The 141,047-nt window shown below is 56.5% G+C and overlaps 2 protein-coding genes across 2 annotated transcripts; one reads left to right on the plus strand and one right to left on the minus strand.

Annotated features, from left to right (window-relative positions):
* The first annotated feature begins 15,189 nt into the window (after positions 1-15,189).
* SNX7 (sorting nexin 7) lies at positions 15,190-57,795 on the plus strand. Its single transcript, XM_054712076.1, has 9 exons — positions 15,190-15,350; positions 27,157-27,339; positions 30,684-30,794; positions 31,371-31,535; positions 32,227-32,425; positions 34,074-34,273; positions 36,326-36,412; positions 47,725-47,877; positions 57,403-57,795. Exons 1-9 carry the CDS (start codon positions 15,207-15,209, stop codon positions 57,478-57,480), a joined length of 1,320 nt encoding a protein of 439 aa, XP_054568051.1. The 5' UTR covers positions 15,190-15,206; the 3' UTR covers positions 57,481-57,795.
* A 22,748-nt stretch (positions 57,796-80,543) lies between these two features.
* Positions 80,544-117,176, minus strand: PLPPR5 (phospholipid phosphatase related 5). Its single transcript, XM_028153905.2, has 7 exons — positions 117,039-117,176; positions 113,148-113,678; positions 92,650-92,782; positions 90,681-90,931; positions 82,915-83,091; positions 80,948-81,067; positions 80,544-80,603 (listed from the first exon to the last, which is right to left on the minus strand). Exons 1-7 carry the CDS (start codon positions 117,174-117,176, stop codon positions 80,544-80,546), a joined length of 1,410 nt encoding a protein of 469 aa, XP_028009706.2.
* Positions 117,177-141,047: the final 23,871 nt, after the last annotated feature.

Here is a 141,047-nt window from a genome sequence, read left to right on the forward strand (position 1 = left end):
CATGTGCATAGGCGGGGACAGGGCTGGGGTGTGGAGCCCATGGGGACCAGGAGGCTGACTTCAGTGCGAGCCCGGCCTTCCCGAGGGCCAGACCCCAGGGTCTGGGGGTGCTGCCGCTCAGCCTGGGAGCCAGCGGCCCGCTCCTCTCCCCGCCCCTGCCTCTCCAGGCCCACCATCCTCTTGGGGTACAGAGAGCCAGTCCTGTCTCATCCGCTCCTGGGCTGAAGGTGGGGGACAGCCCCAGGGCCCAGCACCAGAACTGACCTGCCCCAGCGGCTCCCAGAGCCTCCATGCCCTCCCCAGCCTGTGGCCTCGGTACCAGTCCCACCCGCCTCTGCGGGTCTCTCCCTCACCCGCCCCGACACACACCCGCTGCCCCCCGGAGCCCCGCACCCCAGCCCTCCCTCCCTGACGGCACCCAAGTGCCCCACCCTAAGACCTTGCTTGTGGCCACGGGTGTGGTCACATGAACCTGGTGTGGCCATGTAGGGGTGGTCACGTGACCGTGTGTGGCTGTGGACGAAAGGGGCCACATGCTAAGCTGACGAGCTCAGGGAAGGCCTGCGTGGCGGTTTGCAAACTCAGACCTAAGGTCACCACAAAGGATGGGCTGACGTTAGAAACCTTTAACTGAAAGCAGTCTATGGTGGGTAGGCGTGGCCCAGGCCAGTGTCCTCCCTGACGAAGACCAACTTCCTCTTCCGTCTTTACTGAGCCTGCTGTCCTTTTGACCTAAGATAACACACCTTAGGGAAGTCAGGGTAACTAGTAACTCCCCTTTTCCCGACCCCTCAGGGCACAGCCAGGGCCCCAGGGCGGAGACCAGACCCCTCATTGTCACTGTTACGTTAATGGCTGCCTGTTAACTACCTGCACCCACCTGTGTGAGGCAGCCCGTGGCCATCATCTCACTTTCTATCCAAGCCCAGGGGCTCCCCCTTTGCCTTCTCCCGCCTCCCTAATCGGCACAATGGACTTCACGCGGCCCACGTCCCCTCCTTGGGTCTAATGTACAAAACGAGGTGCAAACCCGCCATTCTCAGGGGCATTATCCCAGTTCACTGAGACCCTGCATCCCGGCCATTGTCAGCAGTTTGCTCAAATAAACCCACAAAACTTCTTCCAGGTCTGAATGTACCCGCAGGCCTGTGTCTGTTGCCCTTGAGGATGCGCGGTAATCACACCAGGAGGCAGCCGGGCACTTGGCTTCCTAAGGAGCTGGTGTGTTTGGGGGAAGGGCCTCCTGCAAGGGCCTGAGGGCTGACCTTGAGCAGGGGTTTTCCCACTGAGCACTTTCTGCAAACAATGCCTTACCTGAGGCCATTATATAAAACAGATGGAAGCTCAGCTGCTTGAGGGAAGTGGTGAGATGAAGGCGCCTGGGAGATGGGACCAGCATCCCCTCCCCCCTGTAGCTCTGGGTCCGGGGAGATGGGGGCTGGGTTGGTCCTGGCGGTGGGAGGGGGCAGCCAGGAGGGAGGGGGAGCCGTGGGGAGAGTCCAGGGCTGACATTTACTGACTGTACAGAGGGCTTCAGAACTTCCTGTTCGTGCCCGTGTGGCTGGGCCAACGAACTCATCTTTCACAGCAAGTCAGTCTGTACACACAGTGAAAATGCGTCCTTGGAGAAAATCATAATGACTTCAGCCTTTAATGTGCTCACGGTTTCTTTTTTTGAATCTTGAACGGATATTTTAGGGGAAGTATCTCTTGACTAGAGAAATATTTCTATAATTCAGCAATTCCATCGACTTCTCTTTCTTTTCTTTTGTGAAATTCTAGTAAAATTAAATTTAAAATTGTATCCGAAATACGATGGTTATGATTTTACAGAAGTGCCTCTACCCATCTGTTCCCTACCCAGGCTTCCCTTTGTGTGTTTGCACATTAAGTTTGTGGACGATGGGGCCACGTGCTGACCTGACGGGCTCAGGGGAGGCCTGCATGGCGGGCTTGCAAACTCAGAGACCTAAAGTCACCACAAAGGATGGTCTGAAATGAAACTTTAACCTTTTGCACTCGGATGTCGAGTGTGACTCGACACGGTTAGCATCGGTAGCAGCTCTTTTTATACTCTTTGAATGTATCAATAATTTGAAATATAAAAAAATCCAAATAAATAAGTTTGTATGAAAAGAAACTCCAGTTTTTTATTCTACTGCCGCGCTTTGTAAAATCTGGGGTATTTAAAACATTAAATCCCGAGTAGAATAAAGGAATCGAGAAAAAAGCAAGCGAGTGCAAAGGGTTAAAAGCAGTGATGGTGGGCAGTCACCTCCTAGGCCGGTATCTTCACTGACAAGGTGAACCTTTATCTTAACTGAGCCCATCTGTCTTTTTGCACCTGTGATAACACACCCTTGAAATGTCTGGGTAACTTGTAACTTCCCTTTTTCTGGAGCCCCTGGGGCACACCCTAAGGTGCTGGGCTCCAGGACAGAGACCACAAATTCCTTCATTATCATGTTAATTGTTCCTGCACCCACCTAGGTATGTGTCTGTCATTTTAGTTTTTATCCAGTCCCAGGGGTTCCCCCCCTGCCCCCCTCCCCGCTTTGCTTTCTCCTTCCCCGTCTCTAGTCTATCACCAGTGGATTTCATGTAACCCACCTACATCCCTTTGATCGAAATCTATAAATACAGACGTAACCCGCCCATCTCCGGAGCATTATCTCAATTCATTGAGGTTCTGCTTCCCGGCATAGGTTGACAGTTTGGCTCAAATAAACTCACAAAAATTTTTTTACAGGTTTCAGTGGTTTTTTACGTTAACAAGTTGTCCAAAAAGATGTTCACGGAATGTGATTGGTTATGCTGGCTGCTGGGATTGGGTTGTTTTTTCACTTCCATCTTTGGGATTTCAGCATGTTTTCTGAATTCTTTATAATGGACAGATGCCAGTTTTTATTTTAGTGTGATTTTTTTTTTTTCTTAAAAAGAAATACAGGAAGAAAACAGTACACTCTGGGGAAGGCCGTGAAATACAAAGAAATATAAGGAAATGCAAATCAACCTGTCTCATTCCGCAAATGCAGGCGCCACTTCAAGACTCCCCAAGGCCAAGGCCTCGCCCTGGGCCTGGGGGAGGTGTTCTCTTTCTGCCCGCGGCTGCTGGTCTCAGATTCTAGGTTGGTTTGGCCCGTCACCCACGCACAGCTTTATACTGCTCTCTGCGGAACGTTTTAAAAATTCCCTTCAAATCTGAAAAGGACCGTTGTTTTTAGAAGCAAGACTCCTTGGGGTTTAACGGCATGGTTTGTCACTCTGTCCCCAAGGCGAACAACCCGGGGCGGCCCGCTCTCTCGGGTTTGCTTCCTGGTCGGGACTTTTTGGCTGTCGCGTTTCCGAGTCCTGTGCTCACAGCTGTTTTCTCTGCCGCGTTTCAGAGCGTCTCGAAGGAGAAATGAAGCGTGTCTTCGGAAAGTACATACTTTGTCGGAAAAAGTGGGAGAAAGTGTTCTTTGGCCACGATAGGTTGAATCCTAGTTTAGAATTCCCATCGCAAAGATCTTATTTTTTTTTGCTCTCTATTTTTCATCTGAATGTAAAGATATATTTCTCACAAGTGATTTTTTAAAACAGCATTCATTAGATTTCCAGGAAAAAGACGTTAGTTTCCCTGAGCCCGGCCTTGGTGTCGCCATAATCTCCAGTGAAACAGAAGGGTCACGTGGGTTAGCTAAGGAGAGTGTGACGCTTAGGGGAGGGTCCGTGGGTCAGCCTGGCTCTGAGTGAGAAATTCGTATCCGCACACCGCTCTCCCCTGCCAGCAGCAAAGGCCCCAGCATCCCCTTCTTCCGCCTTTCTTTCCGCCTTGTTCTAGGGGTTGCCTTATCTTTGGGTCTCCCCTTGAGTAAGAGCCTTCTCACACGCTGGACCGAGCCTGCAGACACCTTTGAAAATCCAACGTGTGATGCCCGGATGCAAAGGTCACATTCCTTCCGAAGCAAGCTGGTACCTCAGGGAGTGTGGTTCCAGTGTGGGCGATACCAAGCTTGCTTCAAAAATGTTCCTGCTCTGGCCGATGTGGCTCAGTGGATAGAGCGTCGGCCTGCGGGACTGAAGGGTCCCAGGTTTGATTCCGGTCAAGGGCATATGCCCGGGTTGTGGGCTCGATCCCCAGTAGGGTGTGTGCAGGAGGCAGCCAATCAATGATTTTTCTATCTCTCCCTCTCCCTTCATTTATGAAATCAATAAAAAATATATATATATTAAAAAATGTTACCAACATTTTCCCCCGAAAAAATTATATATGTATATGTATATGTATATGTATATGTATATGTATATGTATATGTATATAAGCAAGTGTATTGGTAATAATTTTTATTCATTTAACAAGTATAGTTAGAGTATTTGCTATATGTCCAACAGTAGCCTAGATATTAAAAACACAACGAAGAATAAATCAGAGCAAAGTCTCTCTCCAAAGAACTTGCCTTCTACTAGATTACAGTGATGGCGAACCTCTGACACGCGTGTCAGTGCCATTTCTGATGACACGCGGCCGCTGAGGCGGCCGCATGCCGAGGATGAAACATTTATGTTATTTAAACTATAAATATCGCGAAATAATGTTTTTCCTCAAAGGGACACACTACCCGAGTTATGCTCAGTGTTTTGGCGAAGGGTGACACACCGAGCTCAGAAGGTTGCCCATCACTGGCCTAGAAGACAGGTACCATAGTCAATAAACTCTAAGCGTGTGAGGACGCGTCGAGGACCGTGGGGAACAGCAGGCTGAGGGGACAGAGAGGCCGCGGCTGGCGGCCCTCGGAGTGGCTCCGTGGGAAGGTCGCGAGTGGGCGGGATGAGGAGGCCGGAAGGGCTGTTTGGTCGGCCGAGGACACCGTCCCTCCTGGGACAGGGGCCGCTCTTCCCGTGGGAGCACTCCTCGGCTTGGTTCCGTCTCATCCTCTTGCCCGCTCTCCCCGGCGGGTCCGGGGCCCAGAGCCTGCGCGGCCTGGATTCCTGGCGGACACTCATTTTCTATTTGTTTTCGAGCTGTCAGTCCACAGCAGCCTCCTCTCCGGCACAGAAGACGGCCTCACGCGGGTTTTCCCTCAACACCCTCTCGCGGCCCCTCCGGCTTCCCAGGGGCCTCCCTCCCGCGCCTGGCCCTCTGGCCGGTGCCGGCTCTCTCAGGCCTCGTCTCCCGGGCCCCCATTCCCGGGCCATCGGGACGCCGATCTCTGCCACTGACCGGCTCTTCCCCTGCCCTCTCCTGCCGTCTCAGCTGCCCCTGGTTCCTCGGGGAACGCTGGGTGGTCTGGTGACATTCCCACCCGCTCTCCGTCTCGGCAGCCCACCCGGGTCTCGGCCCTGCCAGAGCTCAGGGACTGGCCCGGCAGGATGTTGGGTCCGAGTTTGTAGAAACAAACTGGTACTGGCCCGATGACTTGTATTTAAAACTGCAGATAGTGCTGGGATCGTAAAATGCAGGCCTGAGTAACGTGCCTACGGGCAGGAATCCCAGAAAGTTGTGCCTTGGTTGGCTGTTGGCTGGTTGGCTGGTTCCCTGGTTAGCTGGTTCGCTGGTTGGCTTAACTGGTTGGCTGGTTACCTGGTTAGCTTTGTTAGCTGGTTACCTGGTTAGCTGGTTTGGCTTGTTAACTGGTTGATTGGTTAGCTGGTTCCCTGGTTAGCTGGTCGGCTGGTTAACTGGTTGGTTGGTTGGCTGGTTCCCTGGTTGGCTTTGTTAGCTGGTTACCTGGTTAGGCTTGTTAACTGGTTGATTGGTTAGCTGGTTACCTGGTTAGCTGGTCGGCTGGTTAACTGGTTGGTTGGTTGGTTGGTTGGTTGGCTGGTTACCTGGTTGGCCGGTTGATAGCAGAGGCCTTCCCCAAACCCTGCCCCCATGGCACTTAGCAACCTCGTTTTGTTCTTGCTGTTGAGTAACGCGTTAAGGTCACAATAAAGCCCACTGCATCCAGGGCCAACGAGCCCCACACTATGTGCCCAATGACGCCACTTTGGACGTTTTAGGAATCAACTGGTTCGGTAAAAGCAAATTCACTCCCCGCTGCCCTAAGTGACTTTGCTCTTTTCTCTGGGAAGAAGGGAAATAATAGACTCGCCTTAAACCGATCTTGGGAATTGTGTGCCGTCTCAAGGACAGCAGCCCTTTAAAATGGTGCCATCGCGCTGAGACCTTGAAAAAGCCACATGATGTCGCTCCCTCTCGGTTCCTGTCCCTTTAAACCACGGGAGATGGACAGCGGGGTTTTAAAGAACCATCCCCCCCCCCTAAGTCTCACAGACGCGTGGCTTTCTAGTGTGTCACAGTGGCATTCACGCTTTGTCAAATGTATTATTTAAGGCTTCATTGTTTTTTATGCAACAGTAAGTCCAGCTTTTAAAGAATTAATCACTTGAACTGGTATTTATGACTTTTAAAAATCCTTACTATTGAATGGCTTCAGTTTTGAAATGGATAGAAATCCGATCGCTAAGTGCCCTTGATGCTGTTTAAGAATTTAGGATGAATTCCGATCCTGGGAGGGAAGTTCGGATAAAAAGCACGAGTTACCGGCACTAGGAGGACATGGCATAGTGCCTACGATCATAAAAGGAGATCTGCATTTTTAAAATGCACTCAAAAGCGGAAAGTTGAGAACCTAATTAATTTGTAAAGTTGAGGACTATTTTTATAGATTTGTAAAATTGAAATCCTACTCTTCTTTATCAGACTCTCTTGAAAGTTTATGATAACTTACATTTTAATATCTTCTTATAATCTTTCGAAGTCACCTTACACTTTTGTGAAAATTGTGTGTGTTGGTATATAAGAGAAAGAAATAAACAGATTTCAAGAACCCATTCAATTACCCAAATCAGGTTCTGTGGTCACTTTTTGTTTGTTTGTTAGTTTTGTTAATCCTCACCCGAGGATTTGTAGGGGGCGTGGAAGAGAGAGGGAAAGACAGAGAGAAGCATCGATGTGAGAGAAACACATCCACTGGTTGCCTCCTGCAGGAGCCCCAACTAGGGCCCGGCTGGGGAGGAGCCTGCAACCAAGATACGTGCCCTTGACTGGAATCGAACCCGAGACCCTTCGGCCGCTGCTGTATCCGCTGAGCCGAGCCGGCCAGGCTGTGGTCACTTCTGACATCACTTTTTTCTATATCCCTTACCCACCGAGTAATCAAAGGTCCTGTTCCGTTCTCTCCCGCCTTCCCGGCCTGTCTTTACATCAGGCCGCAGTGGCTCCTTTGGCGGCGCACTGAGGTGGCTCAATAAGTGATGGAGAACCTCCTAGCTCAGTGGTCGGCAAACTGCGGCTCGCGAGCCACATGCGGCTCGGGAGCCGCGGTTTGCCGCTCTGTTGACTAACGAGTTTGCCGACCACTGCGTAAGGCAATACCCTCACCCAGAAGTTTTGAATTCAGGTTAAAGACATTAGTACATTATTAAAATGTTTTTTAAGTGTTTTTCCCTAAGGCAGGGGTCGGCAAACTCATTAGTCAACAGAGCCGCAGTTTGCCGACCACGGTCCTAGCTGATCACCAGGCCTCCAGTGTCTCCTGCTCTAAGCTTTTCTTCATCGACATCCAGAGTGAACGCCCACTCAGGAACAACACAAAAGCAACCGCTCATTACTATGCTGCTCTCCTGCTCAGCCTCACACAGGAGGCCTCCAGCTTCAGAACCCAGTCCCAACTCTGCAGCCGCACCTAAGGCACCTGAGGCCCCGCCTCCTGCCGGCCCCGCCTCCTGCCGGCCCCGCCTCCTGCCGGCCCCGCCTCCTGCCGGCCCCGCCTCCTGCCGGCCCCGCCTCCTGCCGGCCCCGCCTCCTGCCGGCCCCGCCTCCCAGCCCCTCCCCCTCCTGCCGGCCCCGCCTCCCAGCCCCTCCCCCTCCTGCCGGCCCCGCCTCCTGTCGGCCCCGCCTCCCAGCCCCTCCCATTCATGCCGGCCCCGCCTCCCAGCCCCTCCCTCTCCTGCCGGCCCCGCCCCCCAGCCCCTTTCCCTCATGCCGGCCCCGCCTCCCAGCCACGCCCCCTTGTGCCGGCCCCGCCTCCCAGCCACGCCCCCCCCCTGCCGGCCCCGCCTCCCAGCCCCTCCCCCTCATCTCTGCAGGGAGCCTCCTCAGGCTGCCTCTCAGCCCCACTGAGCTGTTCTGATTGCCACTGGAGGCGCATGCTCAGCGTTCCCTGGCTGGACTGCTCTTCCTTGGCCCTGCAGGGCCAGAGCAAGCTGCCCTTGAATTAATAAAGGATCCGGTAGCTTTTTTAAAAAATCAATCAATATTGGCTAGTAGCCCAGCTCCATGAGCAAGGCCATGGTGGCGGCAGGTGCCAAAAGGCACTTAAGAGCACCTCGTCCAGGGAGCCGGATAGGACTGAGAGAGGGCAGACGCGTCTCCACCCCTCCTGGCCCAAGACCAGAGAGCTGTAGCAAATCCAGAAAAGAAGCCCTCTTCTGGCACCTTCTACAGCCTGGGGCTCAGATTATTGGGGGATGCCTAGCGGTTATGTGGCCAAGGAAAGGTTCGGGGTTGGGCCGGGGGCACACAGAACGGACTCAGGGCTCAGTGTCCTCAAAATGACAATTTATTCCGGGCACCTGGGTGCAGGTGGTCTGACCCCGAAAGAGCCAGCGGGGAATGGGGAGGGAGCAGGCATAAGCAGTCGGGGCTCAGGTTGGCCCAGGTCTCCCCCTCCCACCCTCCACCCCCCCTACCCCCCACCCCGTGTAGTTTTACGACCTTGCCCTTGTCCTTCTGCTGGCGCCAGACGCCCTCTCTCGGGGGGCTGTGCAGGGGCCATGGTCTTCACCCAAGGGGAGCATGTTTGGGCAAGGCCTCGGCTCACAGAACCAGCTTTCCCTTTGGCATCCCTTAGGGTCCCTGAGGCTCATGCTGTGTTCTCCAGGTACCCCTTCCAGCCAACAGTCAGTGACTGGGCCTCTGGCTGAGGGGGTCCCGCCCTCCTCGCCAGCAGGAGGCATCTTCCTGTTCCTAAAGGTGGACTAGAAAGGCTGACTTTCCCACAGCCCCCGCCACCCTAACTCCCCACAGGATCTGCACAAAGTGGAGAAAATGACCAGTGTGGGGACAGTGCCCACCCGATGTCCACAGAGAGAGAGTGTGTCTGTTACATAGAATAAAGCTCATTCTGTTTTAAAACCCCGGGCTTAAAATTCTGTGTCACAGCGGATCAATGACTAACATCCCCTCGCCTTCCCGGCACGGGAGGCCCACGGCCCCTTTCCTGGAGAGAACGCACAGGCTCTCGGCGAGGGCAGCCTTCCCGGGCCGCGGAGAGCGGTGATGGCTGGGGAACGAGAAGCGGCTCCTTGGACAGAGGAGCGGATGTCGGATGAAGCGATGGCCTCCATTAGAGAAAAGTGTACCCATTAAAAAATCAATACTTCCCGCTCGGGGCGGGGGGGCACCACAAATGCGTCTAGATCCAGACGGAAAACAGATGAAGGCCTCGGTAACATTTCGCCTGGTACACATTGTAGGCCTAAGAATTGCCAGCAGACTTTCAACCCCGAGAAGATGTAAAAAAAAAAGAAAAAAACGGACAAAAAACTACCCTCTCCGTATTGATTGACAAAGGATTTATGGGACCCAAATGTCGTAAAAGTGGTAACTATAGAAACGAGAGCCGCCAGGGCCAGAGAAGAGAGGCATGATGTTGACTAATGTATTTTATAGACGGAAGACTGAGAGAGAAAACTCGTGAGCTCCCTCCCCTAACCATGCCCGTTGAATGAGGTTTTCACCGATGGGCACTGTCCGTGTGCTCTTTAAAATCTTGCCTTTTTTTTTTTTTTTTTGAGGGTCCTATAGCCGGTACAGGTGCATCTTCCACCTCAGTGGCATCTTCGATAATTCAGCTCAAAGTCAACGCCAGGTCCCCGTTCCCCACAGGGCCCCAGAGCTCCTACAGAGCCGGGCCGCGTACCTCACAAACAGCGGGTTTGACCTGGGATCCCAGCGGGGCTGGGCTGCCTGTGCGGTCAGCTCAGACCCGGTGAGACCCGGGATCCCAGCGGGTTTGACCTGGGATCCCAGCGGTTCCCAGTTTGACCTGGGTGGTCAGCTCAGACCCGGTGAGTCCTGTTCGCTCAGGCTCCGTCAGGAGGTCCCGCCTGTGGGACCAGACAATCATCCACGCAAACAGCGTGGCGGGACCAGTTACACGCGCTGGTTTCCTCCCCCTCAGCCCACGTGCATCAGCAGGCCTGTCCCTCCCAGAAACCCACGGGCACCTTCCCCTGGGCCCTCCCACCGCCCACCTCCCCGTGTGCGGAGCCGCAGGAGACCAAACCAAGTGGGGCGCAGATGTGCAGTGTGTTTGGGAGGTGGGGTCCCAGAGGCGAGGTCCTGTGGGGACAGGGCAGGGGGTGCCCCCCAGGGGGCAGGATCCGACTGGACACCTGCCTGGTTTATCTGTTCATGAAACCTGGAAGGGAGTATTAGCAACACGAATGATACCGCTTGCATACACGTTGAGAAAGACTGAAAGCAACTCGGGTGTTTTATTTGTTTGTTTGTTTGTTTGTTTTAAAATATATTTTTATCGCCCCGGCTGGTTTGGCTCAGTGGATAGAGCGTCGGCCTGTGGACTGAAGAGTCCCAGGTTCAATTCCCAGTCAGGGCACATGCCCGGGTTGTGGGCTCAATCCCCAGTAGGGGGCGTGCAGGGGGGCAGCAGATCCATAATTCTCTCTCATCATTGATGTTTCTCTCTCTCTCTCCCTCTCCCTTCCTCTCTGAAATCAATAAAAATATATTAACCTTTTGCACTCGGATGTCGAGTGTGACTCGACACGGTTAGCATTAGAATAAAGGAATCGAGAAAAAAAGCAAGCGAGTGCAAAGGGTTAAAAAATAAATAAAAATAAAATATATTTTTATTCATTTCAGAGAGGAAGGGAGAGATAGAAACATCAATGAGAGAGAATCATGGATCAGCTGCCCCCTGTTGGGGACTGAGCCCGCAACCCAGGCATGTGCCCTGACTGGGAATCGAACCGTGACCTGCTGGTTCCTAGGGGGATGCTCCACCACTGAGCAGCACAGCTAGGCCCGGATGTCTGGTTATAGGACACCACGAGACTGGCTCTGGGGAGCGGGAGCGAAGGGAAGCCCTGGGCGGGTGTGGCCGCCGCGGCCAGATGCCCAAAGGCTCCCGGGTCTGAGCACGCACCTGCTACCCTACACCGACCCGAGCCTGAGGGCTTCCCATTCTTTCCTTCCTTCTCCACGTCCTCTCCGGGTGCCCGCAGACGTCTCACCAAATGTACAGCCTTTCGTTGTTTTCTCTTGAAGGCGAGTCTTTTTCTAACCACCCGGTACCTATTAGCTCGAATCCTCACGTCAGTTTGATTCCTGATGCGGGTCCGTTTTGTAAGCCGCCTTGTATTTCTCCTTGACTTTGCTTATCTTTCCTTGAGCTCCTCTCTCTCAATCACTCTTCCGGGGATTGCTTTCCCATAAACAGAGCCCCGGGCCGTTCTGGTGATATAAGGGGCGGCATTTTGAAGGCGGCAAATGGCAGTTAGCTATCGATTGCTGAGACCCTGGGACTTGACCACCGTATATCCCGCTAATCCCGGGCTTCTGGGCCGTGATGGATTCCCCGCGTGGTAATGCTGCGGCCTCTGCGCTTCAGAGCGCAGCACGGACACGCGGCAAGGCATCACCGAGGGCGGGCGCCCGATGGGGCCTCAGGGCTCACCCCCGGGGAGCCCCCGTGTGCGGGACACAGGGGTGTAATGAGTCCCTCCCGTCTGCGTCAGAGCCCTCGCTCACTCCCCCAGAAGTGCGGGGCTCATTGCCGGCCTCCAAATGCCAGCACTTTGCCTTCTCCCCGGCGTCTCCAAAGCCCACACCTGTCAGCACTCCCTTTGGGTCTGCCGGGACGCGTCAGCCCGGCGTCGGCGTTATCGCGGTTAGAATTTTGAGAATGTGTTCTCTCTGTTTCCTTCAACACGGGCATCTTTTAAGGTTGTTTTTTGCAGACTTCACTTAATCAACGATCTCATGCATTTTCCTTGTTTTTCTAAAGAGTATGTTTACCCCCTGATACCCATGTTTTAACACCCCCCCCAACACACACACACACACACACACACACACACACACACACACACACAAAGAGCTCTTGTCCTTTATGCTGGCAGGAGTCCTGACGCTGATTCACACAGTAGGGCCCCCCCACCCCCCGGGACGGAGAAGAGAGGGCCGCTCCCCGCCTCCTCCTGGGGACACCCAGGTAGAAAAGGACACGCTACCGTCTCTTTAGGAGCCTGGTAAACCGTGTTCCGTGTTATCCTAACTCCTTCACTTCCGGTCTGTTTTCCAGCCTTCTGCTGAGGTCGTTGGCAATCATTTCACTGGCATCTAGTGATCTTGTGTGTGTGTGTGGGGGGGGGGAGGGGGCAGGGGGGTCACATATAAACGATTTATAGGGGCAGGGGAAGGGGGCCCTAAGATAAGGTGACAGGAGGAGGTTTGACTGAGTGGTGGATCCTGTCACACAGACTCCCACGCCTGAACCCTATAGGATCGTGTCCACCGATGTCACTCCAATCCCTTTAATAAAGATAAAAAATAAATGAGTGATTTCTGTACAGCACATAGGCTTTCATATGCCAGCATGGGTAGTTAACAGTTGATCATCTTTATGACCACATGTAGCTACGGTCTCTACAATTTTACATTCAAATCGCCACACTGTGTCACACTGAATGTGTCCGCCATTTGGCACCTTCCGATGTTGTTGCAAAACCTGTCTCTGAGAGCCACGGGCACGCCGGAGTCTCTCGGTTCAGACTCTTGGTAAACCGAGTGGCAGCGTCTGAACAAAACGGATATGGTCACAGACGGTGAGTGGCAGCTTCTAAAGCCATAAGCACGGGGCTCATTGTATTCCACGGGAAGACGTGGAGGCCCAGGAGCCCGGAGCTGCGCCCGTGGGCAGGTCGGGTTTCTTCCTTTGGGGAGGTGGGGGCGAGTGCCAGGCGCTGGAGGGAGGGGGAGAGGACACGTGGACGACCGTCTTAGTATCGTGGCGGCCAAAGGAGTCTGTTGCCACAGGGTTGATGCCAAGGAGATCTGCCCGCCTGGGTTTTGAAAGGAGAACTAGTAACAAAGAAATAGGACTGGGGGGCGGGGGAGGGCACTTTTGTGGCAGGAAGAGCAGGGACAGCCGGGCGCCAGGGGCAGCGGTGGGGTGGCAGCAGGTGGAGGTGGCGGCGCGGGGAGGGGTGGGCGGCGGGGGTCAGAGAGGGGGCAGCGGTGGGTGCCCGTCAGCTCTCCCGTGGGTTCGCCCTGTCATCTGGGTTTGTGCCGCCGCCCGTGTGTCTTCAGAGCCGGGCTCCGTGCTTTCCGCGGCGCTGGGCGTCCCCGTGGTGTCCTCACGCAGTCCCCGGTTCGGGCTGCGGCCAGAAACCCTCGCATCTGCCTCCCGCGCCAGAGGGGGCTCAGCGGGGGAAACATCCCTCCCCAGCGGTGTTCCTTCCCCGCAGACCTCAGGGAGAGGCTCCGGCCGCATCGGACAGTGTGTTTATTACTCAACCACGTGATCCCTGCCCTCGACATGCTATCGTTTACCGAAGAATGCAAGGCGTGCACACGAAACAAACGCAACCTTCAAAGTGGAATAAAATTGTCCGGCCGGGGTGGCTCAGTGGTTGAGCATCAAACCATGAACCAGGAGGTCAGGGTTCGATTCCTGGTCAGGGCACATGCCTGGCTTTCGGGCTCAGTCCCCAGTGGGGGTGGCGGGGGGGAGAGGGGGGCGTGCAGGAAGCAGCCGATCAGTGATTCTCCCTCATCATTGATGTTTCTATTTCTCTTTCCTTTCCTCTCTGAAATCAATAAAATACATTTTTTTTTTAAAAAAAAAGATGGAATAAAATTAAATGCTACCTGGGGAATAGAATGTGTCCCTTGTAAAGTTTTCCTGGAGGGGATGGGACTGTTGTTCATTCCCCAAGGGTGGGGGGGGGTGGCATTCGGGGACCAGGGACGGCAGAGCAGTCAGGGCGCGGGGCCATCCTGCTGAAGAAGGTGGGCAGGCACTGACCAGTGCGCAGTGCATTCGAGTAGTTTGGAGGGAGTGTATCCCTAAGGCCTGTCCTCCAATCAGAAATAGGGACATTCTCTATTTCCCCAAGTTATCTTACATCTTTTAATTTCTTTATTTTTTTTTTTTAAATATGTTTTTATTGATTTCAGAGAGGAAGGGAGAGGGAGAGAGAGAAACATCAATGATGAGAGAGAATCACAGATCTGCTGCCTCCTGCACGCCTCACACTGGGGAATCGAGCCCACAACCTGGGCCTGTGCCCCCACGGGGAATCGAACCCTGACCTCCTGGTTCATAGGCCGACGCTCAACCCCTGAGCCCCGCCACCCGGCAAATCTCTTTGGGGCTGAAATGTCTACGCCTGGGCTGGATGCTTTGCCAGGGAAGGTCTGAGCAGCCCTCTGAGCAGCGCCGCCCTCGCGCTGTTTGAATGTCTGACATTCTTTCCAGGGAATCGGGGAGGAGAAAGCTGGGCCTGAGGGAGTCGCCCACCGAGGCCGAGGCCAGCCCGGTGCACTGCCCTCACGCCCTGGAACGGAGGCTTTTCTGGAAAGGTGTGGGCTGGGAGCCTGACCCCCGCTGGGCCAGGGCGGAGCGCCCAGCTGGCTCTCCCCTCGGCCTTCAGGAGGCGCGGGAGGCGCGTTAACTTTAAGTTTGAAATCGCGTCTCACTCCCAGGTCCGTCTCCACCGCGAAAGGACCGCAGGAACCCGGTCACCGGGTCAGAAACCCTCCTCACCCGGGGGGAGGGCGCGGCACGTCTTTTCTATTTGATTTGCCTTCCTTTGGTGAGAGTCTAAGACCACCGTCCCGAGAAAGCCAGGAAACCACCAAAGTCCAGCAAACACGGGATCGCTTCTCCCTTCCGGGCGCGCCGGGCCCGCTGGGACCCCCGGAGGCCGCGCTGGGACCCCGCGCGCGCGGAGACGTGGCCGGGCGGCCGGAGCCGGGGCGCGGCGGGGACGGGGCCTCCGGGATCTTCAGGGATCGGCGTCCCCCCCGCCCCCGCCCCCGGGGCCCCGGGCCAGGGAGGCCGAGCGGGCAGTTCCGCGTCTGCGCGCGGCCGGGGCTGGAGGCCGGGAGGCCGGGCCGCGCGGGAGCCAATGGGCGCGCGGAGGCGGGGGCGGCGGGGCGGGCGGCGGGGCGGGCGCGCACTCCCGGGATGGAGGGCGAGCTCCCTGCGGCTCCGCGCGGCTCCTCGGGCCTCCCGGCGGGGGGCGCCGGCGGGGACAGCCCGTGCGCCCTGCTGCCGGCCGAGGCGCTGGCCCTGGACGGGGACGAGGACGACCTGGAGGTGTTCAGCAAGGTGAGCGCGCGCCCCGCCCCGGCCCCGGCCCCGCGCCCCGCACCGGCCCCGCTCCCCCCGCCGCCCGCCCTTTGACCGCCCGCGGGGCAGGGCCGTGGCTCCGGGGAGTTTGCAAAGTTGTGATTTCCCCGCTTTGATCTCCTGTCTTCCTCCCCGACGCGGACTTCTGGGGACGGTGGCCAAACCCGAGGCGGCGGCGCCCAGCTCCCCGCCCCTCGCCGGTTGGTTTCGGCTGCGGCCGGACGGGCGCTCCGGGAGGGAGATGGAGTCTAGAGAAGTGACTTTTGATTTCGTGTCGCCGGTGGCGGGTTTGGGGCCTGGGGACACCCGAGGGGCGTCTCGAGTCCCCCGGGAAAGGTGCCAGGGAGCCCCCTCTTGGGGGGGGGTACACCGGTTTACCCCCGGGTCCACCAGGAAGCTCCCCTTCGGAGCCTAGGATCCCACACACCCAGCTGCTCCCCCCACCCCCCTGCCACCCCTTCTGTCCGGGCCGGGCACATCTGGGACCCCAGGCCCTCTGAGGTGTGCTGGAGGTGGAGGGAAACGGACTCCGTTCCTGGTGGACGGTGTGTGTGTGGACTGTGGATACAGTTGCTATTTGTAAAGAAAAATGCCTTTCTTGGCGGGAGGCGGGGGTGGGGGGAGGCAGGGGGGGAGTTGAATGTCACCCCAGTTTCTCACCTTGCTGCCCCGGGGTAGAAGAGGACATCACTGTGTTCATGGCTGAGACGCCTGGGAAGTGGGTAAATGTTACCTTGAGGTGTTGGGTGAAGCGACACGTGTCATCAGTGCTTTATTGTGGGGGAGCGACTGAAGGGAGAAGGTGACCAGTTAGACTCAGACCCCAAAGAGGGAGAAAATGTAGGGGGGAATCCAGAAAAGGCAGGCAGGGCTGCAGGCCGATGGCAGCCGGTGTCAGCTAAAGTCATCGCCTTTCCCGCGTGTTCACCTCGTAAAAGGGGGTTCCATTGAGGTCCCCTCGCAGCACAGAGTGAGCCTGCCTTCCATGTCCCCCACGCCCTTTCTGTCCCATGAGGGACAGCTGGCTGGCCTGGGAGGGTACCGTTAGTCTAGGACCGTGGTCAGCAAACCGCGGTTCGCGAGCCACATGCGGCTCTTTGGCCCCTTGAGTGTGGCTCTTCCACAAAATACCACGGCCTGGGCGAGTCTGTGTTGAAGAAGTGGCGTTAGAAGAAGTTTAAGTTTAAGAAATGTGGCTCTCCAAAGAAATGTCAATCGTTGTACTGTTGATATTTGGCTCTGCTGACGAATGAGTTTGCCGACCACTGGGCCTGGACTATCCCCAAGGCTCTGCACGGGGGACAGGTCCGGCCTGGGAGGGGCCGAGTGGTGGGAGTGGCACCGCCTTATCACCTGGGATCCTCTTAAACTGGTCACATGACTTCTTGTCCCAGATTCTGAGCGCCCCAGCCCTCTCGCAGGGAAGCCGGATGTCCTGAGCCCCTGTTGGCAGGGGCGGATCTAAGGCGAAGCTGATGGGGTTGGAGCTTCAGGGGAGGGGTACTCCGGCCCGGGAAACGTGGACCCTTACCGGGGCTGTGGGGGTGTAGGTGGGAAGGGACGGGCAGGGTGCAGCCGGGCCGTTCTGTAGCTCATGTTTGTATTGCATGTATTGGGGTGACATTGGTTCACGAAACCATCCGGGTTCAAGTGACATCGGACCTTTTGCCACAGCGTGGAGGGAGCTGGAGAGCCTTGTGCCGAGTGAAGTTAGCCAGCCAGAGAGAGAAGCACCGTGAGCTTCACGTCTGTGTGGCGTCTAGTGAACAAACTAACCTGACGGGCAGAATAGGAACAGACTCCTGGGTGCAGAGGACCGACTGGCAGCGGCCGAGGGGAGGGGGCGCTGGGGTTGGGTGAAAAGGGGAGGGATTAGGAAAAAAGGAGCAGGCGCATTTCTGAGTACCCTTTCCTTCCATCGCCTGCAGCTGTCTGGGCGGAACTGGGACTACATCTCCAAGGCTCTCCGAGGCACCCAGCCTCGTGGAGGTTTCTTTTTTCATTCTAGCAAAACATGTGTTTTCCCACCTAGTTTTGTCTGTGTACTTCTGCATTTTCTTAAAAGGACGGGAGCCTCGGCCCCATCCCTGGCCCCAGCTGCTTGTTGGTGCTTCCTGCTCCCTGTCAGGCCCCTAGGAAGTTTCGGAACCACCTGCGGCTCTTAGTCTGTGGGCACCTGGCCCATTGGTCTAGGCCAGTGGCCGGCAAACTCATTAGTCAACAGAGCCAAATATCAACAGTACAACGATTGAAATTTCTTTTGAGAGCCAAATTTTTTAAACTTAAATTGTATAGGTAGGTACAATGTTATTAACTTAATTAGGATACTCCTAAGCTGGCCTTTGCTAAAAACTCAAGGGGCCAAAGAGCCGCATGTGGCTCGCGAGCCGCAGTTTGCCGACCACTGTCCTGGTTCATGGGTCGACGCTCAACCACTGAGCCACGCCGGCACCTCCCCCCACTCCCCCCCTCCCCAGTATAGTACAAATACCTGAGAAGTCCATGTTAAGTATCCTATCTAATAAAAGAGTAATATGCAAATTGACCGTACCTCTGCTATACACACAAGCCATGCCCACCAGCCAATCAGGAGTGAGTATGCAAATTAACCCAACCAAGATGGCTGCAGCTGCAGAGAGCAGGAGGCTTGGGTCGCCCCCAGCAATGGAGGAAGCCAAGCTTTCCGCCTGCCCTGGTGGGCCCAGGCCTCCACTCAAGGCTACAATAGAAATGGCTGCCGCCATGGAGCAAGCAGGAGGCTTGGCTCCGCTCAAGGCTACAAAGTTTCAATTATAGAACATAAATAAATCCCAGATACCAGGGCCTCCGCTTGGGTCGCCAGGGAGCATGGCTGGCCTGCAAACCACCACAGGCCCCTCGCCCAAGCCACCCCACGCCCCAAGGGAACCCCCACCCTGATCCAGAACACCCTTCAGGGCAAGCCAGCCGGCCCCCACCCATGCACCAGGCCTCTATCCTATCTAATCCTATCTAACAAAAGGATAATATGCAAATTGACTGTCACTCCAACACACAAGATGGCTGCCTCATGTGGTCAAAGATGACTGCCGCCATGTGGACACAAGATGTCCACCACAAGATGGCCAGCAGGGGAGGGCAGTTGGGAGGGACCAGGTCTGCAAGGGAGGGCAGTTGTGGGTGATCAGGCCAGCAGGGGAGGGCAGTTGGGAGGGACCAAGCCTGCAAGAGAGGGCAGTTGGGGGCGATAAAGCCTGCAGGGGAGAGCAGTTAGGGGTGACCAGGCCAGCAGAGGAGGGAAGTTGGGGGGACCAGCTCTGCAGGGGAGGGCAGTTAGGGGTGACCAGGCCTGCAGGGGAGGGCAGTTAGGGGTGACCAGGCCTGCAGGGGAGGGCAGTTAGGGGTGACCAGGCCTACAGGGGAGGGCAGTTAGGGGCAATCAGGCTGGAAGGGGAGCAGTTAGGCATCAATCAGGCTGGCAGCAGAGTGGTTAGGGAGTGATCAGGCTGGCAGGCAGAAGCGGTTAGGGGCAATCAGGAAGGTAGGCAGGTGAGCAGTTGGGAGCCAGCAGTCCTGGATTGTGAGAGGGATGTCCGACTGGATCGGGCCTAAACGGACAGTCGGACATCCCTTGAGGGGTCCCAGATTGGAGAGGGTGCAGGCTGGGCTGAGGGACACCCCTCCACCCCCCGTGCATGAATTTCGTGCACCGGGCCTCTAGTTTTTACATAAGATGCCGTGCTAAGGATTTTTTGGGGGAAAAGGAATGTGAGATTCCGTTCTTGGGGTCCAGGTGGGAGATGGGGCGGAGATTCTAACCGGCAACATGAATCCAGGAGAGAGGGAGTGTGGACAAGGGAAGCCTTGTTGTACGGTTTCACCTTGTCGTCCCGGGAGGAGGACAGGAGGCCCTGTTGGGGACCACAGGACGACTCAGCACCTTGACTTAAAAGATCCTGCCTCGGCCTTGGCAGGTAGGCTGCCTCCCCGATGATTCAGAAAAAGAAAAAGGTAGCAGTTTCAACAATAGTGTGAGAACTGGGCCGAGGAGAGGAGGAGACGTGCAAAAAAGTGGACCAGACTGATGGGCCCATTTCCCTGCGGTTGAAGGAAAAAGTTCTCCTCTGGAGGAAAAAAAATACGTGACAATAAAACAAGCGGATCTTTCTTCCCGGAGAAGACGCTGTGTGGAGGGAGCAGTCACTGAGCGAGCGTAGGGAACAGGTCACAGCCACGTGCGATGTGGCCCTCAGTGGATGGCAGCTCTGATTACCGGCCTTTTACAGGAACTCGAGCCCAGGACATGAGATAAGACCTGGCGTGTGCGGGAAGCTCGGGGATTTACAGGCGTAATTACCCTCATTACCAGGATGGTCTGTGAGCAGCCTGGGGTTCCCACGTGGGGCCCCAAAGCTACAGACCGCTCAGCACATGTGTGTGTTTTTGTTTTTTAAATTTTAAAAAATATATATATTTTATTGATGTTTTTACAGAGAGGAAGGGAGATGTATAGAGAGTTAGAAACATCGATGAGAGAGAAACATCGATCAGCTGCCTCCTGCACACCTCCTACTGGGGATGTGCCCAGCAACCAAGGTACATGCCCTTGGCCGGAATCGAACCTGGGACCCTTCAGTCCGCAGGCCGACGCTCTATCCACTGAGCCACACCGGTCCCGGCTCCATGTGTGTTTTAAGTCCTGGTCAAAAAGGAAGTATCGGGAGGAGTCGCAGGAGGCTTCATTTCAGACTCCAGCAAAGCTGTCGCCGCTGCAGAACAAGTTAGAACTTTGTCTGTAAACACCAAGAGGAAAAAAGCAGTGACCGTGTGTCCTTTTTAACTTGTCTTTATTGTTGAGAGAATTACAGCTGTCCCCTCCCGCCCCCGCCCATTCCAGCCCCGCCGCCGCCCGCCAGGCCCTCCCCAGCTGCGGCCTGCGCCCGGGGTGGCACCCATGCCCCGGAATCGCCCACCAGCGCTCGTTGGTGCCGATTCTGCCACGTAGCATGACGTTTTGGGCTCATTTTTGCCGTCACTGAATTCTGTTTTAGCCGTGGATTTAATTTCTGATATAAGACATGAAGTTTTGAAGTGAAAACCAGGGCTTCGTCATGTAAACGACACATTAGGAGCGGGCATCCTGTATGAAATGGAAATGAAAGCCTCGTCAGGTGTGACCCGAAGCGAATGGCCAGCTCTCGGTGTGCGAGTCTTCAGACCTGGGAAAACCATCCCTAACGTTTCCTCGGCACTCACTCTGAGCAGGTTAAGTGTGTGCGTGCGCGTGTGTGCGTGTGTACACACGTATGTACATGCATGTGTTTACTCTATGAGCGTTGATGGGGTTTCCGCCAGCTCTCACGCGGCGAGGCCCTGGGCCGCCTCCTCCGGTCCCGGGGGCTCTCGGGCAGTGCCGCCTGGTCCTTCCTCTGGGGCCCGCCCGGGGGGGTGGGGCGGGGCAGGGCGGGCGGGGCTGCTCTGTCCCAGGCTGGGGACTGGCTTCACATCTTCCTTTTGGGGATCAAGACGGAAGGAGGGACCCTGACCCGGGAAGCGGGCAGTGGCTGCCCAGGCACCTGCCATTATCCGCGGCACGTCCCTGGCCAGGGCCGCGGGCAGGCCTCTTCTCCGCCCGCGGGAGGCTCTGAGAGGGAGGAGCGGGCCTCTCACCGGAAGAGGGGGTCGCTGGGAGCAGTCACCCCGTCTCCCGTAGTGGTCCTCTGGCAAAGTTAGAGGCAGATGGCATGGTGGAACTCTCAGAACAATTTTTTCCTGTCGTGTTAAATCCAAAAAAGAGGGAAAACTTCCCACTGGGTAAGAAATTGCCGAGTGGAATGGAGATAACTGGAAAGGCGTCAGTCATAACTGATAACCTCCATGGCTCACGCTCGCGAGTCCTCCGAGGGAGACCGCACACATGCATGAAGGCCTCTAGCCGCCCTGGCTGGTGTGGCTCAGTGGATAGAGCGTCGGCCTGAAGTCTGAAGCGTCCCAGGCTGGATTCCTGGTCCGGGCACATATCTGGGTTGTGGGCTTGATCCCCAGTGGGGGGGCGTGCAGGAGGCACCGATCAGTGATTCCCTCTCATCATGGATGCTTCTCTCTCTCCCTCTCCCTCCCTCTCCGAAGTCAACAGAAATAAATAAATAAATAGACGAGACCTCCCGGGGGGGGGGGGCACAGGGGCCCCACCTCTGGACCTTTTATCCCGGGCGTCTCCCCCTCCTCCTTTCAAGGCCTGGAAGGTGAAATGCGAATGCTTGCCGTTCCGGACCGGGTGGGAATGGTGGGAAACGCCGTGGAGTCCGAGGAGGGCCGTGGAGGCACCTGCAGGAGGCGGCCCTTTTCCGTGAAACAGCGAGGGCGGTGCTTCCGGGCTGCGGGGGGTGTTTCTTGGAGGCTGTGTGTGTGTGTGTGTGTGTGTGTGTGTGTGTGTGTGTGTGTGTGTGTGTGTGCGGTGTGTGTGTGTGTGTGTGCGCGCGCGCGTGTGCGGTATGTGTGTGTGTGTGTGTGTGTGTGGGGGGGGGCTCTGCCCCCGTGAGTCATCCCACGTAGCCGGCCTGGCTGCTGAGGAGACGGGGAGGGGCATGTTGGCGTTCCTGGCCCCAGGGTGAGTATCAGGTCCCGCAGGAATGAGCCTGGAGTGTGGGCGTGGCTGGCCTCAGGGAGGGCCTCCCCTGGAGGGGAGCGGTGTGGGGGGGTGGGGTCCCCCCAGCCCGGCCTCAGAGGCAGCGGGCCGACCGGCTGCGTTCCCAGCTGGGTGTGCAGAGGCGTTGCCCACAGTCACACTTTCCACCCCGGGAGCTCTGAGTAATGACCCCCCCTCTGCTTAGTCATCCCTGAAGCCACGACGGCGGCTGCGGTGGCTGCGGGTTCCCTCGCGTCCCCAGGACCCCCGGCCAGTGCAGGAAACCCCGCCCGGTGGAATTTGGCACTCGTGGCATGCAGGAACAGAACATAGCTGCGCATGTTACATGTCTGTTACGTGTATGAGGGAGCCCTGCCTGCCTTTCAGCCTCCACATTTTCCTTGTTCTTTCCTTGTTCTTGCTTCCACATGCAGCCACCTGCACTGAGCTGGTTAAAACGTTCGTGAGTGTCTGTCTGTCTGTCTGTCTGAGGGTAAGAGAAAAGCCCCCAAAGAAACGCAGGTGCGGGAATCTGAGCGAACTTACCCCCCGCCCCCCTCCCTGGCAGAGGTCAGGACGCCTGTTTGTGTCTGAGTTCCACGAGAAAACTGCGAAGAGAAAATCCATGCACCATTTCCAGCCATCAAGCATACATCCTATTCTTTTTAATGGAGCCTACCTTTTTAATGATCGTTAAAACGTTTAAAATGACTTTCATTGTAGAATATTCTCACGCACACAAAAGAATAGCTAGAGAAGCATGTGTGCGCTCTGCCTGTCTCTGTATGTTCCGTAACCGCATCACATCTAGACCTCCTGTCGCGAGCGGTCGGTCAGGGCGAGCAAATAAAGCTTTATTGGCACCCACCACACCTGCTCACTGGTGTGCCGCCGTGACCGCGTCACTACCATGGCCACGGGGACGAGACCACACTTCCCGTCTGGCCTTTCCTGTGAAACGCTTGCAGGCTCCTGGTAGTAGGATCATAAGACTGGCACCCACGTTCCCGGGACTCGGCTTAGGACAGAAACCCTCACCCACATTCCGATGTTCCCGTGTGGCCTCCCCAGGGCTCTCGCTCCTCTGCTGGAAGGAAAGGGAGAATCTGAGCTCGGTCATTTGTTTGGTTTTCATAAAGTTTATACCTGTAGCTCGAAGCCATGTGTTTTAAGGATTTATGCGGTTTTGGATCATACATGCTTTAGGACTTTTAAGCATGAATTCACACTCCTCTGCTTTGCTTTTCCCCCTTAACATGTAGCCTGAGAGGTGTCCCCGTGTTCTTGCATGAAGGGGCGGCTGACTTTCATTGCTGGGTGTTAGAACATACTGTGCTGGGTCCTGGTATGTTCCACATAAGATCACGGACAGCGAGCCTTCAGGCAGACGCCGTGCGCATCACATTGGTTCGTGTGTGCCTCACTTCCTGTCCTCCTCACCCGTTCCCATCCCCGCTCGGAAGTGCAGCGACGTGACCGGGCTCTCCCAGGTGGTATGTGTGCAGTGACATGACCGGGCTCTCCCAGGTGGTATGTGTGCAGTGACGTGACCGGGCTCTCCCAGGTGGTATGTGTGCAGTGACGTGACCGGGCTCTCCCAGGTGGTATGTGTGCAGTGACGTGACCGGGCTCTCGCAGGTGGTATGTGTGCAGTGACATGACCGGGCTCACCCAGGTGGTATGTGTGCAGTGACATGACCGGGCTCTCCCAGGTGGTATGTGTGCAGTGACGTGACCGGGCTCTCCCAGGTGGTATGTGTGCAGTGACGTGACCGGGCTCTCCCAGGTGGTATGTGTGCAGTGACGTGACCGGGCTCTCCCAGGTGGTATGTGTGCAGTGACGTGACTGGGCTCTCCCAGGTGGTATGTGTGCAGTGACGTGACCGGGCTCTCCCAGGTGGTATGTGTGCAGTGACGTGACCGGGCTCTCCCAGGTGGTATGTGTGCAGTGACGTGACCGGGCTCACCCAGGTGGTATGTGTGCAGTGACGTGACCGGGCTCTCCCAGGTGGTATGTGTGCAGTGACGTGACCGGGCTCTCCCAGGTGGTATGTGTCTACACTTGAATGAAGTTCAGCTCTGCCTGACTACAGAGACTTCTTAAAAAATGTGCCTCTTTTTTTTTTTTCTTTTTTTGCCGAAGGGGAAAATCCTGGAACAGAAAGTTATGTGAAAAATGTCTATGGCCAGTATAGCCTCGCCGTGCACAAAACCCGAGGAAGTCCAGGTACATTCCAGGCAACACAGTTGCAAAATAGAAACACAGACATGGATGAATTAATGAAGGTCTATGCGTAGGAGGGTGTGGAGACTACGCCCGCGGGTTGGCGTGCCGCCTGCCCCTTTGCTGGGATCTCCAGGCACGTGGTCCGCAGTGTCCCCAGAAGCCTGCCTCGTTCTTATTGTTATTATAAGCAGGCGGGTGGGAAGGAGCCGTCAACCAAAACACAGCTGCAGAGTCTAAATTTAGGCCCGTGGAGAGGCGTGTCCCCCCCAGCCTCGCTGCTGCTCGGACGCCGCTTTTCCACCGGCTCCTCCGGGCACCGGCTCCGGGGCCTCAGCAGTTCTGTTCTCACGGCCTTTTCACGCCAGCGTTGTGTGTCTCACACTTCGCAAGCTGATGTCTTCCCTCCTCTGCCTGTAGGGAGAAGATAGCCGTGTGCAGCGGCTTCGAGCCGTCGGAGTGCTCCGTGGCGTGTGTGCGATGCCCCTGAGGCGTGTGTCTGAGGGCTAGGAGGAAGGACTTGAGAGGTGTCCTCCCTCTCTCCTCCAACCTGGGCCTTTGGTGGTCATCTCCTGAGCAGTCAGAGACTGGCAAACCCCTGCTTGTTTTTTTTGTTTATTTTTTTATGTGTGTGTGTGTGTGTGTGTGTGTTTTTAAATACATTTTTATTGATTTCAGAGAGAGGAAGGGAGGGGGAGAGAGACAGAAACCTCAGTGAGGAGAATCATCCATCGGTGAAGTGCTGTTTTGGATCTTCTCAAACACTTATTTTCTTCACTCACGTCCAACTGCAAGTCCTGTAGGTATTAGCAGCATAGTTCCTTTCCATTTTCTTAAGTGACTCTAAAACACTTCGGATAGTCAGTTTTATTGAGACTTTAAGAATGTGGTTTTTTAAAAATATATTTGTATTGATTTCAGAGAGGAAGGGAGAGGGAGAGAGAGATAGAAACATCAACTATGAGAGAGAATCGTGGATCAGCTGCCTCCTACACGCCCCCTACTGGGGACTGAGCTTGCAATCCAGGCACGTGCCCTGGACCAGAATCGAACCCGGGACCCTTCAGTCCGCAGGCCGACGCTCTGTCCACTGAGCCACACCAGCCAGGGCTCAGAATGTTTTTGAGTGACTCATAGTCATTCAGATCCTTGTGCGGAAACGTGGGGCGTTGCTCAAGCTCAGCCTGTGATTTTCTTTCTGTGCTCGATACGGAAGCATGTGTTTTCGACACCACAGTGCGCTCCCTGGAGCGGCGATCTTCCCACGCCACGGAGGACGCATCTTAGCAGGAGGAATAGAGTGCTGAACGACGCCGTGGGCGACAGGAGGGGTGGGTGGGTTCAGAGGTGACTGCGTGGAATGCCAGTGACTTTCAAAGAACGTTTGCCCATCAACCCAAAACGTGTCAGCTAAATCCTCCCCTTTCTATGCAATGGCTGTTGAGGGAGATTTGGGACACTGATCGCACATTTATTTGGAACTTGTGTTTTTGTTTTTTTTAAAATATATTTGTATTGATTTCAGAGAGGAAGGGAGAGGGAGAGAGAGAGAAACATCGATGATGAGAGAGAATCATGGATCGGCCGCCTCCTGCACGCCCCCCATTGGAGATGGAGCCTGCAACCCAGGCCTGTGCCCTGACGGGGAATCGAACCGTGAGCTCCTGGTTCGTAGGTGGACGCTCAGCCACGGAGCCATGCGGGCCGGGCTGGAACCTCTGGTTTTGAGTGGCTGCTTAGTATCCATGGTCTTGGCACCCATGAGTCGTCCTGACAGTCCCGTTCCGTGTGCTCCCGGCATAGTTTTGCATTTTCTGTGTCACTGTGCCCCTGGGATGAGTTCAGGAAAGAAGTCCAACGCGACCCAGGGTTTCTGCCCGGACGGCCCTGGACGGCGCCTGTCGCCTGTCACAGGGGTCTCTCCGTCTCTGAACACCGCGCAGAGCTGGTGACTCGAACAGTTTCAGTATTTTTTTTTCAAGATAACGTGTTTATTTTAGAAAACTTGGAAATACAGACGCTCACGCTAAAAACGTGAAAGTCAGCAGCAATTCCGACGCCTGGCATCCTTTTCAGCTGTTTTGCTATCACTTTAAGTTCCTGCACTCAGAGTGCATCTTGCATCCCTTCCCCCGTTTCCCCTTCCCCTCCCCCCCTCCTCCCCCCCCCCCCGCCCGCCATCTCTGGGCCGTAAAGCTGAGTGGACGCCCTGCACGCGGCCGGCCTCCCCGTGGGTGATGCTGCCGAGGCTGAGGGTCGGCTGGGAGAGGGCACCTCCAGCCAGCTTCCTGCCCACGTCCGGGGCCAGCGAGGCCAGCGGGCTGGGTCCCCTCATGGAGGGGAGGGGCTTGGCCTTGGTTCTGTGCTTCCTCAGGACCCATCTCCCTCCGTCCTGCAGGGCGCCCTTGAGTGCAGAGACCTCCTGGACGGGACGCAGTTTTCCGCACAATCGCGGACGCTCACCTGGTCCCCGGCTCTGGTGGTGGTGGTGTCGGGCATTCGCTTTCCAGCCACCCTCCGGTGCCCGCTGTGCCCTCCCTCTGTGCCCGCGGTGTCGGGACTCCAGGTCCGAGGCTCCTGGGTTCTGGGCCACCAGGGGCCTCCGCGTCCTCGCGGCCGGTTCCTCCCCGGGGCGCCTCCTCCGCTCCCTCCGGCCGGGGTCCCCGCCGCCGCTCGGCAGTCGGCCTCCAGCTTGGCTGGGTCTCGTCTTTTTCCGTTGCGGCTTAGGCCTCGGGGTCCTGGTTTGTTTGGTTTGTATCTGTTTGTGCCGCTCTTTGCTGACGCTCGTGGGGCCTTGAGCGGGAGCGGAGATAGAAATCTACGTCCCACGGGCCCTGCTGCACCGGGAGTCCATCCCTCTCCGCTCTCGACGTGTCTCAGGGATCGCGTGGGGCTGGGAAGGAGGCTCTAACTCCTCCTCCCCGCAGAGGCTAACAGCTGCCGTTCCCCCTCAGGACGCCTCCCTGATGGACATGAACTCTCTAAGCCCGACGATGCCGACGTCCCCCTTGTCGATGATCAACCAGGTCAAGTTTGAGGATGAGCCCGACCTGAAGGATCTCTTCATCACGGTCGACGACCCCGAGAGCCACGTCACCACCATCGAGACCTTCATCACGTACAGGGTCGCCACGCAGGTGCGTATGGAAGGCCGGTCCCCGAGCACGGGGCTGTCCTCGGACTTCGACGTGCACCCCGCTCACTGGAAACGCTCAGCGTCGCACAGCCTTGGCTGGCTTTATCTGTATTTTTTTTTTTTAACCATTTTGGGTAAGATACTGCATTTTGGGGTGTAGATCGCCTGAGCCCGTTCGTCCTGAGCTCCGAGTGCCCAGGTTTTTATGGGGAGACATGAAAAGGAAGCATGACCAAACAGCCCCCGGGGAAACTGTGTTTTAGGTTGGAGGAGTTAGTTATGCTCCGAGTTCACGTGCTAGAACACACCTTCTTTCTTTTCTTTTTTTAAAGTATTTTTTAAAATATCTTTTATTGATTTTTTACAGAGAGGAAGGGAGAGGGATAGAGAGTCAGAAACATCGATGAGAGAGAAACATCCATCAGCTGCCTCCTGCACGCCCCCCACTGGGGATGTGCCCGCAACCAAGGTACATGCCCTTGACCGGAATCGAACCTGGGACCCTTCAGTCCGCAGGCCGACGCTCTATCCACTGAGCCAAACCGGTTGGGGCCACACCTTTCTGAGCTGGAGATCGGCCATCACGTCCCCATGGGGCAGCTCGTACCTGTCTTCAGGACGCCCAGGTCGGCCACGTCAGCTGGGACAGGGATCCCGTCCCTGTCGAGGGAAGTAGTTACGCTGTGAGCCGCTGGCAGCTCGGTTTCCCTTGTCCGGTCCACCGTAGATCTGGGCCTTTCCGGGCCGGGGAAGCCGGCGGTAGGAAGAAAGAACACCCGCCCTGGGGGCTGTCCTCACCCCGCTACCACCGTAATGTTAGCTCCTCTCCGCCCACAACGGCGACGAGGACAGACCACCCGTCACGTGACGTGACCTGATCTCTCTTCCTCCTGTCTCAGGGTTCCGTAAAGGGTGAGAAGTTCTCGAGGGCATCTAAGGCTCAGGGTCAACGGCCCAGTTTTTGAGTGTTCTCATTTTTAGTGAGGCCAGTTTTTCCCTCTGGAAACTGGTAATGAACTTGTGCCCATGTGCTGGCTACACAGAGGTGTTCAATAAAAAGAGATATATTTTTTAAAAGATGTTTGTTTTTTATTTTATTTTTTTTAGAGAGAGAGAGGAAGGGAGAGGGGTAGAGAGATAGAAACATCGATGAGAGAGAATCATCGATCGGCTGCCCCTGAACGCCCCCTACTGGGGATCAAGTCCACAACCCAGGCTTGTTCCCTGACTGGGAATCGAACCTGTGACCTCCTGGTTCATAGGTCGATGCTCAACCACTGAGCCACACTTGCCAGGCTTCAATAAATATATTTTAATGAGTGACTCTAACCTATGTTTTGTGAGCATATGTATGTTCCCGTGTATATATATTTGCATATATAGGTCCACATACCAACTCATATATATTGTTAAACTGCCTCTGCTGGATTTAGTTTTCCTATTTTTAGCATTTCTATGACCTGCACCTTTCTGCATAATAGCTAAGATTTTTGTAGTGTTCTGTGAGCATTTAGTTCTTTAGATTTCTGCATCTCACTTACCTCACGCTTTTCCACTAAAAGGGGAATGTTTTACCAAACATGCATTTTAAAAGATTAAATCTCGGAAAGTATAGCTCAGGGGAGCCTTATTTCACGGCAATTAGGGTTGCTTAGCTCTTGCACCGCTCGATTCTACAAGTGTGTTTATCTGCGGGGGTGAGTGTGGGATATGCATGCCATGTGTTATTCCATTCTTACTCCAGAAAAATCTCAACCTTCACATGCCTGTCTGTGGTTTTTAACATGCAGAAATGCAGCTACATACGACACTGGTGGGAGTGGCCGTCTTCCCGGGAGGGGCGCGTGCACTAGATGGTCTGCTTTTGTGCTGGCTCGGGGTTCGGCGGTGGAAGCGAGGTTGGGACTGCACCGTGTCGGCGTAGCTCTTGGTTTGCTGAGAGGAGAGGGTTGAAGAGATTGCTTAGCTTTTAGGGGCTCAGCACGGACCTCAAAATAGAATTCCTTGGGAATGACGGGAGCACTGTCTTCCCGCATCGCGTCTCCTTTAATAACACGTTTGAAACAGCGGGTCAAACCGCTCCGTCAGATGCTGGAATGTTCGCAGGCCAAACGCGCAGTTTAGCCAAGCGCTGGGCGGGAGCACATTCCGGGGAGACGTTCCTTCTCGGTCGTGTTCCGTTCCCTCCCACGCGGCAGCCACGGGACTTGCCTCCCGCCCCCAACCCCGAGACCCGCGTGTGAGCCTCAGTGCGGGGCGCACGCTCCTGCGGGGGCCGCGTCTGGGAGGCAGAGGGGCTCTCACCCAGGCTCCTGCGGGTCTCAAACCCGAGCGTGGGGTTTGCTTTCCTGCTGGGCACGCTGAGAGCGGGCTGCGCTTTGCTGCTCCGTGCACCGGCTGCGTGCGAGGCCCGCTGACCGCGGGGTGACTGAGCTGACCGCGGGGTGACTGAGCTGACCGCGGGGTGTCTGAGCTGGCCGCGGGGTGTCTGAGCTGACCGCGGGGTGTCTGAGCTGATCGCGGGGTGTCTGAGCTGGCCGCGGGGTGTCTGAGCTGGCTGTGGGGTGTCTGAGCTGACCGCGGGGTGTCTGAGCTGATCGCGGGGTGTCTGAGGTGATCGCGGGGTGTCTGAGCTGACCGCGGGGTTTCTGAGCTGACCGTGGGGTGTCTGAGGTGATCGCGGGGTGTCTGAGCTGACCGCGGGGTGTCTGAGCTGATCGCGGGGTGTCTGAGCTGATCGCGGGGTGTCTGAGCTGACCGCGGGGTGTCTGAGCTGATCGCGGGGTGTCTGAGCTGACCGCGGGGTGTCTGAGCTGATCGCGGGGTGTCTGAGCTGATCGTGGGGTGTCTGAGCTGACCGCGGGGTGTCTGAGGTGACCGCGGGGTGTCTGAGCTGATCGCGCCGTTTCTGAGCTGATCGCGCCGTTTCTGAGCTGATCGCGGGGTGTCTGAGCTGACCGCGGGGTGTCTGAGCTGACCGCGGGGTGTCTGAGGTGACCGCGGGGTGTCTGAGCTGATCGCGGGGTGTCTGAGCTGGCCGAGGGGTGTCTGAGCTGATCGCGGGGTGTCTGAGCTGACCGCGGGGTGTCTGAGCTGGCCGCGGGGTGTCTGAGCTGGCCGCGGGGTGTCTGAGCTGATCGCGGGGTGTCTGAGCTGATCGCGGGGTGTCTGAGCTGATCGCGGGGTGTCTGAGCTGACCGCGGGGTGTCTGAGCTGACCGCGGGGTGTCTGAGCTGACCGCGGGGTGTCTGAGGTGATCGCGGGGTGTCTGAGCTGACCGCGGGGTGTCTGAGCTGGCCGTGCGTGGCCTGTCCGGCATCGCTTGTCCGCTTCTTCCTCTCACAGACGTCACGCGGGGAGTTTGACTCCAGCGAGTTCGAGGTCCGGAGGCGGTACCAGGACTTCCTGTGGCTGAAGGGGAGGCTGGAGGAAGCCCACCCCACGCTGATCGTCCCGGTACGTCGGCCCCGCCTTCCCCACCACGGCTGCCCCCTTGTCCTGCGGATTGCGAACCCGCCCCGCACCAAATCCCAGGCCTTCCCATTCAGCGGAGCTCATTCATCCTGGGAACATTCGTTTTACACGTTTCCACCTAACTACAGATTCGCTTTTTTATTTTTTAATATTTTTGTATTGATCTCAGAGAGGGAGAGAGGGAGAGAGAGAGAGAGAGAGAGAGAAGCATCTGTGATGAGAGAGAATCATGGACCGGCTGCCTCCTGCACGCCCCACCCTGGGGATCGAGGCCACACCCAGGCCTGTGCCCTTGACCGGGAATGGAACCGTGACCTCCCGGTTCATAGGTCGACGCTCAGCCCCTGAGCCCCGCGGCCGGGCCAGGTTGGCTGTTTTAACTGCTTCACGTTAACGCTTTGTCGTGTTTGGACTTAGCATTGGGCACTTTTAAAGTGTCTTCATGGGAAGTGATGGCATGTTCGAATAGCCTGTAAAACGGGCACGTGTCGTGTTTCCCCCAACCCTCTGCCGCCGGAGGCCGGTGCCGCGTTCACGGTGGGTTTGTGTTCGCCGCAGCCGCTGCCGGAGAAGTTCGTGGTGAAGGGCATGGTGGAGCGCTTCAACGACGACTTCATCGAGACGCGCAGGAGGGCCCTGAATAAGTTTCTGAACCGAATCGCCGAGCACCCAACCCTCACGTTCAGTGAAGACTTCAGAGTCTTCCTCACCGCGCAGGCTGGGGTAAAGCCTTCGACTTACACTCCCGCGCCCTCCCGTGTCCTGTGACAGAAGGCTGTCCCCGCCCCTTGTTGGCCGAATTCATAAGCCAGGCAGCAGGGCCCTGGAATGAAGAAGGATTTTTAAAAAATATATTTTTATTGATTTCAGAGAGGCAGGGAGAGGGAGAGAGAGAGAGAAACATCAGTGATGGGAGAGAATCGTGGATCGGCTGCCTCCTGCAACCCCCACACGGATGGAGCCCACAACCCGGGCACGTGCCCTTGACCGGAATCGAACCTGGCACCCTTCAGTCCGCAGGCCGACGCTCTACCCACTGAGCCACACCAGCCAGGGCTTAGGAAGGGTTTTTTGTTTGTTTGTGTTTTTTTTTTTATTATTATAAAGATTTTTTAAAATATATTTTATTGATTTTATTACAGAGAGGAAGAGAGAGGGATAGAGAGTTAGAAACACCGATCAGCTGCCTCCTGCACACTCCCTACTGGGGATGTGCCCAAAACCAAGGTACATGCCCTTGACCGGAATCGAACCTGGGACCTTTCAGTCCGCAGGCCGACGCTCTATCCACTGAGCCACACGGGCCAGGGCTTAGGCAGGGTTTTTAAACACCGGAGGGACAGCCTTCAGCTGTAGCCCCGTGCAGGTCTCCACCCCAACGCCACAGACCCCCCCCCCTCCCCCTCGTTCCCAGGAGCTGTTGGCGCACAGGAAGCAGGGGCCGGGGCTGCTGAGCAAGGTGGGCCAGACGGTCCGAGCCGTCGCCCTGTCCCTGCGGGGCGTGAGGAGCCGCCCCGAGGAGTTCACGGAGATGAACGACTTCATCGAAGCCTTTAGCCAGAAAATGAAGCTGGTCGACAGGATCTCGCAGCGGATTTACAAGGAGGAACGCGGTACGTAGCCGCGCCCGCGCCGGCGCTTTTCCGGCGGTCCGGCGTCTGACGGGTCCTCGCCGTGGCGGCCTGGCGGGCGGCGTGGAGGTGGCGCCTCTCTCGGGCCCGTTCTCCGCACCCGCGTCTCCCTGACCACCGCGCCCTCGGCGTGCCAGTCGCGGGCGCTGTGAACCCCTGCTCCCCCGGCGCCGGCGGCCCTGCCGCGGGGTTTCCTCGTGGTCCCCGGGCGCGATGAACACGGTCAGGGCAGCTGTGTAAATAGCGGTCCCACCAGACGGCAGTTGTTCTAAACGTTTTTAACATTTTCCCGTTTGCCTCATCGTACAGCCTTTGAAATTATACCAGTTTGTTTTAGAGCAACATGACATTACACCTGACCCCAATGAGTGGAAGGTGAGGACACACAGAGAATGTGGTGTTACTTATATGCCGCCAGACCGAAAGAAGGAAAATGCTCACTGCTTATGCATCCTCTCCCGTAAAGCTGTCACGGAGAGGGGATGGTCCGAACGCAGAGATGTGAAAGTCCTCAGACTTTAAAATGAAATCCAGACTTTCGGACAAATGGCTCATGAGCACTGAAGAGCCCTTTTGTTACTCATTATTCTTTCACTGATGTGAGAATATCTATTGAACACGCTGTGTATCGGGCTTTAAGGTTAAAAAAAAAAAAGTAAGACTCGGCCCTGTTTTAAGGAGCACGTGGCCGGGGGCGTGCCAGTCCTGCGAGCGGGCACCCTGGGGTGGGGTGACGGGAGCGTAACGCTCATCACAGCCGTGGGCAGAGGTGCACGGTCACGGCTGAGGACAGAGCATCTACGAGCCCTTTGGAACGGAATCAGAGCGATGTATTTCCTCGGCCATTTAAAGGGTTCAGAGGAGTTTGTTGGATGATCGGAACGGCAGAGGAGCAGGCAGAGGGGTCCGGGCAGGGCGGGAGTGAGGAGGGATCCGGGGATAGTCAGGCAGGAGCCGTTCTTTTGGCTTCAGTTGAAGTATCTCTGGGAGAGAATCGCAAGAGCTGGGCCCAGAGAGGCGAGATGAAGACGAGTCACAAAAGGCCTAAGTCAGTGCTTCTTGTTCTGTGACAGAGATGGAGAGAGGGCCCGGGGGGCACAGGTGAGAGGTGCAGATGGTGACAGGTAAGTGGGTGGGTGGGTGGGGAGAGAGATGACAGACGGTGAAGATGGGTAGATGGGAAAGATGAAGACATGGGGAGTGGTGGTTGGCTGAGTGAGCAGGTGTGAGTCTAGGATGCAGCCCGGACTCCTGCGTCGCTCACTGGGAACGTTGACCCTGAGGTGGGACACGCGGTCAGGAGGAGGGAGAAGGCGGCACGTTCTGTCCCGGCCACGTGGCGGGAGACACGGGTGTCGGTGTCTGGGAGGCGGAAGTCGTCACGTCCCAGCCAGGACGCCTTTGCGCCCGAAGAAGGACACTCTGCTGGCTGCACACGGACAAGGGTCGCCCCAGCACTGCCCTGAGCGCCCGGGGCCACCCGTCCCGTCCTGCAGGTGCTGCCACCCCAGTTCCTCTGTTCATGTACGAGCACCTGCCGAGCAAGGACGGGAATACGTTTCTGTCTGTCTGTCTGTCAGCGGGGATTGTCACACTTCCGTGAACTGAAGAAATTATTATTCTTTTTTAGAATATTTTGACGAAATGAAAGAATACGGCCCCATTCACGCCCTGTGGTCGGAGTCGGAAGAGGACCTGGCGGACACGCTGGGCGGCGTGGCCAGCTGCCTGGACCGGTGCTGCCAGGCCACCGAGCGGCGCCTGAGCGGCCTGTCCGAGGCCCTGCTCCCCGTCGTGCACGAGTACGTGCTCTACGGCGAAATGCTGATGGTGAGGGCCCCTCCGTGACGTGACACTCCGACCTTTGTCCCCGACCCCAGCGTGAGCGGCACAAAGGCAGTTGCTGTTTCTGCCTTGGCACGTCTTCCCGTCCCCGCAGGACGCTGCGCGTGGGGAGACGGGATTGCTCGCCGCCCGTGCAGCGATGAGCGGAAGAATACATTAGCCCAAGATGGGCCGCCCGGCCGGTGGGGCTCGGGTAGAGCGTCGACCTAGGAACCAGGAGGTCCGGGGTTGATTCCCCATCAAGGGCAGATGCCCGAGTTGTGGCTCCATCCCCAGTAGGGGGCGTGCAGGAGGCAGCCGATCCATGACTCTTCGTCTCCTCTGCACATTGTCAGGGCGTTCCACCGGCACGGAACCAGCCTGCGCTGTGTTCGGGGTGCGTTTACTCCAGGCCTCTCAGCTCTCCCTCGGATACAGACAGCCACCTCCTCTCGCCCACGGAAGGGATTTGTGTCTGGGCCCTGCCCCGCCCTGAACCCCCAAAGAGACCTGCTTCTCCTCAAGGCCCTTCTCTTTCTGTCCTTTCACTCTCTCTGGTGGAGTCAATTTTTTCTTTTACCTGTTGAGGCCACTTGTGTCCATTATCATAACTTCATTATTATTTGATTAATGCTGTGACATCCAGTGCCCAGGCGGCGTGGCTCAGTGGTTGAACGTCGACCTAGGAACCAGGAGGTCACAGTTCGATTTCCCGGTCAGGGCACAGGCCCAGGTTGCGGGCTTGATCCCCAGAAGGGGGCGTGCAGGAGGCAGCTGATCCATGACTTTCTCTCATCCTTGATGTTTCTCCCTCTCCCTCCCTCTCTGATGTAAGAAAAAGCCACTGTGACCCCAGGGAAAGGTGAGTGCCAGTAGCAAGAGTCCCTGGGCCCTGAACCTAAGTAGACCGTCTCGGAAGAAGAGGGAGGCAGCCAGGGAAAGACCTGGTCAAAGACCAGCAAATGGCCCTGGCCGGTGTGGCTCAGTGGAGAGAGCATCGGCCTGCGGACTGAATGGTCCCAGGTTCGATTCCGGTCAAGGGCATGTACCTTGGTTGAGGGCACATCCCCAGCAGGGGGTGTGCAGGAGGCAGCTGATCGATGTTTCTCTCTCATCGATGTTTCTAGCTCTCTATCCCTCTCCCTTCCTCTCTGTAAAATATCAATAAAAATATATTAAAAAAAAAAAAAACCAGCAAACGCTGGGAAAGCTTCCGATGAATTCCGCACGCAGGTGCCCCCCAGGTGTGTGAAGCTTAAGCCGCCACGCGAGGAACCCTGGTGGTCCCGGAAAACAGGATGGCACTCCCGCCCGTGGGAGAAGGGGCCGTGCCTCCCCCTGCAAAGCTGCGCTCATGACTCGTATTCATGTGTGTGAAGCTAAAATAAAACCCTCAGATGTGAGCACACTCTGGCGGTTCCCGCCTCACGGACTGATCGCCATGCCTTGGGAGTCAGCTCAGGGCAGCCAGGGAGGGTGGGTGTTTTCTGGGGGGGGGGGGTGGCCCGCGTGACCTCCAGCTGCAGCGAGTTGGCACCCGGCGGGCGAGGGCTCCGCGGCCTTCTGCTTGCTTTGTTCTTGGCCAGTGGTCGGCGAACTCAGTAGTCCACAGAGCCAAATACCAACAGTACAACGATTGACATTTCTTTGGAGAGCCACATTTTTTAAACTTAAACTTCTTCCAATGCCACTTCTTCAACATAGACTTGCCCAGGCCGTGGTATTTTGTGGAAGAGCCACGCTCAAGGGGCCAAAGAGCCGCCTGTGGCTCGCGAGCCGCGGTTTGCCGACCACGGTCCTTGGCTCTTTCTGAATCGCCGTGCGGCCCAGGGTACTCCTTCCACGGTGGTTCCTCAAGTGCTTCCACCGGCAGGGCACGCGCGGGGAAGACGAGGGTTTATAAGCGCATTTCCCTAAACGCTTCTGTCGGTTTGGCTGTTAGAGGGTGAAAGGCACGTGTGAAGCCACTCTGTGCCCGACTGAGTGGCGGCTGCCGAGGCCCCGACACGTCTGTGCCGTGGACACGCCGCTGACGGGATCCTTGTGTTTTCCCCAAAGGGCGTCATGAAACGGAGGGACCACATCCAGGCAGAGCTGGAATCCAAGGCGGAAGCTTTGACCTACAAGAAGGCGGACACGGACCTGGTGAGCTTGCACGTTTCGCGATGTGATGGCGTCGGCGTACGGGTTACCGGAGACTCTTCCTGGCCGCGTAGAGAGGGCCCATGACCGCTTGCTTGGCAGCGTTCAGCCACAGGCACTAAGATTTCTCCCAAAGTTTCTGTACCTTCTGTTGAGTTCTCTAGGAAAGAGACTTGGTTAATAATTTTTTTTTTACTCCAAGGATGCAGATGAGTGTTGAGGACACGAACGGCAGGTGCGTGGGGGTGTCCTTGGAACCCCCATGAATCCGTAGGATTCTAACCCCCATCCACCCTGCGTCAATGTGTCCCTCATTGGAATCGTTTTCCTACCAAAGATAGGATGCCCTTCCTGTTTCTCTTGGCAGCACCTCTCTCTCTCTCTCTCTCTCTCTCTCTCTCTCTCTCTCTCTCTCTCCTTGTCTAACCGGAGCCCCTCAGGGCAGGGAGCTTCTATTTCCTCCCTGGCGTGCTCTCAGCCCCGCATGGCGCGGGTACGCGCAGTCACTCAGGGAGCATTTCGTGGGGGGATGGACGAAAACTGCGGGGACGACGTTGGCGCCTGGAAACCAGGAGTCTCCTCAGGGCAGAACCCCGAGACTTGACTGGGGGGGCGATGAACTGTCCTCTGCGTTCCGGGCGGGGTTTCTCTCTGGGCTGAGTGTGTTTTTCAAAGTCGAGCTCATTCTCCCGAACAGGGTGTGAGTGGGCGCGGTGGGTGCCGTGGGCAGCAGAGGAGAGAGAACCACAGAGAAGCAGAGGAACTGAGCCTGGATGAGCCATTCCATTCAGTCAGGGGTGTGTGTGTGTGTGTGTGTGTGTGTGACTTTTTTATTTTATTTAAAGAGTCCAGTAGAAGGAACAAGAAGGTATCTTTTAAACTGTAGAATCCTTTTATTTGTTAAATAATTTTTAAAGACATTGAAATCAGCGATGATGTAAGATGTTGCCGTTGACCAAACCCTAGAAAAGGTGCGTTAGCGTTTCAGGAGCAGCGTACGGCTTAGACGCCACGCGTCCGTCCAGAACGGCTTCCGCTCCTCTTGTCAGCGGCACGCGGACAGGAAGAGGCGCTGCGACCATTCCATCCGCCAGAGGCCCGGGAGGAAAGCTGCAGCCACATACAGCTCGGCTTTCCCGACTCACCTAAAATGGGCACTTTTTTCCCCCAAATATTTTGCAAATATTTTGTCTTTTTTCTATAAAAGTTTCCTTGACATCTCATTATAACCTACTGATCCATCTGTATTTCTGATCCATTATTGCGTTTGCCAGGTCCACTGTAAAGGTTTTTGTTTTTTGGTTTTTCCTGGCTAGCTGCTCTGTTGAAAGAGTGGAGAAATTTGCAGCGTTCATTGTCTGCATGACATTCTGTAAGACACCTTTAATTAACTAAGACTTGAAGCAGGGACATCGGGAGTGCGTGGCGTGGCCATCAGAACCGGTCCTTCCTAGCGCGTGCAGGGCGCGGTGAGGGGTTTGTGGGCGGCGGCACCTGCTCACAGACCTCACTGCAGAAGCTCGCGGGCTGGGATGGCGTCTCCGGGAGAGACCTCCAGAAGGAAGCTGGCAGGATTGGTCCCAGAACAACGGAAAGGAAGTTGCTTAGAAAGATGCAGGATAGGATCACCATGGAAACGCACCCTTGTGAGGTCCTTGGAAGGAGCCATCCTTTGCAGTCGCCATGGCGACCCTGGCAGAGAGCTGAATAGAGCCACCCAGCCCGGGTGTTCACCATGGCAACTCCAGCAGGGCCACTTTAGAGCCCACCCCGGGGCCGTCTCTATGGAGACCCGCCGGGCTGCCTCCAGAGGCTCCTCCCAGCCCCCCGAGGGCGGGACGCCCTGGGCACACCCGGCTCAGCAGCTCAGCGTGAGGCCACTCACACGCAGCCCTCCCCGGCCGGGTGGAGACCAGGGGCGCTGTAATTATTGGGTGGAAACGGAACCCCGATGGGACGCCCCAGAGGTCACGTTGGGGACCCCCCTGGAGATACACATGTGGGAGTGCTTAGAGACAGGCAGCATTTGAAGCGATGAGACTTGTCGAGGTCACTCGAAGGGGCGACTGAAGGCCCCGCGACCGGACCGTGGCCCTTTCCAGCACGAAGGGCCGGGCCGGGGCGTCCGGGGCGAAGGAAGGGAATTGCCGCTTCGGCTGCTGGGAGGGAACTGGACCAGCAAAACGGACTGAACGTGGAGGGTCATTTGACTGCTCTAACCCACTTCTCCACGTGGGAGGCCTTTCTGGGACACGTGCAGGCCTGAGACACGTGCGGGCCTGGGACACGTGCGGGCCTGGGACATGTGCGGGCCTGGGACACGTGCGGGCCTGGGACATGTGCGGGCCTGGGACACGTGCGGGCCTGGGACACGTGTGGGCCTGGGACATGTGCAGGCCTGGGACACGTGCGGGCCGTAACGCATCTCAAGAGAAGCTGGGAGTTGCGTGATGAGCGCCGTGAAGAAGATGCCGCACTGCTGAGTCAGAGCCGGGGTCTGCCGGTGGAGACAGCGCTGGCCCCGGGGGGAGGGGGGCGCGGCGTGTGCGGGCACCGTGGTCTCTGCCGTTGGGCTAGGAGTTCTCCGAGGCAGAGCTGTTTGAAAACGCTTCTTCGCTCGCCGCCTCCCCGTCAGAGAGCAGGGGCCTCCGTGGTGCAGATGCCGCCGCTCCGCGGTGTTGTTACTTTTACTTTTGAATGGGCGATGGATCGTGTTCCACTCAAGGCCGCATTCAGATTTAAATGCATACGAGTACCCTTGACATTCAGCAACGTGTGCACAGAACCCGCGAGTCGGATCTGGGAGCGGTGCCGCCGCCGTTCGGCGGGGTGTGGATGTGACAAAAAGTGAATTTGCATTTTCACAGATCACCGGGGCCTGGGTTTGCAGGGAGCAGCGTGCGGTAGCTACAAACAGACACGGATTTATTCTCGCCGGTCCTTGCTCTGGGCGGCGTGCTCGCGCTGAGCCGGTATTTTGCTCTTATCTTCAAACAACGGTGGTTAGTCTTCTGATGCTCTCGACAGCACCCGGCCCGGGCAGCACTGCCTGCTCGCTGAGCGCTAAAGAAATGATAATATTGACATAGCGTGCGAGTGCGTGTGTGCATGCATGTGTGTGTGTGTGTGGGGGGGGGACAGGGCGGGGGGCAGAGGTTGCCTCCACCTGTTCTCAGATATTTTTTTCTTGCCTTTCTCTCCTGACCTTTTTGCAAAAGTCCTCCTTCCAATAGGCCTCATTTCCCAGTATCGGTTCTCTCTCTGCTGCTCTGTCGTCCGTTTGCATCTGCGTGTGTGTGTGTGTGTGTGTGTGTGTGTGTGTGAGAGAGAGACGCTGGTACACACGTGTCCACGCGCACACGCTCACCCGGCAGGGAGGGCCGTGGCGGCCGTGGACGTGGCCCCGGGGGCGGAGAAGGGCCCTCGTCTTGCTGGTGTCTTTGAATCGGCGCATCCCAAAGCCAAGCCCGGGTCAGAGGCGTCACCTGGAGTGTAACTGTGGGCGCCCCTCGCACCCCGGCGGGAACAGGCAGCAACTCCAGGTGAAGGACCCCAGGTTCTCCCACGCTTACACCCCGTCTTTACTGTGGAGATGTGACCCCGAAAGGCGTTTCTAGTTACGAGCCTTTTGGAGCCTCAGACGCCAGCCTGTCTGTCGAGAACCCGACATGGGCTGGACCCACGCCGACGGTGACCCGGAAAGTTCGCGGGCGGTCTCTGAGGGCGAGAAAGGGTCGCACCGCCTCCCAACGTTCGCCCGTGAAATGTGCGCGGGGCGTGGGGGCGGGTGAGGTGCCAGGTTTGAGGGGAGGACGCCCCGGCGCGGAGTGCGGTGAACGGGGCCCGCGTGCTGCGTGGCTGAGCGTGGGGGGAGGTCAGGGAGACTCTGGAGCGGAACGTGGTCGCCGGTGATTCCCAGGGACACACTCGGCTCCGTGTCTGTCTCCAGCAACGCTCCCCCCCCCCCCCCCCCCCCCCGTCTCCCCTGCTGCGGAGCAAGGAACAGGGTGAGCGGAGAGGGTGGTTGAACACCCCAGTCAGCCAGGCCGCGGGGCTCAGGGGCTGAGCGTGGACCCATGAACCAGGAGGTCAGGGTTCGATGCCCGGGCAGAGCACAGGCCCGGGTGGTGGGCTCGATCCCCAGTGTGGGGCGTGCAGGAGGCAGCCGGTCCATGATGCCCTCTCATCATTGGTGTTTCTCTCCCTCTCCCTCCCTCTCTGACATCAATAGAAATACATTTTAAAAAGAGTCCCAGTCGTGTCTTCTCAGGATGTCAGCACTCCTCCGCACGGCGTCCTGCAGGCGGCGGTGTGGTTTGGGGAGCCCTGCCCACCGCAGATGGAGTCCTTTGAACAGCTGCCCCCTCTGGGAACTCAAAAACAGGTCCTGTTCCGTTACTTTCTCTTTCAATTTAGGCTTTTTGTTCATAAGAAATGTGTCCTGAGGGCCTGTCTCACATCTCTCTCTCTCTCTCTCTCTTCCTCTCTCTCTCCCTCCCCGCCGCCCCCCCCCCCCCCCCCAGCCCTGCCTCGGTAAACATGCGATGATGCTCAGAGCAGCAGTAACACCCTGGGCGTCCGAGGCCTGGAGGGGGCTCGGATGCTGCTGCTTACCGTGTGACCTTAATCAGACATTAATTACGCTTTATCCGCGAACACGCAGAAACGATAATGCTGGCTTTGAAGAAAAACGTTTTGAAGGTGAATTGATGTGTTTAAAGGTAGAGCTTGTGTCAGTAGAAATGTTGATAAGAGGGGAAAAAGTACAAAAGAATAATCTACTAGAGGCTATATAATGGCATCATAAAACACATTATTTAAGCCGGGGGTGGGAACCTTTCTCCTGCCAGGGGCCATACAAAATGATCGGCTTAAAAACCTGCCTGCTCTGTTTGGCCAGACAGTGAATTAACTCACCCCTCAGGCCTGCGCAGTGCCAGGCCCAATGATTTCGGGGGCCGTGGACGGCCCGCGGGCTGGGTGTCCCCCCTGATTTAAGGTATGAACCGTCTCAGTGGTTCGTCCAGAGAGCAGTTCTGCTCCACTAAGACCAGAGCGCGTCCTCTGGCCGGTGCCGCACCCCAATATCAGTGCCCTTGGACTTCCCGGCTCCAGGCTCTGGGGAGGAAGGGTTTTCTGGGGGTTGGTTCCCAGGTTAGACAACCTGGGTTCCAAGAAGAAGTTACCAAAAAAGTCCCTTCAACCTCAATAAACCTTGCTTTTTCTTGTCAGTAACTTGGGGAAAATAAGAATTACCCAACAGGTGTATTGTGGGGATTTTAATGAGATAATACGTGAGATATTGGATTAAGTGCTAAATAAAATAATTTAGGACAAAACTGTATAGCCCGAGAAGCTCAGATTTTGGCTTCAAAATGATTTTTAACCTCGGTGCGACCTTATAATAATACAGTGTATTTCTCAGCTTAGATGACGCTCTTTAGGAACAAATAGAGGAAATTATTATCTATAAGAGGTTAAAAGACCTTGAATTTTCTAAGCAGATACATTATTCTTTTTTTAAAAAAAATACATTTTTATTGATTTGAGAGAGAGAGAGGAAGGGAGAGGGAGAAAGAGAAACATTGATGAGAGAGAAACACCGATTGGCTGCCTCCTGCACGCCCTCTACTGGGAATGGAGCCGGCCCCCGGGCCTGTGCCCTGACCGGAACCCTCTCCGTGCCGGGCCGACACTCACCCATGATTCTCTTTCCAAGGGTTTCTATCAGGAGGACTCATAGAGCACCCAGTCATGACTCCTCTTCCGTCTAATGTATGGGGGGGGGGGAGGCGGGGCCCTGTTGTGCAGAGGACTCAAAGGAAAGCATGTTCTAAAATGGGGCCCCCAGTGTCACAGGGAGTCACGGGGACCCTCTTTCTGAGGGATGCGCAAGGTGTCGGGGGTCCTGGCTCGACAGGGGGCGTGTCCACGACACGTGTGGTATTTCTGCCTCCCTTGTCGGTTTCACCAAGCGCACGGCTGCTTTCACTGCACACGCTCCGTTCCGAGCACAGAGTCCACCGTGGGCGGCAGGGAGAGCGTGTGCTGTGCTGTCAGCGAGGAAGGTGCGGCTCAGGGACCCCCGGCCGTGGGGCCTGGTCTAACCGGGCGCCTCGTCTCTCCGCACCCCCCTCCCCTCGCGCGCACATCAGAAAACCACAGCGTCCTGGCTGAGAGCCCCGCCCGCCCTGCGGTGTAATTGCTGCTGGGAGGAGCGGGCCGTCAGATCTTGAATCCGCTATTGTCTTCTGATGGAGGGCCATCGAAATCTTGTTATTTAGGCGCATTGTTTTCAAGAACGTTTCAATCCGTTCAGGCTCTCCTGATTATGAAGAGAGATTTTTAGCATTTGAATAAATAGGTTGGTTGATTTATTCCATAAAAGGAAATAACAGAAGCCATTTCCCAAGGAAAACCAGGCCCCCTCCTCCCCCACAGTAAGAATAGCTGTTATGCTCAAATTGTATTGTTCCGCTCGAAAGTGTTGGTGCTGTGCGCCTTTAGGGGTAGGGGCAGGCCCGTTTCAAGTGTCTGTGATCTTTATTTATTATTATTATTTATTCATGAGAGAGAGGGACATCGACTTGTTCCACTTCTTGATGAGTTCATTGACTGATTCTTACAGGTGCCCTGACAGGGGATTGAACCCATAACCTTGACATGTCGCGATGTCGGCGCTCTCACCAACTGAGCTACCGGGCGGGCCCGGGCCTGCGTGTCTGTAACATTTCAAAGTAAAGAAACCAAACCTTGGGAAGGCAGGAGGGAACAAGCCTCGGTTTATGACCAATATTTTGCTTTTCTAAAAGCATTCCTTCCTTCCACAAATATGTATCAGGTTCCCACTGGGCGTGCGCACGGGGCCATGGGGTGGGAGAAGGGACACGGGCCCCAGAGGAGAGCTCCCCTCCCGCAGGGGGCAAGTGGGTGAAGTAACTGAGTCCCCGCGAGGGACAGGGCGAGGCCAGTGGGCGGGGACAGACCGCAGCAACGCGGACCGACGGGTGGGGAGATGCTGTTCTCGGGAGGATGCGCGGAGGAGCTGGCCTCTAAGCTGAGAGGAAAAGCGGACGAGCCGGAGGATTAGAAACCTCACCAAGTACTTGTCCCCTTTGAGATCCCCTAAGAAACCTTCAAAATGCTTTTCCCAAAAGGGTCTTCTGCGTCTTTGGGTAGATGTATTCCTAAGTGTCTTGCGCTTTTGCTTGTATGCGTCATAAATTAGAAAATGGATGCAGACACCTGGAATACTTACCAAGGCCGTGCTGATGAAGATACACCTCATTTTCAAAACTGAGCTCTTGGGGAGACCCCTGTGCACGTGTTTCTTTCTTTTTTTTTTTTTTTTTTGCATATGAAAATAGTCAATATCATATCATTAGGGAATTATACATTAAAACAACAATGAGATCCCACTACAAACCTATTGGAATGGGCCAAATCCAAAATAAACACCACCAGATGCTGAGGAGGATACGGAGCTACAGGAGTTCTCACTCATTCCTGGTGGGCAGGCAACATGGTGCCGCCGCCGTGGAGGACAGCTTTGCGGTTTCTTGCAGGACTACACATATTGGCACATGACTCGGCAACTGAGCTTCTTGGCATTTACCTGAGATGAAAACTCGTGTGTACACAAGTGCCTGCACACAGATGTTTAGAGCAGCTGTATTCATAATTCCCAAAATTCCAGAGCAACCAACATGTCCTTGAAGTCAGTTTCTACAAATTGGAAGCAAAGAAACACCAGCTTAAAAGCCCTAAAAAAATGTATCTTGGTTTCTCAGTTGTGATCAGTGACTAAATCAACTGTGATGCACCTAGGCAATAGGAGACCATTCAGCGACAAAAATAAAAGGGCCTATGAAACCATCCATAAACCAACACGGAGGAACCTTAAATGCATATTACTGAGTGAAATAAAGGAATCTTAACAGGCTACATACAGGAGGATTCCAACTACATGGTATTTTTGAAAGACTGCGGGGGCCTGAATGCGGCGGGGGCCAGACATGCGGGGAGGTGTACGTGTTTCTAATCGGGGAGGGCGTGCTCGCCTCCTGTGTGAGGGGAGGTTGGGTGCTAAGTGGGTGCCCCGTGTCCCCGCGTGGGTTTCTGGTTCTACTAACGTGATGGTGTTTTCCTCCGTGCGCCCTCCGTGTGGGGTTTGCACTGAGATTCTTCCCCTTGAACGACCCCGGGTCCCCGGGGTCCAGTGGACACGGTCCCGCTGGATTTGGCGGGCTCTGTTTTCGGACTTTCACGTCGAAGTTTCTGAACGCGAGTACCGCTGCCCGCCCCCTCCGGGGGCTTCTGCAGTCGTTCCATTGGCTTCTGTGAACATCCGAACACCCACGTGCGGGCCGGGCTGCCTGCTGCTCTGTCCCCACCTCCTGCCGTCCCGTCCCCTCACTCACCGCTGGGTGCCCGCCCGCCCGGAGGGACCCCGTCCTTTCTCACCGGCGCCGACGTCAGCCTCCGGGCGCCACCGGCTGGTGGCTTCGCTCCCGATGTTCGGCCCCTTTCCTTGGTCCCCGCCCTTGTTCCCTCTCCTTCTAAGCGTGAGCCCTGGAGGGCAAGCTCACGGCTGTCCCCGCACCGGAGTCCCTCGCTCAGGCTAGAGGGCTGCTGAGTGAGGGTGGAAGGGGCCGGGAATGAACCGAACCCTCCCTCCGCGTTGTGCATGGCGGCCCATCGCTCCATGCAGGTGGACCCACCGGTTCCCTCCCCCCCCTCCTGTCCCTGCTCACCCTCCGCACCTCCCTGGGACTCAGGAACCCTCCTGCAGCACAGCTGGGCCCTGCTCACCCCTTCCCGGGGGCTCCCCGCTCCCCGCAGGCTCACGCCCTGCTCAAAGCCGGCTCCCCAGTTCCCCCCTCTGGCGGTCCATCTGCCCCTCCCTGCGTTTCCTGGGGGACCCCTTTCCTGTTTCCTCTGCTGTGGCACAGATGGCTTCTGCATGGCGCGGCCGCCTCGGGTGTTGTGTTATGTATTCTCACGGACCGCATCCCCCTCCAGGGAGAGCTGTCAGCTGGCCCCCAGAGCCCCGGGCGCCCCGTGCCTTGCGCAGTCGGGGGAGGGGAGGGGACGCGCAGCCCTGGCCCTGGGTCCGGCTGCTGGGCCAGAAAGGCTGTGTGATCTCTCGCACCCTCCCTCCCGGGTCCCAGTGACACGCGTGCCCAGTTCGCAGCGTTGTCTGCAGATGCGCTGAGAGCGTGGACGGGAAGTGGGTGACTTCCTCAGTGGCCGTCACCCTGTGGCTGGCACCGGTTCTAGTGCCGGACTCGAGACTGGAGCGGGATCCCGTGTTGTGCGCCCGAGCTCTTAGTGTTAATGGCTTTCGGTGAGCTGGGTGGCTAATGTCTGGCTGTATGTAACGGAGGCTACGAATTACCCACTAGCCTGGCTGTGAAATATCAGCCCCCACCCCACCCCAGCTTACAAGCGTTTATTGCTCATTCCAGTATTACAGCGTTTGATGGGGGGAAAGCTTGCTGCTGTTTCTACGTTCCCACCAACAGAGGGCCCAGTAGCTGCCGGTCTGTGGAAAGAATTGCTCAGGCTTTCATCCTCTCCAGCCCTCCCCACGCTGCTTTCCGCAGAGAACGCGCGTGGCACGTCCTCCTTGGAGGGCTCCTGACGCCTGCGTGTGGCTGGCGGGGCCTCCTGGGCCTGCCGCGTTTCTCCGTCGTCCTACACCCCCACTTCAGTTAACTGTTACCATCTGTTCTTATTTTTATTATTATTACTTTTAATATATGTTTTTATTGATTTCAGAGAGAAGGGGAGAGGGAGAGGGAGAGGGAGATGGAAACATCAATGATGAGAGAGAATCATGGATCGGCTGCCTCCTGCACGCCCCCTACTGGGGATGGAGTCCGCAACCCGGGCCTGTGCCCTTGACCAGAATCGAACCCGGGACCCTTCAGTCCGTAGGCCAGTACTCTATCCACTGAGCCAAACCGGCCAGGGCTGTTTTTATTTTTTAAATATATATATTTTTTGGAGAGGGAGAGAGAGACAGAAACACCAGTGATGAGAGAGAATCATGGATCGGCTGCCTCCTGCACGCCCCCGACTGGGGATGGAGCCCGCAACCCGGGCCTGTGCCCTTGACTGGGAATCGAACCAGGACTTCCTGGTTCATAGGTTGTCGCTCAACCACGGAGCCACGCCGGCCGGGCCTGTTAACTTTTATCGATGGTCCATGTTCAGTGAGTTCCTGCGGCCAAGGACTCGGTGCGATTAAAGTCAGCTAAGGGAAAGGGCACTCGACAATAGTATACTTTTCCAAACCCTTGGGAAAGGTATAGTCCAGGTCATTCCTAGTCTGAGTTAGGTGGTGTGTGCTTATTATAAACTAGAGGCCCGGTGCACGAAATTCGTGCGCGGGTAGGGTCCCTAGCGGCTGTCGGCTGCCGGCCGCCACCACTGGCTGGGGCCTCCCTACCCGCAGTTGGCCGGCCAGCCCCGCCCTCTGGTCGAACTCCCGGTCGAGGGGACAATTTGCATATTAGGCTTTTATTACATAGGATTAGAGTTTCCGAGGATTGGAATCCTGGGAGCTGACTGGGTGACGGGGACGCCTCTGGCCTGGAGGTTGGACTGTGTCCTGTCTGTGGAGGTTGTAACGCCGGTTAACTGAGCGTTCCGCCACAGTGACTGGACACGGAGGCCAGGGGTGGGAGGCCGCAGCGAACGGAACCCTCCTGTAGCATAAACCCCATCAGCACACACCGCAGAGGTGATGCGAGTGTCCGTGCAGAGCTTGGAGACAAGTGGTGGTTCCACTCCCTGTGTTTGGTGAACAGTGGGGCTGAGGCCCAGGGTTGGAGCGTTAGCCAGGGTCCCGTGCTCAGTGGGCTCAGACCTCGGGCCCCCACTCAGCACCTCTGACCGAACCCGGTGTTCTTCTGACATGAACGAGGTCGTACACAGTAAATGCCAGTGACTTTGCAAAAAAAAAAAGAAAAAGAAAAGAAAAGAATTATTCTTCAGCTGTTTTGGTATCTATATATATAAAAGGCTAATATGCAAAGTGTCCCCTCAGGAGTTCAACCGGGAGACCGGAGTTCGATCGCTCGCTATGATGTGTGCTGACCACCAGGGGGCTGCACGGAACAAAGGAAGGCCCCGGCCAACAGCCAGAAGGCCCTGATCGGCCCTGATCACTTGCCAGGCCTAGGGACCCTACCTGTGCACGAATTTCGTGCACCGGGCCTCTAGTTTTGATATAATGTAATGTGCGGCCGAGACTCGCTGCTCAGTGGCTGGAATCGGTAGGTCCACTTCTCTCTCTGTGTCCCGTTCAGCTCACGGAAGAGATCGGGAAGCTGGAAGACAAGGTGGAGTGTGCCAACACCGCGCTGAGAGCGGACTGGGAGCGATGGAAGCAGAACATGCGGAACGACATCAAGTCCGCGTTTGCGGACACGGCCGAGCGGAACATCCACTACTATGAGCAGGTGATTGTGGCCCGGGATGGCGCCTCCTGTAAGAGGGCGTCTTCTCCTTTCTGCCCCGTGGCCTGTGCTGGGAGAGTGGTAAGGAAGCAGGTGCCACGTTCCAGAGCCTCTCGGTGGCTCGGTGCCCACGGACCTGCCAGTTAATGGGGTGACGCCAAACCCGCCCACTGAGATGCGCATGTGGGTGACCAGGGAGGAGGATGTGTTTTCTGTCTTCTTCTTCCGCACAAGCCCCCAGGGGCTCACGCAGCTGAGCGCGCCACGAGAGGACATGCCACCATTTCGTCTGGTGTCTTTCTCCTCCGTCTCTTGTTCTGGAAGGATTCGGATTCCTTACGAGCACTTGATAATGCTTCCTCGTCATCTCCTCCCTTATTTCCTCTTTCTCTCCTTCTTTTTAAGTATTTTAATTGATTTCAGAGAGGAAGAGAGAGATATAGAAACATCAGTGATGAGAAGGAATCATTGACCAGCCACCTCCTGCACGCCCTCCCCCCACCCCGCACCCGCCACTGGGGATGGAGCCTGCAACCGGGGCATGTGCCCTGACCAGGCATCGAACCCTGACCTCCTGGTTCATAGGTTGACGCTCAACCACTGAGCCATGCTGGCCAGGCTCACCCTTTCTTATGTAATAAAGGGTTTGCAAAGTGAGGAAAGAAAAAAACTATTTTCTTAGAAACAATTCAATTAGCATCATGTACCATATTGCCATTTTGCAAGTTTTGTCCATCACAGCATTTGCTATCAGATGTTATGTTTTTAACACTTACCTCCAAGTAAATTATAGTTCCTTTTTTAATTTTTTAATATGTTTTTATTGAGGTTTTTTTTTTTATTGATTTTAGAGAGAAAGGAGGGGAGAGAGAGAAACATTGATGTGAGAGAGAAACTTTGATTGGCTGCCTCCTGCAGCCCCAAATATGGGCATGTGCCTGGCCGAGAATTGAACCAGCAACCTTTTGGTGCTTGGTATCATGTCCAACTATCTGAGCCACACCAGCCAGGGTGTCAGTTATAATTATAATTGGACTAGAGGCCCGGTGCACGAGATTCGTGCACCGGAGGAGGGGAGGGGAAGAGGAGGGTCCTCCCTCGTAGTCCGGGACCCTTCGTGGGAGCGGGCCTAAGCCAGCAGGCAGACATCCCTCACGCAGTCTCGGACCCCTCGCTCCGCCTGCTCGCTGCTCCTTACCGTTCAGTTTGCTGCTCCTTAGTGCTGCTGTGGAGGCGGGAGAGGCTCCTGCCACCGCCACTGTGCTTGCCAGCTGTGGGAGAGCACTGACCACCAGGGGGCAGCTCCTGTGTTGAGCGTATGCCCCCTGGTGGTCAGTGTGCATCATAGTGACCAGTCGTTCTGCCGTTGGGTCAATTTGCATACTAGGCTTTTATTATATGGTACTAGAGGCCCAGTGCATGATTGAATCATGCACGTGTAGGGTGCCCTACACGCTTTTGCTTTTGATCACAGGGGAGCTGGGTGCCTGTCCGCTGGTGCACCAGGTGCCGGAGGCTTCTGAAAGGCCTGGTGCCTGAGCGGAAAGGCATCCAGCTCCCACGCTTTTGTTTTTGACCGCGGGGAGCTGGGTGCCTGAGTGGACAGGCACCCAACTCCCATGCTTTCGCTTTCGATCGCTGGTGCACCAGGCCTTTCAGAAGCCTCCGGTGTGGGAGGCTTCTGAAAGGCCTGGTGCACCAGCGGACAGGCACCCAGCTCCCCTGCTTTTGCTTTTGATCGCTGATGCACCAGGACTTTCAGAAGCCTCCCGCGCGGCGGAGGCTTCTGAAAGGCCTGCTGCCTGAGCGGACAGGCACTCAGCTCCCCCGCTTTTGACGGTCCGCGTGGCGGGACATCAGCTCGCTACCCCAGAGGCCCCTTCTGTGCTGCAGCACAGACATGGTGCAGACGCTGAGCTCGTGCCACTGCTGGCGACGCAGCTCAGCGTCCCGCCAGCCCAATCAGCTACCCCGGCCACCCCGAGTCCCGCCCCCCCGTGCCTCCTGGCCAATCGTGGGCATAGCGAAGGTACGGTCAATTTGCATATTTGTCTATTATTAGGTAGGCTGTGTGAACTTTATTATAACTTCAGAAAACTCCCACAGTTAGTTTTTTCCTGAGTGACTTCTAAGTGGTTGGCAGGTCAGTCCCAGCGTGATGGGGAGGGTGGAGCCCTTCAGTCCATGCTCCCTAATTTGCACACAGACTGTGTTGGGGGCCTGGCCCGTCACCCACCGTCTGCTGTTGTCCGTTAACTTCAGAATCTCTCAGACACGCAGGGAAGTGGAATGCTCCAGATCGTCCCATTCCCTTTGTAAGTTTAATCACATTCTTATGGAAATACTTCTTTTTTCATCAACATTTGCACAGACAAAGCCCCAGCGGGGTTTGTTTCTAGTGTGATGGATGAAATACAGAACGAACATTTGCCTCTGGACTTACTTTTATGAAGACAAATGGTCACAGCTGGTTTATAACGTAAAATTTAAATACCAAAGTGATCGAGGAAAATCAGATTATGAATATAAGGCAGAGGTCTGTACCAGAAGCCAATTATTGTCGTGGTGAAATGTGCTTGGATGTGCGAATTTACCCAGAGGCAGTTGACAGCAAATATAAAACAGGAACTTTATAAAATGAGGTCATTCCCACTTTGTCCTGTAGGATCGATAAGTAGGAATACATTTATTGAGTCTTTTTTTTTTTTAAATGAGAAGAGCAAAACAATGAAACCCCAAATCCAGTTGAACGTGAGTGAATCGTTTCCAAGTCCACTGGTACCCAGATAACCGAGGACAGCGATTTCCTGCCACAGTGTGAAGGGACGCGCACCACAATCATGCTGGATCAACATGGCCATTTTCTAGTTGTCCCCCAGCAGTAGCTGTTTGTGTTATTGATGATGATAGAGATGCTGATGATAGAGATGCTGATGTTAGAGATGCTGATGTTAGAGATGCTGATGACAGAGATGCTGATGACAGAGGTGCTGATATAGAGATGCTGATGACAGAGATGCTGATGACAGAGATGCTGATATAGAGATGCTGATGACAGAGATGCTGATGATAGAGATGCTGATGATAGAGATGCTAATGATAGTGATGCTGATGACAGAGATGCTGATGACAGAGATGCTGATGACAGAGATGCTGATGACAGAGATGCTGATGATAGAGATGCTGATGACAGAGATGCTGATGACAGAGATGCTGATGACAGATGCTGATATAGAGATGCTGATATAGAGATGCTGATGACAGAGATGCTGATGATAGAGATGCTGATGACAGAGTTGCTGATGACAGAGGTGCTGATATAGAGATGCTGATATAGACATGCTGATAAAGAGATGCTGATGATAGAGATGCTAATGACAGATGCTGATGAGAGATGCTGATATAGACATGCTGATATAGAGATGCTGATGATAGAGATGCTGATATAGAGATGATGATGATGATGACGGCGAAGAGATTTGGAAGGAAGTGATCCTTACTACGTTGTACAAATTGAAAGGATAGACGCTTTGAAAGCTTAATTTTGACGTCATAACCATGAAAAGAGCATGTCATGTTAACTTTTTTTGCCACGTACAGCAGTTTGCTGTTAGCTGGACATAATACTCAGAGTAGCAGAATGTATTCCTTCGCACAGTTTATTTTAGAATTACTAGTTAAAGGATGGAGGTCCTTGTTCCGTGGCCTCATCTTTCTGGTTGTAAAGCTAATACAAGGGCACTCAGAACAAACGGGAGCAGCAACCACAGAGCTGAGTCCTCTGACGAGTGAAGAATGAAGAGAGCCCATGGCCGTGTCTCCTCGAGTGGTGCCTTTAAACACATTATCGGAGACCAGTGTGCAGTGTTCAGATCACTGTTATTCCATGTCTGCAGGGCCCTTTCTGCGTGTGTCAACATAAAGACATGAGGTCGCGCCTGTCCATGTGGCTCAGTTGGTTGGGCTTGTCCCATGCACCAAGAGGTCGCTGGTTCGATTCCCGGTGGGGGCACTTGGCCGGGTTGTGGGCTCGATCCCCAGTAGGGGGCATGCAGCAGGCAGCCGATCCATGTTTCTCTCTCAGCGATGTTTCTCTCTCTCTCTCTCTCTCTCTCTCTCTCCCTTCCTCTCTCTAAAAATCAACAAAAACATACTAAAAAATAACAACATGTGGTTGCATGACCAGGTCAGAGGTCAGGTCATTTCCGGTGCTGTCTGTTCTTCTATGTCCGTTGCCTCATGTAAAATCACTCCCTTAAGGATCTAGTCTGTCAAGTAGAGATATTGGTATTCCTCCTGTCACCCCGCCTCCCGTCCACACCGTCCTCACAACATCTGAGGAAAAGAAGACGAGGAAACGTGCGATGTTTCACCACCACAGCCGGGCCTCGAGAGCTGTCCAGGAACCCAAAAGTCAGGGTGGCCTTCCTTTCCGTGTTCTGGGCTTTGGTTAACCAGACACAGGGACCCTGGACGTTTGACGTATAATTCAATACGAAACTGGGCACGCCTCCCGTGATCGGCTGGCTATGAGTCAAAAACGATGATGATACGATACGGCAGAAGTACGCGTGGAAAAGATACGCCCCTGGAGTGACTCTTCCTGTAAGCCTCTCCCTGTCGGAGAGCCCCGTTTTCCCGGGTGTGAGAGTGAGAAGCGGAACAAAGGAAGTCCCAGGATCCTCTCCTCAGCAGACCTTGAGTGAGAGCTGACTCACAGGACAAAGCAGTAAAGCAATGGGCCACCAGGTGGCGTTTCTAGCTAATGAGTCCCTTTGCCTTCACCCTTGCAGTTCATGTCTTTACAGACGCACACTTTTACTTATATTCTTGAGAGAGAAATAGAAGCAATTTTTAGAAAAACGTGCAGATCTCGTCATTCTTAAGTTATTGGCATTTCTAAAATGGTGCGTTGGCAGACGACTCTGAGAAGCTGATGTAGGCTTTCCCCAAAATGGAACCTGTGAATCATTTCGAGCTGCTGCAGAATACCAGGACTTGCTTTTCTCTAGTAACATGGTCTCTGAGGCCTCTCTGGATGGGTGACTTTTCGAAACCTTAAAACATGCGGCTCCCAAGAGGTTTCGTGACGGATTTGAATCTCAGGTGTCGGTGGTCAAGGGCAGTTCCTAAAATGTCGCCAGCTCGTCGCCCTCATCTTAGGCCCGGTCTACGACTTCGATAACGTCATTTATTTTGCAGCCATATTGGCTCCAGGCGGAGATGTTCACATGTTTGAGCCTCAGTGTTTCTTCAAACATCGGTGATGTCGTCTGCGCCCAAGGCCGTTGGGACACTCAGGGACCCGCAGCCACGGCGCCCACTTGTAGTTTGTCAGAGAGAATCAGGTAGCACTGTGCTGTCTAAGTACGCTTTCAGATCAGGGGGGACGAGAGGCGCCACAATTGCTGCCTTCGTATGGAAATTCCTGGTTTTAAAAGAAATACATGGCAAGGTTTGGCTTTTATCACAGTTTATAAACGTATGGCGATTTTACTTTACTCTCATAGCAATATTAATGTGTCTATGTGATACTTCGGATGAAACTAAATTTTCTTTTGCAATTCCAGTTGGCCTTCAGTGTTATTTGGATTAGTTTCAGGTGTACAGCCTAGAGGTTAGACAATCACCTACTTTACAAAGTGGTCCCCCCGGTACTTCCAGTTCCCACCTGGCACCGTACATAAATAGGACAGTATGATTGCCCATGTTCCCTGTGCTGTGCTTTATGTCTTTAAGGCGATTCTGAAACCTCCACTGTGTACTTCTAAACCCCTTCGCCTTTTTCACTCAGCCCCTGAGCCCCTCCCCTCTGACAACCATCAATCTGTTCTCTGTATCTGTCAGTCTGGATGAAACTAAATTTTCTGTTAGCTGTTCCATGAACAGGGTCGTAGCATCTATACTAATAAAAGGGTAATATGCTAATTAAACTGGACATCTTCCGGACAAAGCCACAGTGGTGTGGGCTGAGGCAGAGGTGGTTAGGGGTGATCAGGCTAGCAACGGGGGAGACAGTTAAGGGTGATCAGGCCGGCAGGCAGAAGCAGTTAGGGGCCATCAGGCAAACAGGCAGGCAGGTGAGCGGTTAGGAGCCAGCAGTTCCAGATTGCGAGAGGGATGTCCGACTGCCAGCAGTCAGACAGCCCCCGAGGTGTCCCGCATTGGAGACAGTGCAGGCTGGGCTGATGGACCACCACCACCACCACCACCCCCCGTGCATGAATTTCGTGCACTAGGCCTCTAGTCCATATAATAAAACCCTAAGTGACCATTAAGGCGGAACAACCAGAACGACCAGTTGCTATGACGCGCACTGACCACCAGGGGGCAGATGCTCAACACAGGAGCTGCCCCCCTGGTGTCAGTGTGCTCCCGTAGGGGGAGCGCCACTCAGCCAGAAGCCGGGCTCACGGTTGGCGAGTGCAGTGGCGTTGTGGGAGCCTCTCCCACCTCCACGGCAGCACTAAGGAAGGAGCAGTGAGCAGGCAGGTGGACATCCCCTGAGGGGTCTTGGACTGTGAGAGGGCGCAGGCCAGGCTGAGGGACCCTCCTCCCCCCCTACCCCCCACCCCCAGTGCATGAATTTTGTGCACCGGGCCTCTAGTTACCTATAAAAATACTAAACTTTACATTGGCCTTGTCCCTTGGTAGCTAAGAGCATGGACTGTGGGCAGGTGCAAGTGTGACCTTGAGCTGGGAGCCCTTGAAGATTTATACTTCAGGGTCTTCATCTATAAAGCACTGAGAATCACAGATATGCTTGGGTGCTGAGCTGTGTGTGTGTGTGTGTGGGTGTGTGTGTGTGTGCGCGCGTATGTGTGTGTGAGCTGTGTGTGTGTGTGTGTGTGCGTGTGTGTGTGAGTGTGTGTGTGTGTGTGTGTGTGTGTGTGTGTGTAGAACAGAATGAAGTCAGATGAAAGAAAAGGCCTAGAAGCAACATTGAACGTTCTGGGTAAGTCACTAAGATAAATGATTTTGAAGCTTTCTTTTTTTTTCTTTTTAAAATATATTTTATTGATTTTTTACAGAGAGGAAGGGAGACGGATAGAGAGCTAGAAACATCGATGAGAGAGAAACATCGACCAGCTGCCTCCTGCACACTTCCTACTGGGGATGTGCCCGCAACCAAGGTACATGCCCTTGACCGGAATCGAACCTGGGACCCTTGAGTCCGCAGGCCGACGCTCTATCCACTGAGCCAAACCAGTTAGGGCGATTTTGAAGCTTTCTTACTCAGAAATATTTTTCTGGCGTCTCAACCAGCTTACCCTGTAAGTCGCAACTTCTTTCCCTTGAGCCTGAAATTGCTGACGTAGAACGTACGTCTCCAAGCTGCTCGATAGACACGTGAGACCCACGTCACCCTGGCTCCGTGCGCAGCACAGAGGGAGGTTTCCATAAACGCCCACCCCCGGAGGAGTAGCACCCCCTGGCAGTACGTCTCGTGGTGTACACATCTTTGGACATCCCTTGTGATGATGATGATGATGATGATGATGATGATGATGATCTTACAAATATCGAGGACGGCGGGGAGGGGCAGTGTTACCCCTGCTGCGTCTCCACACCTTGTCCTGCCACGCAGCGCCAGGCAGGTTCAGCCATTGCGTGGGGTCGCAGTCAGCCCTGGGACACCTGCCCTTTAGTTCTCGGATGACACCTGATGGACACACGCAGTCCGCGCCCTTCTCCTGGGCATGTGACAACGGCCCAAAGAAGGACCCAGATTCGCCCGCAGTCCCACCGGGTCCCAGCCGCCTCCCGCCCCAGCGGCTCCGAAAATGCTCACCCTGAAACGCGGAAGCTCCCGCGGAGGCTCTGCTGTGCCTGTGGGAACACCATGCGTGTCCTCACTTGTTCCTTAGGAAGCTCGGCCCCTCGCTGTGGGGTCACCACCCAGGCGCCTCTCCTAAGGGCGCCGGCATCGCTGCCTCCGCGGACATGGGGAGAGATGCCCATCGCTGGACGCTGCAGGTCACAGTTTCCGTAACGATCGATCAGCCACGGGGCGGGGTTTCACCAGCACATGGAGCCGATGAAATAGACGCACCGGGGACGTGGAATTCCTGTGCTGATTCTCCGATGACGATGAAGCCTGAGCGAGCTGACAGGTTCCCTGAAAGTTCAGGCCATCGGAGATCCCGGGCACTTGCGGGTGTTGCTCTGGTTTTTTAGGTTTTTCGCTCACGCCACACGTTGTGATGATTTCAGAGTCGAAAAAATCAATCCCCGATGGTGTGTTTTCTTCCACGACTGAAAACACTGCTGAGCTGTCTCCTCGCTCACGTCGTTGTGGATGAGGAATGCTGTCATCCTCGGCTCTGTAGATGACACACAGCTATTAACAGGGTTCCGTGGATGAAGTTCACACGGGCACCGGAGGCTAGGCCATCGGGAGGCTCGGCCCCAGGCAAGGTCACGACCCCATTTACGTCTGAGCGTCTTCTTCAGTGTCCTGGCCCTGTCTCACTTCCCGGGCACAGCGATGGCCAGCTGGCCCCAGCGGATCCCACTGACCCTCACGGCATCGCCGCTGACTTTGTGCGAGGCGTTCCGCCTAGACCGTGCAGGTCACGGAAATGCGTTTTCACGGTTGCTTCATGGTAAGGGAGCACCGTCAGTGACCTGGTTTTCAGCTGCAGAGACTCTGATTAGATCAGCTGGTGTGAACCCGTCGGCTGTGGTGGGACTCGGACCCGGCGGAGGCGTGGCTGGGTCTCCGTCCTCTGCCTGGCCGCCTCACACCTGCCCCCTCACAGCCAAACGCCCCCTCTTTTCCTGGGTAACTTGGTGGGGTCCCAGTGGGTCATTTCAGCCAACGAACCCTTGCTCATCTTCCAACCTTGTACAGGCTTTCCCCGCACTGAGCAACAGTTTCCCTCATTGAGGATTAAAGTCGAGCCCTACCCGGTTGGGCTCAGGGGATAGAGTGTCGGCCCGTGGACTGAAGGGTCCTGGGTTTGATTCCAGCCAAGGGCACCTACCCCGGTTGCAGGCTCGATCATTGTCCCTGGTCAGGGTGCGTGAAGGAGGCAACCAATTGATGTGTCTCTCTCACATCGATGCTTCTCTCTCTGTGTCTCTCCCCGCCTTCCATTCTCTCTAAAAGTCAGTGGAGCCCTAACCGGTCTGGCTCAGTGGATACAGCGTCGGCCTGTTGATCGAAAGATCCTGGATTCGATCCCAGTCAAGGGCATGTACCTTGGTAGGGGGTGTGCAGGAGGCAGCTGACCGATGTTTCTCTCTCGTCGATGTTTCTAACTCTCTCTCCCTTCCTCTCTGTAAAAAATAAATAAAATATATTTTAAAGTCAATGGAAAAAATATCCTCCAGTGAGATTGATAGAGTGTTTTTTAAAAAAGAATTAAAATGTGTAGAACAGGACGAGGGTCTGGCGAGCTGGGGGGAGTGGAGAGGGCGGAGGGCGGAGGGCGGAGGGCTGTGGGCAGGTGATGCAGGGCCGCCTGCTTGAACGCTGACCGGGAGCCGCTGCTCATCTCCCGTGTGTGTGTTTCCCTTCCTCAGTGCCTGGCCACCTGGGAATCCTTCCTCGCCGCGCAGACCGCCCTCGACGCCCAAGAGCCCCCCGAGGACAAGCCTTAGTCCCACGGCCGCCCGGCTCCTGGGGCCCCGGAGAGACCGCATCGACAGGCCGAAGTGACTCCCTCGGGATGGGTCGTGTCCTTCTGAAGTGGACGGAAACCCTCCGCGGGGCCTGGGACCCAGCAGGCGGGAGCTCGGGAGCTCGGGAGGCTGCTGTAAAGAGGGACGTACGCGTATCGCTTAGTTTTCGTTCTGTTCTCACGTTGGTATGCCCACAGTCCGTGAGATGTCGAACGTTTTAAGTATTTGTCCGTGGAACGTGTCATTCCAAATATATTGTAAAGACTCGATTTTAATAAAACGTTTGATATGGAAGGACGGGCTGCGGTGTGTTCTTTTTCTGCGGAACCCGAAGCAGGTTCTGATGTGAATTCGGTGGATGGTCACCGTTACTTCATCCCGGCTTCCTTGAAATACTATTCACTTCGATATTAGGGATTTGAGGTGATTGTGAAAATGATTTAATATGATTAAACATGAATGATAACTGTTGGTTGGTTGGTTAAAAGACAAGTAAGTGTTTTCCACAATTTAAAAACAAAAAAAGGTACCAAAATGGTTATTGGAGTTCTTAGTTAGAAATCATTATGCGATCATATTCCCAGTGGTCAATTTTGGGGGGTCTTTTTTATATAGTCTTCGCAACTCACGTCTAGCTTTTATTTATTTTTTAAAAAATACGTTTTTATTTATATTATAGAGAGTAAAAGAGAGAGAGAGAGAGAGAGAGAGAGAACCATCAATGATGAGGGAGATACATTGAACAGCTGCATCCTGCATGCCCCATACAGGGAGGTTTGGGTCAAGGGCAGGACCTCAGGATGATGAAGTGGTCACGACTAGCCTGGATATTTAGACTCCAATAAAGGTATCCAACTGGGTTCGAGCCAGGATCCCCAGAATGGCCTTCATATACTAGCCATAAAGGTCTGGGACCCAGATGTAGGACTGAGCCCTGGATGGAGGTCTGGGTCCTGGGAGGGCAGTTCGGGCCAGGAAGGGAGGTCTGGGCCCTGGGGTGTGGTCTGATACCTCAACTGGACATCTGGGTTATGGAATGGTGGTCTGGGTTACACATGGAGAACTACACCCCTCATACAAGACTGGATTCTGTGATTGAGGCCTGGACCCAGGGATAATCTTCTCAGCCCCCAAATGATGGACTGGGACCCGAATGGAGGTCTGAGCCCCGGATGGAGGTCTGAGCCCCAGATGGAGGTCTGGGTCCTGTAAGGGCAGTTCGGGCCAGGGAGGGAGGTCTGAGCCCTGGGAGCAGTATGGTACCTAAACTGGACAACTGGTATATGGAATAGTGGTCTGGGTTACAAATGGAGTTCTAGTCACCTGATAAAACACTGTGTTCGGTATTTGTGGCCTGGGCCCGGGTTGGCCTTCTCGGCCCCTCCATGAAGGTCTGGGACCCGGATGTAGGTCTGAGGCCTGGAGGTAGGTTGGGTGCTTGGAGAGAGGTGTGGTCACTAGGGGGCGCTATGGGCCCAGGTGGGCGGTTTGGGTAAAGGGCAGCATCTGGGGTTCATGAAAGGGTGGTTAAGACTAGCCTGCATATTTAGACTCCAATAAAGGAATAGGCACTGTGTTCTAGTCTGGGTCCCAGGAATGGCCGTCTGGTCCTGTCCATAAGGGTCTGAGACCCCGATGTAGGTCTGAGCCTCGGATGGATGTCTGGGTTCAGGGAGGGCAGTTCGGGCCAGGGAAGGAGGTCTGAGCCCCGGGGGGCTGTCTGGTACCCCAACTGGACATCTGGGTTATGGAATGGTGGTCTGGGTTACAGATGGAGAACTACACCCCTCATACAAGACTGGTTTCTGTGATTTAGGCCTGGGCCCCGGTATAATGTTCTCGGGCCCTCCTTGATGGTATGGGACCCAGATGGAGTCTTGGGTACCGGGAGGGCAGTTCGGGTGGGGGATGGAAGTCTGAGCCCAGGGAGGTGGTCTGGTACCTCACCTGGACATCTGGTATATGGAATAGTGGTTTGGGTTTCAAATGGAGATCTAGTCACCTCATAAAACACTGTGTTCGGTTTTGTGGACTGGGCCCCGGTTGGCCTTCTCGGCCCCTCCCTGAAGGTCTGGGACCCGGATGTAGGTCTGGGTTCTTGGCGAGAGGTGTGGTCACTAGGCGGCGCTATGGGCCCAGGTTGGCGTTTTGGGTAAAGGGCAGGACCTGGGGATCATGAAAGGGTGGTCAGGACTAGCCTGCATATTTAGACTCCAATAAAGGAATAGGCACTGTGTTCCAGTCTGGGTCCCAGGAATGGCCTTCTGGTCCTCGACATAAGTGTCTGAGACCCCGATGTAGGTCTGAGCCCCGGATGGAGGTCTGGGTTCTAGAGGGCAGGTCGGGCCAGGGAAGGAGGTCTGAGTGCTGGGGGTGGTCTGATACCCCAACTGGACATCTGGGTTATGGAATGGTGGTCTGGGTTACAAATGGACATCTAGTCACCTGATAAAACACTGTGTTTGGTATTTGTAGCCTGGGCTCGGGTTGGCCTTCTCGGCCCCTCCATGAAGGTCTGGGACCCAGATATAGGTTTGGGGCCCGGATGTAGGTCTGGGTGCTTGGTGAGAGGTGTGGTCACTAGGGGGCGCTATGGGCCCAGGTGGGCGGTTTGGGTAAAGGGCAGCATCTGGGGTTCATGAAAGGGTGGTTAAGATTAGTCTGCATATTTAGACTCCAATAAAGGAATAGGCACTGTGTTCTAGTCTGGGTCCCAGGAATGGCCATCTGGTCCTGTTCATAAGGGTCTGAGACCCCGATGTTGGCCCGAGCCTCGGAAGGATGTCTGGGTTCAGGGAGGGCTGTTCGGGCCAGTTAAGGAGGTCTGAGCCCAGGGGGTGGTCTCATACCTCAACTGGACATCTGGGTTATGGAATGGTGGTCTGGGTTACAGATGGAGAACTACACCCCTCATACAACACTGGTTTCTGTGATTTAGGCCTGAGCCCCGGTACAATATTCTCGGTTTCTCCACGAAGGTCTGGGATGCGGATTGAGTCCTGGGTCCCGAGAGGGGAGTTCTAGTCGGGGATCGAGGTCAGAGCGACGCGGGTGGTCTGGTACCTCAGCTGGACATCTGGGTTATGGAATAGTGGTCTGGGTTATGCATGGAGTACTAGTCCCCTGATAAAACAGTTGCTTTGGTGTTTGTGGCCGGGGCACGGGTTGGCATTCTCGGCACCACCATGAAGATCTGGGACCCGGATGTAGGTTTGAGGCCCGGATGTAGGTCTGGGTGCTTGGAGAGAGGTGTGGTCACTAGGGGGCGCTATAGGCCCAGGTGGGTGGTTTGGGTAACGGCCAGGACCTGGGGATCATGAAAGGGTGGTCAGGACTAGCCTGGATATTTAGACTCCAATAACGGAATAGGCACTGTGTTCTAGTCCGGGTCCCAGGAATGGCCATCTGGTCCTGTCCATAAGGGTCTGAGACCCCGATGTAGGTCTGAGCCTCGGAAGGATGTCTGGGTTCAGGGAGGGCTGTTCAGGCCAGTTAAGGAGGTCTGAGCCCCGGGGGCGGTCTCATACCTCAAATGAACAACTGGGTTATGGAATGGTTGTCTGGGTTACAGATGGAGAACTCTACCCCTCATACATGACTGGTTTCTGTGATTTAGGCCTGAGCCCCGGTATAATCTTCTTGGCCCCTCCACGAAGGTTTGGGACCCGGATGGAGTCCTGGGTCCCGAGAGGGGAGTTCTAGTTGGGGATCGAGGTCTGAGCCCAGGGGGGTGGTCTGGTACCTCAGCTGGACATCTGGGTTATGGAATAGTGGTCTGGGTTACGCATGGAGTACTAATCCCCTGATAAAACACTTGCTTTGGTGTTTGTGGCCGGGGCACAGGTTGGCATTCTCGGCACCACCATGAAGGTCTGGCACCCGGATGGAGGTCTGAGCCCCGGATGGAGGTCTGGATCCTGTAAGGGCAGATCGGGCCAGGGAGGGAGGTCTGAGCCCTGGGGGGTGGTGTGGTACCTCACCTGGACATCTGGTTTATGGAATAGTGGTCTGGGTTACAAATGGAGATCTAGTCACCTGATAAAACACTGTGTTCGGTATTTGTGGCCTGGGCCTAGGTTGGCCTTCTCGGCCCCTCCATGAAGGTCTGGGACCCGGATGTAGGACTGAGCCCCGGATGGAGGTCTGGGTTCTGGGAGGGCAGTTCGGGCCAGGGAGGGAAGTCTGAGCCCTGGAGTGTGGTGTGGTACCTCAACTCCACATCTGGGTTATGGAATGGTGGTCTGGGTTACAGATGGAGAACTGCACCCCTCATACAAGTCTGGATTCTGTGTTTGAGGCCTGGGCTCCTGGATAACCTTCAATGACTCGCCATGAGGGTCTGGGATCTGGATGTAGGTCTGAACCCCTGATTGAGGTCTTGCTTGTGTAAGGGTAGTTCGGGCCAGGGAGGGTGGTCTGAGCCCTGGAGGGCGGTGTGGTACCTCACCTGGACATCTGGGTTATGGAATGGAGGTCTGGGTTACGCATAGAGATGTAGTCCCCTGAGAAAACACTGTGTTTTGTATTTGTGGCTGGGGAACGGGTTGGCCTTCTCGGCTATGCCATGAAGGTCTGGGATCCGGATGTAGGTCTGAGCACCATTTGTAGGTCTTGGTGCTGGTGGAGAGGTATGGTCACTAGAGGGCGCTATGGGCCCAGGTGTGGGGTTTGGGTAAAGGGCAGGACCTGGGGATCATGAAAGTGTACTTAGGACTAGACTCCAATTAAGTAATAGGCACTGGCTTCTAGTCTGGGTTTCCGGAGAGGCCTTTTGGTTCTCGCCATAATGGACTGGGACCCTGATGTAGGTCTGAGTCCCGGATGGAGGTCGCGTTCCTGGGAGGGCAGTTTGGGTCAGGAAGGGAGTTCTGGGACCCGGGGGAGTAGTCTGCTACCTTATTTTTTTTTTTAAATATATATTTTATTGATTTTTTACAGAGAGGAAGAGAGAGGGATAGAGAGTTAGAAACATCGATGAGAGAGAAACATCGATCAGCTGCCTCTTGCACACCCCCTACTGGGGATGTGCCCGCAACCAAGGTACATGCCCTTGACCGGAATCGAACCTGGGACCTTTCAGTCCGCAGGCCGACGCTCCATCCACTGAGCCAAACCGGTTTCGGCTAGTCTGCTACCTTAACTGGACATCTGGGCGATGCAATGTTGGTCTGGGTTACAGATGCAGAACTACACCCCTGATACAAGTCTGCATTCTGTGTTTGAGGCCTGGGCCCCGGAATAATCTTCTGGGCCCCACCATGATGGTCTGGGACCCGGATGGAGGTTTGGGTCCCTGTGATGGCAGTTCGGGCTGGGGAGGGATGTCTGAGCCCCGGGGGGCGGTCTGGTACCTCACCTGGACATCTGGGTTATGGAATAGTGGTCTGGGGTACGTATGGAGATCTAGTCTCCTGATAAAATACTGTGTTCAGTGTTTGTGGTCTGGGGCCCGGGTGTGGCCTTCTCAGCCCCGTCAGTAAGGTCTGGGAACGGGATGTAGGTCTGAGCACCGGATGGAGGTCTTGGTCCTGGGAAGGCATTTCGGGCCGAGGAGAGAGTTCTGAGCCCCCGGGGAGTGGGGTCTGATACCTCATCTAGACATCCGGGTATGGACTGTGGTCTGGGTTACCGAAGCAGGACTACACCCCTGATACAAGACTGGATTCTGTGTTTGGGGCTTGGGTCCCGGGATAATCTTCTCGGACCCGCCATGATGGTCTGGGACCCAGATGTAGGTCTGAGTCCCGGATGGAGGTCTGGGTCCTGGGAGGGCAGTTCAGGCCAGGGAGGTAGTATGAGCCCCGGGGGGCGGTCTGGTACCTCACCTGGACATCTGGGCTATGGAATGATGGTCTGGGTTACAGATGCAAAAGCACACCAGTGATACAAGACTGTATTCTGTGTTTGAGGCCGTGGCCCGGGGATCATCTTTTCGGCCCCGCCATGAAGGTCTGGGACCCGGATATAGGTCTGTGCCCCTGATAGGTCTGGGTGTTGGGAGAGAGGTGTGTTCACTCGGGGCGCTATGCGCCCAGGTGGGAGGTTTGGGTCAAGGGCAGGACCTCGGGATGATGAAATGATGCTCAGGACTAGCCTGGTTATTCAGATTCCAATAAAGGAATAGGCACCGTGTTCTAGTTGGGTCCCTGGAATGGCCTTCTGGTCCTCGCGATAAATGTCTGGGACCCCAATGTAGGTCTGAGCCCAGGATGGAGGTCTGGGTCCTGGAAGGGCAGTTCGGGCCAGGGAGGTAGGTCTGGGCACAGAGGGCTGTCTGGTACCTCACCTGGACATCTGGGTTATGGAATGGTGGTCTGGGTTACAGAAGAACTGTTGCCCTGATACAAGACTGGATTCTGTGTTTGAGGCCTGGGCCCCGGGTTAATCTTCTCTGCCCCGCCATGAAGGTCTCGTCCTCGAAATGAGGTTTTATCCCTGGACAGAGTTCTGGTCCCTGGGATGGTGTTCTGGTTGCCTGGATTGGGGTCTGGCCTTCGGTAAGGAGTCTGTGTCCAGTGATAGAGGACCGGGCCCCAGGATTGACTTGAGATCCCGGATGTAGGTGATGGCCCCGGATGGAGGTCTGAGTCTCGCCGTGAAAATAGGGGACCTCCCATGTAGGTCTGTGCCCCGATTTGAGGACTGATTCTCGGATGGAGGTCTGGGCCCCAGGAACAGGGTCTGTGTGCGTGGATTCGGGATTAAGTCCCAGTTAGTAGTACCGGCCTGGAATTGAAGTCAGCATCCGGGACACAGTTCAGGGCCCTGTGGGAGGTCCTAGTCCCGCCTTGTAAATAGGGGTCCTCCCATGAAGGTCTGGGCCCCAAATTGAGGTCTGATCCCTGGACGGAGTTCTGGGCCCTGGGATATGGGTCTGGGTGCCTAGATTGGTGTCTGGCTTCTGATAAGGACTCTGTGTCCCGGAATAGAGGTCTGGGCCACAGGATTGACGTCAGACACCCGTATGTAGGTGAAGGCCCCGGATGGAGGTCTGATTCTTGGATGGAGGACTGGGACCACGTAGGGGGGTCTGGGTGCCTAGATTCGGGGCTGGGTCCCGGGGTAGTGGTACCGGCCCGGGAATTGAAGTCAGCACCCGGGACACAGGTCCAGGCCCTGTGGCATATCCAAGAACCGTCATGTAAACAGGGGTCCTCCCATGAAGGTCTGTACCAGAATTGAGTTCTGATCCCTGGATGGAGGTCTGGGCCCAGGGATGGGGGTCTGGGTGCCTGGATTGAGGTCATGGCTACTGTAAAGGCTCTGTGTCCCGTGATAGAGGTCTGGGCCACGGGATTGACTTCAGATACCCCGATGTAGGTGATGGCCCCGGATGGAGGTCTGAGTCTCGCCATGGAAATAGGGGTCCTCCCATGAAGGTCTGTGCCCCGATTTGAGGTCTGATTCTCGGATGGAGGTCTGGGCCCCAGGAACAGGGTCTGTGTGCGTGGATTCGGGATTAAGTCCCAGTTAGTAGTACCGGCCTGGAATTGAAGTCAGCATCCGGGACACAGTTCAGGGCCCTGTGGGAGGTCCTAGTCCCGCCTTGTAAATAGGGGTCCTCCCATGAAGGTCTGGGCCCCGAATTGAGGTCTGATCCCTGGACGGAGTTCTGGGCCCTGGGATATGGGTCTGGGTGCCTAGATTGGTGTCTGGCTTCTGATAAGGACTCTGTGTCCCGGAATAGAGGTCTGGGCCACAGGATTGACTTCAGATACCCGGATGTAGGTGAAGGCCCCGGATAGAGGTCCGAGTCCCGCCATGTAAATAGGGGTCCTCCCATGAGGTCTGTGCCCTGAGTTGAGGTCTGATCCCTCGATGGAGGTCTGGGCCCCGGGATGGGGGTCTGGGTGCCTGAATTGGAGGCTGGGTCCCGGGGTAGTGGTACCGGCCCCGGAATTAAAGTCAGCACCCGGGACACAGTTCAGGGCCCTGTGGGAGGTCCTAGTACCGCCTTGTAAATAAATAGGGGTCCTCCCATGAAGGACTGGGCCCCGAAATGAGGTCTGATCCTTAGACGAAGGTCTGATCCCTGGATTGGGGTCTGGCCTCCGGTGAGGACTCTGTCCCGGGATAGAGGACTGGGCCACGGGATTGACTTCAGGCACCCGGATGTAGGTGAAGGCCCCGGGTGGAGGTCTGGGTCCCGCCATGGAAATTTACAGCGTCAAAAGCAATCAGTCACCGGCGATTTAGCACTCCTACCTTCATTCTCTGTGACCAGCTCGCAGAGGTTTCTCAGACCCCCGGGAGGATCACGTGGAGATGGCGTGTTTTAGAACATCAAGCCCCGTCCTGTTCTTTAACCTCAGCACAGTCCCGCGATCGGGACACAAAGCACTGCCGTTTTACAAATATGTAAGTTGGGACCTGGGACTAAGTGGCTTGCGCAGAGCCATGCTTTCAGAGAGGAAATAAAAGCAAAAGTTGTGTTTTTTTCCCCACCAGGCTTCTCGTCCTGGGCTTGGCTGGCAGATCACCGTTCATCGAGGGGCTGTCCTGGGCACGTGGGGTGTTTAGCCACATCCCTGGCCTCAGCCCACCGGCTGGCAGTCACACGCTCCCCTCCCCCATGGTGGGACAATGTCTCCAGTCATCACCAGTGTCCCCTGGGGACCAAAATCGAGCCCCTGTGACAGGACAGCTGGCCTTCCGCCCACAACCAGTTTTTAAGCAAGGAAGGGCCAGATCCTTCCCTCCCCCGCCCCCCACAAACTTCAGTAATGAAGACAACACATACCATATAACGTAAAACCCACATTTCATTGCAGTGCATCATAAGTACGTTCCGGCTGATCACACGTCATTCACTAAATGTCAGGATTTATTTGTTTAAGATCTAGGCCATTCGATAAAGAAAGAGCCACTCAATAAATCAGAAAGGTGCTAAGTTGGGGTTTATAAATTAGGATCGGCTAAGGTTCGGCCAGATTGCAGAACAAAGATAGGAGGACTTCGGTCAAGACCAATCCCGTGGAGCGGAAAGGCCTCGTCCTCCGTGGTCCTTTGCCTTACCGCTATAAACACCTGCGAAAGGCCACGGCGTCGCCGAGCTGTATCTTTAACGGCGGCAAATGCGCACATTCTGGAAGCCCCGTCTCCGCGCTGTCTTTCAACCTTGCGCAGTCCCGTATGTGACGGCTGCATCCTAGCCATCATGGGGTGTGATTCGCATCCCTTTTCAACTTGGAATTCCAGCAGACACATTGGCTGCTGCTACACAACGTGCGTAGCTATCACCTGCACGACCACGTCCTGAATGTTCCGTGGGCCCGCATCGTGCCCGGCCCCTGCCGCCGTGGCTGCACGTGGTTCTGAGGTCACGCGGGTCACGCTGCCACAGCCCCCTCTGAGACCTGTGGCCACGTTGCTTTTGGAGGCAGATCCCAGGAAGCGAGGGACTGGCCCCCGACGTGTGTGGCCCAGCTGCGCTCGCAGCGACGTACCCGCCAGCAGGAAGCACGTCCCGTCGGCCACGTCCCTTCCTTGCCGGGTGGGGGCGTTTTCACCTTTTCCATGTTTTGTAAGTGGATAGTCAGCACCTCCACTGGCGGCTCCCGTTGTGGGTGCTCATGGTCTCGGTGTCGGGGTGTGGGGGGGGGGAGGAAAGAAGCATTTCTCGGGCGCCTCCCCTGCCCGTCACCTCGCGGGTACCTGCACGCTGCCTGAGGGCCCGGCCCTGCCTCGCCGCCCACGCCACGCCCTCCGCAGCCTGGCCCGCCTCACCCCCACGTCAGGACCTGAAGCTGCATCGCGCGTGTACGCTCGCCTTCATGTCACTGACCCCTCCGATAAAGCGGGCGCAGGGGCGCGTCTGGTCTGGGATGGGACTTGGCACGCGGTAGGGCCGGGATAAACGTCGCTGAGTGAGACGATGAAGGCTTAAGGAACGGATCTCAATTTATAACAGTGATTCTGACTGATGGCCACTCGGACCTTTTACAGACAGCTCGTCCGTCTCCCCTTGTGTGGGTGCTTCCCCACTGGGTCACATTCAAGCAAGGTCAAGGTCAAGCAAGATCAAGTAAGGCCAAGCATGCTGGGTGTGCCTTGGCCAATGGGAGGCGCGCAGAAGTGGTGCGTGTGTGAGGGTCTCGGGCAGACGAAGGGCCGGCCTCTCTCCCCCGGGCTCTCGGCCCCTGCCAGCGGGGCTCTCCGTGTCCTGTGACTATTAATAGGCGCCAGCCGCACTGCCCCCCGGTGGCCGTGCCGTGTGAACCAGAAAGAAGCAGTGAGCGCTTGGGGCTGAGACAGAGGGCTGGCTGGTCCTGCGGGAGAACCCAGTGGGACCCGCCTGATGTCGGTTTGAAAATGTGGTCAAGTCCGGCCGGCCTGGCTCAGTGGTTGGGCATCGACCTACCAACCAGGAGGTCGTGGTTCGATGCCCCGTCAGGGCACGTGCCGGGCGTGCAGGAGGCACCCGATCCATGATTCTCATCGTTGATGTTTCTCTCTCTCTTCCTCCCTCTCCCTTCCTCGCTGACGTCAATAGAAACACATTTTTAGAAGTTACGTGGGAACTTGATGCGTAAAAAGCCCCAGAAGGGAGCTCTGACCAGTCTCGAGACACTGCCATCAACGGGAGACACGGCTCCCCGCTCGGGGCGTCGGGCCATCGCCGGACTCAGCGCCCCGACCCGCCCGGCCCGCTGCCCCGTTCCGAAGCCTCGCGTCCACGGCCACACCACAGTCGTCAGGAACCCGCGTCCAAATAAATAGCTTTTAATTATGATACATTACTGATTACAGTAAAAATTGGCATCTCCCCCTCCGAAAGCAGAAGCACCAGTCTGAGAAGGGACCGAGTGGAAGGTGTCGTCAGGGAAAGGGAGCGGAACCCCGTGTGCAAACGGGGTCTCGCACAGAACATACTCCCCAGAAGCAAGGCCGGTTCGCACACCGAGCTCGGCGAGGGCGGCCGTGGTGTCATGCGGACGAATGAAGTGAAACCCCCCCCCCGTGTCGCTCCACGTCCACGTCACAGGAAGCGCGGCGGGCTGCGGGGCCGGCGGCCGGCTCCTCCGCCTTCCGACGTGAACAGGGAGAACGTGAACGAGCCCCGAACGGAGGGACTTGAGACAGATGTGACCCGTGTGCGTAGCCGGTTTCTCTTCCCGTCGCCTCGGGGATTCAGGGAGAAACCCGGGGGGGCGTTTCATGTCAGAACCCAGGGGCTCCCCCGGGCCTCCCGCGTTAGCTAACACCTACTCTGTGCCCGGCCGCGCCGCCGGGGACGGGGACCCGGAGGAGGGAGACGCGGCCCGCCTGGGAGGAGCTCACAGTCTAGTGGGGGAAACGGAGACGTTGACACTGACTTTGAACTGAGGAAAACCATCGGACAACTGGAGAAACTCCTTTGCAGTCGGACAAACTTTGGGTGCTAGGAATGGACGGTGAAGAGGGACGCCGTCCAGTGCAGGGACGGCCCGGCGGCCTCTGTATCATGTGACTTCGGCGAAGGCGGTGATGTGGTTCTGCGGGGAGAGAGAGGAAGCCAAGTCAGGGTCTGGGCGGGGCTGGCTCCGTCCAGGAATTAGTGCTTCTGCCAACCGTCCCCAGCCGCGCGGACAGCCACAGCCCGTAGGCTCAGGCTGCACCACACACAGCGGTATTAGGTCCCGTGTACCGTGACATACACTTAGCTGCTAAGTACATGTTGTATTCAACGTTCTTTAAAAATACGTATATACCTATTTTTATTGATGTCAGAGAGGAAGGGAGAGGGAGAGAGAGAAACATCAGTGATGAGAGAGAGTCATGGATCGGCTGCCTCCCGCACGCCCCACACTGGGGATGGAGCCCCCAACCTGGGCCTGTGCCCTGACCGGGAATCGAACCGTGACCTCCTGGTCCTAGGTCAATGCTCAACCACTGAGCCCCGCCGGCCTGGGCTGTCTTCAACATTCTTAATTCCCCAAATAAGTGGACATGTTGTACCTGCTCTCTTCAAAACGAACACTGAAATCTGGAGCGAAACGGCAGAGCCGGGCACATTAATACTCCGCTCAGGGCTGACGGGACGTGGGAGCCTCGGCGTCGCTGCTCCCGGGCGACAGGTGGCGCGGACGAGGTGGGCACGGGCTCCGGCGTTGCCGGCGGACAGAGACCTACTTAGACCCCGCGTTTCGGCTGCAGGAGGCCGGGCCCCAGACGGCCCTGTCTGCCGTTACCTCAACCGCAGAATTCTCCCCACGGCCTTTGCCTTGTTTTTACTTTTTGTTTTCCCAAGCCCCAGCACTGGGTACAAAGAAACCCTGCGGAACGACTGACATTTCAATGGATTCCGACGTGCAACAGGCCCTCCGCGGCTGCCGGAATTGCAGCACAAAACGGCCCTGACATAACGAATCACGCCACCTCCAGGGGCGCCTAGATCTGAGGTGAGTGACGGACGGCCCGGCGGCGGCGGCGGCAGGACAAAAGGGCGTTACCCTCACGGCCCCGTCTGCAATGCTTGTCAGAGTGGCTTCTGTATTCACTCCAAGTCACGTGCGTCCTGCAAAGGCATTCTGTGTAATGAACGCACGCCAAGAGATGTCTCCTGTGCACGGGAGCTTTTTGCAAATTCAAGTGTAAACTGTTTACTTAGAACATTTTTTTAAAAAGGTGTGTGAAGGGCCCAGCCAGCACGGCTCAGGGGTTGAGCGTCGACCTATGAACCAGGAGGTCACGGTTCGATTCCCGGTCAGGGCACATGCCCGGGTTGCAGGTTTGATCCCCAGTGTGGGGGCGTGCAGGAGGCAGCCGATCCATGATTCTCTCTCATTGTGGATGTTTCTCTGTCTCTCTCCCTCTCCCTTCCTCTCTGACATCAATACAAATTATTTTAAAAAGTGTGTGTGAAGAAATGGAAATCCCTTTTCCCTGGATGTGGGCCTATCAAGTCCCAACGCGGAGGATACTGCTGACGGCTGCCCCGGGCGCTATTTCCCGGGTGGGACCCTGGAGAGAAGCAGTGTCCGTGAAAAGCAGCGGCCAGCGAGCCTGCGTTGTCACTCCGACAGGACCGCGGGAACGTGGGTGTCCCGTGAGAAAGGCCTGGTGGGAACGTGGGGAGCTCCTTGGCCGCTCTGCGTGCCCCCGTGCCTCCCTCACGGAAGCGCAGGCTGACCCGAGGACACAGAGACCTGGCCCAGGTGTCGGAGGCCCGCGGATGGAATGGAAGCCCCGAACAGCGCAGACACAGTCCGTCCCAGGCTCACTTCCCCCGGCCTCAGAGGCCCCGACCCCTGGGAGCCGAGACCGTGCGTGGGATACAGGGTTTCAGGACAGAGCTGGCCAGGGCGCCCCCATCCGGGCAGGACCTGCTGGGAAGAGTTAAGAAACAAACTGGAGACTCATCCCTCTGCGGCAAGGTGGGGAGGTGAAGGGCGAGGCAGTGGCAGCTAAAAAGGAAGGAAAGGAGTTAGGAACAGAAGATCAGAAAGGAAACGGACGGTACGCGGGAGGCCGAGGTGCCGGGTCCCCTTGGCCTAGGTATGAAGGCCTGCGAGGCTCATTACGTTTGCCGAAGGCGGTCCTACGCGCAGGGGACAGCCACGACCTGGGAAGGCGGGAGAGAAACCGTGAAGGAGCGGCACAAAGCAGGAAAAGGATCAGAGACGAGCCGCCGAGAATGAACGCAGGGCAGGACGCGGGCAGAGGCGAAGGCAGGTGGTGAGTGACGCCAGGAAAGAGCCATGGGCTCTGGCTGGTGCGGCTCAGTGGAGAGAGCATCTGCCCGCGGACGGCAGGGTCCCAGGTTCCCCTCCGGTCGAGGGCACGAACCTCGGTTGCAGGCCCCATCCCTGACCCTGAGGCGCGTGCAGGAGGCGGCCAATGGATGTGCCTCTCTCACATCGAGGTTTCTCTCTCTCTCTGTGTGTCTCCTTCTCCCTTCCACTCTCTCTAAAAATCAACGGAAACGTGTCCTCGGGTGAGGATTAACGACGACAACAAAAAAGAATGTGCAGTGTGACCGCGTAAATGGTCATCTACACCTGGACCCCCTGAGGGGGGAAACGGATGCTAATAACACACAGACAACAGGCCTCAGTGAGACCGCCCCAGAGAGGGACAGGAAGGCACCTGGGAAATAAGGCCTTGGACGTATAACTTTGAGCTCCGGCGTGCTGAGCTCAGTCTGGCATTTAAAATCATGTTTCAGGCCCTGGCTGGTGTGGCTCAGTGGATAGAGCATCGGCCTGTGGACTGAAAGGTCCCTGGGTTCAATTCTGGTCAAGGGCACATGCCCAGGTTGTGGGCTCGATCCCCAGTAAGGGGGCGAGCAGGAGGCAGCCGATCAAGGATTCTCTCTCATCATTAATGTTTCTCTCTCTCTCCTCCCTGTCCCTTCCTCTCTGAAATCGATAAAAAACATATTAAAAAATAATAAATAAAACTATGTTTCGGTGCCCACTCGGGCTTCCTCTCCCTGCCCCAAACCCCGTGCTTCCACGGAGTCATTACCGGGTTAGACTGCAGGTGGCTGACGACATGTTTAGGCCCCAGGGCCCTGGGAAACGCCTGCTTTTTAGCAAACAGCGGTATTTCCTTTTCGTATCACACTTAAGGTGGTGGTGTTGTTTTTATTTTATTTTATTTCTTAGAGAGAGAGGAAGGGAGAGAGAGAAAAAAACAACGATGCCGGAGAGAAACATCGATCGGCTGCCTCCTGCACGCCCCCTACTGGGGATGGAGCCCGCCACCCGGGCAGGTGCCCCGACGGGAGTGGAACTGGCCACCTGGCGGTGCCTGGGACGATGTCCAGCCCACTGGGCCACACCGGCCGGGCCACCCTGAAGCCTTAACCTGTGGGACGTCACTTCCAAATCGACTGGACGAGAGGGACCCCGCGCGCCGGGCTTGTCTGTGAAAGCTGGTCGTCTGCAGAGAGAGAAGCAGATGAAAACACAAGACGGGAGGAGGGACCGTGCCTAGGGCAGAGCAATTGCGGGGAAATGGAATCCCGGGGTCTGAGAACTCAGAAGGGCTGTGCAGGCGGCACGGGGGCCTCTGCCCATTACTCTCTCTGTCGAGAGCAAGCGCAGCCAGGCCGCGGCGTGGAGGGGAGGGGCTGTTGATCTCCGTCGGCTTTACAGAATGCGATGGTTCCCCTCCGGCCTGGGGCGGCTCTCCCTGACGGCACCTGGAGGCGGGACAAGCCCATGACTCGGGTCCTCCCCGTCCATCAGGACACGCGTCTGCAGCACAGCAGCCTCCTCGGCGAGGTGCACAGGCGCCCGCCCTGACCGGCCGGGACAGAGGGCAGCGTCCCCGGGCAGGAGGTGTGCACCGGCTAGATCCCCGCCGGCATCTGCTCGGGAACGTGAGACAGACTGCGTGTGATACTCCCAGTCACCCGTGTCGGGGAACGGGCTCCCCGCACACAGGGTGCCGAGGGGTCTCCTTCGGAGCCGGCCGAACCCGCGTTTCGCAGCAGCCAATCTTATTAGTAGAGAACAGTGCAAACACGCAGCGGGCCACGCCAGAACGCACGCAGAAAAGCACGTCATTCAGAGTCACGAGGACAGGTGGTCATCGACGGGGCGTCCCCCCAGAATGGTCGCACCCTTTACGGCGGGCGGCTCCGCGGACGTTTCTCTCCTTCGGACTGAACGCGTTGGAATGGGTAAGTGTTCGGAGCGCGTAGACATTCTGGGGGGACACCCTGTGTGTCACGTACCAGTTCGATGACTGCTTCTGCCGTCACACAGTCAGAGGCTTGGGGTGCGGGGGGCAGGCGGGACCCAGAGCGGAAGACGAGAGAGCGCTGCCCCCTCGGAAAGCATCGCCCAAGTTCACAGCAAGTCCACGAGCCAAATACCGAACCCGGTCCCTGAGGGCAGAGCCCAGGCAGCCCCGAGCCTCCCCTTGGGCACGTGCCGAGGGCCAGGCAGCACGCCAACTCCCGAAGCTCTGTGCTCTCCGCCAACAGCGGTATCTCAGCCCTGGCTGGTGTGGCTCAGTGGATAGAGCGTCGGCCTGCGGACCGAAGGGTCCCAGGTTCCATTCCGGTTCAGGGCACATGCCCGGGTTGCGGGCTCGATCCCCAGTAGGGGGGTGTGCAGGAGGCAGCCATTCAATGATTCTCTCTCATCATTGATGTTTCTCTTTCTCTCTTCCTCTCTGAAGTCAATAAAAACATATTAAAAAATAATCTGTATTTCACTCTGGTGACTTCAGACAACACTGCATTTACTTAGGACATGCAATGCTGGGGTGACTTGCCACCAGACAAGGCATGCCACTGGCGGTTTATTTATTTGCCTTTGGAAAAATAGGGGGAAAAAAAAAAAAGAGCAATTCATGTAGGAAAACAAGAAAAGCCATTCTAGCCCGGCCAGCATAGCTCAGAGGTTGAACAATGACCTATGAACCAGGAGGTCACGGTTAGATTCCTGGTCAGGGCCCATGTCCAGGTTGCAGGCTCGATCCCCAGTGCGGGGCGTGCAGGAGGCAGCCGATCCATGATTCTCTCTCATCACTGATGTTTCTCTCTCTCTCTCCCTCTCCCTTCCTCTCTGAAATCAATAAAAACATATTTACATATATATAAAAAAACACACAAAACAAGAAGAGCCATTCTAGCAAGGGCTGTTGGGCTGAGGGCTGCTAAGCTCCGCTCATGCGTGCACACTCCGTGGGAAGATGAGGCCTATTTGGAAGGTAAAGCGGAACAGTGGCCGCGGACCCAGATCCCTTTGGGAGCCCGGGGACCTGCCCAGAGGGACGCGTGTTCTGTATTTGCCAGAGCTTTGCAGCTCGGCTCCAACACCAGTGCGCTCGGCGCACCTACGTTTATTGCCTTAATCGGAGGTGCTCGCGGTGGCTCATCCCCAGGACCCAGCCGAAGAGCCGAGCCAGACAGTCCTTGAAGGGCCTCCCCTGCGCGTGCTCTTCGGCGCCCTCCGCAGGTTGGCCGCGGGACACCTACAAAAGGTAGCGCAGCCATTACGTCAGTGCCTCTGTCGGTGTCCACTCACGCAGCCCGACAGGCTGGGTCTGAGGCCCCCGGGTCCCGGTGTTAGGCCGAAGGCTGAGGTCAGGTACGGCCCCCGTTTCCTTCCCCTCCAGCCGCTCACAAGCAGCCTTTGTGTGTGATCAGGAGGCTGCCAGCCGTCGGCGTAGGTTTGGGGCCTAAACAGAAACCGGGGTCTGTGCGTCTATGTCTTCCATTCAAGGACCCGGTCTTCAGCTCCCGCGTGGGGAAGCTGTGTGGCCGGTGGGCTTCAGTGTTTGCATGTGGGCCCCTGACCACAGCGTGTTCACACGCAACACAGCCTCTCCGAGACCCGGCTCTCTCGTCCGTGCAATGGGGAGAAGACCATTTACACGGGTGTTTTTTCTAATTAAGAGCAAATGAGATCATATACACACACAAAGGTCCTGGTGTTCGCAAACATCTCATTATAGCGTCTGTAAAAGCCACAGAGCTGGCCTGACCAGCGTGGCTCCGTGGTTGAGCATCGATCTATGAACCAAGAGGTCCCAGTTCGATTCCCGGTCAGGGCACATGCCTGGGTTTGGGGCTTGATTCCCCAGTGCGGGGTGTGCAGGAGGCAGCTGATCCATGATTCTCTCTCATCATTGATGTTTCTCTCTCTCTTTCCTCTCTGAAATCAATAAAAGAAATATATATATACATTCAAAATATATTTTATTGATTTTTTTATAAAGAGGAAGGGAGAGGGAGAGTTAGAAACATCGATGAGAGAGAAACATCGATCAGCTGCCTCCTGCACACCTCCTACTGGGGATGTGCCCGCAACCAAGGTACATGCCCTCGACCGGAATCGAAACTGGGACCCTTCAGTCTACAGGCCGACGCTCTATCCACTGAGCCAAACTGGTTAGGGCAGAAATATATATATTTTTAAAAGCCACAGAAACAAAATACAAGGTAATAAAAAAATAAAACCATGAAGATTTTTAAAAAAACAATTGGTTGGAACGTCACAATTCTGCAAGTTTACAGATCTATCGTACACACGTTAACCCCCAGATATGTCTCATACGGTTGCTCTAAACTCATCTGGGAGCAGGAGGGAGCCTGGGTGGATGGGAGGCCATGGGGACGTCTGTCTGTCTGTCTGCTCCGATGCCCATCGCTGATGGCGAAGCGCTGCTTCCGGTCCTGCTCCACAGAACACACGGCGCTGGCCCTGAACTGCGGTGTCTGAGGCCTGAGGGGCCCTGGCCCTGAGGGTGAGGGTGAGGCGTCGCGGTCCTGCCATTAAATCAGGGAGCTGCCGCTGGGCCTTGACCTCCGACCCCGTTCCCTGGGGAGAGGCCCTTTGGGAACCCCGTCTCTCCCCCGGGTCCTGTTTCCGGGCAGAGTTCTAGAATCGCTTCGAGTTGAAGGGGCGAAGAGCTGCTTTCTGGGCGAACTCTCGGGCGGCTTCCCCTGATCGGCGGGTTCAGCGGCGGCAGCCAGCCCAGAAGGGCATCAGCTCAGACCTGACGTCTCTCCAAGGCCCGGCCCCGGGGGCGCAGGCTTTCCGCAGGGAACCCCGGGAGCCCTGGGTCCCCCTCCTGGCTGCTCGCGGAACCGCCGGGGAGCTTTACCAGGACACGGATGCTTCTCCTGGGACTGGGACTTAATTGGTGGGAAGCAGGCCGGGCCATGGGATTCGCAAAGGCTCTCCAGGCGGCTGGAACGAACGAACGAACGAACGAACGCGCAGCCCATGGGCAAACCCACTGTCTCAGCTCTGCAGGCCCCTGGCCCCAAATCACCGGTGCTGCCTGGTGCCATCCAGACCCCCAGGCCCGCTGGGTCAGAACCGCTGGGTGTGCCCAGGCCCGCTGGGTCAGAACCGCTGGGTGTGCGCCCAGGCCCGCTGGGTCAGAACCGCTGGGTGTGCGCCCAGGGCTGCGCTGTCCCGGGGACAGCTCGTCCCCTCTGCCCCGGCTGAGGACGCCGCCGGTGGCGTGGAGCCGGGCCAGGGCTCTGTCCCCCGGAGGCCCCTGCTGTGCAGCGTGGGCTGGGAGTGTGAGCTCTGACCTGATAAACGAGGAGAGTTCGGTTCCGTATTCTTGGGTCAGAGCCCGGACCCGTCGTGTGACCGCGGACACGCTCCCTAACCCGACCGCGTCGCTTCCTCTGCGACACGGAAGCAGGTGCACGCAATGGCCCCCGGCAGCATGAGCACGATGCTTCATGCGTGACGTCCTGCGCGTGACTCCAGACACGGAAACTCTCGTTGAAGGCGAGCCTTTCCTGCTCGGCTTGGCCGGCGATCGCCGCGTGGACCTGGGGCCACAGCCGGGAAGCACTAGGGGAGCAGGAGCGGGAGCGGGAGCGGGAGCGGGAGCAGGAGCGGGAGCGGGAGCAGGAGGAGGAGCAGGCCAGAGAGAACCGGCTCACAGGCGCCCACGCACCGCGGGCCGAGGCCGGGGAGCAGGTCCAGGGGCTGCGCGGGAGACAGGAACTTCCAGTTCACGTGGTTTTATTATCCGGGTTTTCACTTCGCTGTTGTGAATCCTCACCCAGAGCAGTGGTCGGCAAACTCATTAGTCAACAGAGCCAAACATCAACAGGACAACGATGGACATTTCTTTGGAGAGCCATATTTTTTAAACTTAAACTTCTTCTAACGCCACTTCTTCAACATAGACTCGCCCAGGCCGTGGTACTTTGTGGAAGAGCCACACTCAAGGGGCCAAAGAGCCGCATGTGGCTCGCAAGCCACGGTTTGCCGACCACGGACCCAGCGGATAACTTTTCCCATTGATTTTTAGAGAGTGGAAGGAAGAGAGAGAGAGAGAGGAGCATCAACGTGAGAGAGATGCACCGGTCGCCTCCTACACGCACCCCAACGGGGGCTGGGGTGGAACCTGCGTCACAGGTATGTGCCCTTGACCGGGAATTGAACCCACGACCCTTCCGTGCTGGGCCAACATTCCAACCATGAGCCCCGCCGGCCAGGGCCTGACTGTCACCTTTTACACAAGGGACACGGATTACTTTTTGCTTCTTTAAAGGAAGCAACAAGCAAGAAAAAAACGTGGCTGTTTCCTAAGATGGTGGAAGGGTCGTCGTTTTCCTTGCTTGCGTCAGATGCAACTTTCCTTTTTTCCACAAAACAGAGTTCAGCGCGCCGTGGCAGCCAGACGGCCGGGGAAGCGTTCCTAGCACCGTCCGCCGTGCGTGCGGGAGCAGAGGGAGCGGGGAGGGCGGGCGGGGAGTCTCCGTGTCCCTGGCGGGTGTGCGCTGCCAGTGACTTCTGCACCCCGTGTCGTTTGGTCGCCTCCCTGACTGATGGCTGCAGGAACCCCAGGATCCGAAGATGCCGTCAGCCACTCGCTATGTATTCCCTCCAAAGAGGTGAGCAAGACGGTTTGTGCTCAAAGGTAACTTCCTGAGAAGAGGCTTTCATTAAAGGCCTGTTAGATAACGTTGGAAAAAACCCCGGCTTTTCATCTTTTGCAGAGTGTATTATAATTTGTAAGCAGTGTGGAGAAATGAGCACTGAATGTGGGAGAGCACAGACAGGGAAGACGACACGGCAAACAACAGCCATGTGCACGCGTCCTCCGAACCTGCAGTGCTGGCGCCTGTTGGGGTGTTTAACTCCCCTTTTCGACGGGCTCTTCAAGGCGAAATGAAATGAGACAACGAGAGCCGAGCACAGCACGCCAGCGTTGACTGACGGCGAATACGTCTCGTAGGGGAGAAAAACTGGCGCAAACATGAGGAGACTTAGTTCCACGAACTATCCCAATATCCGGCCCCTAATAAAGCTGTTTTGACCAGCTCCTATGGAACGTCTACGTTACAGGTGGGCAGCTCTGTAAAACAGAGATTTGCATTCGAGAAAAGCAAACACGACTTAAATGGATTCCCAGACGTATTCGTGCCAACCTGCTGAAGCCTCAAAGGGCCTTATCCCAGACAGCAAAGTCATGGGTAATCACGTTGGTCTTGGCAAGAAACCACGGGGCTGTTTTGCTGCTGCTATGACACTAATCTATGCGGCATTTTGTGCTGTAAGACTTTCTGCCATATGCTCTACGTATGGCACAGACAATCTGCATAAACCTTCAAGTCCACGAAATAGCTCTATGGGGTATCCCAGTCCGAAATACAACGAAGATCCTATTAAGGGAATCATTCGTTTTACAGGAGGGAGCTACCTTGATTTAAGCACCAACTGTGTGCCAAGAAGTTTATTTGTGATCTGTCATTTCAAACAATCTCTATATATAAAAGGCTAATATGCAAAGTGTCCCCTCAGGAGTTCGACCAGGGACCAGGAGTCCGATTGCTCGCTGTGATGTGCGCTGACCACAAGGGGGCGGTGCAGAATGAAGGAAGGCCCCGGCTGGCAGCTGGAAGGCCCCCGATTGGCCCCGATTGCTGGCCAGGCCTAGGGACCCTACCTGTGCATGAATTTTGTGCACCGGGCCTCTAGTTACCCTATAAAAGAACCATAATTGTATCCATTTTTTTCAGGTAAGGAGAAAAGGAGGAATTTGTCTGGTCCTTCTTAGACATTATGTAGCCAAGCCAACCTTCCAACCCAGGGCTGCCCACACCTGCAAAAGCGTGGCTCTCCACCCCCGCCCCCCCCCACTCCACTCTGCCTAACCTGCAGCTCAGGCTTCACCTTGACCCTGTGATGTTCTAACCTTCAAAACAGTCTGTGTGTTTGCTTCTCCGGGTCATTGCGAGTCCCCTTAGAATATTCCTAGCCATGTAATTTCCCTCCACGGTTGCCATGGGAACGAAACATGGTAATTTCCGTCCGTGATGGCACACACTCACTGGCCTCTCCCGCTTCGGGGAACCGTCCTCACTGCTCACCACCTGCGTTCAGGCGGCGCCGCTCTCAGTCACGGGGTGCTCTTACACGCACAGCATCCTGGGTAGTCAGGCTGGTACAGAGCCCCTGGCCGGAACTACAAGGCTGTAATTTGCACATTATTCCTGGCATTAGCTCCCCTTTCTTGTCATTGGCAAGGGGGACTTCCCTTTGTTTCAGTTAGATCACCTAAACCCAAGAAAAAAGGATTATTTTCTCGAAAAGCATTTCCTATACCACCGATTTACCTCTCGGCGTTACCCCAAAGTAGCCGGCGTGGCACAGAGGCCTGTCCTAGCTGCCTAACGAAGCTCTGTAGATATTAATTCCTCTTGGATCGGTTGGAACTAGTCCATGTTCTATCACATCCCATCCTGGCTTATATTTATTTTGAAAGGTTTTTGGACGAGAGAATGCCCCTTCCCTCAGATTTTCTGTACGGCGGCCGCTGGGATCAATAAGGCACACGCGTGCATTCCTGACACGTGCTCACCTGTGGAAGCTGAACGCCGCCTTACAGGGAGGGCGAGTGGGGGCAGGAGGGACAGGACAAGCGTGACCAGCGCTTTGCTGCTGCCGTGACTGCAGCCTGACCCCGAGGATCCTGGGCCAATGTCATGGGCTCCCTGCCATTAGGTCTGGGCAGGAGAGCCTCTGAAGGGAAGACAGGAAAATGCAGGAGGTGAAAGGGCAGAGGGTGAAAGGGCAGCTCTGGTAAGTGAAAGGGCAGTAGGTGAAAGGGCAGAAGGTGAAAGGGCAGAGGGTGAAAGGGCAGTACTGGTAAGTGAAAGGGCAGAAGGTGAAAGGGCAGAGGGTGAAAGGGCAGCTCTGGTAAGTGAAAGGGCAGTAGGTGAAAGGGCAGAAGGTGAAAGGGCAGAAGGTGAAAGGGCAGAAGGTGAAAGGGCAGAGGTTGAAAGGGCAGCTCTGGTAAGTGAAAGGGCAGAAGGTGAAAGAACAGAGGGTGAAAGGGCAGAGGGTGAAAGGGCAGCATGTCTGTAGGGGGCGATGGGGTAGTTTTCTCAGTGACCCCGCTAGCAGCGGGTCCTGTTCCACGGAGTCACTGAGCTGGTTCAGGGGACCCCACTGTGGCTGCCCCGAAACGCACCTCCCGACCGCCCGCTGCTGACCGCGGCCTTGCCGGCCACCTAGAGTGGAGGAGCCACGTTTTCTGTGAGGTGCGGCACACACTGCCCGCTCACCGAACAGCGAGCTGCAGGCGAGGAAGCGCCCTGAGAGTCCTGGGAAGACACACATTCCTCACTTACTGACAAACCTGCTCGGTGCACCGGCAGGGCGGACCCGTCCTGCTCGAGGGCTCTGTCCACGGAGCGGGGAGAGGGGACCGCGTTGTAGGAAGGAGCGCGTTCTCAAGCACAGACACCCTATTCTTCCCTCCGCAGAAGCCCCCGCCCAGCGGGCCTCCCCGACGCTCCGCTCCGGCCCAGCCCCCCGCGCTCCGGCGCTGCTCAGCGGGCGGCGCGGGTCCGGGACGCTTCAGGTGGGACCTCCCTTCCCCACCGGGTCGTCAGCGACGGAGTCCTCGCCGAATGCCGCTGAGACCGGAGCCCGTGGCAGCAAACGGAAACGCCTGCGGTGACACTGGGGACCAGGCAAGGACCACATCCCAGAACTTAAACTTGGCGCCACCGGACGGACGTTACCTTTTCCAAAGGGCTCTCCACCCGCGGGATGCTGATCATCGGCGCGTGCGCCAGGTCCGCCACGTGCACGCGCTCGCTCTCGGGGTGTCTTCCTCTGAAGTTGTTCACCACGCACACGACCTGGCAGGTCAGAAGAAACTGCAGCGTTAGCCAGCCATGCCCTCCTGACAACGACCATTGAGTAGCTCCATAAATCGAATCCTAATAATAAAGTATTAAAACTACTGGACTATTACGTGTACGTGACTTTACACCCAGACTTAGCTTGTGTAAATTTGAAATAGTTACTCCAGGCGCGTGTGTGTTCAAGAAAATCCATCAATTAACGTTAGCTCGGGCCCGGGTACAGTCAGTGGCTGAGCATCACCCTATGAACCGGGAGGTCAGGGTTCGATTCCTACTCAGGGCACATGCCTGGGTTGTGGGCTCGATCCCCAGTGAGGGTCATGCAGGAGGCAGCCCATCGATGATGCTCTCTCATCATGGAAGTTTCTCTCTCTCTCTCTCCATCCTCTCTGAAATCAATAAAAATGTATTTTTTAAAATGCATAGCTCGGTTAATCATGGCAATTTTATGATTCCAAAATGTTCATTAAATTAGTTAACAGTCCATGCTCAAATGAATCCAAAAATAACATCGTAACCTAATAAAAATGCAGAGCAAGCTGACCTTTCCCAGCGTGGCTAACCTACAACTTAATTTAAATGCTAATTATTTCCCCTTGCTCAAGGTCACGGAGCACTCCTCAGAAACCCGCCCCATGGCACGTGCGCCTCCAGCAGCGCCTCTGACCGAGCCCGGCTACTGTCCCTGATCCTGTCCCGCGTGGACTCGCATTTCCGCGGCAGCTCACGGCCGCTCCGGAGCTGGCAGGCCTTTCCCCGAGGGGGCGGGCCCCGTGCCGGCGGGTGTACCCCAGGGACGCCAGGGCCTCTCGCTGAGGGTCAGGCTTCGGCCCCCGGCCCCCGCCGGGGTGACGTCCTGGGGTTCCTGGGAGATGCCCTTTGTCTTGTCTTGTTTTGCTCACTGTGAACCTGCTCCCACTGAGGAGAGTGGAGGCGGGCCCAGCTCCCATGAGGCTGCTGGGAATCTCGGGGGGCAGGAGGGATCCGTCTCCCAGGGACTTGGGAGTCAGAGGGATGGCATCGGGAGGAAAAGCAACAGGGGTGCATGCTGGGGACGGGGACACGGCCGCCCCTCTACGCAGGGCGTCCCAGAAGGAAAGCCTCTCTAACAGGCCTGGCACGTCTGCTGGGCTCCCGCGGCCGGGCTGGCTCGCACGCGGGCCGGTTCCCACGCGGGGCCTTCCACGGTGAAGGCGGCAGGGAGCACAGGTGACTGTGCGGAGCAATCGAAAGGAAACCGAACGGAATGGAAGTGCGTCCTCTACTGCGTCACCGCGGAAACCGGCTGCGATTTACAGTGGGCAAAGCTTTCCATCTGGATAGAAAGGTCAGCTACTCCTGCTTCCGACGGACCAGCGCACCCCGCAGCGGGCGGAAGTCTCTTTCCCAGCAGCCAGAGCTACGAAGCGCTCCAGGGAGATTTCCAACGAGGAGCGACGGCTCAGGCCGTGGCCAGTCCCCGCGCCTGCCCTCCAGCCCCGCCAAAGCCGCGGGGAGGCGCCTGGCCTTGGAAACACGGGGTTCTGGTTATCGGAGGGACCCAGGCCCTGTCACCAGGGAGGGTCCCCCGCTGGGGAGACGGTGGCTGTGACAGGTGCCCGTGGAGGGTGCTACGCTGAGGCACAGGGGCACCCACCCTAGTGGCAGGCTCCATCCCCGGCCCTGGTCGGGGCGCGTGAGGGAGGCAACCCATCGATGTGTCCCTCTCACATCGATGTTTCTCTCTCTCTGTCTCTCCCTCTCCCTCCACTCTCTCTAAAACCTCAATGGGAAAATATCCTCGAGTGAAAATTAACAACAACAACTCCCGCGCCGTCCTAACGGCGCTTCTCGGAACTCACCAGGAACACGGCGATCGATGTGCCGACCAGGAAGCCCGCGATCACGTCGGCCCAGTGGTTGCGGTGCTCGGCCACGCGGTTGAGGCCGGTGAGGAAGGCCAAGCACAGGAGGCCCAGGCACAGCACGGGCTTCGCGAGGCGCGTGCCCTTGGCGTTGACGGTGCTGGTGATGTACATCTGAAACGGCAACGGAGACACGCTGTGCTCGCCGCCGGTCCGCGCGGGCGCCGCACACGTGTGTATGTGCACGTGTGTCTACAGAGGAGCACACGCCTACGGGGTTCAACACTGCACGACGGTTTATTAATCCTTGGAAGGACGTTTCTTAAAAGCAGAATTAAGGGCAGCGGTTATTTAATTTTATTTGCCCCAAATCTACTAGTAGCTGGTTCTGATGTGATACAGGCATCACTTAGGAACACCCAGCTCAGCCATTCCAAGGGACCTTGTGTTTAAGCATTCAGTGCTCCTGTTTTATATGAATTTACATTTTAGATCAAATATATATTGTTAGCAAGGGAATGCTGAGGAAGACGTGTTCTTTTTTATTTTTATTTGAGAGAGAAAGAGAGATAGAGAGAGAGAGGAAGAGAGAAACATCGATGTGAGAGAAACAGATCGCTTGCCTCCTGCATGTGTCCCAACCAGGATTGAACCCAAAACCCAGGTATGTGCCCTGACCAGGAATCAAACCCACCACCTTTTGGCAAGATGATGCTCCAACCCACTGAGCCACACCGGCCAGGGCTGAAGACATGTCCTTAACATTTCCATTTTATATACCATTTGAGAAGACGCACACTCGATAAAAGCAACACTTGTGAATATGGTCATAAAAAGTAAAATGGAGCAAACTTTTACTACGTAGTTAGTACTTTGAAGAAGGAATTTAAGGTTCAATGCAGTGCCAAGACTTGTTTTTATGTTGCTATCTGAAATTGGGAAATGACTTTACATTTTATTGGCCTCAATTAGGACAACACAGAAACTTAAATACAAACAGAAAACGTCAGCTAAACGCAAAACAAAACAGTGAGCAGATGCATACATCTGTGGTATGTTCACATGTGCAAAACAGTGAGCAGATGCATACATCTGTGGCATGTTCACGTGTGCAAAACAGTGAGCAGATGCATACATCTGTGGTATGTTCACATGTGCAAAACAGTGAACAGATGCATACATCTGTGGCATGTTCACATGTGCAAAACAGTGAGCAGATGCATACATCTGTGGTATGTTCACATGTGCAAAACAGTGAGCAGATGCATACATCTGTGGCATGTTCACATGTGCAAAACAGTGAGCAGATGCATACATCTGTGGCATGTTCACGTGTGCAAAACAGTGAGCAGATGCATACATCTGTGGTATGTTCACATGTGCAAAACAGTGAGCAGATGCATACATCTGTGGTATGTTCACATGTGCAAAACAGTGAGCAGATGCATACATCTGTGGTATGTTCACATGTGCAAAAAGAACGTGTCAGCTGACTAGTGAGTGGCATGTCCTCCGGTGGCCAACACGACGCTCAGGAAAAACTCGGTTCTTCCCCCAATCTGATGGCTTCTGTAGCGCAGGTGCTCATCCTTTAAGTCGTGTTACTATGGAAACCAACGGGCTGACTGCGAGGGGAGGGGTCAGTTACTAGTCACGTCCTGGTGAGGGGATTATAGAAGGAGGCTCTCACACTGCACACGTTTGTAGGGCGGTGATGTCAGTGTGTGGCTGACAGGGATAATACAGACGCAGAAACACACTTGCCTATGGTCCTGAGTTGAATAAAAAAGACGTTTGCCGGCCCTGGCCGGAGGCTCAGTTGGTTAGAGCGTCATCCCGATACGTCAAGGTTGCGGGTTCGATCCCCGGACAGGCCATTGATAAGAATCACCCGATGAGTGCACAGATCAGTGAAACAACAAATCGTGTTTCTCGCTCTAAAAATGGAAAAAGTTGCCTAAGAGAGGGAACGAAGGTCAGTGCTCACAGGGTCCGTTCCTAGCAGCCATTTCAGAAGGCTGCGAAATTCAGCGATCATCTTCTCTCCTGTTGCTGGTTGTTGTGTTTTGTTTTTCCCTGGGCCAAGTTCGCGGCCCTGTGGGCTGCCGGAAGAGGCTGTCTGAATGTGAACAGCCCATGTGACCGACAGCTTCTATCTCGCCAACTTCCAGCCCGTCCATCCCAGGTACCAATCCTCCAGGGAGAAAAAGAGATGCTGGCTGCCCGCATCTGGGCCCGCGACCGCTGCCGACGGGTCTGCACGCTCACCAGCGCTGGGAGAGCTGCGGAAGTCCGCTGGGTCTTGGGGGTGAGCGCACGGGAGGGGGCACGGGAGGCGGCGAGGAGGAGAAGACCACGCGGTGGCCATCCTGAGAGGCAGTGGGAGAGCTCTGCCCACAGGCACAGCACGGCGAGGACGTGGCCACCTCGGCCTCCGGGGACGCGTCTAATGCCGCAGCCCCTGCTCGGCTCGCGCACATGAGCAGGCGGGGAGGTTTGGGCTGCGTGTGAGAGTTTTGTTAACACAGTGGTGAGGCTGACTAGTGAATTTTTTAGAGAGAGAGGGAGGGGGAGAGAGAGAGAAACATGGATGATGAGAGAGAAACATCCATCGTCTGCTTCCTGCACGCCAGAGCATGTGCCCGGACCGGGAATGGGACCCATTCAACCCACGGAGCCACGGAGCCAGGCTAACGAGTTCTCACTTTGCATTTCTTCACATCTGTCAGAACTCTAAACACAAGAGGAAAATTCCAGAGTTTTCCCTTACAGCTCTTCGGTGCTTTCCGGCTGCCTGTTAGCCGGTCTAATGCTGTTACCGTTACAGAACGCCTGTTTAATCCGAACTGGCAGAAGAGGAAATGATGGCATAAGAATGGAGTGAGCGAGTTGGACACGGGACAGGAATTGATTATTTATGCTCGCTTGGTTTCTAATTCACTTACGAAACCATCCAGGTTCACCAGATGTCAAAATGCAGCTACAAACAGAAGGGCCCAGAAACGCTGGGAGGTTAGGAGACTTTGTAAAGAAAAGGGATGTAAAACGTCTCACTGGTATTTTCATGCAGATGTATGCTGAGATGGTGATACTTTGGATATGATCTGTCAAAGCAAATTCTTAAAATGAATTTCACCTTTTCAAAGCATTTTTTTAAGTATATTTTATTGATTTTTTTTTTTTTTACAGAGAGGAAGGGAGAGGGACAGAGAGTCAGAAACATCGATGAGAGAGAAACATCGATCAGCTGCCTCCTGCACACCCCCCACTGCGGATGTGCCCACAACCAAAGTACATGCCCTTGACAGGAATCGAACCTGGGACCCTTCCGTCTGCAGGCTGACGCTCTGTCCACTGAGCCACACCGGTCAGGGCTCAGAGCGTTGTTTAATGTGACCGATAGGACATTAAAAACCACCAACGCGGTCCGTCTCAGGCTTCTACCGTCAATGACCTTCCTAATTCTGTTGGACGACGCTGACCTAGCCCAGGGCGCCCTCGCTCAGCGGAAATGAAAACTCTATCGGTTGATATTCAAAAAGCATTGGACCAGCTGGTCGACTTAATGCTCTGTTATTATTAAAAACGATTTTTAGGACACTGGCGTTTTGTCAAACAATGCTTTTCTGTATCTTTCTTTTTTAAATATCTATCTGTTCTATTAAACACATTCCCGATTCAACTAGCACCGAATGCTCATGGAGTGGTATCATGGGATTATTTTGAGTTTTCAGAGTTGACCACGTGAGCCTGTTTTTTCATGTTCCGGTTATTTTAACAGCTGCCCGTTTCTATTTTACTTCATCGAAGCGCATCGGCGGTTTGGGGGTTTTTTGTGGACCCCGTGTAGGTATGAGAGAGGCCGTGCCTGGTCAGGTCAGGCCAGGAGGGACAGCCCGCTGCGGGAGCTCAGCGATCCGCTTACCATGCCCACCCACCCCGCTGATCAGTTCTGTGAGCTTAGACAAACGACTTCGCTGCCCGGAGTCCTGGTTAATATCATTTGTAAGTGACTGTGACAAGAATTGTTTGTATTAGCTCAGGTGTCACACAAGGAGTGTAACTTTTTTTTACTGTCACGTGGCACCACAAAGAGCCTTGCTTCGTGACTAGAATAAACCTAAAGGTTTAAAACGATATATTTGGGGCCTATCGGGGTGCTCAGTGGTTAGAGGTTTGGCCTGAGGACGGAAGGGTCCCGGGTTTGATTCTGGTCAAGGGCATGTGCCTCGGCTGCAGGCTCGATCCCAGCCCCATCCGTCTGGGGCGTGTGCGGGAGGCAACCAGTCCATGTGTCTCTCACATCGATGTTTCTCTCTGCCTCTCCCCCTCCCTTCCACTCTCTCTAAAAATCAATGGGAAAATATCCTCGGGTGAGGATTAACCACAACAACAAAATAATAAGCTGAAACGACATATGTGGACTGAAACTATATATTTGCGGGAGGAGGAGGAACCCAACTGCCTAACTTATGGGCAAGGGGACAACGGGCCTCAGACAGATGACTGTATTTGAAAATCAAGAGTAACCATCCACCCTGGCCGGTGTGGCCCAGTGGATAGAGCGCCGGCCTGTGGACCAAAGGGTCCCGGGTTCCATCCCCATCAAGGGCACGTAGCTCGGTTACAGGCTCCTCCCTGGCCCGGGCCCTGGTCGGGGCGCGTGCAGGAGGCAACCAATCCATGTGTCTCTCTCACATCAGTGTTGCCCTCTGTCTCTCCCTCTCGCTTCCACTCTTCCTAAAAATCAATGGAAAAACATCCTCGGGTGAGGATTGACAACAGGAAAAAAGAGTAGCCATCCTCTCCTTTGCAATACACGGGGGGGGGGGGGGGGGGGGGGCCGGGGGCGGGGGGGGGGGGCACAGAAGGCTACCTAATGGCGAACACAGGGCTTACCCTGTAGCGGGTCCCGAATGGGCGGCAGCAGGCGGAGTCACACGTGGGAGGCTAAGAACAGCCCTCCGTGTCAGGACCAGCCCGTCACGCAGTGAGGATGGGACGGGCCCAGGGTCGCGGCTGCCCCAGGACAATGGCGGATGGACGGCTCGGCCTGTAGAGCAGCCCCTTTGTGGCCCACGCGGTCACCTCGTTCCCGCCGCGCAGGCCTGGCTGGCTCCACAGGGGCCCATTTCCACCCAGCCCGACCCCCCTCCCTCCCGGGTAAATCTATTGTCCACGTGGCCCTTCGCCCATCGGCTAGAAGAGCAGAGCCCTTGGAGGCGGCAGTTTGTCACCTACAGAACGGAGAGCCACTCCCAAAGGGCTTTCTTACCTGCTGCGTGGGACACGCGTATTAAATGGCTGCCTCCTGCACGCCCCCCACGGGGGATGGAGCCCACAGCCCGGCCTGTGCCCTGACCGGCAATCGAACCGCGACCTCCTGGTGCATAGGTGGATGCTCAACCCCTGAGCCACACGGGCCGGGCTGAAGTTCCTTTTACTTTCATTGGGGAATAAACGTTACCCATTTCATGGGAAAAGAAACCCCGCCAAGCTAAATTTAAATAGTAACCTAACGCCACTCACACTGAATTACGAACTTAACGACGGAGGGTTCAGTGACCTTCAGAATGTTTTCCCCTCCTGGGAAACCAACTGTATTTGCAGAAAGAGGCGTAGGGATTTTTTCCCCCCTAAAGGTTCTCAGGGAAGTAGAAGAGAATAAGTCTGTGATCAAATTATCCCCAAGCCCTTTCGGAAAGCCAGGTGCTAAGGGAGAGACCCCGTTCCTTCATGTTATTCACTAAACCACAAGGAGGAACATCAGGAAAATACCCCCCCCCCCCCCGCCCCGGTCCTCACCCACACACCTCATCACAGGGCTCACTGCTCCTTCCTGCGGCGCCTGCGTGTTTATAACGCCGCACCCCATTCAGCGGAGCCAGCTCTACCTGAACGCGGGGCACGCCTGTTCCCCCGCCATCACGGAATCTACTCACTCCCCGCTATTTGCCTACTTATCAAAATCCTGGCAAGCGCTTTCCGAGACGGTACTCGCTTGAAACACCCCAACGCGTCTATTATAAAGTCCCCCCAAGCTGTCTCTAGGGACGCGGGGAAGAAATAGATCTGCACGTAGGTTCAAGTAGAACAGCAGAGCCGCTGGTGATGCCCACGTTGGCAGCGGGAGGCGGGCTGCGTTGCCATGGCAGCCTCCCACACGCCCATGGCTCAGGGTGGCGGGGACGAGGAAAAGCCGTTAGCACCGAACAGCACCTATTGTTAAGAAGACAGCGAGCGGTTCCCTTCCGTGTAATTACAGGCCCGAGTCCTGACGTGTGGACGCCACGTGATTTAAGATTCCTGAGTGTTGGGGCGTTCCTGAATGTTTCTTCTCTGAACGGATCTGCCCTCCGAACCCTGGGCCTCCGCCTTCAGGGAGGCTGGGACCGGGCGGGGGCAGGAAGGAAGTCACCTGACCCCCCACCCGTGGGGCTCAGGGATGACGTGATCCCCTCTCTGGAACATTCTGAGTCACTGACGTCTGGGCAGTTTGTGGTTCTATGGATCTGGGCAAGTCCCTTCGCCTCATCCTCATCTGTGACATGGGCATGATGAGAGGACATGCTTCAAGGAGCCGCTGTGAGAGCCCAGTAAGTCAGTACAAAGGATAGATTATTATGTAACCAATAACAATAAAGGAAGAATACGTTGCAATGATGCCTACATAAGAATCCTATCTAATAAAAGAGTAATATGCAAATTGACTGTCACTCCAACACACAAGATGGCTGCCCCCATGTGGACCCAGGATGGCCGTCACAAGATAGCTGGCAGGGGAGGGCAGTTGTGAGCGATTAGGCCGGGCGATCAGGCCAGCAGAGGAGGGCAGTTGGGAGGGACCAGGCCTGCAGGGGAGGGAAGTTGGGGGAGACCGGGCCTGCAGGGGAGGGCAGTTGGGGGAGATCAGGCCTGCAGGAGAGGGCAGTTAGGGGCAACCAGGCTGGCAATGGAGGGCAGTTCGGGGTGACCAGGCCTGCAAGGGAGGGCAGTTAGGGGCAATCGGGCTGGCAGGGGAGCAGTTAGGTGTCGATCAGTCTGGCAGGGAAGTGGTTAGGGGGTGATCAGGCTGGCAGGCAGAAGCGGTTAAGGGCAATCAGGAAGGCAGGCAGGCAGGCAGGCAAGCAAGCGGTTGGGAGCCAGCAGTCCCGGATTGTGAGAGGGATGTCTGACTGGGGTCAGGCCTAAATGAGCAGACAGACATCCCTTGAGGGGTCCCAGATTGGAGACGGTACAGGCTGGGCTGAGGGACACCCCACACCCATGCACTAATTTCGTGCACCAGGCCTCTAGTGTATAAATTAACTACAGTGCAGCACGTCGTGCCTGGCACGTAGTAAATGCTCAATGTTATTGTTATCATTACAAACATCCTCAAGAGAACTTTCTAGAAAAGGAGGGCCCCTTTCCCAGCCCCATCAGAGCCTATCGGGGCGAGGAGGCCGGCTACCTCTCTTCGCGGTGCTACTGCAAGTCCATGGGGACGGACCGCTCCAGGACTCAGTTATGTCCATCCCGCCCCGTTTACCACGAGACAGACACGGTCTCCAATAGAAACGCAGGCGGCGATGTTTTCCAATACAACCCACCCCCGACGCATCACCTCACGAGAGTCAACCGACTACTCATTTTCCTCCCGGTGCCAATAGCTCTGATTAAACACAATTAAACGGCCGCAGAAGCTGCCACAGGGGCTCCTCGCTGGCGGGGAGGCGGCCCTGCTGCCCAGAGGGGACCGGGGCGGCCAGGCCCACACTTACCGTCAGGTACACGGCCGCGTACACGCTGAGCGCCGCCTCCTTGGAGGGGAAGGTCTTCCGGGCGCGGAGCACGAGCTCGGGGTCGCCCGTGCAGGCCTCCTCGCCGCTGATGAACTGCGTGAGCTGCTGGCAGCCCAGCGCCGTGTAGTTGGGCCGGCACAGGGCCAGGAAGTGGGGCGCCAGGTTCCCCGTCACCACCTGCCCGGCGTTCACGAAGATGTCCGTGGCAAACAGGCCGAACGTGTAGATGCCTGGAAGCAAGCGCAGCCCGTGAGCGCCCCGGGGCTGGTGTCTCGGGTCCCAGTGAGCCAGCGAGGGAAGATCCCAGGGACCAGCACGGAGGCCTCCATCCCGCCCGCACACGGCTCCCGCACGCACCCCTGGCCCCCGGCCCCAGCCCCTGCCCCTGGAGGTGGGGTGCTGCACGAGCTCACATCCCTGGCCGGCCACCTCGGTGCATCTTGATGCCTGGCGGGCTTGTAAGACAAGAAGATACCTTCTAAGCCTGTGTTTGGGACGGATCCTATCTAATAAAGAGGGAATATGCTAATTGACCCTTATGCCATAGCAAAGATGGCAGCGCCCACAGCCAATAAGGAGAGAATATGCTAATTGACTGCCACGCCCTCAAAGATGGCGGCGCCCACAGCCACAAGATGGCAGCACCCAATCTCCTCAGCCCCAATGGTGCAGGAGGCATGTGGCGGCTGGCCCTGATTAACTGAGCCTCCGGCGGCCCTCAGGGGCTGGGCAGCCGCCATCCGAGGCTTGCCTGCACCTCGGGCCAGCCCTGGGCGGCTGGGGAAATGAGGAGACTGGGGAACTCCAGAGGCAGGCGCACAGAGCAGCCGGGCCCACCTGGGGGCAGGCCTGGCCTTGAGGCTTGCACTGCCGGCAGTGGCAGCAGCAGAGGTGTGATGGGGCATTGCCTTCCCCTGATCACTGGGTCGCCTCCCGCCCCTGAGGGCTCCCAGACTGAGAGAGGGGGCAGGCCGGGCTGAGGGACTCCCCTCCAGTGAATGAATTTTCATGCACTGGGCCTCTGGTTTTTTATAAATGGAGCAGGGCTCCCGAGCGAGGCCGCAGTCTATCACCTCAGTCTTTACTGGTCCCCATTTTGAAAGTATTTTAAAATATATTTTTACTGATTTCAGAGGGGGAGGGAGAAGGAGAGAGAGAGAAACATCAACGAGGAGAGAGAATCATGGATCGGCTGCCTCCTGTACGCCCCCCACTGGGGATCGAGCCTGCAACCCAGGCCTGTGCCCTGACCGGGAATGGAACCATGAACGCCTGGTTCATAGGTCGACGCTCAACCACTGAGCCACACCGGCCGGGTGAACGTATTTTTTATCTTTCCTGACAGAAAGCAAAGCAAGTGGTCTCCCTGGAGGGTGCCCCTGAACCCCGCTCAGCCTGCTATTAATGCTGGAGGAGGGCCAGTTAGCGGTCGAACCCCACGCCATCCGTCTTCAGTTACACACCATGCAGCACACTGCTTTCAGAAACACATTTTAAAGCCACATACCAGCTAGTAACGTAGTCCCACCTTACCTTTCATGAATTACATTTTAATTATCACAATTGGGGCAATTTAGTAAGCAATAAAGCGATCAAAATAGTAAGTTTTTCAATGATCTTCACAGTATTAAACTTTACTTTCTCTGGTTACCTAAAGGTATAAAACTAAGTACGTGGATTTTATTTTCTCTCCCTTGTCAGTTTACTCAAATACCAAAAACATTTTCTAAATGCACTATCATTGGCCATTGTTGTCAAAACGTATCTTTTGCCCTGGCTGGGTGGGTCAGTTGGTTGGGGGGGGGAGAGAGAGAGAGAGAGAGAGAGAGAGAAAAAGAGAAACACTGATGGGTTGCCTCCGTATGGACCCTCACCAGGATCGAACCGGCCAGCCTTCGGTGCCCGGGATGACGCTCCAGCCCCCCGAGCCGCCGGCCAGGGCACCTACCCAGGAAGCGCACCGTCCTCCGCACCAGCGGGTTGGTGTAGCAGCAGTCTCCGGTTAAAATCGTCTTCTCCTGGTTCTCAAAATCCCTCGTGGCCAGCTGCAGGCAGAACACCGCCGTCTCTCCGACTATTATCTGGCAACAACACAGAAGGTTGAAGAACGTTAGACTCTGACCAACACGAAGCAGGAAATTTCACTTGAAAAGCAACAGAGGCGCTTCCCCGAGCGGCCAGAACCTCAGGATTACACGGAGCCGTCTGCTTCACGGAGCCCCGTGATTATAACCGTGTCCCTACGTGTAGAGCCCACATTTCCCTCAATCCAAGGGAGTCTGAAACGGGTAAGTTATGAATACGAGTGGACTATAACAGTTTGCTTTCATAAAAGACCGTTAACAATGCTGGGACTACATCCTAAGAACCCCGATCAGAAAGAACGCGTGCACCCCTATGTCCATAGCGGCACAGTGTACAACAGTAAGATCTGGAAACAGCCCACGTGCCCATCAGCAGGTGAGCGGATAAAACAGCTGTGGGCCATCTACACCATGGAACACTATGCAGCTGTAAAGAACAAGGATCCCTTACCCTTTGAGACAGCATGGATGGCTCTGGAGAGTATCATGCTAAGTGAAATCAGCCAGTCAGAGAAAGATAAGTGTCACATGATCTCACTCATACGTGGACTCTAATGAACAGCATACACTGATGAACAAAATGGCATGGGAAGCACGGGTACCTGGCCCCCAGCTGGCCGGTGCCTGAGGGGGGAGGGGCCGGGATGACCGGATAAAGAAGGCGAAGGCATTCGCTAAAGCCCATACACGCACACCCCACGGACACGGACGATAGCGTGGTGAGGCCAGGGGAGCGGGGAGCAGGTGGGCAAAGGAGGGGGAGAAGGGGACACGTGCAATAGTATCAACATTAGAATTATTTAATAAAAATAAAATAAATGCAGTCTGCCCAGGACCCGGGCTTTCAGGGGGCGCTCACTCGTTCTTGGTGTGTGACCGCATTCCGTGTTTTTTACGTGATGGGTCTTGCGAAGTTTGATTCTGCCGCAGAGACGAGAGCGAGTCTCTAGAGCCGCAGAATCGGGATTCAAGTTCAGGCCTGCTCTGGCCACAGCCTCCGCCCGAGCTGTGAGCTTGTCCTCGACTTCCCAGGGTCAGCAGGTGAGCCCGAGCCCCCCGCGGCTTGGGCACAGCCCCAGCGCCCACAGCTGTCAGGGGAAGGATGGGGCACAGAGCACTCACAGGGACCTTCCCGACTCCCGGGCCACCTGGGAGAACCGAGGGCGGAAAAGGGCCATGGTGACCCCTTTTAAAAAAAAAATATATATTTATTTTAATTGATTTCAGAGAGGAAGGGAGAGGGAGAGAGATGGAAACATCAATGATGAGAGAGAATCATGGATCGGCTGCCTCCTACACGCCCCCTACTGGGGATCGAGCCTGCAACCCAGGCACGTGCCCTTGACCAGAATCAAACCTGGGACCCTTCAGTCCGCAGGCTGATGCTTTATCCACTGAGCCAAACCAGCCAGGGCTGATTGCTTGATTTTATTTTATTTTATTTATTTATAAAATATATTTTATTGATTTTTTACAGAGAGGAAGGGAGAGGGATAGAGAGCTAGAAACATCGATGAGAGAGACACATCGATCAGCTGCCTCCTGCACACCTCCTACTGGGGATGTGCCCGCAACCAAGGTACATGCCCTTGACCGGAATCGAACCCAGGACCCTTCAGTCCGCAGACCGACGCTCTATCCACTGAGCCAAACCGGTTTCAGCTGATTGCTTGATTTTAGAGAGAGGAATGAGGAAAGAGAGAAACATCTATGGGAGAGAGAAACATCCATCAGCTGCCTCCCCCTCGAGCCCCAACAGGGATCAAACCTGCGACCCAGGCATGTGCCCTGACCGGGAAGCGAAGCTGCCACCTTTTGGTTCTCGGGCTGAGCCACCAGCTGAGCCCCCGCCAGGCCGTGGTGACCCCTCTGCCACACTCTGCAGAAGGGACTGTTTCCTGCAACCCCATGCAGGCTGGGTGGTCAGGAGCGACCCTCCGGGCCGAGGAGAGAGCATGCGGGGGGGGGGGGGGGGGGGGAGAGAAAGGGGGAGGGAGCAGTGGCACCCGGCTGGGGGCTCCGAGCACACCTGTCTCTCCAGACAGCAGGGAAGTGGGAGCCCAGAGCCTGGAGGTGGGGGCTGCGTCTTGGCCTTGCCTCGCACTCGCTGAATGACCGTAAGGAAGGCACAGACCTTCCCTTGGCCTCGGTGTCCTCCCCCGTCAAACAGCGAGGACAGAAACGACGCCATCGCGGCCTGTGGGAGGGCCCACGGCGCTCACTGTCTGCAGGTCCTCAGAACAGGGCAGGGCGGGCTGCAGCTCACACAGGGCCCATTCCATGGCCTCGGAGGCCCCGCCCACCCCAGAGCCGTGGGGCTGGTCCTCGAGGTGAGGGAGGTGGGGGGGGGCGGGCCGGGAGAGGATGTAGCTGAGAAGCTGGGTGCTGGGCACATGGTGCTACAGACAGATTTCGTAACCTGGAAATCCACACATGCACCCGATGTGCTCATGTTGACCAACGTCACCCCAATACATTTAATAAATAAAAATAAAGGACTTATCTTTGTGGGGAAAAAAAACAGAAGCTGAGAAAGCAGGAAGTCCTGACATGAATCTTGTGTGTTGGGGGGGGGGGGGGTTGGTGGAAGTGGAGGGCCATGAGGATACAGAGGAAGGAAGCGTGGTCCGTCCCACCGCAAAGCCCGGGTTCACCAGCGGGAGGCGATCCGTTTATTTCCGGTGAGAAGCTGGTGGGAACGATTTACAAACGTCTCCCCTGATTAAAACAAATGCCGCTCGTTAAACTTCTCATGGTTTTCCTTCCTTTGCCCGACCGGGCGCATGAATGCCGTGACCCTGAGCTGTAGGAGAAGCGGGGAAAGGGCCCCGGATGCTGATCAGCGTGGAACGCGCAGTCTTTATTGTGAGGCGTGAGGTCACCTTCTCCTGTTCACGGCCCTCCCGCAGGCAGGGCCGCGCTCACCGACCACCATGCCTCCCGGTTAACGAAGCTCCTCATTAATAACGTGTGCAGGCCATTCGCTTGCGTGCCGGCTCTTCTATAACCCATGTTCGAATTAATCCCCCCGGTCCTTATCAACAGTAAAGCAGCAACCTGGTCACATTTAAACACTTCTGGGGACGTTGAAATAATGGAGTTTTTAGAAATGACTCTTGAAGCACAAGCAATCATTAGATGCCCCTAAAACTAGGTTCCGCAGGGTAAGTGCTGTGGGTTGGGTGTGTGTGTGTGTGTGTGTGTGTGTGTGTATGTTTGCTGGGGTGGGGGGAGTAGAGGGGGGGTTTCATTCCTGGTCCAAAAAACGAGCTCAACGTTACAAGTTCTAACCCTTCTCAGAGATTCACACGAGCACAACAAGATTCATAATTCCCAACAAGATTCATAATTCCCAACAAGATTCATAATTCCCAACAAGATTCATAATTCCCAACAAGATTCATAATTCCCAACAAGATTCATAATTCCCAGCTGCCCCGGAGGCATTATTTCCCGCCTTCGTTTCAGAGATGAGCACTCGACGGCGCGGAGAGACCCTATAATTTATCCAGGGTCACTGGGCGAGCCAGTCCCACGGCCAGGACTCCGTCCGTGCTGGCCAGCTCTGGGCCCAGCGGCCGTGACGCTGGCTCATTCTTCTGCTTTATTTTAGGAAGACGCGTCTGGCAGCTGAAAGCGCTCCTGTGTGACTTCCGCACGGAGGAGTGTCGTTTCTTCCCAGTTAGCTTTCCCGTGACAACCCGTGAACCTGGCTGCCGACGTCACGCTCACTTGGCCTGAGGAACCTGTGTTCCAGGGACGGTCCCGAGTATCCGGCCAGGCTCGGATCCGGGAAATGCTAGGGAGAGTGAAAAAAAGCAAACGGCTTCTTCCTTCTTAGGACAGACTGGCCTTTAGGAAGGACCGGCGGCAGAGCTATTTCTGATCATTGGGTAAAAGCACCAGGCTCTGCGAGAAAGAGAGAGTGAAGCTGAGAAAGGCCACCTCCGCCAAGTGACAGCAGACGCCATCGCCCCTTCCATGGCTATCAGGAAGAGGAGAGGAGAAAGCTCAAAGCAAAAGAAAAAAGGCGGCCCGGCCGGTGTGGCTCGTGGTTGAGCATCGACCTAGGAACCAGGAGGTCACGGTTCGATTCCCGGTCAGGGCACATGCCCCGGTTATGGGCTCGATCCCCAGTGTGGGGCGAGCAGGAGGCAGCCGATCCATGATTCTCTCTCCTCATCGATGTTTCTCTCTCTCTCTGACTCTCCCTTCCTCTCTGAAATCAATAATATATGTTTTTTTAAAAAGAAAAGAAAACAAGGATTCATTCACGCAATGAGAGAGAAAGCTCTTCCTCTGACCAGGGACACAGGTGGGAAATCCGAGGGCATTTAGGTGGGGTTTTGAGATGTTACCTGTGCAGCCGGCCGTGGCCAGGGGGGACCTGGCCCGACCTTCCTGACGTGGGGCGAAGGAAGACTCACATTCTCCCCGATAGGACCGAAGGGCCGGCTTTCCCACGGGCCTCCTGGGGTGTCTTCTGGCCACGGCTTGAGAAGAATTACCCGGGGTCCCTGCCCAGCGTGGCAGCTCACCATGACCGTCAGATAGCGGACAGTAATTTTATCGTTTTCCCCTCTCGCTCCAAAGATCTACGCTGCTGTGTGCCTGAGATTCCTTCCGCACCCAAACGTGAGGGTCTGCTGGACCCAGGCCTGGGTGATGCCCGGTCACCTCCAAGGGCCCGGCCCCCTAAGGGACGTGCACTCAACGGCCTACACCTGTGAGCTCGGGCTCACGCTCTCCTTTCCCGACAACAGGCTTGGGATGGGACAGCCGCCCAGGGAAGCAGGAACGGCGCTCCCTGCGCGTTCAGATCCCCCCTCCCCCCACTCCCTCCGCATCCTGCCCTGGGCCCTCTCCTCCCGTTTCCTCGGCCTCCATTTCTCTCCGCTTTAAGGAGACCGCCGCTGTCTTCTCAGGCCATCCGTCCTTCCCGGAGGAAAAGAAAGGCCTGGACACGGGAAGGACTTTACTTATAAACGCGTTCCCGGGAGGAGTCAGTGTGGATGGCGGAGGTCACCCCTCAGCTTCGCCGAGCCCTGAAACCTGCTGCCCACGGAGCCCCGTCCTGAGCTGTCGGCCTATGGACAGGCGTCACGCTCAGCGGTTCCCGGCGTCGCTAGGACGGGCCGTGGCAGCGCCAAGCCCTGCGGTGCCGGGCGGTGCCCGGAGGCTCAGACGCAGTCCCCCTCGGCTCTGTCCTTCCTGCCTCCTTCAGAAACAAGGGGTCTCCCTGCTCCTGCAGCTCCGGTGAACAGTGGGGGCCCCGGGTGCTGGGCCCACCTGGTGCGGACCCGGGCAGCGCCGGGAGGTGGAGTCCAGGGCTGCCTGCAGCTCCCGGCGCCCCGCTGCCACCTGCCTGCCCCCCGGGGACCTGGCTGGGCGCGACCAGGCGCTGGCGGGAGGGAAGTGGGAGGGAAGTGAGTCCTCTCGCGGCCTGAGCGGCGAGGGCCCCCAGGGAGCGGTCCCTCTTTGCAGCTCCCCTGGAAAATCACAACCTTCTCGCCTCTGGTTTATTATAGTTCACAATTGGCATTTAATATATATATATATATATTTTTACTGATTTCAGAGAGGAAGAGAAAGAGAAACATTAATGAGAGAGAATCACGGATCGGCTGCCTCCTGCACGCCCCCTACTGGGGATCGAGCCTGCAACCCGGGCCTGTGCCCTGACCGGGAATCAAACCCAGGACCTCTTGGGTCCACTGAGCCACCACAGCCTGGCGTGGCAGGTATCTTGAGAATTCTGCCATCTGGCAGCAAAAGGCAAGTTGGTTGTAGACCCTGAGACCCTGTGAGCACTTGGGTCCTGCGGGCGGTGACTCCGCGGGCCCAGGCGGGCGAACCCAGGGCTCCGCACTCGGACGGAGAGGTTCCCGCCGCAAGCAGCAGACGCCGTCCCGCCTCGCGAGCGGGTCTGAGCACAGCGTGCGGGCCGAGCGTTGCCGCCGCCTGTTAAAACCTCCATCACGCCTCCCTTCCGCCCTCACTACCATCTCCCCAGATGAACTGGAGCAGAACAGCGTCGCCGCGAACCTGCGCCGTCAGCTCTGAGCACCTCACAGGGCCAGTGAGCACCAGCATCTGTAACGCAGGATGAGGTCAGAACACCCCAGTGAACGGAAATGCTCCACACCCTGAACTCAAAGACCCGACTTCGTAAACACGGATTGAACCCCACGGACAGGCAGCAGGTGTGCCGAACCCCGGCTGGCTGTCGCTCTTCCCACGGAGCCCTGGTTTCCTGCAGCTCCCAACCTTCTCTTCCGCTGCGACCTTCAGCGGGGCCGGGCCGGCCTGGGCCTCAAAGGACCGAAGATTCGTCAAGTCCCGAGGGCCCCGCCCGTGGCAGCTGTGAGCCTGGGGGGGGGGGGGGGGTGGTTTCCGCCCGAGGAAGGAGGAGGAGACTTCTTCGAGGGGTGGGTGCTTCGACATAGGAGTTCTTGCTTTTTAAAAAGAGACTCACAGCCCAGCCGGTGTGGCTCCGTGGTTGAGCATCGACCTATGACCCAGGAGGCCATGGCTGGACTCCGGTTCAGAGCGCATGAGATTAAAAACGAAGCGTCACTGCCCAGCTGGCAGCGTGGTGGCTCAGACCCTCTTCTCTTCCTGGGCTACAGGTTTTCCCAACGCCCAGCAGCTCCCAGACCCCCGAGCTGTGTTCTGCCAATCCTGGGGCCCGCCTCGCCGAACCAGACCCCAGGCCCCAGGTTATGGGCAGGTCCCTGCCTTCCCCGCCCCGGTGCAGGCTCCCGGTGTCCTATCCACCCTCAGCTTGGCGAGAGCATCCAGGCAGGTGGGAAGCTCGCAAACGGAAACGCAGGAACGCCGTTTCTGCCTCGCCCCTCCGCGCCTCCCCACGGGTTGGCGGAGCCTGCCCCTCCGATGGGTTTCTGGCAGAACCAGCAAACTCAATCTGAGGGGAGCGTTCAGGAAACCTTCTTCAAATGTTTTTGTTGATTTTTAGAGAGAGAGGCAGGGAGAAGGAGAGAGAGAGAAACATCAGTGATGAGAGAGCATCATGGGTCGGCTGCCTCCTGCAGGCCCCACACTGGGGATGGAGCCTGTAACCTGGGCCTGTGCCCTGACCCGGAATCGAACCCTGACCTCCTGGTTCAGAGGTCGACGCTCAGCCACTGAGCCCCACGGGCCGGGCACAGACAGGGGTTCAGAGCACCAGGGCAGGTACTAACCCGAGCTCTGCTGCCGTGTTTGGAGGCAAGACCGTGAGCAAGTCTAACCTCTCCGCCTGGGTACCACGCCCAAGTGACGGTGAGCCACGCCGGGAGTGAGAGCTTCACGCCGTGCGGGGCCTGCTGCTCTGTGGGTGCTGACACCGCCCTCCTGGCATTTGCGCCGGCAGCCGGAGGTCAGGAGTCTGGCCCCCCAGCCAGGCCTGCGTAGTTAGCGCTCCTCTGCAGTCCAGACTCCGCTCAGAACCCGCTTCCCAGGCCTGGCTGGGGCCTGCTGGGAAGGGTCCTGGTTGGGGCTGGGGATCTGACCTGGACTGTGCCCCCACGGGCGTGTCTCCCCGCCTGCTGTCGGACCGGCCGCCCTGTCTTACTCAGGGGTGCCTTCTTCCGTCTCTCTACCTCCTCGCTCCCTCCGCCTGCCCGTGGCCCGGCTCCCAGTGCCCAGTTCCCGACCCCCATCCCTTCCGGGGCCTGGGCTCAGCGCTGCATCTGACGGCCACGGGGCCGTCTATCTGAGCCGCGTGCCAGGCGCTGCCTGCCCACACGCCCGGCTGCCCCCCTCGCCTGGGCCTCCTCGGTCCTCACTGTACCACCGGCTCCCAGTCTCTGCCATCAAACCCCCGGCAGGTGCCAAGGCCGCTCCAGATCCCTTTTCCTTGGGGAAAACGAAACCTACATCCAGCACTGGCCGGCTTGGCTCAGTGGATAGGGCGTCGGCCTGCGGACCAAAGGGTCCCGGGTTCGATTCTGGCCAAGGGCATGTCCCTGGGTGGCAGGCTCCTCCCCGGCCTGGGCCCTGGCCAGGGCTCACGCAGGAGGCCAGCAATCGATCTGCCCGGTCGACCAGTTGCTATGATGTGCACTGACCACCAGGGGCAGATGCTTCGATCGGTAGGTTAGCTTGATCAAGACTGAGCGAGATGGGCCAGACATGCCCTGGAGCCGTCCCGAGGTCCCTCCCGGGCCCTGATCATGCACTGGTGGGGTCCCTCGGCCTGGCCTGTGCCCTCTTGCAATCCGGGACCCCTCGGGGAATGTCAGAGAGCCGGTTTCGGCCTGATCCCACAGGCCAGACCAAGGGACCCCACTGGTGCACAAATTCGTGCACTGGGCCTCGAGTGAAAACATAAGTACTCTGGAACGCACTTGGCAGCCTGCCCCGTGATAAAGGCTGCCCCGGATTCCTTAAAACACTGAACTATATTCGAGTGTGTTTCCTTTAGTTTACTAAAAAAAACAACAACAACCGGTCAGAGCTGGACTCACTTCTGTAAGAGGAGGAGGCTCAGCGGTCCCATTCTGCAGATGGAGAAAGTGAGGCTGAGAAGATAGAAGGGGTATCCCAGGTTCACCTCTACAGGCTGGAACGGGCTTCAACCCCTGAGTGTCACTGTCACGCATTTTCTACCAAACAACCTCAGCGCTGAAACGAGTTGCTCTGTGCGCACTCCGTCCGTCCCGCTGCCGACCTCCTCGGAGTCCCCGGCCCCATCCACCAGGGAGGGCTCCCAGCCTAGGCGGCCTGGCGCCCTCTCCCTGCTCCCCTGACTAGCCAGCATCACCTCCTCTCTGGAATCTTCTATCCATCATCCTCGCCCCTCGCCAGCACCAGCTCGGCGCCCCTTGATCAGGACGGGGGCGTCTGAGCTGCTGGAGGACAGGAATCCGTTCTCCCACCTCTGAATCTGCAGAACCCGTCACACACACAGCCTCGTCTGGGGAGGGCTGAGGGAATGTTTGTGGTTTTTTAAAAATGTTTTTTTAATCGATTTTAGAGAGAAAAGAAGGGAGAGGAAGAGAAACATTGATGAGCGAGAAATATTGATCGGCTGCCTCCTGCACACCCCGTATTGGGGACTGAGCCCGCAACCCGGGCCTGTGCCGCCCGGGAATCGAACCGGTGACCTCTCGGTGCATGGGACGACGCCCAGGCCACAGAGTCGAGCCGGGGGCAGATGTTCTGTGATGAACCTGGAAGAGCGAATTACTGCACCCTCGCTCACTGGGCCTGCATGAGCCTGCTCGCAGGCGACAGAGCCTGCACCCATCTGAGTGGGGGAGGTGCTAAGGTGCCCGGGTTTCATATTCCACCCTGATCGGGAATTCCTGGATTTCAGTGAAACGTCTCCATAAACAATAAAACCCTGCTTTCCGTCCCCCAGTTCCTCCCGACGTGAATGGAAGCCGTAAGCGATGATCGCCCTGCCCGAGCAATGCTGAATCTCGTCTCTACTCATCAACGTCTTTCTGCAGAGTCCCCCCACTTTATATCGGCGAGCCCCCCTCCTCCCCAGGAAAGCAACTCTTGTCAACGAGAGAGTTGCTGCGCTGAGTCCCCTGTGTCCCCTCTTAGTCTATGGTTACTGATGAAAGGTACCGGGTGTGAGTCACAGGCCCGGGCGACAGGGAGAGTGTGACTCAGCTCGCTCAGCAGCGCCGCCAGCCCCCCATCCCACCGCAGAGCCCCGGAAACGCGTCCCAGGCCCCGTGCACGCGGGTCCCGCTGTGGAGAGGGTGGGCGGCCTGATTTACAAAACAGGAAGGAGATGTTGTGCCCTTCAAACCAGCCAGGGTGCTGTTTGGGAAAACAGTCCTGGGATAGAGAACACGTCTGGGGAAATGAGCTTAGTGGCTCCAGAGGGGAAAAACGAAGGTTTTAATGATTTTTCTAAACAAAACGGTGGCCCAGCCCGTGTGGCTCAGTGGTTGAGCGTCGTCCCATGCACCAGGAGGTCACGGTCCGATTGTGGGTCAGGGCACAGGCCCGGGTTGGGGGCTCGATTCCCAGTGTGGGGGGGGGGGGGTGCAGGAGGCAGCTGATCAATGTTTCCCTCTCACATCAATGTTTCTCTCTCTCTCTCTCTCTCTCTCTCTCTCTCTCTCTCTCTCTCTCTCTCTGTCTCTCTCTCTCTCCATTCCTCGCTCTAGCACCAATAAGTAAGTCCTCGGGTAAGGATTTATTTTAAATGTTTTAAAAAGAGGGAGAGCCTTCGTCATGACTGAGTCCCAGCTAAGCAGCACGTTCTCTCTCATGCTGATCACACATCTCTCCCCAAAGCGGGGGGTGCCCCTGGCCTCCCGGATCTGTATTCCAGACCTCACCCCGGAGAGGTGGAAGGGGACCCCGAGGCGTCACGTGACGAGGAGCCGAGGGGAGAGGAACAAGGGACTCTTTGTCAGACCCAAAGGTTGTCCCGGGGTTTTGACTAAGTCTCTTCATTCGCGTTGGTGCCGAGGGCCCCGGGCCGCAGCAGCGCCCCAGGCCCCAGCAGCGCCCCAGGCCCCAGCAGCGCCCCAGGCCCCAGCAGCGCCCCAGGCCCCAACAGCGCCCCAGGCCCCAACAGCGCCCCAGGCCCCAGCAGCACCCCAGGCCCCAGCAGCGCCCCAGGCCCCGGCAGCACCCCAACAGCACTCCAGGCCCCAGCAGCACCCCAGGCCCCAGCAGCGCCCCAGGCCCCAGCAGCGCCCCAGGCCCCAGCAGCACCCCAACAGCACTCCAGGCCCCAGCAGCACCCCAGGCCCCAGCAGCGCCCCAGGCCCCAGCAGCGCCCCAGGCCCCAGCAGCACCCCAGGCCCCAGCAGCGCCCCAGGCCCCAGCAGCACCCCAACAGCACTCCAGGCCCCAGCAGCACCCCAGGCCCCAGCAGCACCCCAGGCCCCAGCAGCACCCCGGGCCCCAGCAGCACCCCAGGCCCCAGCAGCACCCCAGGCCCCAGCAGCACCCCAACAGCACTCCAGGCCCCAGCAGCACCCCAACAGCACCCCAGGCCCCAGCAGCGCCCCAGGCCCCGGCAGCACCCCAGGCCCCAGCAGCACCCCAGGCCCCAGCAGCACCCCAACAGCACTCCAGGCCCCAGCAGCACCCCAACAGCACCCCAGGCCCCAGCAGCGCCCCAGGCCCCGGCAGCACCCCAGGCCCCAGCAGCGCCCCAGGCCCCGGCAGCACCCCAGGCCCCAGCAGCGCCCCAGCAGCACCCCAGGCCCCAGCAGCACCCCAGGCCCCAGCAGCACCCCAGGCCCCAACAGCGCCCCAGGCCCCAGCAGCACCCCAGGCCCCAGCAGCGCCCCAGGCCCCAACAGCGCCCCAGGCCCCAGCAGCGCCCCAGGCCCCGGCAGCACCCCAGGCCCCAGCAGCACCCCAGGCCCCAGCAGCTCCCCAGGCCCCAGCAGCGCCCCAGGCCCCAGCAGCGCCCCAGCAGCACCCCAGGCCCCAGCAGCACCCCAGGCCCCAGCAGCACCCCAGGCCCCAGCAGCACCCCAGGCCCCAGCTGCGCCCCAGGCCCCGGCAGCACCCCAGGCCGCAGCAGCACCCCAGGCCCCAGCAGCGCCCCAGGCCCCAGCAGCACCCCAGGCCCCAGCAGCACCCCAACAGCACTCCAGGCCCCAGCAGCACCCCAGGCCCCAACAGCACTCCAGGCCCCAGCAGCACCCCAACAGCGCCCCAGGCCCCAGCAGCACCCCAGGCCCCAGCAGCACCCCAGGCCCCAGCAGTGCCCTAGGCCCCAGCAGCACCCCAGGCCCCAGCAGCGCCCCAGGCCCCAGCAGCTCCCCAGGCCCCAGCAGCACCCCAGGCCCCAGCAGCGCCCCAGGCCCCAGCAGCGCCCCAGGCCCCAGCAGCGCCCCAGGCCCCAGCAGCACCCCAGGCCCCAGCAGCGCCCCAGGCCCCGGTAGCACCCCAGGCCCCGGCAGCACCCCAGGCCCCAGCAGCACCCCAGGCCCCAGCAGCACCCCAACAGCACCCCAGGCCCCAGCAGCACCCCAGGCCCCGGCAGCACCCCAGGCCCCAGCAGCACCCCAGGCCCCAGCAGCACCCCAACAGCACCCCAGGCCCCAGCAGCGCCCCAGGCCCCAACAGCACTCCAGGCCCCAGCAGCACCCCAAGCCCCAGCAGCACCCCAGGCCCCAGCAGCACCCCAAGCCCCAGCAGCACCCCAGGCCCCAGCAGCGCCCCAGGCCCCAGCAGCGCCCCAGGCCCCAGCAGCGCCCCAGGCCCCAGCAGCGCCCCAGGCCCCGGCAGCACCCCAGGCCCCAGCAGCGCCCCAGGCCCCAGCAGCACCCCAGGCCCCAGCAGCGCCCCAGGCCCCAGCAGCGCCCCAGGCCCCAGCAGCGCCCCAGGCCCCAGCAGCGCCCCAGGCCCCAGCAGCGCCCCAGGCCCCCGCAGCGCCCCAGGCCCCAGCCGCGCCCCAGGCCCCAGCAGCGCCCCAGGCCCCGGCAGCACCCCAGGCCCCAGCAGCACCCCAGGCCCCAGCAGCGCCCCAGGCCCCGGCAGCACCCCAGGCCCCAGCAGCACCCCAGGCCCCAGCAGCGCCCCAGGCCCCGGCAGCACCCCAGGCCCCAGCAGCGCCCCAGGCCCCGGCAGCGCCCCAGGCCCCGGCAGCGCCCCAGGCCCCGGCAACAGGTGCGCAGGAAGAGTCACGGCACCGACGGGAGGCCTGGCTTGTTCCTCGCCTGGAGGGGCCCGGAGCTCACCCCCACACGGCGGGGCGTGGTGTCTGCGAACCCGGCCTTCTGCCTCCCGGGGATCTCTGGGAGTATAAGCTGCTTCTCAGCACGAAACACACTACCGGGCACCCCAGTGTGAGAAACGTGGACCCAGGAACCAGGAGGGCAGGGCTCAGTCCCCAGTGGGGGGCGTGCAGGAGGCGCCGATCCGTGACTCTCTCTCATCACTGATGTTTCTCTCTCTCCCTTCCTCTCTGAAACCAATAAAATATATTTTAAAAAGGCAAAGTACAGTTTCTGTTGCACGGCCGAAAGCACCCCTAAAAGGGGGGGTCCTCGCACTGGAAGCACCTTCCACAACACACCCGGCGGAGGTGCTGTTCGTAGGGACACAGTCCCGCCCCCTGGGGAGGGGACAGCGCTGGTGTGGGCCACGCAGGGGCAGTGCCAGGCCTGCATCCCCCTCACTGCCCTTTGGCCTCACAGCCTCGTAGCTCCGGAGCCTGCTCTGGAACTTGTGGAGAAGGGGGAGGCTTTACTCCTGGGGTGGGGCTTTGGAGCAGGTCAGGTAACCTCCGTTATCCTTATTTTCAAGGTGTGCTACCCATGGAGGTGTTTCACCAATACTTGTTCAAGGAAGGAAGGAAGGAAGGAAGGAAGGAAGGAAGGAAAGAGGGAGGGAAGGAGGGAGGGAGGGAGGGAGGGAGAGAGGGAGGGAAGGAAGGAAGGAAGGAAGGAAGGAAGAGGAAGGAAGGAAGGAAGGAAGGAAGGAAGGAAGGAAGGAAGGAGGGAGGGAAGGAGGGAGGGAGGGAGGGAGGGAGGGTCGGAGGGAGGGAGGGACAGAGGGAGGGAGGGACGGAAGGAAGGAAGGAAGGAAGGAAGGAAGGAAGGAAGGAAGAAAGGGATGGAGGGAGGGAGAGAGTCCTGGGTCTCACCAGCATTTATCCCCAGGGTCCCACCCAAAGAGGCTGCTGTAAGTCTTTGCTGTCTTGCTGTTAATTAACAACTGATTTAATGAGCATTGTGGATATTTTAAAAATGATTTTTATTGATGGAAGTAGTGACTGTTAATCAGCCTGACGAATGCTAAACATGGACTGTATTGGTGCCATGACAGACTTCTAGGCTCTGTGGGACGACGGGAATCGCCGGAGACACTTCCCGCCCGGGAGTGAACACGCGTAAGGTGCATGAGGCCGGCCCCCTGTGCCCCCCGGCTGGCTCCCCGGGGACGGGGCGTAGGGGACCGCCACTGGCTTAGGAGGGTTTCTGCTTGAAGCTTGTCAGCTTGAGGACACAGAACCCCGAGTCCCTGGCTGAACCCTTCACTCAGGGTTTCCTCTATGGAACACATCGCACTAACGACGCAGGGAGGGCGCTGGCCGCTCGGCTCGCTAATGACGGTCATTACGGAGCTGTGTGGCCATGGTAACCTCATCACCACAGAGGTCAGCGGCGTCTGGAAAACCGTCCACCGCAAACAGCCAGGAAGGGCATCTGGTGGCACGGCTGGTGTCGGACGGCAACGCCCTGGCTGGGAGAGGCTCATGCTGAGTGATGGGGTGTGCAGAGAAGTGAGAGCAAGATGAGCTCACCTCAGCGCCATAATGTGTGATGGAGAGGAAGGCGTCAGAGGGGGGCACACAGGGCTTCCACCCGGGGAGCCCAGGAGACCTGCCCAGGGGCGCGGATGCCAGGTCTGGAAGGCGATGCAGAATGGGCCAGGAAGCTGGGGTTTTCTTTGGGAGGGGAGACAGCCTAGATGTTAGAAGCAAAGGAGATAAAAATGTATTCCTACAAAAAGGAACAGATGCATTACACACACGCATCCTATATAATAAGAGAGGAATATGCAAATTGACCGTACCTCTGTGACACCCACAAGCCACACCCACAAGCCAATCAGGAGCAAATATGCAAATAAGCCCAACCAATATGGCTGCGGCCACAGAGAGCTGGAGGGAGGTTTGGGTTTCCCCGGCAATGGAGGAAGCCAAGCTTTCCGCCTGCCCTTGCCGGCCTAGGCCTCCACTCAAGGCTACAAACTTTCAATGATATAAGATAAATAAATCCAAACAAAAATGGCAGCAGCCACGGAGCTGGAAAGAGCAGGAGGCTAGGGTTGCCTCCGGCGATGGAGGAAGCCAAGCTTCTGAAGCCCTGGCCTGCCTTGGCCTCTGTTCCAGGCTACAAAGTTTCAATTATAGAAGATACATAAGTCCCAACAGAAATGGCTGCCGCCTCGGAGCAAGCAGGAGGCTTGGCTCTGCTCCAGGCTAAAAAGTTTCAATTGTAGAAGATAACTAAACCCCAGTTACCAGGGCCTCCGCTTGGGTCGCTGGGGGGTGTGGCCGACCTGAAAACCACCACAGGCCCCTCGCCCAGGCAGTCCCACACCCCAAGGGAACCCCCACCCTGATCCGGGACACCCTTCAGGGCAAACCAGCTGGCCCCACCCATGTACCAGGCCTCTATCCTATCTAATAAAAGAGTAATATGCAGATTGACCATCACTCCAACACACAAGATGGCTGCCCCCATGTAGTCAAAGATCCTGCCCCCATGTGGACACAAGATGGCCACCACAAGATGGCCAGCTGGGGAGGGCAGTTAGGGGTGACCAGGCCGGCAGAGGAGGGAAGTTGGGGGTGATCGGGCCTGCAGGGAAGGGCAGTTGGGGGGGACCAGGCCTGCAGGGGAGGGTAGTTAGGGGTGATAGACCTGCAGGGGACAGCAATTAGGGGCAAACAGGCTGGCAGGGGAGCAGTTAGGAATCAATCAGGCTTGCAGGGGAGTGGTTAGGGGGTGATCAGGCTGGTAGGCAGAAGCGGTTAGGGGCAATCAGGAAGGCAGGCAGGCAAGCAGTTGGGAGCCAGCAGTCCTGGATTGTGAGAGGGATGTCCCAGATTGGAGAGGGTGCAGGCTGGGCTGAGGGACAACCCCCCTCCGTGCACGAATTTTGTGCACTGGGCCTCTAGTCCTATATAATAAGAGAGGAATATGCTAATCATCCTCACAGCATAACGACTGACTGCGTAATGACTGGATCATGGATCTGCAGGAGGATGGGGCAGCGAACCACAAGTGGGCAGCAGAGAGCTACAAGAGGGGGCAGGGAAGCAAGCTATGAGGGGGGGGTGAGGGGAGCTACAGGAGGGTGGGCCAGTGGGTGGAGAGCTACAGGAGGGCGGCAGCGACCTACTGGCGCAGGGATTCGTGCGCAGGGTTACTAGAATATATATAAAATAATAAAAGCGTAATATGCTAATAAGACTGGATGTCCTTCTGGACAAAGCCGGGGCTGAGAGGGAAGCCCGATTCCCGGTGCCAGAGGAAAGCGGTGCCAGCCGCCAGGAGAAGGAAGGCCTGCTCTTGCATGAATTTCGTTCCTCGGGCCTCTAGGATATATACACTGAGTGGCCAGATTATGATGATCTCTGGATGCATAATAATCTGGCCACTCAGTGTATATATTAGAGGCCCGGTGCATGAATTCGTGCATGGGTGGGGTCCGGCCAGCCTGGCCACGGGGAGGGGACAAGGGCAGTTGGCCGGTCTGCCTGCTGGTCGAACTCCTGGTCAAGGGGACAATTTGCATATTAGCCTTTTATTATATAGGAGATACACTGAGTGGCCAGATTATTATGCGTTCAGAGATCATCATAATCTGGCCACTCAGTGTATGTATATAGATATATATACACACACACACACACACACACACACACACACGCACACACATGCACGCATGCACTGAGAAATGTCCACCCAAAGACTGTGTTGAGCGTTTTAAATGCTCCTGGTCTGCAAAACAGATCTCCACGTTTCTGTTTGTACAAAACAGCAGGTGACTCTCCTGACTGCCTCTCCAGCCACACCTGTCACAGGTGACTGAGCAAGTAACCCGCCCGCTGAGGAGCGGCCGCCGTCCTGTGGGAGGGCCGCCGTTCGTGCGAGGAATCACACCAGTGGGAGGACTGGCCGCGAAGTAACGGGTTCCCGCCCTCGATGCGGCCTTCAGCAACCGGAGCAAACCGCCTCAGCCCCCCAGACGGCCCACCCGAGAGGGTGGGTGCGACCAGGACACGGCGCGCCTCCCTCACCCACAGGCGTGATGAACACACCCTGGGTCCTTTCCCTGCGCACAATCAATAAACACTATCGGCGTCTACGTGAGGAGAAGAGCCATCGCTTACTCAGTACGTCACGCATGCTTACTGTGAATTCTTTTTTTAAAATATATGTTTATTGATTTCAGAGCGGAAGGGAGAGGGAGAGAGAGAGAGAAACATCCATGATGAGAAAGAATCATGGATCGGCTGCCTCCTGCACGCCCCACAGTGGGGATGGAGCCTGCAACCAGGCATGTGCCCTGACTGGGAATCGAACCCGGGACCCTTCAGCCCGCAGGTCAACGCTCCATTCACTGAGCCAAACCAGGTAGGGCGGAGGGTGGTATTTATCCACTATGGGCCAAGGGTGGTATTTATCTATTAAATGTAATTTAATAAAATCCTGTGACTTAGAAAACTGAGGCCTAAAGAGCTTAAGCAACTTGTCCAAGGATCCCTGTCCAAGGTCACCCTGATGTTCAAGGTCACCCAGCCAGAAGGATCCCCAACTGTTAACACAACAGCAGGACGGACTTTGAATCTAAAGCCAAATTTGTTAGATTCCAACCTGGTCCCCAAGTCCCCACCATAGAAAAATGATAAAACTGAAAAGATGCATTGCTTTCTATGTTTAGATACCCACGTGCACCGAGAATGAAACCAAACCTCAGCTTGTGGCAGTGAGAGGAGCCACTTTCCAAAATCAGCCTGAAGCTGTAGAGGCGAGTCTCGGAAGTGAGAAACCATCTATTCTGAAGACCCTTTACCACTGCGGCCCAGGGCTGTGAGAGGTGGGGGAGGAGACGGAGCACGTGCCTGAAAGAACGCCGGGTGAGAAACCAAGTCCGCCTGTGGCAGCAGGAACGGCAGAGCCGGTCAAATTCCGGGCATAGCATGTTTGGCTGTGGTCCTCGGGCAAATTACTTAATCTGTCTACGTCTCCTTTTCCCAAGTGGCAGGTGACAATGATAATAATTGCTTTCAGTCTGGCCGGTGTGGCTCAGTGGCTGAGCGTCGACCTAGGAACCAGGAGGTCATGGTTCAATTCCCTGTCAGGGCTTATGCCGGGGTTGGGGGCTCCATCCCCAGTGTGGGGCGTGCAGGAGGCAGCCAATCCATAATTCTCTCTCATCACGGATGTTTCTACCTCTCTCTCCCTCTCCCTTCCTCTCTGAAATCAATATTATATATATTATATATTTTTTTTTTTTAATTGATTTTTTACAGAGAGGAAGGGAGAGGGACAGAGAGTCAGAAACATCGATGAGAGAGAAACATCGATCAGCTGCCTCCTGCACACTCCCCACTGGGGATGTGCCCGCAACCAAGGTACATGCCCTTGACCAGAATCGAACCTGGGACCCTTGAGTCCACAGTCCGATGCTCTATCCACTGAGCCAAACCGGTTAGGGCTCAATAAGATATGTTTTTTAAAAAATAATAATTGCTGTCAGAGAGAATGCAAACACTGGATGGGTAGAAGGTAGAGAACTCAACCCAGGATGGCAGCGCTGCCATGCCATTAACAACAGCGTGTTCACGCGTGTGACTGCCACACCAGCCCCGAGAGGCGTGGAGCTGCCTCGCGGCCCAGCTTTGCACACGGCCCACCGTCCCCGCCACAGAGCCGAGGGCAGCCGAGGCCACCGCCCAGGGAGCCTCCGAAACCCGGCCGCCCTCTGCACACGGACCCCCAGTCCCGTCCCGGGTGCCAAAGAAACACGGCAAACACGCGGGCCAAGCTGGCGCCGCCCCTCAGCCGCTCTGGTCTCCCTTCGGCATCGGCAGACCTGACCCGGGTCTCGTGGGCACACAAACCCCGCACCTGCTCTCGGCTTGCGGGGGGCCCTAGTTCACGCCTGACCCTCAGGGTCCTCCACGCTCCGTGGAGAGGGTGTCCCCTGGAGGGGGCTCTGGAAGTGCATGCGGCCCTGGGGACGTGGACACCCCGCACCCCCAGCACTGAGCAGACACCCCCCCCCCTTTCCCCTCCTCAGTCCCCCCAAGGGGCCAGTAGTCAGACATCTTCGGGCCAATACCTCGAACTGGCACCCGCCACCGTGCACGAGCAGCGAGGCTCGGAAAGTCTCTCGTTTCGGGAAAACCCAGCACAGCCAGACCCAGGCTGAGCGCAGCCTCCCCGGTGACGGCGCCAGGGAACCGGCGTCCGGAGGGGCAGGCTTTTCCTCTAAAAACACACCAACCCGAGCGGGTCGCCTCCCGGGAAAACACGTGCTGGGAGCCCAGCGTCTGCAGGAACGGCCTCAAGGAAAACGGACTTTGTTTTCAATGGGAGCAAGAGAACACCCCCATGAAGCCGGGCCGGGTTTTGGGGTTCCTGACACACGTGAGCAAATGACAACGAAAACCAAGCAGGACATGCCGGGCGCGAGGGCCACCCCTCCCCACACCGCAGGCTGGGCTGCGGGCGAGCCGGGCCAGGACGGTCACCCCAGGTCAGCCGGGCGGCCCTCGGTGTGCCCCCTGGAAAGCCTCAGGTGCCCCGGGCACTTTCCATGACGCTGTGACTCACTAAACGATTCCCCTAAAACCCGAGAAAACACGAGTGTCCAAGCCGATAGGACAGATGTTCCGAGCATTCACCACGGCCAGGGGCAGCCCCAGCCCCGGGAATAACACTGCCCTCCTCCCTTTTAATTTCCTGTTGGTTATCTGTTATCTGTCTAGGGAGGGGGGAGAGGGGGAGGGGGGGAGAGGGGGGGCCACAGGAAGGGAACCTCCATACTCTGACAGGATCACAGGAACCACAATGTGTTCTGCAGAAACACTGATGCTCCTACCAGGACCTGTGCGTCCTCTCCACATGTGTAACTGATTACATGCTTATTAATAGAACATGTTGGCTCTACTGCATTAGCATGTCAATCTAATAACTGCCTCTGCATATGCATGCACATGGGTGTCCGTACAGACACACACACACACACACACACACACACTCTCAGAGTCCCTGAGCCCAAAGGCCTTCGTGGCCAGCGAGGCTGTGGCCGGAGAGGACCTCGTGGGCCCGGGGGGGGGGGGCGGGAGCGGAGCAGCCTCGGTAAACGCTGGGGCTGACAGCGCCTGCCCCCAGCACCTCCCAGCTCAGCCTCTCCATCTGGGGGCGTCTCTGCTCCCCGGGTCAGGAGAGCCCCATGGGCACCTTCATGGACGGGGCAGGAGGTGGTGGAATGGGAACAAGGCGTCCCGACTGGGGAGAGGGGCGTCCCCTCCACACCCCAGCAGTGGCTCCCCTGTCCCCCGTCCAACCTGGGAGCCCGGCCACCGCGCTGATGAAGTCAAGATGCACCCCAATGCTCGCCCCCACCCCCAGGCCCCCACCCCCACCCCCACCCAGCCTCTCCGACAGCCCTCCGCGCCCCTCCCCCGCTGGCTGCAGGCGCCGCAGGGGTGCGGGGTGGCGCACCGGGGAGGTCGATGGGAGCTCCCTCCGCACCCACGGGGACGCCCTAGCGGTCCCCTGGGGAGGGGGCTGCCCGCCACACGGACACGCTCGGGGAGGCCAAGGCTCGGCGGGGCCTCCTCCCCGAAGGAAGGGAGCAGGGAGCGGGGCGCGGGGCGCGGGGTGCGGGCGGGCGGGCTTACCACGAGCGCGGGGACCCCGGCGGCCAGCGAGTAGAGGAGCGCGGGCGGCACGGCGCTGCTGTCCTCCGGGCCCGGGTAGGGCTTGCGGTAGGCGCTGTCGTGGCAGAAGAAGCCCTGCACGTTCACGGCGAACGTGTCCGTGTACTCGAAGTAGTACGCCAGCATCACGGTGCCTGCCATGATCACCATCTGGAAATAGAGCATGCTGCTGGGCCGCTCTCCCGAGCCGAGCAGCCGCGGGCGGGCGGGCGGGCGCCGAGGAGGAGGCGCGGAGGCCGGGCGGCGAGGCGCGGCGGGCGGGGCGGGGGCGGCTCCCCCCGGACGGCCCCGCTCCCCTCCCGCCCCCTGCCCTCGGCAAGCGCCGCCCGCTGGGGCGCGGGGTCGCGCGGGAGGGCGGGGAGCCCGGGGCGTGGGAGCCTCCTTGGTGCCGCGGCGCCGGTCAAGCCCCCGGGCCGGCGCGGAGGAGGCGGCGTCGGCTCGGACAGCGGCCCCTGCGCCCCTCGGAGGGCGCGCGCGGCGGAGCGGGAGAAGCTGCTCGCGGGGGGCGAGGGGAACCCGGATGGGGGGCGGGGAGGCGGCTGAGAAGGAGCCGCTGGAAACTCCCTTCCGAGGCGGCCGCTGGGCGGTTCAGGAAACCCGCACGGCGCCGGGGAGAGCGGGGCGCGCACGCGTCTGCGGAGCGCAAACGCCACCGGAGCGACTCCCAGCCCGCGCGCCCTCGGCCGGCTTCGCGGGGCGCAGGACGCACGCCCGGCGCTGGTGTGCGGGCGCCGCTGGGACGGGCATCCCGGGGGGCTGGAGCCGCGGGGCCGCCTCTCCTCCGGCGCCCGTGCAGGGCTGGGCGGGTGGAAGCCGCGATCCCGCGCGCTGTCTCCGGCGCAGCGGCCCCGGCCGGCCCGGTCTGCCCCGCCTGCTCATCGTCCGTCTGCCATCATTAGCTGCTGTGAGGCCAGCCAGTGCGGATTCCGGGGACCGGGGACCGGGGAGGGGGCAGCCGCCGAGAGGAAAGGGCTGTTTGCCTCATCTCGCTGCTCCTGGAGTCCCTGATTCCCCAGGGGCCAGGAGACCGGGCGTGCACACCGCATGCAGACGGAACATGCAGACGGAACATGCATACGGAACATGCACACAGAACGCACCCTGCGTGCGCGGACACGCGTGTGCGTGGGAGGGGAGTCACTGTGGACCCCCACAGGTGTACAGAGCCCGCTTCCTGAGGCCATGTGGGGTGCCTGTCTTGCATAAGTTTAAGCAGCACATTGGGGGGGGGGGGGCTCCCCAGAGCCTGCCACTGCTCACACGCCCCACTCCAGAGAGCAGGTAAGAAAAGCGGGTGTAGGAGGCAAAGGAATGAAAATGTTCCTGTCCTTCTTAAAACGTGGCATTGCCTTCCGGGTTTCTGGAATGTTCGCCTTAAAAGGCCATTTGCATTTGCAGGTGATGGGTGGTTGGGGTGATGTGCTGATGGCGGTGTGAATTCTTCCACATTGCTACAGGCATCGTTTCATAACGCGCGACCAAGCGCTGACCAGACAGGCGGCACCAGGCAGCAGGTGCCATCGGGGCGGTGGAGCGCGCGGCCCCTACGTGGGCCGTGTTCTGGTGAGACTGTGCCGCACAGGCGGTGTGGCTGCTACACGGAGGCCTGGTGGATTGCTCCATTCAGAGAACCGTTCTGAGACTCCACAGGACTCCCCAACCTTCCCACTGAATGGAACCTCCGGAAGGGTGGTGTTCGTTTTTAAGTTCGCACCGTCACCTTTGGGTTAGGGAGAGTCTCGTGTAGGCGACGTGTTCATGCATCGCTTCCTAAATGAAAACGCATTGTGATCACTGTGAGCGAGTAGTGAGTGCCCAGCACAGCCCCATCACAGAGGGTCCCTGTCTGTCATGTCCCTGCTCTGCCCCCAGGGGGAGCCCCGTTTGCACACTGTAGGTATTCCAGAAGGATCCCTTGAATAAATCAAAATAAATCAATGAACTTACTCCTTTAAGAACAGCAGGGAAGGGTTCTCACATAGAAAATTTATGTCAAGGGTTAGGGGCCCCCACCTTCATGTCCCCAGGTAAACTCGGGGCGCACGCGCACACGGCACACTGACGGTGAAGGCACCGGGTCCGTGTGAGAGCAGCCCCGCGGGGACGGCCTCGCTTCACACCCAGCTCTGCCCCTCACCAGCCGTGCAAACCTGGGCAAGACGCTCGCCCTCGCTCTGCTGGAGCCTCACCCCTTCGCCAAGGTGATATGAGGGTTAATCACACTCAGTTATGTCTGGCACGTAACGAACACCTTACTGCGTTTACATTAAGTGAGATGTAACTTCTAGACATCAACGTATCTGCCCTACCTTAACCCAGGCCATCCTAGCATCCCTCCCCTTCGCTTACAAAGTGATGCTGGGAGTACCCATGCTTTTGTAGGCGGGTACATTCTTCTATAGATTTGTGCACACAGGAGTAAGATATTATTTTCCTTCAGAATTCTCAATGTCCCCATCATGAGTTCAGAGTAGGTGGCCAAATAGTGTTGTTGGAAGACTCATGGTAGACGTTCGATCCATTGCTGGAATGGAAGTTAATACTGAGCCATCGTGGTGGGAGAGAAACATGGGGAACTTGTCTCCCATACACCCCCCCAACCGGAAATGGAACCCCAGCCCAGCTATGCGCCCGACCAGAAATGGAACCGGCGGCCTTTTGGTGCACAGGACGATGCTCCAAGCAACCGAGTCCCCCCGCCAGGGCTGACCCCCCCGCTGTGGACACTGAGCATGCTGCTCCCTCACAGAATGGTCTTCGGGGCGTGATGTGGGAGGTAGCTGCTTTCTCAAGAACGCAGGACGGAAAACAGGGAGCGGAGGAATCTGTCCGCCTGTCTTTGAGGTGTTGCTGTCAGGGGGTGTTGACCTCCGAGGCCAGCTGCTTCTGACCTGGAAAAACGGTACTCTTCTTCAGCTAGAACAGCTATCGAAACAGTTACCACAGAGCACATGTTCTCGTAGAGGCCCTGGTAACCAGTGCACGCAGTTCCCTGAGGGTCTAGGCCTGGCATTGCTGGACTAAGCAAAAGAGCCCACATTTATAAAAATATTAAGCCTGGGCCCGGCCGGTGTGGCTCAGTGGTTGAGCATCAACCCATAAACCAGGAGGTCGCAGTTCAATTCCCGGTCAGGGCTCGATCCCCAGTAGGAGGTGTGCAGGTGGCAGCTGGTCAATGATGCTCTCTCCTCATTGATGTTTCTCTCTCTCCCTCCCTCTCCCTTCTTCTCTGGAATCAATACAAATATATTTTAAAAATATTAAGCCTGGGAAAGAATAGAACAGCTTAACTAGTATGCTAGCAATTGAATCCTCCCATATTAAAATTAAAAATTTGAATCACTAATCATTGCCACGTGCTGATAATTATTGATTGGAACTGCTCTGTGGGCGTGGCAATCCCTTAGGCCTCTGACTCTCCGTGTGCTCATCTGTGAAATTGGGTTAGTAAATCTTCACAAAGACATTGAAAGGCTGGCATCTACAACATGCTGCGTACACCTTAAAGCATCACCGGGCAAGTCTTCGTTACAACACACGCTCGACTCAGGAGGCGGGATAACAACGTGGTGGGTCCTGGGTTTTCTCCCCGGCACAGAGCGCCAACGCCAACAACTCCGAGCGATCGCTGCCTGGTCTGTGTCCGCCTCTGGGAATGTGGGATTGTTTGCCGTCTGTTCCCATCGTAAAAACACACATTGTTTTTTAAGGATAAACCCCGTGGATCCACAACATCAGGGGAGGTTTCAACAGACGGACGTTCCCTGAGAGTGACTTGAGACCATCGCGAAGGAAAAGGACGCGGGGCTGTGAGGGTGATGGTGAACCCGAAGGACTGAAACTCAGCCGAACTGAGCTCTCATCGTTGCTCTGTCGGTTCAGAACCGTGGGGTCTTGGCCAACTTGCTGCGCTTTCTCGGTTAGTGCAGTGCCCTGACAGGAGGGTGACGTGGCCTCCGTCACCACGGCGGAGCCCAGAGCCCAGGCCATCGCGACGACGATGATGGCTGTGATGACGGCTGCTCTTTAGCACCTCGTGTATTCATCTGCCCCCGCTGGGTCAGCAACACCTTCTATTTTTTTTCCTTTGAAAATTTCAAAAAAAATATATTTTTTATTGGTTTCAGAGAGGAATGGAGAGGGAGAGAGACAGAGAAATAAAAATAATGAGAGAGAGTCATCGACCGGCTGCCTCCTAGACGCCCCCTACTGGAACCCCGGCATGGGCCCTGACGGGGAATCGAACTGTGACCTCCTGGTTCATAGGTCGACGCTCAACCACGGAGCCACGCCGGCGGGGCGGGCAGCAACCGTTGCCTTGATCCCTTTGGAAATGTGCCTGCCTCGATCCCGCGGCCCTGGCTTTGTAGCTTCCTGGTCCCCGGGGCCACCTGGACGTCACCCCGCCATGCTGTGATAAACGAGGACCATCCCAACCCAAACCACCACCTCGCACACGCATCACCGGTGGCGTGGGACTCACAGGGCGGACCACGCTGACGGCAGCTGGCGGCCTTTGTTGACGGTGCAGACTGTGATGGCCACTGGGCACCGGCTGGGCTGTCCTTCAGTGGACTGGGTCATGACGGAAACAGAGCGGCAGTGGGAGCCAGACACTCGGAACGGCCCCTCCAGGCCATCGACGGGCCATTGTCAACTGTTTGGTTAGAGTCAGCTGACTTTCCAAATGCTCATTGTCCGTGGGGGCTTCATTTCCCTGCCCCGATGTCATCACCCTTAAATGGACTATTAGCTGACTGAGCACTTTTCTCCCTGGGAGTTCACAACTATTAGCAAGAAAGGCAGTTTTTGGTCAAGGGGAGAAAATGGCATCTTCCTTGCCGAGTTGGAAGAGGCCGAGTCGTGGGACAGGCGGCCCTCAATGGAATTGTGTGTGTGCTGTGCCGCTTTGGGAGGACTTAGGGGAAGAGAAACATAGCGTTGCTTATTGTCTTGTTGACTCTTCTGATTGTCCCTGCTTGTCCCTAAATTGGGTTCAGCGAATCACACGTCATTATGTTAATCCTATCATTGAATGAATGCGTCCATGGGGAATGGTGTCCTCCATGTAATGCAATGGATCAGAACAAAATACTTCAGTCTGGGCTCCGCTCACCCGATGACTTGCTTTAATATTTCTTTGACTCTGATATAGATAGATCTCCGATAAAAATAGAACACGAAGAGTAAGACCTTAATTAGCTTCGCAAAAGTCTCCTGGAGAGAAGGGTATCCTGGGGAAGCTCCGCTCTGATTCATAGGAACCTTCCACGTGTTTCCGCCAGGACTCGCCCATCAGTCACCCGAGCGGCTGAGCCGACTCCCTTTGTCTTTTGTGGTCTGACAGGAGCCATTAGCTGGAAGCTCAGGTCCTACTGCTCATTCCTGCGGTGACACGGATGCGGGAGACGGAGTCTTGTCATTAGGAGCGGTGGGATACACTCTGGACATTTTGTGGGGGGAAATGCCTAAAATAGGTGCTTGTTTTCTTGAAACAACAGTATTTATTGAGTGACTACTATACACCAGGAACAAGGGTGTGTCTTACTCAGATATCTCTGACCCCCACGACTACCCCAGTGCCCCTGAGAGGTGTCACACCCTCAGACTTGGCTTGAGTGTCCGCCACGAGGCAGTCTGTGGGAGCCCCTACTCACCCTCGTCCACTTACGTCCACTTAGGCTTTCAGAGTGCGGCGTCCAGGGTGGGTGACTCGGGTTTTAATCAGATACCTACTTACAAAGAACTCATACAACTCAACACCAACAAAATAATCGACCCAACTAACCCTGGGCAAAGGCCCTGGACAGACACGTCTCCAAAGAGGACACACTGATGGCCCACAGACGCATGAGAAGATGCTCAACCTCACCCATCACCAGAGAGACGCAAGCGAAAGCCACCAGGAGGCATCGCCTCACGCCTGTTAGAACGGCCGCCGTCAGTAAATCCGCAAACACGTGCGGGTGAGAATGCGGAGAAGAGGGAGCCCTCGTGACTGCAGCCACCGTGGGAAACAGTATGGAGGCTCCTCAGACTCTTTCATTATCCTTTCCTGTTCTCTATTCCTAAAACTTTCTGTAGGAAAAATACCACATTCCGAAGGAAAAAACAAAACAGAACAAAAGCGGTACCACCGAGGAGCCATAACCCAGGTCTACGCTGACACATAAGCGGGATGACTGTACCCGAAATGGCAATGAGCCGTGTGCCACCGCGGAGCCGGCCGATGCCAGCCCGTTCCGGGGAGCTCCGTCACAGCCACACCCCGGCTGCGTGAGCGGAGCCTGGGGCACGCCTGGATTTTCCCAGGGGGAGCATTCTGGCAGGAGTTCCCAAATCTCAAAGTTTCGGGCGCAGAAACGGAGGCAGGTGTGAGGCAGGTGCGAGGCAGGTGCGCTGGGAAGATGGGCATGGCCAGGACGGGGGGTGGGGGGGTGGGGGGGGAGGGGGAGAAGTGGAGATTGTTGGGACTGGGAGACTGAAGCAGATGGTAGCAAGCCTTAGCAAAACAGGCCCAACTGTGTGAGTTTTACCCTAAAAATAACGGGGCGTCATCTAAGCTGTTTCCCTAGGAAACACGCCGTTCGAGCAGCGCCTTGTGAGGGCTCTTTGGACGCCGGCTCGTGTCAGGTTCACGGGCGGAGGAGCGACGGGAGACCACGGGATCCGGGGAGCAAAGGCCAGAATCCAACAATGCAAGAGGGGCCCTCTCCGAGTCCATGCTAATCACGTGGCCCCATGCTTTAAACACTTCGGTGACGTTCTTTAATCGCAAAATAAGGAAAACACTTCTTAACGCGGTGAACAGGGCCCCCCAGGGCCTGACTCCCTTCCTCCCAGCAGCTCCCCGACTCGGTCCTCTGTCCCCCTGAGTTTGCGCTCGCTTCCCGCAGCCTCCGTCCACCATAGCGTGTGCCTGGCGCCTCCTCCCGCCGTCTCTGCCTCCCTCACGCCGGCTCACACTTTCCATTTCAGTGGGAGCATCACTCCCCAGACACCATGCCCCGCCCTCCCTGAGGCTCCTGTTAAGGGTCCCACAGCACCAAGCGCCCTGCTGGCTCTGAGCCCACCATCCAGGTGGTGATGAGACGTTTGCTGGTAGGCTGTCCGAGAGCCTTCTGTCCTCTCTTCTGAGCGCCAGGAGGGCTGAATCCATGTTTCCTTTCCTTTTCCATCTCCACTGCCTAAGACCGTCCTGGCACCCGGGGTCCTTAGCCAATAGCTGAGGGTGCAGTGGTGGTAAGGAAGGAATCGAGCGCGTGGCAGAGATGCAAACCTGAGAGGGAGACCCGGTAGGAGAGCCATTCTGGAAGAAGGAGCAACAGGAAGAGGGAGAGACACAGGAGGATGCCTGGATGATTGGCAGGGCAGGGCCAGGACCACAGTGGGGAGGGAGGGGCGGGTTTCAAATTGCAACGTTCAGAAATACACCAGGCTCAGGGTCACCACTTGGGAATGATCTACATGAAGGTGGCGACTAATACAAGAATGAAGAATAGGCCATACTGCCTGGCTGGCATGGCTCCGTGGTTGAGTGTTGACCCATGAACCAGGAGGTCACAGTTCAATTCCCCGTCAGGGCACATGCCCGGGTTGCAGGCTGAATCCCCAGTAGGGGGCGTGCAGGAGGCAGCTGATCCATGATTTTCTCTCATCGTTGATGTTTCTCCCTCTCTCTCCCTCTCCCTTCCTCTCCGACATCAATAAAAAAAATGTTTTTAAAAAAATTCAAAAAAATATTTTTTAAAGAGGATGCCAGACGGCCTGTGTATTCATGTAGCTTCCTGCTTCCTTATGGAGGGACCGGCGTTACAGGAGTAACACCCCGATGAGTCTTATGCATCCTCCCCCACAGGAGCGGCGATGACACTCCCAGGCCACAATTCCTCTGGGCAAATCGTACCTATTTAAAGGCTGAAGGGTCCGGGACCCACCCTCCCTCCCTTTTTCCGGAGACTGAAGTCCTGGGTAGTAAGTCTGCCCTGCGGGTCCAGTTCGTCTCCTTGAATAAGTTCTTTCACACTCCGAGCTCGGGATGAGCGGAGCGGCAGAGAACGAAGGCGCCCGTTCCTGGCCGTGGAGCTATGGTCACATTGAGCAGCCACCCGCTGACCGCCTACGTCAGGTTTGTCATAGGTGTCATAGGGCCGTAGGACCAAGGGCTGCTGTACGTGAGCCTTCAGGGCGCCCAGTGTCCTAGTGGTGTGGAGAGGGACAGGGTGAGGGTGAAGGGGGTAGAGCAGCCGGTCGAACAGAGACGTGATTGTTGAACGTGTTGGAAGATCGGCGGATTTCCCAGCGCCCAGGAGACGAGGAGGGAGCGTTCACTCCGGGCGCGTGCGTGAGACGGGCTCAGATCAAACCCGCCCAGCGGACCAGGGGCATCGGGACAGAGGCCCGGCCACTGGGAGTGGTGGCGGCCAGAGAGGAAGCCGGAGTTCAGGAGGCAGAAAGGACACGGAGACACGGAGGCAGCGGGTCCCGTTCGACTGATTGTCGTAGTTTGAGAATCAGTCGTGGGAGGAGAATAGAACAGGGGCTGAAGGGCATCCGGGGTCAAGTCTGTTTATTTCTGTTTTTGTTTTTTTTAAAATATACTTTATTGATTTCTTTACAGAGAGGAAGGGAGAGGGATAGAGAGCTAGAAACATCAGTGAGAGAGAAACATCGATCAGCTGCCTCCTGCACACCCCCCACTGGGGATGTGCCCGCAACCAAGGTACATGCCCTTGACCAGAATCGAACCTGGGACCCCTCAGTCCGCAGGCCGACGCTCTATCCACTGAGCCAAGCCATTTAGGGCTGTTTATTTCTGTTTTGTTTTCCAGGAAAGGGATAATCAGCATAGATGTTTGATGATCAAGACCCACAGCCCTGGCTGGTGTGGCTCAGTGGATAGAGCATCGGCCTGCAGACTGAAGGGTCCTGGGTTCGATTCCTGGTCAGGGCACATGCCCGGTTTTCGGGCTCAATCCCCAGTAGGGGGGCATTCAGGAGGCAGCCAATCAGTGATTCTCTCTCATCATTGATGTTTCTATCTCTCTTTCCCTCTCCTTCCTCTCTGAAATCAATAAAAAAATATATTTAAAAAAAAGACCCACCGAGGTCAGAGAGGATGAAGAGGCCGGGGCGGGGGAAGGGGGTGGGCTTGGAAAGCGGCAGGGGCGTGAGGGGGAGTGGGCAGCGGGGCCAGCTCTGCGCGGCCACCCCACCTGCTGCTGTGGGGAAGGCTCACTCTCCCTGCGAACAGCCCTGTCTCCTCCCCCGCTTCCTGCAGCGTCGAGGTCTGTCCTGTAGATGGAGCAGGTGAGCGGCGCCCTAAAATAGAACGCGCAGCCCAGTTGGAAAGCTGAGTGTTAGGGGAAGGGAGCTGGGCGTCCCAGTTTGAACCCAACCCCCCTGAGAAACCAGCTTGGTCCTGAAGTTGAAAGGCTCCCTCCAGATTCCTGCCGGCCCCTCCCACCACCCCCCCCCCCCCCCGCCCCCTGCTCTTCGCCTTTGGGAGGGAGGGAGGGAGGGAGGGAGGAGCATCAGGGCTCAACACACTTTTATTTCTCTCTTTGAGCCGCTAGAAAACATCTGGTGGCTATGGCTCCTTTCTAACAAATCCTCTAGCGGAGCAACTCAAGTCCTGCCAAGCCCCCGACTGATCCCGTGCCATGCGCGGGGGCTGAGCTCACTCAGCGCATCTGAGACAAAGGCCACGCGGAGAACGAACCCCACGGGCCGTGCGCACCGACCCGCGCTCCTCAGTGAAAACCAGTGACGTGTCCCGCCCCCTCCCTCTTGCGGAGAAAGACGAACACGCCAGAAAACGGCAAGTAAAAGCGGTTTCGTGTGAAAAACAAGAGGCCAAAGCCACGCGGCTGACGGGAGACGGGGGGGGGGGGGGGGGCATGGAAAAGCATGGCATTTCCAGAACCACTTTCTTCCAGCAGCAGAGAAAAATCAGGTTTATTCATTACCCATGTGCAGTGGTCCCCATGGTAAAAGGAGGGACATGAAGGACCAGGAGGAATGAGACAGTTCAATGATTTCCCTCGACTCAGCAAGTCCGTATCCGTGCAGAATGGACTTCTTCACATGCAAGCATGGAGAACAGGAGGTCTGGGCGCTGGCCGCGCCCGGGGTGTGGGGACAGAGATAAGAGCTCCCGCTTGTCTCTTACGCGATGGACATTGCCCCGATCTAAATAATGCCGTGTTGCCCTGACCGGTGTGGCTCAGTGGATAGAGCGTCGGCCTGCGGACTGAAGGGTCCGGGGTTCGATTCCGGTCACGGGCATGTACCTTGGTTGTGGGCACATCCCCAGTGGGGGGTGTGCAGGAGGCAGCTGATCGATGTTTCTAACTCTCTATCCCTCTCCCTTCCTCCTTGTAAAAAATCAATAAAATATATTAAAAATAAATAAATAAATAACGCTGTGTTTTTGGAATTATTGTGAAACAGTCAGGAAAACATCTACAATTGAAATGTACGGACTGAAGGGTATTGGATGAGCTCGCAGCCATTAGGTTGTTACTCTCATTTGCACTTCGATTCTCCCCGTTCTGGCCGGTGGGAGTGTCCTCACGTTGGCCGCCTGGGTCCTTGCGATGGAGTCCTAATGCCCGTGGCTAGTTTCCCAGCTTCTGGTGTGAGAAGAAGGTCCAGGATCGTCCCCGCGATGGGGGCCGGCCCACCACACAGGCCTGCCGCGGGGATCCCGGGAGGCAGTGCCAGCAGCGCATTGGGCGCGACTCCCCGCTCAGAGGAGCTTTCACGAACTAGGAGCTGTTCCTACTACCATCGACCTTGAAAGACGGCCAATGGAGGCAACGTGAGGTCAAGGTCAGCCTCTCCAAGGGAGGCCGTCTTATTACGGGAGGCGGGACTGACCCAGGAGACGCAGAATTGGGGCCCCCTGGGCACGGAAGCGCAGGTCAGCGAGTGGCGCCCCTAATTAGACCAGGAGTGACAGCTGGCCCAGACCCAAGGGACAGGTCTCAAATGAGGCTGGCAGGGCGTGGCCGCGCAGCGAGGTGGAGAAAAGTAGGACGCGCAGGGACGCTTCTCCGAGAAGGGCTTGGGACTCAGCCTTTCTGGGTTGGGGGCCGGTTAGACGTTAGCTGGCCCCTTTAAGAAGCAGTAGATGCCTGTGCTGTAGGTAGAATTACGTCGTGTCTCCTCCTCCCCCGCCCCCTCACCCCCGTAAAGATAGGTAACCCCCCAGGCCTCAGCATGTGACCTTATTTGGAAACAGGATTTTTAAAAATATATTTTATTGATTTTTTTACAGAGAGGAAGGAGAGGGACAGAGAGTCAGAAACATCGATGAGAGAGAAACATCCATCAGCTGCCTCCTGCACACCCCCCACTGGCAGAGAAACGCTGGAAAGAGCCCAGGTCTCCTCCCTCGGCCTGTGAGCGCTCACCCTCGGCTCTGAGAGTCTCAGGTCCTTCAGCGTCAGCTCCCTCCCTCCTATCGCATCCTGGGTCAGAGGTAAAGCACTTTAAATGTTTAAAAATATATTTATACCGATTTCCGAGAGGAAGGAAGAAGGAGAGGGAGATAGAAACCTCAATGATGAGAGAGAATCATGGATCGGCTGCCTCCTGCATGCCCCACACTGGGGATCGAGCCCGCAACCTGGGCATGTGCCCTTGACCGGGAATCGAACCCTGACCTCCTGGCTCCTAGGTCGACGCTCAACCCCTGAGCCATGCCGGCTGAGCATAGCACTTTAGATTTAAGAAATGAAACCCTGTAAACTTAAGCAACAATGGAAATTGATGGTTCCGTACAGGTTCTTAACGTCGCCTCTGGGCAGGAAGCACAGCCCGCTTTCCCGAGGCTCTGAGCCGGATCAGAGACCTTGTGGGGAGCAGGCCCGGCGGCGGCCCATCCTTCCCTCCTGGCAGATTCCCGGTCCCTGTTGGAACGCCTCGGCCGTGGCTTCCGTCATTCCTGGGTGTGCTTGTCCTCGATGCAGGCAGTTTTCAGAGATTGATTTTTACTTCTTAATATCAGTTCCAAATTCCCCGAAGTCATAACCTTGCTGATGAGTCGCCTTGAATCGGATATCGACTCCAGGCCCAATCACTCGGTCAGAAGGGCGAGGGGACAGAGACACCGTACGGCTCCCCGAGCTGTCCCCGCAGGCCCCTCGGGGTTCTGTGACCTGCCCATGAGCCCTGGACGCAGGACCGTGCGAGATACTCAAAAAGGACGAGGACATGGACGCGGCACAACAAACATGTGTTGAATCAATGAAAAACCTAACAACATCGCTGAGGACTGAGCATGTACCAGGCATTGTGCTACGTACATTCCTTAAGATACCGTAGAGCCCTGGCCCGTGGCTCAGTGGTTAGAACACAGGCCCACAGGCCGAAGGGTCTCGGGTTCGATTCTGGTCAAGGGCACGTATCTCCATTGAAGGATCGATCCACCGGCCCAAGGTTGGGGCATGTGCGGGAGACAACCAATGGATGTGTCTCTCTCACATCGATGTTTCTCTCTGCCTCTCCCCCTCTCTTCCACGCTCTCTAAAAACCAATGGAAAAAATACCCTGGGGTGAGGATGAACAACAACAAAAAGTAATAATAACTTCCGGATTCCTCTCAACCATCCCGTGAAGAAGCCCCTCCCGCGTTCCCATTGCACGGATGTGGGAAGTAAGTCTCAGAAGGTGTTCAAGGAACGTCCGAGAAAAGCAAAAGGTCCGGAAAGGGAGGAAATGAAGCGACCATGCCCTCTTGGACGAGGATCTCAGGGTCATAACAAGAACAAAGACCCTGTGCCCCAAACTGGAGCATCCGTTACCGGAGAGCGGGGGGAGGGGGGAGGGGCACCGGGCGGACGTCGTTCCTGTGAAGGAAGCCCACAGGCCACACCTAACACCTGAGCCCGCACGCAGCAGGACACGCATGTTATTCGAGAAACAGATCGGAAAGTTACTTCGTGGCGGGCACAGGATTAGTCGGCCGCAATTTTGTTGTTATAACTTTTTAACACGTTTTAACCTTTTAAACGGTGTGCACTTATTTATAGATAAAAAGGAAAATAAATTTAAAAGGGAAAATGTGGGGTAAGTTATATATTCAATGGGTGGCGGCTATCACCCACCAACGGCAGCCCACGGAAAGCAGTAAGACCACCCCCTCGCCCCACTCCGGCCCTCGCCCCACTCCGGCCCTCGCCCCCACTCCGGCCCTCACCCCCACTCCGGCCCTCACCCCCACTCCGGTCCTCACCCCACTCCGGCCCTCACCCCCACTCCGGCACTCACCCCCACTCCGGCCCTCACCCCACTCCGGCCCTCACCCCACTCCGGTCCTCACCCCCACTCCGGCCCTCACCCCCACTCCGGTCCTCACCCCCACTCCGGCCCTCACCCCACTCCGGTCCTCACCCCACTCCGGCCCTCACCCCACTCCGGCCCTCGCCCCCACTCCGGCCCTCACCCCCACTCCGGCCCTCGTCCGCAGCGGGAACTCTAAGTATGTCCCTCACTAAGTGTCAGTGTCTCCCCAGCTCCCTGGCATGCAGCCCCCACGAGGAAAGAGACATGATCTGTCTTCATCCTCTGGGAGCCCCGGACCCTGAAGCAGTGCCCTCGCCGGAGGAGACGTCCCTGACAGAAACGGGTAAATGCACTTTAAACTCTCGGCTTCACATCTCTTTTTACACTTTTTTCACTTCATGAACATGCCTTTAAAGTCAGGGGGAAATGAAGCACTTCCATGGCAGAGAACAACGGGCAGTGCTGTCTGGGGGAAATCGGGGGGTGGGGTGGGGTGGGGTGGGGTGGCCGGACACGCAGGTCTCTGCGTTGCGAGGCGTCCCAGGAGCTGGCCCCTGGGCACGGAGCAGGGACACCCCACGTGGGCCTCGCCTCTTCAGGGGGTGCAGCCAGCCAGGGGGTGTCCTGGACACCAGATCAGAGTGTGCCTCACCTTCCGGCCCACCCGACAGAGGGGGAGGCGGCGGGGAAGTGGGGCCGGAGGGCCGGCCTGGCTTCCTCTCGCGGCCGTGCAACGTGCGGGGGACGAATGGACGCTCCCGAAGCGTTCCCGCCGGTTTCCCGCTCCCCGAGGCCAAGCTCACATCACCTGACCCCGTGGTCGGCAAACTCATCAGTCAGCAGAGCCGAATACCAACAGGACAACGATTGAAATTTCTTTTGAGAGCCACATTTTTTAAACTTAAACTTCTTCTAACGCCACTTCTTCAACATAGACTCGCCCAGGCCGTGGTATTTTGTGGAAGAGCCACACTCAAGGGGCCAAAGAGCCGCATGTGGCTCGCGAGCCGCAGTTTGCTGACCACGGACTTAACGTGACCTGACGGACTAACAGTCTCTGCTCACACATTAACAGCAGCTTGTTTAAGGTTAATTTTTAAAAATATGTTTGTATTGATTTCAGAGAGGAAGGGAGAGGGGAGAGAGAAAAACATCAGTGATGAGAGAGCATCATGGATCGGCTGCCTCCTGCACGCCCCACCCTGGGGATGGAGCCCACAACCCAGGTATATGCCCTGACCGGGAATCGAACCATGACCTCCTGGTTCCTAGGTTGACGCTCTAGCCCTGAGCCACGCCGCCGGGCTATTTCAGGTTAATTGAAAAGGCCGTCGTCACCGCTCATGCCGTCCCCATCCAGCCTCCGCTGTTCTCTCTCTGCCTCACTGTTTCCCTGGGTTTACGCCGCCGAGGGTGGGGGAAGTGTCCCAGCTCACCCCCAGGCACTGCGTCAGTTGTTGGCACCCTTCTACAGAGCGCCACGGCTCCCCAGACGCCGGAACCGGTTCGGTTTAAAGAACCACGAGATACGGCATCGGGGTGGCCGCCCACTCTGCCCGGGTCCCACTCCCTCGCTCTGCCCCATCAGGAGAACCTGAGACAGTGACCAGCTCACACCTGCGCCCCCGGCCCGGCCCCACCTGGCCACCTCGGAGCTTCTTCTCGTCTGGCTCATAGTCCGACCGCGTTTCCAGATTCTTCCTCCTGCCTTTGTGCTAACCCGTTCCCAGATCATGAGCGAAAGCTCATCCTTTGTCAGTTGATTACCTTTACATCAATATTCCCTACGCTAAGGCCCAAGTTCTTTGCTGTAAATACAGAATATAGTTCATTCCACCTTACGTTTGTGTTTTTTTACTAATTTTTTCCTTTAAAACCTAATTTCTTATAGTTCTCATACTTTAAAGCATTTTTAAATTGATTTGACAGAGAGAGAGGAAGGAAGAGGGAGAGAGAGAGAAACACGGGTCAGCTGCCTCCTGCACGGCCCCTACTGGGGACGGAGCCTGAAACCCGGGCATGTGCCCTGACTGGTCATCACACCAGCAACCTCTTGGTGCATGAGATGATGCTCAACCCACTGGGCCACACCAGCCGAGCTGGCACATACTTTTAGAGTAGAAAAGTCTGGAAGATTGAAAACCCGTTTGCCTGGGCATTTCACCGCCTCCCCTCCCCCAGGAGCTTGATACAAGTAAATGCACAGCAGCACCCGGGGCTGGTAACACCTTTCGACGGGGTGTCCGTTTCCACTGTGGCTGTGCTGTGGGGGTGTTACTTACACACACAGTCCAGAGGCCAACACGAGTGACGGTCCGTCCAGACGCTCATGAAATGGCCCGTGCAGATTCCACGGAAGAGCTTCCGGGTTTTCTTACCTCCACAAAGATGAAGCAGGGGACCATCGTGGCGCTCCTGGCCTCCCGTCTCTGAGGATTCGGAAGCATGTCCTCCTGTTGGGACAGCGGGCAAAGAGGATGGTTTCGAAATCAGCTTGTACAGGGCCTTAGGCCCGTGGTCGGCAAACTCATTCGTCCACAGAGCCAAATGTCAACAGGACAACGACTGAAATTTCTTTTGAGAACCACATTTTTTAAACTTAAACTTCTTCTAACGCCACTTCTTCAACATAGACTCACCCAGGCCGTGGTATTTTGTGGAAGAGCCACACTCAAGGGGCCAAAGAGCCGCATGTGGCTCGAGAGCCGCAGTTTGCCGACCACCGCCCTAGGCTCTAGGGCAGGCGTCCTCAAACTACGGCCCGCGGGCCACATGCAGGTGTTTTTGCCGTTTTGTTTTTTTACTTCAAAATAAGATATGTGCAGTGTGCATAGGAATTTGTTCATAGTTTTTTTTAAACTATAGTCCGGCCCTCCAACGGTCTGAGGGACAGTGAACTGGGCCCCTGTTTAAAAAGTTTGAGGACCCCTGTATAGCTCATAGGAAAGGTCACATAAGGAGGTAATGTGTGTAGATTGCTCTGAGCAGTGCCTGGTGAATTCTCAATAAATATTAGCTGCTATGCACATTAATGAATCGGGACTAAGTTTTTATTTTTTATTTATTTTTAATTTTTTAAAATATATTTTATTGACTTTTTACAGAGAGGAAGGGAGGGAGAGAGATAGAGGGTTAGAAACATCGATGAGAGAGGAACATCGATCAGCTACCTCCTGCACACCCTCTACTGGGGATGTGCCCGCAACCAAGCTACATGCCCTTGACCGGAATTGAACCTGGGACCCTTCAGTCCGCAGGCTGATGCTCTATCCACTGAGCCAAACAAGTTAGGATTCCAAACCTATTCTTAATAGGAGCTAGACAGGTACATTTTAAATTAAATGTTTACTGAAAGGTGATTATGAGACTCTACGCCAGCAGTTACGTCTACCAGTGTAATGTATATGCTTATATATCAAGTATACTATGTATATATCAGCCACAGTGACTTGATATATGATGACACCTGGCTGGGCCATTATTCAATAATGCTGTACATATCTTTTCTATCAGATTCATGGAGAGCCTGTAACTTCTATATTTTCATAGTTATTCTCCTTTCAAAATGGTGCTGCTCCGAGTACATTCCCTAGGAAAGTCATTCAAAAAATTCTGGATCATCTTGCAAACCTTATTTATTTTTTTTAAAAAAGCTGTGCATATTTAAGAAGGAAGCAATTAAATGCAAGGATGTCACGGTTTCTTCTGGAAGTGACCATCGAAATGAAAATCAAGCAGAATTCTGACTCATTTTACAGGTTACTTTACCGATCGGCCATGTTACTAAGTTGCTGTTGACAGGGTAAACCAGTTGGCCGCCGTTTCTATTGCTAACGGCCTGTTTATAGACGTCGCATAAATGTTTCATGGGTCGATCTCCATCGTATTTTGACTTAAAGCAAAATAAAGACATTCCTTTGCGGAAGGACATCTTCTCCCGTGGCCTCAGTCTCCCGGTGACTTTCAAAATAAGGAATTTATTTAAATCCTCAAAACATCATGAAACGATACTGTTTCCTTTCCTGAGATATCTACTAGTCCTTTACATCCCAATTTCTCCTTGCAAACCTTTAATATGAATATGTGCTGTGGTTTCACATGAGAGTAATCATATTTTTAATGTATAATAAGTAATAGTAACGTATGCAATGGATACATGAGCTGTTCTGTGCGAGACCCAGAGAATGCAGCGGTAAACAAGGCTGACATGTCCCTGACGGTGAAGCTGTTAACTAATGGGGAGGACATTCGTTAAAAAGAATAATAAGAGCACAGAGATGTTTTGACTTTCAATTGTAACAACTATTACAAAGCAAAAGCAATTGCCTTTTTGCATTTATTCTTTATCGAGCACGTACTAAAAGCCAATGGTATACATCAGGAAATATGTCGGGTAAAAAACACACGTGCATATCACGGTATCTCAGTGCCTCCATCAAAGGAGCCCCGCGCGGTAGGTCTCGGAAGAGAGACACACGGGCACAGTGGCGGCTGGTTAGGGGCTGAGGGAGGAGAGAGGGCGGATTCAGGACACGAGAGGCCGAGGCTCTGCCTGGGCCGGGCCGGTGACCGCGCAGAGAGCCGGCGTCTACGGTGAACAGAGAGGGGGGAGAGAGAACCAGGCAGGGGTACTTCTGGGGGTAAAGGCGTCCGTGACGCAAAGAGAATGATGCGTTTGGGACAAGCTCTTCGCCCCATCGCTGAGCATCGGTCGGAACTACGGTACGAAATGCGGAGGTGAGAGCTGGGCCTCCGAACCCAGCAGCTACAGAAAGCAGTGGCAGGAGTGAGCGAGTGACGTAAATGTGTGACGACTGTGTTAGGACCTCTGCCAAATCTACAACGTGGTCTCGGAAATGGACCCCAAGCCCCCGGGGCTGTAGAACAGAAACACTATCAGTTGATGATGTCCTGAGGATTTAACCGGCGCTGTGCCTGGTGCCGACCTGGGGCCTCTGTGACGGGGCGGAGGAGACTCTGGCACGCGCCCTAGTCAACGAGAAGCCCCGGGAAGGGGTCTAGACGGAGAAGAACGATGGGGGGCAGGAGGGATCTGGGGTGCCGTGTGGGAGTAAGAGGCACACCCCCCCTCGCGAATTCATGCAAACCTGTTATGAACCACAGGGTTTGCCAATGAAGCTGATCAGATTCCGACCTGGTGGGCGGCCCGTCGATGACACACACAGGCACGTGCACGGCGGGCAGGGCGGTGGAGACAGTGGCGCGCCCCAGCAGCCGACGGGAGGCGCCAGGAACAGGCCACCTGCTGCTCTGCCCAGAACCCCGCGCCTCCGCCCCCCAGACGGCCTCCGTGAGCAGCTGCGAGGGGCTCCCCACGCTGCCTCCTGCAGGCCAGGCTTCTCCAGCTCTCCCGCCCCCGCCCCCATTCCTCCAGGGACCATCCAGTGACGGAGGTGAGTGCACAGCACTTGCATTTTATTAGCTGAGTGGCCAATGGGATGTTTGACGGCCATGGAGCAGAGATGCGGGGAAAGGCAGGTGCTGTGACAGTGCCGCCCCTCTCCAGGAGGGGGTGCTCAGCCCTCTTATCTGGATACCCCTGCAGGGATTTGGCTCTCGCTGCTCAACAAAACACCAGCAACACGGAAACCCTTGCACACCCTGTTCACTGGAGAGTTAATGTTCTCCATTCATCATTGCAAAGACAGGACAACTTTCGCACGTCCCTGTTACATGTTATACGGGAGATCTCCTTCCGGCAGGTAAATCACTCTAAAGAAAGGAATCCTGGATGGCTCTCCCTTCAAGTCAAGCATCTTGTCGGTTGAACAAACTTCTTGTTTAAAATGAAAACACACACACACACACACACACACACACACACACAATACTACAGAATGATTCCTTTAACCTGGGACAGTTAACACATTAACATTCATTAAAGCTATGTGAGGAAAAGAGCAAGTGAGAATAACCTACTTAAAGTAAGGATTTAGATAGGGTATTTTGATCAGACACACACACACACACACACACACACACACACACACACGATGTTAAATTTATGTTTGAACATAAAGGAAAATTGCCCTGGCCAGTGTGGCTCAGGGGTAGAGCGTCGGCCTATGGTAGAGGGTCTGAGGTTCAATCCCCTGTCAAGGGCATGTACCTGGGTTGCAAGTTCGTTCCCAGGCCCTAGTCGGGGTGCCTGCTAGAGGCAACCAATTGATGTGAAATTCTCACATTGATGTTTCTCTCTCCTCTCTCTCCCTTCCCTCCCTCCCTCCCTCCCTCCCTTTCTCCCTTCCACTCTTTCTGAGGAAAAAAAAAAAATCAATGGGAAAAAAATACCCCCAGGTGAGGATTAGCAAAAAAATAAATACAAAGGAAAACTAAGAAGCAATGAAAATTTAAATGATTAACCCAAATCATACAACGAGGCTTAACCTCCTATCTTTTGGCCATAATTCTATCCGCTTTTTCTACCCGTAAACCTTGTAGCTGAGTAAGTGGATCCAACACTATGCACAGGCTGTACACAGGAAGATAATTTCCTGGAATGTTGGGTTTTGTTGCTCCTAAAGCCACGCAGAGATCTGGGAATATATTCTGCATTTCCAGCTGTTTTCCATCGAGTTTCGGGTTCTTGGTTGATTGGGAAGCGGTTCGTTTTCCACGGTCATTTTGCGATGGGGCATGTAGATACAGGAGTTCACAGACCTACATGGACTCTTCCGCCGACCTTGACCTCCACCGGGGTTCCTACTGCTGTGACCCTCCTCCTCCTCCCACCCACACTGCACCTGCACCATCTACGGCTTTGTTATGCAAAGACTGTGGGCTCCCTGCCTATTCCAGAAATCTCCAGGGAGGCCTGCAGCTGTGTCTATAAAGGGGAGACGTGCAGAGAGGCGAGCAGTTTGGACCCGGAGTCAGACACCGCAGGCAGGCCGTGGCGGAGCCGCTGGAGCGCAATCAGAAAAGGGCCGTTTTGGGAAGTGTGGCTTCCGTGACGCACGCACTTCTGTGGGAGGAGGAGGCGGCCGGATGGCAGGAGCGGGAGCGGCTGCGGAAACCACACTTCCAGCTCCCGCAGCCGCCTCTCCCGGGGAGGGCGGGTGAGGCCACGCTTTGTCTGCGGCCACAGCGCTGCGAGCAGTTTCAGAACGGTCCCCCCCCCCCCCCCCCCCGCCCGGTCCTGGGCCTTCCGAAGGTCACAGGCCTGGGTACCGGAGGCACTGAAGCCAGTCCTGGATCGAAGCTTTCTTTTTTCTGTTTCAAATATTTTCTCATTGATTTCTAGAGAGCGAGGAAAGGAGAGAGGGATAAAGATAGAAACGTGGATGAGAGAGGAACATCAGGGATCGGCTGCCTCCTGCACGCCCCCTCCTGGGGGTCCAGCCCGGAACCTGGGCCTGGGCCCTGACTGGGAATCGAACCAGTGACTTCTCGGTTCATGCGTGGATGCTCAGCCACGGAGCCACGCCAGCCGGGGGGGTCAAAGCTTCTGTACGGACCCAGGGCTCTCTGAGGATAGAGGGAGCAGCCACTAAAGGATCCCCTCACGTCCTCGTGGCAGAACATCGAGCCGTGACGTGCGTGTTCAGGGACAAGACGGGGCGACCCTTCAGGAAGGCGGTCACATGTAGACATCTGAACAGCTACCCGGGTCCACGCCAGTGCAGTCGCGTGCGGCGCCCACGAATTTAGGATTGCGTGAACAGCACGCTCAGAACAGGTGGTGCGAGTGCTCGGATGCTTTTAAAAATGTATCGGCTCATGCCCGGCCGGCGTGGCTCAGTGGTTGAGCGTCGACCCATGAACCAGGAGGTCAGGGTTTGGTTCCCAGTCAGGGCACAGGCCCCCAGTGGGGGGTGCGTAGGAGGCAGCCGATCAATGATTCTCTCATCATTGAAGTTTCTCTCTCTCTCCCTCCTCCTTCTTCTCTGAAATCAATAAAAATTTTAAAAATGTAAAAAAGAATCTTTTATTATAAACTTCATCAAAACATGACCTGTTTAAGAAAAACACTGAGCCAATAAATTTTTATTTTATTTAGTTATTTATTAAATATCTTTTTATCAATTTCAGAGAGGAAGGGAGAGGGAGAGAGAGAGAGATAGAAACATCAATGAGAGACAGAATCATTGATTGGCTGCCTCCTGCACACCCCACACTGGGGATTGAGTCCGCAACCCGGGCCTGTGCCCTTGACCAGAATCGAACCTGGGACCCTTCAGTCCACAGGCCGACGCTCTATCCACTGAGCCACACCGGCCAGGGCTGATACAAGGTTCCTGAAGCCAGTTGTCTATTCTGGAGTCTAAGGCAAGCCCTCCCCTAGCGAGGTGCCTTCATTCCAGACGCACTCGACGGGCTCGGCCGGGGCCGCATGAGGCTTCCTCCTCGCCTCCATCCAAAGGAAAAGTTCGCACTTTCCCCAGAAGCGACCAAGTGGTTGTTTGCAACGAAAAGAAATTCCCTCTTTTTGTCCACGTCCATCTACCCCTCGGGGCTTGCAGGGAGTTTGCACGGTGGCCCCACCTGGGAGTCGCTCTCCCTGGCAGCGCCCGACAGCAATGGCTTTCTTGCCTGAGCGAGAGGAGCCCGTCGGGGGCTGAGAGGGAGGGTTGACTGGGAGTGTCCCCCTTACAGTTCCTCCCGGGAGCTGTGGGAAGGGGTCAATTCTGGTCAAGGCCACATGCCGGGGTTGCAGGCTCGATCCCCAGTGTGGGGGTGCAGGAGGCAGCTGATCGATGATTTTCTCTCATCATTGATGATTCTATCTCTCCTTCTCCCTTCCTCTCTGACATCAATAAAAATATGTTTAAAAAAATTAAAAAGTAAATAAGTGTAAAAAAGTCACTATGGCCTAGCTGGCGTGGCTCAGTGGTTGAGCATCAACCTATGAACCAGGAGGTCACGGTTGGATTCCCAGCTAGGGCACCTGCCGGGGTTGCAGGCTCCATCCCCAGTAGGGGGGTGCAGGAGGCAGCCGATCAGAGATTCTCTCTCATTATTGATGTTTCCATCTCTCTCTCTCTCTCTCTCTCTCTCTCTCTCTCTCCCTCTCTCTCTCTGAAATCAATAAAAATATATTTAAAAAAATAAATAAAAATGCCTCTATGAGCAATCTTGAACTTGGTTATAATTAATAGTTAAGCCAGACATGTTTTCACCTGGAGGTTACCCACTGACCAGGCAGGTGTGGCGGCCGCGGGGCAGTCCTCCCACCCGGGGTCAGCAGAGGAAGAGACGCTGACAGCTGCCCCAGAGCATGAGCTCTCTGCAGAGCAAAGACGGGAGAACAGGGGTGTTCCCCATCGCAGCGCAGCAGGACAGCCACCCCGATTCCGAACCCGGAGCCCAGGGCGCCTCCGTGCCCACCAGGCAAAAGTGGGGGGGGGCGGCCCTGGCTCCAGGCACGGGGAACCGGTGTGCCAGGCCGCGCGGGGGCAGCCGGGGTGTGCGAGGAGCAGGTGGGGGGATAAAGCGAGGAAAGAGGCGCAGGGTCCCGGGGAGGCGGGAGGGTGGAGGCCCCAGTTCCCTCCCGGAGTGAACATGTACCGGGAGCCCGCGTGTCCCAGCTGATGCGGTCGGTGCAGAGACCACCCCCCCTCCACACCCCAGAGCGGTAAGGCGTGTTCCTAGCAGTGGTCGGCAAACTCATCAGTCAGCAGAGCCAAATACCAACAGGACAACGATTGAAATTTCTTTGGAGAGCCGAATTTTTTAAACGTAAACTTCTAACGCCACTTCTTCCAAATAGACTCGCCCAGGCCGTGGTATTTTGTGGAAGAGCCACACTCAAGGGGACAAAGAGCCGCATGTGGCTCGCCAGCCGCAGTTTGCAGACCACGGAGGGGCCAGCAAGGCTCGCAAAGGCACGGGCGCTGGAGCTGAGCCTTAAACCTGTTGGAGGCAGCAGCTTGGAGAGAAGCACAGGTGGCCCTGGAGGCGGTGGACCCAAAGCATCCATCCCGGGAAGGACGGATTTGTGGGCGCAGTTCTCCCCTTCGCCGCTAGAGGGCGGGCGTTTCCAACCGCAGCCAGAGCGGCTGCAGACCCTGCGCCCGCAGGACACCTTCTCTGGGCCCCGCAGCCCTGGCGCCCCAAACCCGCTCCCCACGTCCTCCTCGTCCGTCGCTCCCAGCGCCCTAAGTGCGACACGGGGACGGGGACAAACATGCATGTAAACATGCAAACGGGCTTGATGAGCGGGAGGAAGCCCCCAGCCCTGGGAACAATGGAACCTCCCACTGGAGGCGCAGAACCAGGCCAGGGAAGTGGAGCAGCCCCAGCACAGATCTCATCTCCATGACAACCTCCCCGTTCCACGCACAATTAAAGCTACAGTAGCATCTTGTCAGGAAGGGGGAAAAACATCAGAGTCCTAGCAGGTATTCACCTCTTGGAGGGGTTTAGAGAAATTAAGCTGATTCTAATCAGAGAGCCTGTTTGGGGGTGAGGGGGGGACATAGATTTGAAACACGCTTTACATAAGCAGCCCCAGCTCTCCCCTCCATCAGCAAACAGGAAGATGTAATTTTTATTTATTTATTTATTTATTTGTTTGTTTGTTTGTTTGTTTGTTTATTTATTTTGCCATTATCTCTTTCTTCGACAACAGCTCTCAAAAACCCTGGGCTCCGGCGCCCCGAGGTCTGTATTCGTGGAAGGGGAGAAACCCGCTCCTTCCAACAGCAGTCACACTGCGGCCAGATGGATGGCCTCAGCTCCGGCCTCACGCCCCGTCTCCTCTGGAAGGCGCGCCGGGGTTTCTCACTGTTGGTGAGACCATCCGTGGGCTCAGGTTCCCTCTGCCCCGAAGGGTCCCGAGGAAATGCTTAAAGGGTGAAACGTGACGTTTGCACAGAAAGGTTGGCAGAACGAGGAGTCTGGTCCATGACCAGCGGATGACGGAGGAGGGATTGTACCACAATGACTTTCCAAGCATCTATAACGGTATTTGAGTAAGAGCGTCAAGACCACCAGCTCCTTCAAACATATATTAATGAAGATACCAAAGGGACCCAGGCGTTCACGTAACTGCGTGGGAGCAATCGTAGGAAAGACTTGCTGTTGAATTTAAGACATTGCTGAAATTCCTGAGCGCGCGGACACATTGCCGCGGGGGATAATAGAATGTCGGTCCGGAAAAGTGCTGAGCACGTACTTCTCTCTTCCCTGCAGGAAGGTACCTCCCCGGCTGGACAGCTCAGTGGGTTAGAGCCGTGGTCGGCAAACTCAGGTTGTGGGCTCCATCCCCAGTGGGGGGCGTGCAGGAGGCAGCCGATCCATGATTCTCTCTCATCCGTGATGTTTCTCTCTCTCTCTCTCTCCCCTTCCTCTCTGAAATCAATAAAAACATTTTTGAAAATAAAATAAAAATTTGAAAAGTAATAAAACCAGATTCTCTTCTAAACGCTGCCTGGTTTCTGGCCTCCAAAGACACAGATGCGAATGCTCGGTCCCCTCTTCAGGGCCGTGATAGGGCGGGATCCAACGTGAAACCCACTCGCCCACCGAGTGAAACCCAAGCGAACCCGCGTCATTCCGGGGGTTCTCTCCACCCCGTCCGCCTGGAAAGCCGGCAATAGAGCTGCAGGCCCCCTACATTGCCCACAGCCCTCAGTGCCGCTGCCCGAGAGGCGCAGTTAATTCAGTTCCATGAATTAATCATCTGGAAGCATCCCCGTCTCGGCTTTCGGACACCCAGAGCCACGTGTAGGTACCCGAAGGTCAGGCTGGCGATCGAGGCCTCGGGCCGCCCCAGCACTTCCTGGGCAAGCAGCTTCGGGCACGTCCCGGTCAGTGGGAGGGACTCAGCTGTGGGGCACACGGTGCTTTCTTAGAAACTTAAAATCCACCTGTGGACGCGAACTCTAGAAGCTTCCTCCGCTGTCAGGCGCCCGGCCCCTTCCATCTCTCGCCCGGGAAGGAGCGGCGTCTGGCTTTGCTGCTGTACGGGAACGGGAACGATGACGCTCCGTGAGGCCGGCGCCCACAGACACCACACCGGGGCGGGCAAAGGCCCTGGATCGAGAAAACTCCTCGCCAACACCCTGAGGAGTCGGGGCCTCCTTCAAAAGGCGCAGCTGGCGTGGGGGGACGGGGTTGGTCCCCGGGGAGGGAGCCCGTGCAAATGCGTTTGTGACGGGCTCTATAAATCACCGGATGGAAGCGGCTCCCACCGGGAAGGACGTGCAGGGAGGCCCACGCTTTCTGGCGCCCGGCCCGCAGCGCTCTGGAAACGGAACCCTGTCTCGGGGCGATGGGTAACCCAACACCTGCCCCCTGGGAGCTCTGCTGCGGGAGCCGGGTCCGTGACAGCGCCGTGTGGCTGGCCCCGACCCCTCACACGCACACGGACTGACCTCACACGAAGACACTCCAGCCCCTCCTAAGGGCTGCCCCCCAACAGCAGCCTTTCCCGACCAGGCGGGCGCTGAGCCCGCAGTTTGCACGGTAACTCCACGCAGCCCTCCCCCGCGTCTGACCTGCGGACAATCCAGCAATCAAGATTCGGGGTGGCGATAGCCGAGCCGAGCCGGGCGGAGTCTGGAGGTAACTTGACCTTGTCTGTGACAGGCACACCTCCTGTATCACTCCCCGGGTTAAACGCCTTAACTGTGCGGCCATCTGCTGGGGGGCCCTGGGTCCCCAGTTCGTTAGGCCTGGGGCGCGGGGGCGGCGGGGCTGCTCGCAGGCAGTGACAGGGAGGGCCCCTCGGAGGGACTGAGAAAGTGTGGCGTCTGGTCTGATACGTGGTGATCGCAAACCCGCTGGCCAGGACTCCGCTGTTCAATTCAACTGAGTCTTCAAAGAGCCGGTCAGAAGAAGCACCATCCCTTTGGGGGGACTTTTATGACAACAGCTTCACAAGCAGCACGTCTGGTCCTTTGGAAACGAGTCACATGGACAGTGCACGCCCATCAGGAGGTAGAGCTGAAAGGACCCTTATCCTCATAGAAATTATACACACACACACACCACACACCACATACACATACCACACACACACACACACACACACACACTCACATACCACACACACACACACACACACACACCACATACACATACCACACACACACACACACACCAAACATACCATACTCACACACAACCATACACACACACACACACACACACACACACACACTACACACACACCACACATACCACACACATCACACACACCATACACACCACACCGCACACACACACCATATACACTCACATCAGGCATACACCACACGTGCAGACATACATATGCAGACACACACGTGCAGACACACACATGCAGACACACACACAGACCCAGCGAAGGCGCAGGTTTCCGAGTCTTTCATGCCTCCGGTGCCCCCTTTGCCAACACGGTCCGAACGTGACCCGGGACGTGCCGGCCAACGTGCCCGCTCCCTTGAGCCGCATGTGAAGCCTCATGACGGGCCCAACGCCACTCGCTTCGCCTGCGCCCTGCGTGTCAGCGTGTGACGGACCAGGGCCGCCGGACGGGGCCTGCTCTAGACCCCGCCACCGTCACTCAGGGCGCCGTCGCAGCCTCAGCGCCGCACCCCGACCCGAGGGAGCCCCCGGGAAGTCAGGAAACGCCGCCCTCACTCTGGGCCCTTCCCCGGGGGCGGGGGCCACAGGCCTCGTGGTCCCACGCGGTGGGGCCGCCCCCGATGGGGCTCCTCCTCCCACCCAGGAGCGTGGAGACATCACCCCGGAACCCCGGCCGGGCGGTCGCCCTCCCCGTGAGCAGGGCCCCCCGTCCCGTGGCCACAGGAGCTCGTGTCCTGGCCACAGGCCTCGGCCCGGGCACAGCCCATCTCCTGGGGCGCACGTGGGTGTCCTGTCCTTGGCAGCGTGGCGGGCGCGGGCGGGCGGGCGAGCACCCGCGGGAAGGAGAAGACGTCTTGAGTCTCTTACCTGGGACCGCGCCTGCAGCTCCCCTGGCTGCTGCCCAGTGCCAGCCCCGTCACGCTCGCAGGCTGCCCGGCAGCGCCATTAATGTTTAAAGGGGAACGGACAGGGGGGGGGGCCGGGGGCTGGGAGTCATCTTCACCTCTCAGGATCGTCTTTCCTTCTCTGATGACTAATCATCGCTTCTGAGCCCTGAGGATGAAGGCCAAGGCCTGAACCGGGCCTTCTCCACGTAAGCACAGGAATTCAGAGGAAGCGGAGCCGCCCGCTGTGGCTCAGGGGTTGAGCGTGGACCCTGGGACCGGGACGTCACAGCTTAATTCCCGGTCAGGGCACAGGCCCGGGTTGCGGGCTCCGTTCCCCATGGGGGGCGGGGTGCAGGAGGCAGCCGATCCTCGATTCTCTCTCATCATTGATGTCTCTCTCCCTCTCTCCCTTCCCCTCTCTGAAATCAATAAAACATTTTCTTAAATCCCTTTTAAAAAAAGGGTGTGTGTGTGTGTGAAAATGGTGACTCTGAAGAACAAGGAAAGTTGGAAATAAAAAGAGGGTCTTAGGAGATACCCACCATAAGAAGGAAGAGAGAGGATCGGGGAAGAATCTTTGATCATCTAATTTTATTTCAATATTTCTCTGATGACTTTTATGTCTTCTCCAAAATGGAACTTTATTGTTCGG

Source organism: Eptesicus fuscus, chromosome 22 (assembly GCF_027574615.1).
Source record: "Eptesicus fuscus isolate TK198812 chromosome 22, DD_ASM_mEF_20220401, whole genome shotgun sequence".
In the NCBI taxonomy this organism is placed as follows: Eukaryota; Metazoa; Chordata; class Mammalia; order Chiroptera; family Vespertilionidae; genus Eptesicus; species Eptesicus fuscus.

Excerpts from the sequence above, each read along its gene's own strand:
- SNX7 (XM_054712076.1), top strand. The coding sequence starts at position 15,207 with ATGGAGGGCGAGCTCCCTGCGGCTCCGCGCGGCTCCTCGGGCCTCCCG. Across the intron at positions 36,413-47,724 it reads AGAAGGCGGACACGGACCTG|CTCACGGAAGAGATCGGGAA; the intron begins GTGAGCTTGCAC and ends TGTCCCGTTCAG. Across the intron at positions 47,878-57,402 it reads ACATCCACTACTATGAGCAG|TGCCTGGCCACCTGGGAATC; the intron begins GTGATTGTGGCC and ends TCCCTTCCTCAG.
- PLPPR5 (XM_028153905.2), bottom strand. The coding sequence starts at position 117,176 with ATGGCCTGGGCTCTGGGCTCCGCCGTGGTGACGGAGGCCACGTCACCC. Across the intron at positions 113,679-117,038 it reads AGAGCAACGATGAGAGCTCA|CTTCTCCCGCTCCGCCGCGC; the intron begins GTTCGGCTGAGT and ends CCCCGCGAGCAG. Across the intron at positions 92,783-113,147 it reads CCGGGGTCCCCGCGCTCGTG|ATAATAGTCGGAGAGACGGC; the intron begins GTAAGCCCGCCC and ends TGTTGTTGCCAG.